General features: G+C 40.0%; 1 protein-coding gene and 1 long non-coding RNA gene across 2 annotated transcripts; one reads left to right on the forward strand and one right to left on the reverse strand.

Moving 5' to 3' along the window:
* Positions 1–15,581: 15,581 nt before the first annotated feature.
* LOC122780307 lies at positions 15,582–94,100 on the reverse strand. Its single transcript, XM_044043163.1, has 5 exons — positions 93,771–94,100; positions 83,484–83,605; positions 77,186–77,233; positions 24,376–24,581; positions 15,582–18,449 (listed from the first exon to the last, which is right to left on the reverse strand). The coding sequence occupies exons 1-5, from the start codon at positions 93,826–93,828 to the stop codon at positions 18,227–18,229; spliced, it is 657 nt and encodes a 218-aa protein (XP_043899098.1). The 5' UTR covers positions 93,829–94,100; the 3' UTR covers positions 15,582–18,226.
* A 621-nt stretch (positions 94,101–94,721) lies between these two features.
* On the forward strand, positions 94,722–103,518 carry LOC122780524. Its single transcript, XR_006361701.1, has 3 exons — positions 94,722–94,804; positions 101,784–101,877; positions 102,432–103,518. It is a non-coding gene; the product is annotated as an uncharacterized LOC122780524 (long non-coding RNA).
* Positions 103,519–144,179: the final 40,661 nt, after the last annotated feature.

Genomic DNA, 144,179 nt, shown 5'->3' on the forward strand with positions numbered 1-144,179 from the left:
CGCAAATGTGCTTTAAAAAATGCACTCAAATGTTGAATGGAACCCCGGGTTCATGGTAACATCTGCTTCCAAGTGAGCAAAACATCTATTGTGATGCCGAGGCTCTTAAACGTGAGTAAGCGCCGACATTATTTAATCTGATGGAGTACACGGGGCCGACATCAGCATACGAGCGGAAAGCTTAAAGACGCCGTAGTAAACCATTTCTCCTTTTAAAGACTCGAGCTGGTGACAAGAATTTTTTTCTTTTTTTTTAATTTTTATGAAGGAATGCAATTAGACTTCAGCCTTAATATCTCAGAGGCTGTCACATTCTCCAGCTACTCTGCTCTGCTTGCCAAGTGCAATCAGAAATAACTCTGTCCCTTCAACTTAATGAAAAACAAGCACTTGGCTATAAACTTGTAGTCATCCTCTATCCAATCACATTGTCTTGAGTAATTAAAATGATTAGCTTAATTAGCTTAATTAACTAAATTTGACTACAGGACATGGCCATATGGTGAAGAAAAACAAAGATGGGAGCTAATTAAAGTTAAAATAATGCAGGTTTTAATTAACTCAACCCTTAGGCATCAACATTTTCAAATTTATCCAAGCTGATAATTAAAAAGTCCTCTTGCCCAAGCAACATTTCTTCTCAGAGCTAATTAAATCTGGAAATAAATTAGCAACATGACGCTCCAAATATTAATTCCTGCTAGAAGATGACTTCACTTTCTAATGAAATTAATTAGCTGCACTGGACCCTCAATCAGATGCCAGGCGCTGTCCGTGAGCATAGACCTCATGTAATCTAGCGCTCGGCTCGGGGCCCGAGGGCAGAAATTTACAATTGTAATGAACACTCTTTAACTGTGTGTCTCTCTTAATATACCAAATGAACATGTAGATCTATTTATGCCAAGGGCTGCCTCATTTATAAAGGAGTGGTAAGACCAGCTAGTTAAAACTTTCTTTCGCTGTGTATTTTTTTTTTCTTTCCCAGGAAGAATGTGCAGAGCGAAAGAGCACAGAACCACATCGCTGCCAAAAGCAATGCCAGGACCAGCTTCAGCCGCCTGTAAGGTTCCACAGGCTGTGCCTGTGCGTATGCCAGCCTATTACAGAAGACCCTCATGAATTCACCCCCCTACTCTCTCCTGGCAGCGCTAAGACTACGCTGTCGACGCACTAACATGCATTTTCGAGTCTTCGCTGCAGTCCCCCATGCATCGTGGCTGCGTACAGTATAATTGACTGTATATTCTGGGGCAGCGTTGTAAAACAAACTCCATTATCGACCATCACAGCTCTGTGCAAACAGACGGCCGCTGCGTGAGACACCTCCAAAATCTGCAAAAAAAAAAAAGGATTTAGGATCAGGATTATGAAGATAAGATGAAGATGACATTTTAATGAGTCCCCAAAGGGAGGAATGCATAAATGTAAAATAATTATGGCTTAATCCAAAAAGTGCCCTATGATAATTGCTGGAAAATTACTGTTCAGGTCAGAGGTGTAATTTAAATTCATGATGGAGTCTTTATGTTTTGTATCACACGGGACACACAAAAAAAAACCTTTAATAAAATGATGTGTTGACACTGGCGGTGTGAACAGCTGGGTACCTCATATATGTAATTTGACTCAATTCAATTTAATTTATTTGTTTTGAATATCGCCAAATCCCAAGGCACTGTACGATAATGATAATGATATTATCACAATACACTTATTCTGTGAATAAAACACAATAGATAGAGGTCAAGTGTGGGATTTACAGCCAGGTAAAGGTCATGCCAGGTTTGAACTACTTAGCAGAGGCAGCCTTTTATGAATGGAAAGCCAAGTCTAAGTCCCTTTTTTAACCGCAAATACAGGGGATCACTAAATTCATCTATTGAATTAAACTAGATTCATCGGTTTGAAGCTTTTTTCATCATTAGAACGAGATTTCAGATTGTTTTAAGCTTCTTGAATGTGAATATTTTCTTAATTACTTTGCTCCATGTAACATAGAAATCGATTTGGATTTAATCGATTAGGAAAACAATCGTTGGTTGCAGCTCCATCCAAAATGACACAAACTTCATTTTAAAGACGAGACAGTCACCGCTGATGATGTTTCAACGTCCCACATTAAAACACTTGAACCGCATATATCTTCTGTTCAAGTAAATGGATCATATTGGCCAGAAAAATCAGTTTACAGCGCCATGTTTTTAAATTAAAGTAGCATTATTTGGCATAATGGTGTCTGAAACGAACATAATGGTATCTGAAACAAATCTGGAAGACGTTTTATTGCTATATTGATATTTCGTCCCACCCTTAATTGACATACAACAGCAAAAAGCATCTGCACTAACCTGAAAAGATTGTGCACCACAATGTGTCCACTTGCTTGTTTGCACACTGTTTTATTCTCAGTAATTAAGTCGGGACAAGTCTCGTGCGCACTGACAATGATCAATATGCTGCACTCTCTATTATTCAGGAGCTACTAAGCACATCAGCAGCCTGACACACAAACAGAGATGCAGACTGTACAGTAGGTGCTTGTCCAGAGGCTGCGCCGCGTCATGCACCACACAGACTAATGGAGAAGTGCAACATGAAGTGTGTGAACCTACAGAAGACGCTCCGGCCTTTGTGTCGAGTGTGGGTTTTTTTATCCTCTCACAACACAAACAGAGAGAAAGAAGCCTATGCGATGCCTTGAAAATTGAGATAATTGTGTTTACTGGGCACAGACATAACAAAACACAAAAAGTGAAAAAAAAAACAGAAAAAGAAAAAAGCTTCTCTTTTGATTCTGTCAGTTTTTCAATAATTAATGCTCTCCTCTGGCAATTTTGATCCAATAATATGTAAATACAGTCTCATATCATTATGCAGGGCATTGATGAATGTGACAACATTCCAAGAGATGACAGTCCAGCTCACACAGTCGAGGGCAAACATCACAATACGCACTTTTAATGTCACGCCATCTGAGACTTTAGAGAATTTGAAATTAAAGGTACAGTCGGCTCCGCACGACAAAGCGGCCCCTCATCTGGACGGAATGCTCAAATCAGTCGCGATGCAGCCGCGATGCAGCCGAGCCCGAGCTTAAAGCTAGTTATAGCTCACATCAAAGGAACGCCAGCATGCCCAACAGCTACTCCTGCCATTTGGATCACACTGAAACCCATCCTTTAGTTACATGTTTCAAACTCTCCTCTGGCTTCCATGCTTAAACACCATTAAAATGGAAAATATTGTGCATCAGCTGTGGACTTCGTTAGTTCACAGATGCGTCCTTGTTATCTTCAACGCGTAAACAAGCAGCGTGTACAGTATCTGCTCCTCTGAATTGACAGAGCTGCAGAGCTGCCTGACACGGTGGTCAAAAACATGGGCACAATTAGATAGAAGAAATGTCTTGATATCACCCGAATAGTGGCGCGACCTTAAAACCAAAATGATCTTTATGATGTGGGTCAAACTTGCTTATTTCAGATGGTTTCAATTTGTTTGCTTTGAAGAGTAATAGACCTCAGAGCGCGATTCTCTCATCAGTGTGAAGTGTTGGACTGAGAATAACAAAGCAGCCATTGTTTACTTGATGATGAGAGGGTAACTTTTCTAACTAGAATAAATGCAGAAAATGGAGTTGGGAATCCCGGGTCCTCTCACTTTGACGTCGTTTAGATAAGAGATGCAACAGAAATGGGTGGAAATGTGACAGCAAATAGAATAAGTTGCTCTGGTGGGTGTTGGGTTTTGGTCGCCGCTCCATTGTTGCTGTTGTTGGTATTGGATCCACCGGCTGCGACCAATCAGCTGCACATTCCAACACTTAATCATAGCAGATTAAAACCAGTTTGCTTATTTTATTGAACTTATTTTTGGACCGACATTCTAGCCTATTTGTTACTGTTTACACACTGTATATAATTGTTTATATACTGCGTATTGGTATGACAAACTGTGACACGCATGTAAATATTTCTATTTCTGTATATAATTGACATTCTCCTCTTTTCTAGAACTTTTGCTTTTTTTTATTGGTTGAAAGATCTTTGTTATTTTTCTATTCTTGGTTGGAGTGGCTGTAACAAAAGCAGTTTTCCTCCAGGGATGAATTAAGTATTTTCTTGGTGGTGAAGAGAGTCAAACCTCTTCCATGACATTTCTGGAGGTAACAACCTATTCCAAGAATCTCAGGAACAAACTCTTCTGTGGAAACCTCTCTGTGATTTTCGGATTTTTGTTGAGTATTATCTCGTTAGCGTTACTGCTGCCTTAGCAATGTTGTGTTAATCAACTCTGCAAACACTGCCACTTCGATTCTTGCAGACCACAGTTGTACCACGGAATCCACTGGACTACTGCAGCAGAACATCAGTGAGCAATTGTTTAGGAACTTTAAAATATGGTAAAGTATTGTCATTCCTCGCATTAAGTGGGTTGTGTTTGTAAAAGAGTCCAATTGGACGGCTAATTCAAAGAAGAACCTTGAAGAAACAAGAGAAAAACATCGATCAAGCCTGATTTCAAGAAAGAAATAAGAAATAAGCAAGAAATAAGAATGTAACGTGACAGATGTAGACGTGCCGCTTCCATCGCCTCCTCAAAAATAGGCACATGTTGTACTAGTTTCTATATATTCAACAATGATTCATGCTTTTGCCTTTCATCTGTGCATCATCTGTCCTGTATGTATGTAGAAGAAGACAGCAACCATGGATAAGATCAGTTAAACACAAGAACCCACTGGGGAACTTTGGTCTGTGTTGAGAGACTTTGGACTGTGGAGGACAGCATTACACCTCACAGCCTGCTGGAAATGACTATTACCAGTAAAAAAAACCACCATGGATAATGATATAATTAAAAAAAACTGGGAAAACAATAGTTGGAAATGCTCATTTCCTAACAAATTATCCTTCTGTGGAGATTTGGGACCAGGCCATTCTTACCTAGTTCCATGTTCATCTAGAACCACTTTACATTTACCGCTGTACCGGGTCCAGGTCAGTCTTGTCAGTCAGTTGTACTTGTGTGTATCCTGTCCTCACGTCATGTCAAACAAGTTTCTATGATTACCGTCTTCTCCATTGTCTCTTTTGACCAAAACAACAGTGTACCACCAAAGAGACTGGAAAGTCTGCATGTACGCTCCACATGGAACTGCAGGGGTTCACGTTGGTCGATGTAGCGTCAACGCGGACCGCTGCTGTATTGGGCAGAAGATGCAGACATGTTAAACTTGGTCTGAGCCTCAGATATACTGTACTTTCCCCTTATCTGTAAATGTAAATCTTCTTGAAACCTCTTCAACGGACCATGACCGTGATTAACTTTAAAGGTCATTTACAAAAGCTTTTAGGAACCGTATGAAGAAACCTGGTTGAACGTTTGAATGTGATCGTACTCGGAGTTGAAGACTCTACGGCAGCCTTGCTCAGTGACCCTAAAAAATATGCGTTATGCTTTGCTAACCCCTGACAGCATACAGGAGTCATCCGCACATGTACCTAGTAGATAAAACAAGCCGTCTGCGACCAATAACACATCAAGATTCCCTTAAATGAGTCTTAACATGTCTCTGGCTGCACCTTCCGTGACCTACCTCAGACGTGAAAGGTTAATCCATGACAGGGTTAAAAACCTGTCTGGCCTTTCTGGTCACATAACATCCCAATTACTTTAACAATCTCGCAGTGAGTGAGGGAGGGAAGGAGGGAGAGGTGAAGGAGATGAGAGAGAAGGAAAATACAATAGATAAAAGTCTGTCTCGGAGTAAAAGATAAGTTCTTATCTTAATCTAATGACTCCGAGGCCTTAATTTGTCAGACCCCGCTTTGACTGCAAGCGAGGGAAGAAAAAGCCAGTTACTTGTACACAGTGTTAATAAGCGACATCTCTCAAGTGTCACTGGAGAAAGGATCATCGGTGGCAACGGAGAGATGCGTCGTAGATGGAGGTTTTTTTTCTTTCTTCCTTTTTTATTTCTGCTAACAGTTGCTAATTAGCACCTCATCACCCTCCAAGTAGCTCCATACTGTGGAGACGCCAGGCACGAAGTATTTATAACCTGACTCCAGTGACGGAGGAGATAAACAGCTCCATGTGGCCACTGGCCAGATCAACCACTTGGTTATGAGGCTCTTCAGTTGCTTTATTCAACAAACCAGGGAGCCATGAAGAAAATGTTGTTGTTTAGACTCATTTCATGTGAACCTTTGGGTCGTAGATTAACGTTTCAGTAACAAATTAGAAAAATGACATAATTATAGTCATTCAAAACAACCAAACAATAACAATACATTTATACCGTGCTTTTACCAAATACTCGTAAAGTCGTAAAAAGATGAGAGGCACATTTATAATGAGATATGTCATTTATTAAAGCTGTAGTAGGTAGGATTTCTAGAAATATAGAGAATGATTTTAGTTGGAGGCTCTCTGTAATTCTCATCTGTGAAATTCATGTCTGTTTTCCCAAAGAATTTCAAATGTGAAAGTCTGAGACTGAAGATTGTAAAAAAAAATAAACAAAACAAAACGGACAATTTGCTCTTGCTGGTTTGGTCATTCAGGTTGACATAGAAACATGGCGGACAATCACAGGAACATACAGCAATAGCACACATGCAAGCGAACACAAGGCAAACATCGACAAAGATGGCGGCCTTAGCCCCCTAGTGGTTCATGAAGGTACTGCAGGTGGCCATTTAAATTTAAACTTAAAAAATTTTGCGTTGCAACATTCACATGGATGGATTATTATGGATAATTCATAAAGAAGCCATGATTTATATGCTACACTGGAAGTTCAAATGTTTTTTCCAGCAGTTTTGGAAATATGTGATCCTATAATCTTGTGTGTTGATCAGAGTCGGCTAGTTTTGATGAAAATATGCCTTATTTATGCCTTGCAGTCTTACTTTATTATAGGGCCAGCAAAACATGTTTTGGTTCACTTTAAAACTCTTATATCTATTAAAGGTATGTACTTCGAGCTGTTTCATAGAACAACCAATAGGAGGCGCCTGTTCTCTCGCTGAACAGTCCTGTGTTTGGAAACTGTTTACAGTCACGTGGCAGATTTTCCCAAAGCTGAGTCCAGTTCTCTCATATTTCTTTATGAAAAAAGGTTATTAAGAAATTGAAGATCAATATCTCCACAAATACGTTGCCAGGCCCAGCTTTAAGTCACAATTAAATATCAATATCATCATAATGTCTTTGGAATATTTGTTTTTAGCCAAACCACTGCTGCGTTAACCCTCCCGCTATTGCTATGTGTGTTTTCATTTACTGCATGGGTAGATCTGTTGAACCTGGCAGTGTCAGCGACATGCTTTGCTAACGGAGCTACACGGCACCAGACTGACGTAAATGACACACACACACACACAAAAAAACCCCACAACATGCCTCTCGAGCTGCAGTGTCTTTGATGAGACAAAGAAAATAGAATGTGAGCGCTGCGTGAGAGCAAATCTCAATAGATTAATTTGAAGTGTTCAGTGAATTGTGATTCCTTTTAATTAATGATAGAATTAACTGCTTTGTTAATGCGCTCCTGGAGGAAATGAGCTGCTGGCAAAGTCTGCAGCAAACAAAAGGAGGACACATCTCTCTTGACATTTACACAAGTGTAACTTTGCCAGTGTCAGAGTGCAGCCGCTCATGTTGAGGGAAATTTGTCTTGAAGGAATATTTTTCCGGAACTGTTCACATTAAAAAAAAGGAAAAAAAAAGGATATGAATATTTTTGAGACGTGAGAATGATGGCTTTGACCGGACGAGCAACATTTCTGCTAATCTCTGTGAACAGCTGTACTGCGATGCCTCTTTTGTTCTCCACATGGACTCAGGGCAAACAAAGTCTTCCATGGCAACATATTTTTGACGTTATTGATCAATAATGCTATAATAATAATCTCTGATTATATCATTGTAATGTAAATAAAGTAATCCGACTGCTGCACCTCCTTTAGACTGGTTGATTTTGGACGTGGAGAGAGACAGGGCGTCTTCTACTAAGCAGGTACACACACATGTGCCTTCTATCGCTGACATATGCAAAGAAACCTACAATGGGGAACAGAAGCTTGAAGGGGAATGAATCAACAATAACACAATGTGGGCCTTGGGTTATTTGTCATCATCTGGTGGAAGGAGCTCAAGACAATGAGCCTTGGTGACTAAATGTTATTATTCAAAAACCTGGAAACAGTACTCAACAATCAACAATCCCGTAAACCCCAAGTTTAAAGGGGCTATATGTACGATACGCAACTTGACTTTAAACATAGTACTGCAATCGAAATTAAAAATACTGGAAAGTGTTGTCCCAGTCACCTGCTCCTCCAGAGAGTTTGAGGATCAAATACAGCAAAAGGCTAATGGTACATAGTCTGTATTTATACAGTGCTCTCAAAGGTACAGTTTTGCCATTCACCCATTCACTTCAATCAAACCCACAACCTTCAAGTTGAAAGATGACTCTCTCTGCCACTGAGCCGGCGTCGCCCCGTGAGGACGAACACTTGTAGTGTGTAGTATAGATTTTAAATTGTGAATAATGGCTTTATCATTGTCATCAGTGACGCCAGTGTTTCATTTTCAGATATTTATGACTTAATAAAATAGATTTCTTACATATAGGGTCTTTAAGTTGCTCCGACACCTTTCCTCACTAAATATTGAATGTTTGCTTACAGCTGTTCAACCTCTCTGACATCTTGAGTCTCGACTCTGAGTGGATTCTGTGTTTAAGAGCTTTTTTCGTTTCTGACAGCGTTGTACTCTGCGGATGATTTTGTGCTCGGTAAAGAAACAGAGACAGAAAATCATTGAGATTTCACAAACGCTGATATTGGAAGTGGAATCGAGTGAGTGTTACATGCTACATCTCTGCAGCGGCTTTTAACACATACTAAATTACTCTCGGTGTCCACGCCCGTACTCGATATAAATCCATCAAAGGTGAGAGTATGTGGTGGTTCTAGGTCTGTGTGAGACGATAATACTTTATATTTTTTCATTTTCATTTAATGGAGAATTGAAAATGCATCTCTCTACTGAGTTCTGATGTGCATCCAACTGTAAGAGCAGACGATAGTGCTCTTTAAAAGGGCATGTGACCAATGTAGCCCCGATTACATTTAAAGCTGTGGTAGGGTATTCAGTTTTGTTGCTATGTTGTTCAGGTTTGTATTGTGGTTGTAGAGCTACGGACACAAACTGGGAAAACTGAAGCTCACTCCCTGAACCTAAGTACATCAGCGATTCTACGTCGCAGGGTCGGTGATCCACTGCTGCCTTCATCAGTAAGTTGTGCAAGTGTTATTGTGTGACCCACAATGACCAGATGTTGCCTTTACTTGGTAGTCTGGGTGTTGGCTGTGCCCGATCAGTTGTTTGTGGAGTGGAGCCAGTCTAGCTCCACCCAGACTGTATTGTACCATTTTGCTATGGTAACCCAAGGGAAGGGTGCCAAAGAATGGAGCGGTTGGGGCTTCATGTCCTGGTACTATTCCTAATGGAAACACAAATAAATACATACAGTATCATACCAAACCTAAACCGTTCCACTCAGTAAAAACACGGCTACAGTTTATGTAGACCCCACTGCCCACCCACAAACACTCCGTAGTGTTTTCTGGTTTGTTGTGTATCTGTCTTTTAAAATAGTATTGCAGAACAAAATGGAGCTGTGTGAGGAAGGAAACAGCAGCAGCAGCAAAAGTCAGGCAGCTGTTTAGTGAGAGCTTTAGGTGAGCTTTTGTTTTAGTAAGTAACTTTAGTAAGTGCTGTGTGTGACTTTTAGGTGGGGTTATTAGCAAACATTTAGCATACTCAACATTTAAGTGTATCATCACTTTAAAAATATATATATATATAACAAGCCATTAATAACAACTTCAGGATGGAGGCCTGCGCCACCATGTTAGAGTTTTGGTTCAGGCTTTAAAAAAAAGAAAGAAAGAATTTGTGACTTGTCCTTTCACATTTCAAGAGGGTTCACCTTTCAGGAGGAGCAGGAGGGAACCATGTTGGTGTAAATGTCACCTTGTAGGAGGAGTGCTACCTCCACTGACCCTCCATAAAATAATAATAATAATAATAATAATGATAAAAAAAACACACTTAACAGCTGCATATTGTGTTGAAGAGCAGGGCACTGGGGCAGCCATACGGGCATAATATCAGTTAGCAGGCGATTTTCTGCGCCGGCCTGTCAGGCATGATGTACGTAGTGGACCGGTATCTTCTCCACCAGAGCTCGGATAGTTTTGATTTTTTTATTAGCATGTCCTCAATCATAAATCATCCCGCTGAAGTGAGGCCGATCCCTTCTCTTTGCACTTCATCAGATTACAGGTGGAAGACAAAGTTATCGGACACCTCGCCACATGTCTGCCGTTGAGCCACAACACTTTGTCCCATGTTTTGCGCACACGGACTTAAATTCAAACATTAGAATACAATATACATATAATTATGTAAAATGACTTTCCCCATACTACAGTGGCTGGGAATCCAGGGCAGCACTCCGTCCTTCATCTGCGTTTATCAAAGATGAAGACAAAAAGCAGTCGGACAGGCGCTGAGTACTTCTTGCAGTGTCAGGATGTGATGTCGCTTTAAATAACCTCGGAGGACATCATTTTTTTTGTTATTGGGCATCTTGTGATGTTATCTCCTCAAAGGAGATGCATTAATGCATTGTTTAAGATCAAGGTTGTGTCCATTTGCATCACAATAGGATTTCTTTTTTTTTTTTTTACTCCTCAGCACGAGAAACCAAACAGTGGCCTCGACTGCTGTGGAGTCGCTCTGCAGCAACACACATTTATTTTCATGTCATACTCACTTGCCAGTGTGCGCACAACTGTCAGAGTCTCTTAAAGGCTCTGGATGCTATGTGTAATCCCTTTAACACAAGGCTGGGCAGATATCCTTATCATTGTTGTAATGGCGTGCTCATGCCACCCTACATCCTGTGAGCTTGCACGAGGCAGCTGGTAATTCGTTTAATTTATTCAACTCGACCCGCGGTGGATCGGGCCATGCCGCGCCTCTTGTTGTGTTGACGGCCCCCGAATACGCGGGCAGATGTCTCAAGGTCACATGTGACTGTATCACGAGCCAGACGACTGTCGGTTAGGACTACCTGCCTGTAAGGACACGTGTAGAACTGTTGTTTATAACTGATCAACGCCGGATAAATCTACTCTGCTTTGAACTAATGGCCGTCTCACACAGGGGAGGCATCGACTAAAGTGCTTCTCATTCACTTTGAATGGAGCAAGTGTTGCCAAACTGCATTATGGATCCATTGCTTGGCTTTGTTTGCGTTGTGTGTGTCAGAGGTTGACAAATGTTCAACTGTCCAAGCGGCAGCACGAACACTGGTTGATCAAATCACGTTATGCAAATATAGTGACAGGTGCGAGCCAATCAAATCCCATTTATGTGTTTATGCTAAAACGCAACACAGGGCTCTTGTACAAGATAGTAGTTCTCGCCGTTGCCAGTGTTTTCTGTCACTGCAACTGAGGCCCCATGAGGCCACTGCGGCTCAGTGGTAGAGTGAGTTGTCTTTCAACTGGCAGGTTGTGAGTTTGATTCCCTGCACTTCTAGTCTGCATGCTGCCCTTGGGCAAGACGTTTAATCCCACGTTGCTCCTGACAGCGTGTGAATGGGTATGAAAGATGTGCTGCACTGTACTGTATGAATGTTTGAGTGAATGGGTGAATGGTGTGAAGCATCTGTGAGTGGTCATCAAGACGAGCAGTACTCTGTTAAACGTCGATAACTACCACCAGCACCAGATATTAAGCAAGCATTAAAGCAACATGTACATGAATAAAGCATACCCTCAATTAAGTCCAGAGAGGAAATAACCATTTGTAGCATACAAGAACACGGAAGCTGGTCTACTACTGCCTTATTCTGTAAATGTGTGACTGAAGTACATCTGAACAAAGAATTTGAAAACAAAAGTTATAAAATAACACATTTGGACATGGAGGCAGCAGTGGATCAACAACGCCTGTGCACTCTGATTATAAAACCACTCATTTTCTTTGTGACCTTTGGTGCAAGAGAGTGAGCGGTTTGCAAACTCTGGTTTCCAGAAGATGTCAAAATTGAGATTAAGTGGTAAATATATTCTTATGATATTGTGGTTTTCAGTGAGGACGACCCTCTCCACAATAGTAGCTCACTAGTGGAGCCACTTATCATTATACCCCCACTATCTAATTCTCACTCTTTCCAATGAATTTCAACAACCTCTGTTACATTATGGTCACTGAACTAAATAACCTATCAAATCTAAATCTATCAAAGTCAATATCAGAGTAAAGTACCACAAAAGGTTCCTTTTGGTACCGTTGCTGATTCAAATGTGAATGGCACTCAACCCTATTTCTGTTGTCATAAGAACAAAGGCTGCCTTTGTTTGTTTAATATGTAAATAGCAGCTGCATTTTCTTTAATCCTCCTCCACAGGTAGGCAACTCTAAAGCAGATCTCCCATCACTCACAACCTGGGACATTTGGCACTCTGACACAGAGGTTCAAATCTGTGTGCTGATGCTTCAAAGCAAATATCTGGTCCACATACGTCTGAAGCCCTGCAGGTGCACTCAAACTGAATCTGAGCAGAGCGGGAGCTTTATCGCTCCCGATGGATATGGCTACTCATTATGAGGTGGACTTTGTCTAATGAGCTTTGATTTCATAAAGGCCTCAGCTGGAGTCAAATCTAATACGAGTGCAGGGCACTGAAATGTTTCTAAACATGTTTGGTGCAGGTTTGAAATCAAATAATTCTTTGGCAATAATGTTGTTGCTTCACTGGTCCTCCTCCACATGAACATCTACATGTTTAAAATGAATGTTTTATAATATGGAATGTAACTGTGTCAGTGGAACGTGTAAAGTTGTACTTTACAATTGAACTTTCCCTTTAGACATAGAGTATGCATATATATCTCTTTAACTTTTGAGCTAAAACTGGAAACGATCTGCACTGGAACTAAAGGAACTTAATATAACTAAAAAAAACTGTAATAGCTCAAAAATGCCTTTTTTGTTCTGTATGAATTACTGCAGTGTATTTTAAACCTTTACTCATTTACTTAATACAACATTTATTATTAAAACTATTATCTGTGTCATCTTGGTGTTGAAAAAGTTTGAGTCTACACTCCTGCTCCACTAAATGAGTATTTGATGAATGAATTAACCACTCACTCCAAACCTGACCTATAATAGGTCACAAACTATTAAAACTTTCAGTATTATTAATGCCCACATCATATAACTTGTCCTAATGTCTTACACACATCATATTCACAATACTATCATTGTAAACACAGATGATCACAGTTCAGAACGACAACATCATCTCCCTCTCCAGATAGTTTTTACGCCGGATGCTCTTCCTGACTTAAAACCCTCTTAAACCGGGTTTAAGGGAGAGGAACTTGCAACCCTCCAGTTACAAGCCAAATTCCCTTTCTGGTTGTCCATGGGCTGCCTGAAAAACACAGAATTCATTAATAATGTTAATTGAATTCAACAAATTTATGCTAATGGGCTAACATGGAAAATGCCAACATATAAACAAACAAAAAGCTAACCGGCTAACAGAAAAAGCTAGCATGCTAACAGAACACTCAAGCTCAAAATGGACACAAACTCAAATGTTACCCTTTTATGTTTTGATGCCTGCAGGTTGTTGATTAGTATGTTTCCCCTCATGCTACGAACTTTGTGTCATTTCCTTTGGAAAAGTCCGGAATGATGCAGATTTACGGAAAGTGGCCACAACGTGCTGAAAACTTAATTTTGTAGCAAGGTTACAATGTGGTTAAGAACATCATGTGATAATACGCTCATATTGTGGGCATCTGCCGCTCAGATGGTGAAGTAGGTAGGCTATTAATTACAGGAGTGGCGTCCAACCTTCAGATCCTCTTGTCCACATTACGAAGTGTCCTTGAGCAAAATGCTTTGCCCCAAATTGTTCTCTAAAAGAATTGTAATGTAAATAACACTGTATTTTCACATCGTCCTGTCTGACAGGACAGAGGAAGACACCAGGCCTGTCAGCACTCAGAAGCTGCTGTGTTGCAGGATGGTCATGTAACCTTTCAGTTTGCCATTTGCGGCGATGCCCTGTCGGCGGGTATAGATGTAAGAGAAGCCACTGGAGGGGTGCACTCTCTCTTTCTACTTGCCCACCTGCCTGTCTTACCACAGTCTGCTGCACCATGTGGAGCCCCAGATGTTGTCAGCAGAATAATCCACACTCATACACTCATGAAAGTGTCCATCTGGCCCCTCATGCACACATTAAGCCCTGGAACCACACGGGCACGGGGACACTGGGAAGTCTCTGCAGGCCTGGTACTCTGGCATTTACCACATACAGCAGTGATATATATGGCTGCTGCTGCTGCTGCTGCTGCTGCTTTACATCCACTGCTCTGTCAGAAGAAAGACTATGATGTTGTGTACTCACTATTTACAAGACTACATCTCAGTTGCTTCTATGAATATTGCTAGATTTATGTCCAAACTTTAAGGTCCATCATGCAACTTTAGGAGAGTTGAGCAGTCATTTAATCTACCACGCATAAATATCTTACCATAAGTGTATTATTGCTGTAAAATAAACAGAATAAGCCTTTATATGAACTTTAGTCGAGGGCCTTGTACAGCAGCCCAAATGTACAAACCAGCTGTTTTTAAAGCAGAAGCAGAATAATATCTTTTCTGGTATGTTTTATTTTTTTATTTACATTCTATAATTTTTTTTCTCTGGTGGGATTGGCCAATTTGAGGATAATTTGTGGGAATATTTTTCTGACTATAGATTCAAAACAAGACAAAATGAAGCATTATCACATGAGATGTCATCAAAATGTTAACTTTTACTCCGATGCAAGGATAATAAGTAAAAGTTATGAATTAATACATTTATTTATTCCATTTTTTGTAATTGACATCTGAAAAAGACAAATAAATTGCATTTGTTACCAATTGCAATTTTGATTTGAGAATTTACTTTTCACCACTGCCCTGTCTCAGGTCACATGGCCGGGTAGTGGCTAGCAGTCCAAGTTACCGTATGGAGTTTGCGTTCTCCCCGTGTGTGTGGGTTTTCACCAGGTACTCCAGAGGCTAACTGAACACTGGAAAATGAACAGGTTGCCAGTCCATCTGAGGACCAACGACATACAGAGACGAGATCTCCGTGAGCTGCGACAATGGTTGGGTGTATGGACGGCATGAGCTCTAAGTGAGAGGTGAAACAGAGATGGACTGGACAGGATCATCCTACAGATCGTTCTCTGAAAGATCAGACTCAGGAGTATCTTTTTACATGAGCTGAGCCTCGGGCACATGCAGATAAACAGGAGAAGCTCCAACATTGAGGCCCCGCATCACAGTGTCAAGTATTTAGTGCGACCGGTCCTTACACTTTAACAGTCTCCTGACCGTGGCTCTGGAGTGGAAGCCTAACTAAGTTATTGGTAATACCTGTTTCTTCTACTATTTCATGCTGTGAAAAAGGTCTTTGACGCCAGTTTTATTCAAGCCCTGCTTGAGCATTACATGCACATGTATGAGTTAAACTCATTGACAGCTTGCAACTGATTTGGGAGACAGAAAAATAACAAAACTGGTGGATACTTTCGTACAATACTGTTTCTGAATGAAATGAATTCAACATAGACATAAGACTGAGGCCTGCCCCAGTTTTTATTTATCTCCACAAACAGTATAAAACCTTTAATACTGGTTTATAGTATCATTATTCAGTCATTTTAACATATTTATTTATACAAAACAGTTTCCTATGGACCATAATATCACTCCAATTGTATTTGTATAGTGCCGATTCATAACATACATTATATCAAGGCACTTTACATGGTATGGTCACAAGATCTAACAACCTTCACACAGGTCAGTTATTTAAAAAAAACAAAAAAAAAAACTTCTCCTGTGGAAATAAAGTTGACCATGGATGCTGTTGATCGATATTGTACATTATTCACCTTGTTGAATGTCACTGCAAAACAAAACAACATTTACTAATGTAAAAAACAATGTTTATCTGGGCTTTGAATGCTGAAATAAATTATGAACAAGCCATTAAATGGGAGGCTTAAAAAGGCTCTAAATCAGATTATTGTTTGCAATCAAATGTTGTAAATAAAGGTTATTTAATCAATTTGTTTTAGTAATTTGTTATTATTCAAACATAATGGGATAATGTGAAGGCCTGAAAGTCTTGAAAACACATCAGTATTTTTTATAATGAAGACTAAAGCAAAGCGATATCAGTATCAGCCAAATTGTTTTTATTTTAAACATCAGCGTCTGCACAGCGTGTGCATTTGTCAGTGTGGCTGATCACCTGTGTAATATAATACTGCTCATGCCATATATGCTCACTAGTCTACCTGTATATTAAAGGTGCAGAGTGAAACCATTAGGTGATAATGTTTTCACTTAAAATGAAACAATTATTCTTCATTTTAAGTGATTGTATGAATTTTGGAGAACCATGTTTTTACAATTGTACTACAACTAAACATCATTTGAGTTTTGATGCTAGCTGGAGGCTACATAGGTTCTCCAACACCCTTGAAAGAGAAGAGTGAGGTAAGTGAGACGGATGTTCAACTGTAACTTCCCCTCAAAATCACACACTGTATCTTTAATCCACAGCTTTAAATAGTTTATTTGACATGCTGTAAGTTTGGGGTTTAGTGGGCGTTGCAATTGTCAACACTAAAAGAAAATACTGTCTTTAACTAAACGTTCCAGTTTCTGGAACTCAACTGTATAATTTCCTGTACTTGGATTAAACATGAAAAACATTAGCGAGCGTCTTGCGGCTCGGTCCGCTGTGAACGAAACTGAAGACGTGTTTAGTGCAGCACTGCGTCTCCCTGAAAAACACACTGTAAATGCAAACTGATAGCTGTTCCATATGAAAATAATCCACACATGATATGATTTTAACGCGACATGAAGGCTACTTGTTGGCACGTCCTCCGTACGATAATGTTTTTTATGTTTTCAGAACTCGCGTATCACACTGGGAAGCTTTTCTCTCATTTTCTGCAGCAGCGGCGGCGGCGGCGGCGGTGGGACAGACGTTGCTCTCGCCCCCGTCCTCGTCACCACTTCACAGGCTATTCAATTAGCAGGAGAAGCATGGGAGATGGAGCCATAATGGAGCTGATGAGATGCACAAGGACAGGTGACACTAATCAGAGCGGCGCCCCATTGTCTCTGTGTGGGCATCATTAAGGAAAGAGAGTGATTTCAGCTTCTCTCTTTTCTTTTTTTTTTTTTTTGCTCTCTGAGCCTGATCACACTCATGAATGCTGTGTGCATTCTCCTCCTTATCCTCATTTTGTAATATGAGAGAATACGTTTGCTTACTAAAGTGCAAAGTTTTGACACTGCAGAAAAACTCGAGCATTTAATATCTAGGAAATATGTTATTTGCTAAAAAACATAATTTACTCCTACATCTTTAGCTGGTGAAGTCACAGGAATGGTATTCAGCTCTATTTCGCTTGAGGTTGAACATTTTCAACTTCGGTGACGTGACGCTGACATGATCAATTAGTGTTGAGATTCTCCGGATGATGTCACGTACTTGGAGACAGTTTGGTGTGAAGGCAGCATAACACTGTCGTTACAAGCTGCTACTGTAGCCAGATATCATGGCATCAGTATTTGCTGATGCAAACATCTGGTGCTAAACGTTAAGCATGTGCTAAAAATGTCTGGCTTCAATAGCCAAACATCAAACGACGATGCAGCAGCGTTTGGCTACAATAGTAGCCGCTAACTGCTACATTAGCTGCTAACAGCAAACACAGATCCAATGGCATTTGGCTAAAATAGGCGCTAAGAGTTGAATTAGCTGCTTCATCCATTTATCGAGCATAAGTCAACAACTTCTACACACAAAGAGAGCCAAACCATTTTCATGTGTCACCAGTAAAAGAAGGAGTTCTACTAGCAAAAAAGGGAACCACAGGCGTATTATTCAGTGGTTCATTGTCCATTTTAAATGTAAAAGCTCATTAATGCTACACAGATGTACCAATGTGACTTCTTGAATGGCTGTGAGACACAGCTAACACACAGGGTTCCCTCCGGCCCTGTGTTCTGTAAACTCTGGGCAGTGGTTTAGAAAAGGCTGAGAAATCCACCCTTCAACACGTCCACTTTCCTTGTGTCCACTTGACTGGTTGAGGCCGCTGCTGGTGCATGACCTGCTGTTGCTGAAGCGGCGTTAGAACGATCCCAGCGGCCCGGATGATCTCTGTCTTCCTCTGAGCTCCTGGCCTGGACTGTGAAGGAGCTGTGCTCTGCCTGCCGGTACCGACTGCTGAGGTAACTCGACAGACATCTGAGATGAGAGAAAAAACAAAACAGTGAGAGTGAGCCTTCATACTTTAGGTTGGGTCTCGGCACAGGGATTGCACACATTACAGACTTTGTGTCAGTACCAATTCTTTACACAGAAGTCTACAAACCTTGCCTCTCCAAATATAAGTGTAAAACAGATCACACCTGTGTTAATACTAAGACTTATTATCTTCATATAAGACATTCAGTCGTCTGTCTTTGTGCCATCTCGTCTGTGAAGATTCATTGGGGTTCAGCAAAAATATGCCCAAACCTTTGTCCAACATTCGATGTGTAAAAATTCAAATCTCCTCCAACATTACTGCGATAGGAGTCATGAGTTTCACGCTAACCTTATAACTTTTGAAAATCAGTTGGTAGAGTATGAACATCCTCAATTAAATCTGTTAAAGCGGAACTTTGCAAGTCTGGTTGCTTTTTCGTCTTTTCCTCAACGGCGTTCCCCCTCCAGTTTTTACAGAGAACACACTTTTTACGACACTGCTGTAAACATCCATCCATCCATTGTCAAAAACTTACCGCTGACGCTCCCCTCTCCTGGCCACATGCATTTCTTTTCAACAGAGTCTATGCACAGAAGCCATGGAGCCATGTCCATGTCAGTTGGCATCTGTTTTACTTGCTTCTGTGTTTTTTGAATTCTCTGCATTTGAAATAAACTGGTCCAGTGTTTTACTCCTGTGTGGCCTTTCCCCCAGTTTTGTCTGAAGCCATGAACATCAGCTTTGAATAAAAACCTTGGCTGTTTATCTATTTACTTATCCTTTTTTAAAGATATATTATTATTGCTATTGTTATTATTATAACAAGAATAATAATAAAAATCCACTTGATTTCTTCATATTGTTGAATGAACACTCCCCCTGAATGTGACTGTATGTGAGGTCATTTACTTAAGTGCCAACTTTGCTACAGGCTACCAGAGGACCATAGAAAAGAAGATGCTCAGTATCTCCACGTGTATATAATGCATTATACCTCACTGATTTAACATGTTTACAACACAAAATCCCTCTCCCGACTGACTGACTGACTCAATGCATAACCTCAGTCCACAAAATAATCGTCTACTGAGGCAAATCAATGCCTCAGATCAAAATTGAAGCATTCTGCTTGTTTACAACATCTATCATTTGTTCTTATCCAGTGTGATCAGAGCAATTTTCCCTCCCTTAATATAGGTTTGATGGGACAAAGAAAAAGCTCAATTCTCGGAGAATTGGAAAACGCATTTCTTTTTCGGGCTTTGTGGTAACTAAACTGTCAACAGATAAGAGAGTCCATCGTATCAACTTGTGGGTAATTTATCTTACAATTGTGCCAGTGTTGTTTTCACTTGCAGGAGCTTGTAAATATAGTTTGAGGCCTTTGCTTAAATGTAAAACAGTAAAAGTCTTTTCTCAGAAGGAAAATGTAAAGTACAAGCGCGAGCATCTGAACGTGCACTGTTTGTTGTCGCCGCTTCAAAACAAAGCCCATTTGCTTGCTTGTGTGGACTCACATCTGCACATCAAGTCCGACAAGCGACTCGTCCTCGGGCATTTCCACAAACTGCTGCAGACAGCAGCGTGAGGTGAGAGGGCAGTGTAGGCCACTTTGTATCATGTCAGCGCTCGCGGTTAGACGCCATCTCCACAGTGTCCCTTGTCACCAATCACATCCTTTTAAACCACCCAGGGAGCTTGACACCCCCACACACACGCGTGCATACACACACACACACACTCCCTTATCTGTCAATGCTGCTTAAATAATGTAATTAATGACTTAATTAACATTTCCATAATCTATTTTAATAAATCTAACACGGCATAATGAGAGTTTCTAACCTCCAGGCAATGGCATATAAAAATTCACAGTGCAGAGCAGCGTGGTCAGGGCAGCGTCTCAGCATTGTGGCTCCTGCCATGACAGTACAGGAAGGAGAGGGTGCATATTGTGCAAAGGCCGCTCAAGCCAAGAAAAATGTCATGTGACTCTGTGAATATGTCCAGTAACAGGAAAAAGATGCTTCTCGATGTTGAAAATGTGGAAGAGAAGCCAGAAATGTACAGCGTCTGCAGACAAAGACAAAGTAAACAGCCGTAGAGAATATCTACCTGCTGTTTTCAACGGAATGCACATGCCCAGTCAAGTGAACTTGAAGGATCATGTGATTAGTATGGACTGTGGATTGCTCGACAGGCATGTCTGGAAAGGATGCTGTTCTGTCCAACTATAGAATCTTCCAAAAAAAGGGAACCAATCACAGGTGCTAGAGGTGGGCTTTTTTAAACACACCAACATGGCGACAACCAAGGATATCTTTCATTTTGGCTGCTCCTTCCATTTTGCGCTCCGAGAAAATTGCAGCTAGCACGTTTGCTGACACACTTTCTGTCACTCTGCATTCATCATCCAAATCGTTGGTCTGATTTGGTGACCACACCCTTTCCAGATGTCTGTAGTTAAAATGATGTAAGATTTCAATCGTCAAATAAAGTCTCCAAGATTCTTTTGATGCTACATCAACATATTACAGAGAGAATGCCCTCCCTGTCGAAGCCTGAGCAGGAACTACTAAGACGACAACGTTCAACTTTATGGGATACAAATGCACATTAACGCGACCTACAGTATTTACAACACTTGTAACAAATAACACCGTTTACCAACTGTGAGTCAACCTCGAGAGCAAATCCCCAGTTTGATTGATAGCTCATGCCATCCAGTAGGTTGCTGGTTGCAGGTAGCCTCTGTGAACTTTCAATATCTGACATGGCACCGTGTTTTACAACTTTACATTTATTTCTTATATACCGTCTATGGTATGGGCAAAGATTATTATAAGATATTACTTGCCTGGCTGCCTTCTTCTTCAAAAACATGGGAGGGATGGAAAACACCACCCCCATCCCCTTCTACCATTCAACAGACATTACAGGATGTTACATCAAGTGCCACTATAAATGATCACAAGTAAACAACACAGGTCCAAGCGATAAACTGTCTACTTGCTTATCTTTGTCTCAAAGCCCAATTCCACGGACGAGCAGGGTGCATGGTGGTTGAGAGATGAGGAGGGGGTTGTGCCTCAAAAGAACTTCCCCCCTGGGGCTGAAGAGTGACTGAGATTCACCCTGACAGAGGGCAGCAGGAGGATGGCACATCCCGGGCAGCAGAGGCACCATGGGGCACAATTCTGTGAGGCCCACCAATCTCTAATAAGGGCACCCACCAACCGTTCTCCTCTACCACTAATAATGTCTGCTTCGATTGACAGCAGAGACACCTCCAATTTAAGCCAATGAATGTGCAGTATTTATGGTATATAATGACAGTATGTGTCACATATTACATGATGTACCTTATGTGGTACACATGTATGTGTTATATATAACACAAAGTACTTGTAACGTGAAGCATAAATTACTCATACTGACACAGGATGGTGAGAACGGCTCTTGCACCGGGAAACTTCCTGTGAAGTCACAAAATAACCTAATCTAAATCAGGTTATCAGGTCCAAATGGAAACAACTGTCTAACCGTGAGATAAAGTGGTGAACATAAGACATCATAGCATTAAGCTGACATATATTTTACCAAGTAAGCCTTTGGTTATGTGGCTAACGTGTTTTGTTCTTTCCGTTCTCACCGCCATGTTTTACTGAGCGTGTGTGTCTCTAACTTTAAGCTTTAATGCTTTAAAACAGCGTAACAACAGTCATCACGTTACGATTCATGGACACTGACAAGTAATTTATCGCCGTGACAACGCGACTGAACTCCTTTCAACTCTAAACAGCGAGCGAGTACCTGCAGCCAACATCTGCCAGACAAGCAGCTCCTCCGCTGTAGCTCCTGAACGTGTTGTAAACAAACCAATTTCCTGTCATAAAGTTACAGCTCATTACTAGTGTGGATAAGGGCTTCAACAACATAATGATGCAGAAGCACATTACCAGTGAAACCATATTTATTAATTACCAGTCCACTCGCCACATTCCTCGCAAAGGCGGTTAATGAGGGGAAAAAAAGTTACGAGACTTGTTGAGTTAATTACAAACAGCTTCGCATTTCAGTTAAGATAAATACTGGAGGAAGGAGAGAAACAGAACACGACGTTTTTCATTGACCATTCGCTTGAAAAGATAGTAGAAGTCATGGGACAACATGAAGATGCATTTTCACGACTATTCAGACCAAAGTAATTGAAAATGATGAGGTTTCTTGGTAAGGCCTGGGTCATATGTGCCTTTGTGTCCATAGAGCTCTGCTATCGTTGGTGTGATGTACAGTAAATGCCATCATTACGCCAACCTTTTGCAGACGTACACAAGCACGGGAGCATGAAACACAACTAAGTCATTTACACCATCATATTTGATCCACAGCAACATTTAATATTCCTAATTGGAAAGGTAGAAAACATTTTTAAGCAACAAACTTGGCTTTAATAATTCTTCTTTGAAACACGATATAACCAATTGTAACCACAAATAAACTCCACGATGCTTTAGCCAGCACCAAACATGATCTATGTATGTCACGGTCTACATTTGTGCATTAGATAAAGGAAAAATAATGTCACTTGATTTTCCCAGAGAGTTCATGGTCTCAATCTCTAGTTTCAGCCCCTCTTCAACAGAACATGATGTCCATTTTGTCAATAATAATGTCAATTACGTTCCCATTTAGCCACTCGGTTGGTGTAGTGGTTAGAAGACTCAGTCGGAGCAAGGGCCTTTCTGCATGTTCTCCCCGTGTGTGAGTGGGTTTTCTCTGGGTTCTCCGGGTTCTTCGGGTTCTCCGGCCTTCATCCCACAGTCCAAAAACATGCAATATGGGGATTAGCTAAACTGGACACTCTGAATTGTGAGTGAATGGTTGTTTGTCTGTACATGTGACCCTGCCATTGACTGGTGAACTGTCCAGGGTGTGACCCCGCCTCTCGCCCTATGTCAACTGAGATTGGCACAGCACGCACTACGAGCCTCATGTGAAGGATAAAGCGGTAGAAGATGGATGGATGGATGTTCCCATCAAGAGGAAAGTAGTGGCCACCAGTGTGGTGGACAGTTGGTATCACCCATTAAGTTCATGGCTGTGACATGTGTAACATTCTAAAAACATCGTGTCACGGTGGCACTCAAATGGCAAATCTTAAATGTTTTGCAAAGAAAGCATGAATGTCCCTTTTTAATTACATTTGGAAAGAACTGACATCACTCTCTCGTCTGCGGCTGACGTCACAACAGACGCAGCCGCAGCTTTGATGATTTCGGGGGATCTCTCTTCCAGTCACCAACGCCCTCAAGCTGCCCCCAGATCTGTTTCCAGTCATGTGCAGCCTGAATGAGTCACTGCTACAGGCAATCGCAGATTACATAACCTGTTTTTGTAATCCGATTACAAATACATTACCTGTATTTGTAATCTGATTACAGTCTCTGCCATGTGCTGCTTTCTCATCACAAAGTAGATATTGTTTATGCCAGGAATCTAATGTTTTATTTACAAGGTGGTTAATAAAAGCAGGCTGTTCATTTACTAATGGTTGAAGGAACCACAGGCATTGTTCCAATTAGCAATATCAAAATGGGAAAGAGGACTAAATGAAAACAAGAAGGGTGGCGGGTGTTGGGGGTCGAACAACAACATGTTTTCAGAGATGATTATCTGGGTGACACAGACACTCGTGCTATGTCTTGTTTTGAAACGCACATAAAAATGAAATATTTCCTGAAAATATTATTTGCATTTGGAAAATGAAAACACATCCAGGAGCAGAACCATTATCATCATTTTCATTATTGTGCTCATTAGTATTCTGACTGTGTTGTGCAGAGATCAGACCAAGGGCACTCTGACTCTTAAAAAGTACATGAAGGTTAATAAGTACAGGGTAAAAAATGAAATACTTACTTGATTAGCATGATCTCTGTGAGCAGACCGAAACAGGCTGCTGCTATTTTGAAGGAGCTGGGAGGAGGAGGGCTGATGAAGGCGGTCATCATGCAGTGAACGACGTAAGGCACCAGACCCAGCAAAACAAACACGGTGATCAGCACCAGCCACGTCTGCCACCGGAAGCTGACCGACCACCATGGAGAACTCCACTGGAGCTGGTACTGGATAAAGAGAGAGAAACAGGACATGGATTTATCATTTATCATACCTTTGATTTTCAGAACCAGGAATCAATCTTCTTTGAAACACAATAAAGTCCATTGTAACCACAAATACAGCCACTAACCAAATGTATCACAATCTACATTTGTGTATTAGATAGAAAAGAAAAAACGACAATTATTCAAATGAAATGTTACTTCTCAGACAATGCCACATTAGCTTTTGATTGTGTTCATCAGGGGCTGACACCGCTGGTCTGTTTTTAAGTCTATGAGAAAATTAAGCTGCTTCTCACTTGACTTTTGGATCAGTAAAGATTTTTTTGTCTCAATCACCAGTTTCAAGTCATTTCTTTTGTCCATTATGTAAAAAAACTAGACCATAAACATGAACCATGACACATAATGGCCGTAGACACTGTGTGACTTGAATCTTCTGTTTAATGGTGCACCTACAACAACCACAAAGACCTGCATCACAACATCACGAAAGGTTGAAACGTGCTCTCAACTGCACCCCAAGGCCTGGTTCATACTTTCCACACGACATGACTGCAGAGAGCCTCTACACAAGGCCTCAACATGGCTGTGGATCAATGCAATACATAATAACGAGAGTCCATGTCTCAGTACACTCGAGGGCAGTAAACACAAAAACATGGACCGTTTCAGGAGCACTTTCAAAGCAGGTCCCAAAGTGGTCAAATCTGGAAACGCCACCCTTGTGTTTTTTTGTGGAGACGACCAATACGCTGCTTTGGGAAAACGATGTCATAATCCCAGCCCTCTCTTGTGCTTGCATTTACATCATCTTCCTCTTCTTGTTTTTGGAGATTGTTTGGTCTTTATGATAACTTTTATTTAATTTCCTTAGTTACCGTGGCTTTCTGTTTTCTGTCTGTTTCTGTGATTGTATACATTGCGATGTAGAATTACTTAAATAAAGCTTTATTGCAATGATGCAGTGTTCACAAAACTTGAAAATAACAACAAAGAAAAAGATCTTAAAGAAAAGTATATAGGGAAACTTCTGCTTCTGGATAAGACCTCAATTTCACATTCCTTTCCAGTTGTGGCAGGTTCTTGCCGGGAGTCTGTCCCCATTTCTTTGCCCTTGCAAATTTTGGGAGATGGATTGCACAGGTGTCGGGCACACATTGAGGGAGGGATGGATGACGACCTCTACATTACACGGACTGTATGACCTTGACTTAAGACGGTAACGAGGGCGTCGTTATTTGTGATTGTCTGGTTACTGGTGTGTTTAAGTGCTGCACACTTGATACACACTGTATTTTGGGGTTTTGTTGCTTCCCTCATGGAAGTCCTTGTAATTGTAGCTGGATCCAACATTGGAGAGTAAACAAACCCATTATGACGGAACAACCTCACACCTGTTAGCTCAGACTTGGCACTTCAAAAAACCCACAGTACTGAACAGTTAAATAGAACAAGAAAAAGAAAACACATGTAAACACACACGTATATATCAACATTAAAGACACACATCGACCCATACTTAAACGCAGCATCAATGAATGCACCCAGTCATTAAGTCAGCATGCAAACACTGCCTTAAATCCTTGCCAAATATGGCTTTGCTCTGGAGACAAACCAAACCACTTGAACAGCGTTTGATTAGTGTCTGGAATTCATCTGCAAATGCACACTTGCCTCGTCCTCTTTCATGGCTGCTATTCATTAATTAGATTCTTTGTGCAACTGAGCTATCCTCAGTGTTTAAGGTTACATCAGGCCCCAGTAAGTGGCTGCCTGATAACAGAACGCATCCATCTTCATTACTCAGCCCTTTCTGTCGAGGCTTGCTCCTCCACAACTGAGCTATGTCAGTAGGTTCTAAGCAACTGATCCATTTCATTGCATTCGGATCCTGAACTTTTGCCTCCTTTGATTTTAGTCACTCTGATTAAATTACTGGGTTGAGGTTTCCAATTCATATCGGGTACTTTGTGGTCGTTTGTCCCTCGAGGTGGATCAGTGGTGTAGCCGGATGAAAACCATGAACCTTTTTTTTCTTTCTGTCTTTAGATCACAAGCTCTTTTCGCGAATGCACACTGTCAGATAAACACAACATCTAATTAATACCTTTGCATAAAAGCAAAGAAAAATGGACAGCTTAAATAGACAGCATCTTCAAAGGTCTTTTTCCCCCACAAAACAAAGATATTCAGTTTACTGTCATTTAAAAGCAAGGAAAGCAGAACATGTTTTCATTTAAAGGGGTAGTTCAGGTCAACCAGTGGCAGTTGTTGGTCATTGAAAGAGGGGATCCTAGAATTCTATTCAATCGCCTGTGATCAGCACTGGGAACCTGTTTGTAACATGGACACTGTCTCTCACTGCCAGCTGGGACACAAGGAAAAACTGAATTTAACCACAGCATTTTCTGCCTGGAAAATGAACTTTGTTGCCCTTGTGTACACCGCACACTGCACACACCAAATTCCATAGAGAAAATCAGTAATTATAGATTGTGGCACAGAGGAGTTGGAGAATCCAGTAGCATTTGAATCCTTTGATTTGATTTACCTATATGGTACAAACTTAACAAACAGATAGATATTGAGATATTAAGATATTGTAGGCTTAAGCTGGCGGACATTATTAGGTGAGCTTTTTGCTAAATTGCCAAAATATGGGTGAATTTCAGGCTGAAGTCCCAGAATCAGCGGCCACAGAGGCTGATACAACAATGTCTCAATAACCCTGAAGTTAAATGACCCAATTGGATTGAAAAAAACCCAAAAACCGTACAATTATTAATAATAATAATAAAATTGTATTTGTAATTGTAAAATTGATAAAAAAAAAAGAAAGAATAAGAAAAGAAAAAACTTAAAACATCCTCGTGGAACATTTGATTTGAGCAAAAAAGAGCCATATTAGTTAGGGCTACTTTTGAATGAATACGGTTGATTAAACCAAAAAATTTTAACTATTCCGGGACGATTTTCAACATGTCGCTTGACAGTCTACAGCTGCAGATCACATTCAGGTCATTACATTATTAAAAACTAATCTATTTCAATTAATTTGGAACATGGCAACTAAGAATTCAGAAATGATTACATCTGAAATTAGATTCTTCTCAAATTAATTATTAAATGAATGGCATACATAATCGAAAAGCTACTGTTGCATTAATGAATCTTCTTTTGCGTCCGGTTGCGTAATACAAACCATGTTTCCTGTGTTTCTGCTGCGAGCAGAGAAAAATTTTGAAACTTATTCCATCCTTTCTGCCAAAGAAAGCCCAGACATTAAGATAAATGTCTTCACAAACCAAAACACCTGTTTTCAATCTTAGAGGAAATATGAATACACTCAACTCCCCTGGTAACAACAGAGGGAATGCGTTGCCACACACTGAAGGCCTTCTTTTGTTATTAAAGGACATGAACCTGATAACAGTGGTCAGTGCTTGTGGCTTTTTTGGGGGGGGCAACAGAAAGCAATTGGACACTCTTTGGTGACAATCCTGAAAAGGTGCTTTTAAACGAAGCTGTTAGCGTCACATCCATCAGCAAGATCTCCGCTCTTAGTCCTTTCAAGGTCAAGCCTGTTTGAATCAGGTTAAAAGCAGCTTGAGATGTGTATAGTATTCCCTGAGCCAAATGAATTATCTGTGAAGAAGCTGAGTGATGTAACCATGAGGAGACCATCGCATCTGTCTTATCTCCGTGTTACTTTGCGTAGAAGCAGATTTTTTAAGTATTTTGGAGGCAAATGATTCAGAGGAGGAAGGAGACGCCAGTGATCCGTCTGTTCCTAGAAAAAACATGATTAAAGATGCACTATATGAGGCTATGTATCACGGAGCCTGGCAGACTCACCTGCCCCTTTTCAGGAAGCAACACTGTCGCATCAGAAATTACATTTGCTCTCAGCCTAATCTTAAATTCAAATAACACGTGGTAATCCAAGCACCACAAACGAGAGGAGAGCTATAACTTATGAAGTCAACACTCCATACATTAACCACTGGTTAAAAATCACAGTGAGTTAATTACATCTTGATGTTTTATGACTGTGACCTTTAAACACTAAACCAATCAATCAATACAGGAAAGGATGACTACTGGGAATATTTAGATCCACAGATTGTGAAAGTAGGGCACGATTTATCCAAACACAATCATTATTAATCGCCGGACAGTCAACCCAAATACATTCTGCATATTTTCCACACATTACAACTAACACATACACATACACACTGTCCAGTGTGGAGATAATTCATTCGCTGTCACATTAGCACAGCAGAAGGGATGAAGGGAAAAGTGTAGGATTATGGCCACGGAGTCGTGGTCAGACATGTTTGACCTTCCATTTAAATGACTGATATGAAATCAAACACCAGCGATAATGAGTGAAAGCTCTGAGTATTTTGTCCACTGACTCATTATCAACATCACCATTAGCAAAATGCTAAATGGGCGCCATTTATATAGCGCTTTTCTAGTCTTGATGACCACTCAAAGCCGCTTTACACTACAGTTTTGCCGCATGGGGGTTAAGTGTCTTGGAGGCAGGAAGTGTAACGCTGGATTCCGATGTTTACGTCATACGGATGTGTGGCAGTGTGCAGGTCGGATGCTCGGTGCTGGACGTCGCGATCAGAGGTTAGCAGATGTCTCTCATGACTGTGGGGTTTTAGGGGCTTCATTGATATCATTGCAAAACATACAATTATGAATGGCTCTCAGGGGCCCACTTTATTATGTTTTTTGGGGGCCGCAGATGTGCTGCTGCACAATACTACTCATCAAGGGGTTCAATTATGGGGGTTTGGATGTAATAATAATTGGTGAGCTGCATATTAGGGTGCTTTATGGTTGTTTTGGAAAATTTAAAATGTACCTGGGGGGCCCCCCTTTTCTTCGGGCCCCAAACATTTGCCTGGTATGCCTGTCCTGTTGGTGCACCGCTACTAGCGCCTTGAAAACTTTAACGTGCGTCAACTAATGCCACATGCAAATGCACATGTAAGAATCAGGGGTAACTCGCGGAGAAGAAACAGAGATTAGAGACAATTCACTAAGATTTCTTTCACTTCAATCTCAAAGTGATTTCAGATTGTTGCTTTGGGTGGTTCTGCCCATAATGTTGACCTGGAAAAGGTGCACACCAAAGGTCCAGACTGCTAGTTTAAGAAGAAGTCAGCACATTCGCCCCATTGTCATGTTTACATTTCTGTAGATTGGAGCTGGAGCCAATAAAAACCCTGAGTCTGTTGCCGTCATTCGATCTGGAAGTGAATGCCGATTGCATCTATTCACACAAAAGCCAGATGTTAGTAGGGTTTTCAAGGGTGGAAAATGGGTTTAAGTAATGATACGGTTGACTAAGTAATGATCTAGGCCTAATATTTCCCATATGCAAATGTAATACATATAGCAATTACATGCAGTAAAACCATATGACATAAATACATGAACTATTTCTAATAAGGTATTTCTAATATACATTTACTATGAGTATGGGGTAATATCAACACATGGCTGAGAGTGCGTCACTGAAGAGTCATGAGCGTGACGTCCAATCTCAATATTAACAGAGGAGTCTGGTGTATTTAGCGACAGCGCTGCCGAAAGCCGGGCGACTGTGGTCCGAATCACAACCCGTATTTCAGTTCAGTGACTGCGTGTGCACTCCGATCGTGCACGCAGTACTGAAAGACTGGGTGAACAAATCTTTTTAATTCACTGATTCTAATGAGTAGAGTCGAGTCGAGTAGTGCATTTGCTGTACGTCACTATGGAGACACACACACACACACACACACAGCACATCATACTTCTTTTACCATACTGTATGTTCACTTTTCAGTATGTAGATATGGGACATTGGCCTAAACGCTGCTCTGTCACATTCACTGTTTGCATACCACTGGCTAAATACAAAAAAAGATATAGTTTGGTACGTTATCTGCATGTTTTTACAATCTTGCGTCTAGGTTTTTGGAAAAGCAAAGAAACAATCACACCACCCAGAGACAGGGAAGCCACAGCCAGTGTTGGTTTGTTAAGGTATGATGACATGCACAGTTCAGGAGGAGGTTTACCCAACAGTCAAATTCCCCTTCAGATGTCAACACAACGTTATAATTACATTCCTGAGGTTTCAGTGCTGTTTCCTGTGTGGTTTGGGTCGGAGTTTTCAAATATTACTGTTTATCTTCAGTGAAATTTGGAAACAAACTAATTTGCTATTAGTAAAAGTGGCTGCTAAAATATGTGCAAACCACATATTTCTTTAAGGAATGATAATGTAGCGTACATGTACCTGCTTCAGTACAGATCTGTTTTTATTTTCCCGAAAATGCCTCAGTCCTGAGTAACCTTTGACTGATTATTGGTGTATTGACTAACTTTAGTTAGATATCCTGAGTTCGGGTGCAACACAAATTAACTGCTCCTCAGACAGTCTCCTGTGTGCCTGCTGCTTGTTTGCCAACAACAAGAATGAAGTTCTATTTAGAGGGACCAGACCAGAAAGTCTATTAACTTATTGAGATTAAAAGCCTGATGCCTTCCCACTCACACACATCCGTCCTCCTCCTCCTCCTCCTCCTCCTCCTCCCCCTCCTGCCCGACATCACACCTCCAAAGGAGAAAGGTGATTGATGAGAGCCATCAGGCAGCCTGGAATCTCGTCTCTCATTAGACTCCTTATGCATCTAAGCTGTTCCAACACACGCCAGGAAAGCAAGGCAGGGGGCAGGGAGTGAGGTGGTGTCCATGCACTGACTTTTCAGAAGATAAGTACTCGCACTAAAATATTTACCTTGTACATTAATCTCTGGGAAATTAATTTGCCATTATACCTTCGGCCTGAGATTTCTTTTTCTTTTTTTTAATTGAGAAGTGTGCTTTCCACTCCCTACTCTTCATGCTCAGTGATCTCTCTCTCTCTCTCTCTCTCTCCCTCTCTCTCTTTTGACTCAATCGTGGGACTGCTTAGAAATTAATGTCCCAGAGGGAGCGCTGTTTGGACACTCAGGGTGGATCCTATCATCGACCACTGGGGCTCTCTCCGGGAGGGTTACCATAGAGAAAATAGTGCTGCATATTCTGCTAATGCAGACATGCTCAATCACATTAATGGAAGTGCAGGGCAATATTATGTACTAATTGCCAATGGATAGCAGCATTACTATAATGCGTTGCTGAATGTATGTCTGCACACCCCGAGTGGGGTCCCTTCTATTCAGATAAATACCCTCATTATACCTGAGACAATAACCAAGATTAACAGGCACAAACAATGTCCTACATCAAAACAGTTCCATTTCTGCTGCGGCTGAGTCCTGATTAGCTCCTGGGCTGCATGTTTCTGAGTATACTGAAAAAGTTTTAGAACCTTTCGATCCATTAAACTAACAAAACAATGCACTGTAAATAAGAAATAATATTTGTCCTTAAGTGGTTGGTAAAACAAAATTGGCCATTTGCGTGCCACATCCGCAGTGTAGATGGTAATGCAAGCAAAGGGAAAAAAAACATGCCTGTGTGGCATTTAAGCGCTATGACATAGATTATTTACCCTTGGTAACAGACGTTGCTCAGTTGGGAAGCAGTGTTGCATCTTTCCAGGAAATTAAGCCCATGTTGTGTGAAAGGATGTTTCAGCGTATGTTTCCAATCTCACTTGAAATTGCCATTTTACAGAAATATTCAGTGCGTCCCAAATGTTTACTTGTGGTGGCTGCAGTGTGACTCGTGCGGTTTAGATACTGATATTTTTAGTTCCTTTTTGTAGATTCAAATCTACCAATTTCACCCAAATGCCCCCCACGCGGTCCCATATGTAGTGGATTTTATTCAATGTGCAGCGGTCTTGTCTCTCATTTGTATCCGCATTAATGATGTTATATCGGCAGCTATATCCTGCATTTAACTTTCTTTGGCAAATAATAAGTATCGCACTCATTTCATGTCATCTTAAAATGCGTTTAATCCATATATTTTTTACCCATTCGATTTAATAGATAAACACAGCAACACTGCCTTTGTTTCCACGGGTCACTCAATACCTATTGTATTGGGTCCCATGCTTTCACATTTAAATCTGTACCAGCACCTTGAATTCGGGGACCAGTACCCAATAGTACATTTTTTTTTGGTACTTCATTCTCTGTGTAATAACAGAAATGTTAGTATCAAATTTTCAAGCTGTGAAACATCTCAATTTGATCATTTAGAACAATGTTTCCCAAATGTTTCAAGTCACAAAACACCAGAATTGAGGCCTTATTAGTAGTACTGACATCATTTGGTGGGTACCATATAAAAAGTACCAGCTTTGTTACCCTATCATTTAGATTCAGCTTTAGTGGCAGTCTTTTAGCACACTATCCTGTGTAGCTGTCAAATGCATTTTTAAACTGGCACTGATGTTAGCTTAATTAAGTGTGGTTGAAAACAGAAAGACAGACATGCATACCAAGTGTCATTAGGTGGATGGTCAATTTCAGTGTCATGGCCCCTTGTGGGAAAGTGGAACACGGTATGGGGATGATGTCCGTGTGTGTGTGAGGGGAAAGACAGACAACGCATTGTGTGAAAGAGTTTGTGTCTGAGAACGAGGCGAGTTTGTCTGTGACGGTTGGGGTTTTGGTCATCTGCCATCGGATAAGATATCCTGACAAGGCAATCAGAGAGAAACAAATTCTGCAGCCACACGGGTTCAACGCTGTCGTTCTTCACCCTGATGAGCTTTTGAAAAATGGAGTGCAGTTGAAATTGGTTTTGTATGGGAGGCTTCATATCTGTCTCTTGTCAGGATTATTGCCACCTGTCTTCATTGGCTGCAAAGGTCTGTTAATTAATCTGCCTTCTCCTTCTTTGTGGTCAGAGAGGAGGGGGAGGGCGCTGAACAGAAAGCCGCCTTCCTTCCAAAGCACCGGTCTGTCAGGTGTACTAATCCAAATAAATACTCATGTAATTTAAGATAAGAGGACTGTGATGTTAGGCAGCATCTCTAATCAGTATCATTAAAATACTACATCATGTCTCTCCTCTCTAATTTTATGAGTGAAGTACTTTAATTGGATATTTAATTTAATTCAGTTAATGAAAGTCCTGGGAAATGTTGTTTGAGGGACACTGATATCTCTCGTGATCAATGAAGCTGCAAATAGAGCTTTTCAGATATCCTCTTCTGAGATTACATGTCTGTCTCCATGAGTGGTACTGATTAGAGCAGAATATTAATGGAAACAACTGCAAAGTGACTACTTTGAAATGCATACATATGTAGACTGAAGTGCCTTGTATTAGGGTTAGGGTTTATTCGGGTACACCTTGCTAAGACTTTTGCCTTGAGAGTTGTTTTAGTTCTACATACATACAGTCACTGGAAACATTCCATGGAGACATTATAGCATCACACATTCCATGTGGATGTGTTGACTAAACATGATGCAAATCTCTATCTACTGGATTGAGATCTGGCGACTGGGGAGGCCGTTTGAATTCAAAGAACTCATTTCCATGTTCAAGCAACCCGTTTGGGATGAGTTAAACTTTGTGACATGGTGCAGAAGATGGGTGGGCATGGTCAGCAACAATATTCAGGTAGGCTTTGTCCCCAATGTGCGGCAAAGAAATGATGACCCACATCATTGCACCACTAGCAGCAGCCTAAACTGTTGACATGCATCAGGATGGATCCATGATTTCATGAGAAATCGATACTCCTGAGACTGGGTGACAATTTTCCAGTCTTATATTGCCCGGTTTTGCTGAACCTTTTCAAATGGCTCCAGTTTCTTGCTCTTAGCTGACAGCAATGGCACCTGGTGTTGTTCTTATTCTGCTTATATCTGCATCAAAGTTGGAGGTCAAGTTGTGTCGTCAGAGATGGTCTTCCTTTTTACCTTGGTTTATAACAAGTGGTTATTTGAGTCTCTCGGTTCATTCTCCTCTGACCTCTGGCAACTGTCATTCACTGGATAGTTTCTCTCTTCTGGACTAATCCTCGAGATTGTTGTGTGTTTCTAAAATACTCTAACCAGCCATGTCTACATGCTCTACATGAGCTGGTGCCATGTGACTTGAGCCTGATAAGAAGCGGTTGAACAGGTGTATCCAATAAAGCGGCCGGTGAGTGTATATGCAGTGAGATGGGTTCTATAGGGACGTGATCCCTGATAAAAACGTGTCAGCTGATATTAGTAAAGGTAAGTGGAAGCATGCAGGTAGCAGCCCCCGCATTGATTAATTTGACATGGATAGATTAATATGCCACTGGATACAGATGCTGAGCTTATCAGAGTGTGAGTGCTATTAAACAACCGTCAGCTGTGAAGCTGCAAATGAGCAGGAGGAAACTGATTTACTAAGCTGTGAATCTGCGAGACCAGAGGCAAGGAAAAAAACAGCTCGATGGACTTCTTCTTCCTGTCTTTTGTTGCACGAGGCCCAATCCCGATCCCGCAGGAACTCGCCATTGGCCTCAGCCCTGCAAAGTGTCAAATTGATCAAGTGCTAGCAGGGATTGTCTGCTGCAGAGTGTCTGCACCTGTGCATTCCTCTAAGTGTCGAGATCCCAGCGATTCCTGACGTGAAGTTTGAACTTGGCCTGCTGTTTGCAGCTCAGACGTACCCAGGCATGCCCGGCTGAGAGCGGCTTGTGTTGTACACACACACACTCCTGTCACTCTCCGCTGTTTCCCCGGAATGTAAACTACCAGTGTCACACTGACATTATACACCAGGGCGGCACATTTTTGTTGCAGTGCAGGTGCAGTTTGGGGTGCAGCTCTTAAGTGCTGTGCCAAGTTACAGCATGCAACTGATATATGAGAACAATAGCTTGTTGGACTCGACTCCACGCACAATAAAGTTTTTCTTTTCCTTCACAAGTTTGAACAAAGGAAGTCATCAGATAATGTTTATGACATATTTCCCCTGTGAACGCATGCCACGGTACCTTTAATCAACAGCACTTTACATATGTTTGATTAAAGTAAAAAATGAGCTGTTGTTTCTCCAAGGACATCTTTTTATGTGAAGAATACTTTTTCATTTAGCAGATGCTTGAGTGCAGAACAGTGTTGTTGCCGCCCACAGGTATAATCAACCAGAAAATTAATAATCATTCTGCAGGACTACAATAAATCATCATGCTTTGGACAATTAATAATGGAGGCTTGGAAGCTTGTCTGATTACAATAGTTATGATGCATATCATCAAGATTTAAATTTAACATTTCACAATGGAATTTCAGACACCAGTGCACATTACTGATGTTTAAATTTGGTGCTGGGGCGGGTCATGGGGGTTGAGCGATGCTGTGTATCTTCATTTACAACTCAATCAAAAATGACAGTGCAGCTCTTTTGTGGCTATGAGTTTACAGTCGACGCAACTTCTCATGAGCTGAACCACATTACATACTGCACGTGTTTAAGCTCAATTTGCCTGACTCCAGTGACCATGATTGGGCATGTTTACAGTTGAAGAACACATTTTAAATTGCCGGTCTTGAAAGGCTGCTTGGATCAAGCTCCACATTAGTCTTCAAACAAACTAGTTTCAGGCAGCAAAGAGGACTGGTGTCATGTCAGTCACGTCAATGCAAAGTCATTTAAGTCTATTTCTCATCAGTTGCTGTAGTTTAAATATTTAAAATCCTTGTCTGGTGCTTTATGTGAGCATTTGTGTTACATTCACAATGTGTAAATTGGACAGGTTATTTCCTTTTATTATCATTGTTACTATTATTATTATTAATAATAATAATAATAATAATAATAATAATAATAATCGTCCTGAACATCACACCATGAATTCATGATCAAACAACTAGTTCATCATTCATTGTCAAACACTTTATCCTCCACATGGAGGTCCCCAGTCCTCGGCCAATCCGGAATTCGAACAGTGCAGCATCAATGCTAGCCTCGACACCACCGTGTGGTGGACTATAGTGATCGACACTAAAAAAAAATCTTAATTTGTTTCCCATCTTTGCCAACGCAAAACACATAAATTATGAGATGTTCCTTCCGTTGACAATCTGCCAGCATGACCTGAGTGTGAACCTCAGCTTGACATCTCACAACCTCTCCAGAACGCCAAGGTTTCCAGTATCATCGCGGCCCAGGTGTGCAGACGCGATACACACTGTGAGGATCACTAACACCGGGTCCACTCAGTTTTGACATCCAGCTTTGAAGAGTCAGAGAGGAAAAGCATGAGGGTCCCATACCTGAGCGAGGTAGTCAGCCCATGGAGTGGACATAAACTTCCCCCACCTGACATGTGGTGTGAAGAGGATTAGTTCAAAGCACTCAGCCTTGGCTGACTCACACTTTGTGGAATCACAAAGTAATCTGGAGGCACATTCACTTAGGAGGCAGCTTGATGATCCCGGGCCAGTGATTTATTCATCTTCAGCACGTTGCGAGGCTATAAGAATTTGTCAAGTTAGAATCCTAATTAAAACTGTTAATCACAGATTCCTGTTTGTTCAGCACTCGAGTGAAATGAAAAATGTGATCAAATTATTCATTGCTCCCTTTCAGACAGGTAAGTCAGCATCGCCCCAAGTGTCAGTGTGCTGCGGAAGTTTACCAAGGCGTGTGGAGACGTTCACTCCTGACTTTTTAATTTACTTGATATATAGAAAATTATAAGTTGACATCAACAATTTAACCACCTGATCAGTTTGGATTTATCTATTTATGCAGATCAGCATAAGTTGAGACATTTACAAAATCAGCTCCAGGCAGTGGAAAGCAGTTTATGCAGTGAAGTGGATCAAAGTGAAGTCTGTAGCTTTAATACACAAAGGTAAAGCAACTGATTTTCTCAACACTAATATTCAATACTGCTCACACACAGACTCTCCTAAAAGTTTGAACATTTTTGTAAAATACATCCAACTTTTGACCTTATTCTGAATTAATTATCAGCAATGTCTCATTTCAGGGGGTGTATTCGGAGGCTGAACTAAAATAAGACGGTCTGGTCTACGAAGGATGCAGCTGGACATAGTACAGATCACTAATGGCATGTAAGAGAGTTCAGGTTTACGTGTCTTTAACCTATGAAAGCTGTTTTTAAAACTGCATACATGTTTTCTGGATGTCTTCCAATAAAGTGATTGAGAAATAATTACGCTGTACGGTCATTATAGCGTCGCTAAAACAACAAATCTCCGACTGCCATTACTGTACCATTATTCAACTGGCCGGATTTTAAAGAATGTTCTTGGATTCCTTTTATCATTGTTGGCTGACGTTATCTCCTTTCAAAACATCTTCTCTGGCATGCAATGAATGCACGTCAAGGGTGAAACAAATTAATGGCATGAAATGGTAAAGTACATTTCGGTGCATCCTCACCATTCCCATTAAGTGTGACGTGATGAAGACAAGCTGCTCTTTTACTTTTTGGCCGGTGTTCTTTTGCTGAATAAAACAAAAAGGAAACACCAAGGCACGACACTGATAGAGATTTGCATGGAAAGTATGCACTTATAGACATTCAACTTAAACATCCATTCCATTCTGTCATCATCAGTGCACCAGAACATGGTCTGGATTTTGAAAAGACATTTCATTTCTTTCAGTAAAAGCATTCTCAAGTCATTTCATACAGTTCATTCAACCTGTTTGATGGAAAGTCCTGTTGGTTCCTAAACGGTCCCAGCTGTGTGCATATCTGAATATTTTGAGTGGTACATCATCGACAACACACATTTCAATTGGTCAGATGTGAACCCATTTAGAAGCAGAGCTACGAAAAGATGCTCCACAAGATTCCTTTACTGACATTTTGACATTTTCATTGACTGGATGCCGGTTTATGAGCACACAAGTGAATTCCTCTTGATGCTCTGATAGACTGTCACTTGGTCATATTGTCCGACTCTGCCTTGCTTTGTTTTGTTTCTGTAAACCGTGTCAAAGCTTTTGTAAACCTTTTCATAAATCACTTTACGCTCAGCTCCTGTTGTTTATAAATGTGCTATATAAATACAACTTGAATAGGTGTGCAAAGAGCCTTTACAGAGCTCTATAGTCCAATAATGACTCACACCTACGATATATTACGTCCACCACATAATATATCCAATGTTCACACACCTCTTAATGTCAATATCCCTTTAAACAACACATTAATACTTCAGTAAATGACCTCATTCAGGTTTGGGGTAATCAGAAAATGCTGTTTACATGTCAGTATTGTTTTTTATAGGGTTTGTATAGGAATGTTCATGTGTTGCTGTCCATCTAAACATAATCAATGCATAACGGTACTGCCAAGGAAGTGGAAGCACGCGCAGCCTTCAGAAAACCCTACAATGTTGACACAACAAGTAAATCTTGCATGTGTTGCTTTGGCTGTGACCTCGACATGTGCCGTGGTCCAGTCCTGATCAAACTGACCCAACCCCTCCAGGAAAAGCCCTACATTGTTTTAGTTTTCATTATGGGGAGAGAAACCAGCAAGCAACAGGGAGCCCGGAGAAACGGCCGAGGAACACAAATGGTTGTATCGCTGCCTGCTGTGAAGACCCTATTAAAAACAACGTGGACACCAGCAGGCCGTCAATCTAAAGGCCACTAGTGGGCCCTCTTTGATGTACTGTAGCTGCCTGATAGCAACTTCAAAAATGGATGAAATATTACATCAGACAGATGTAATAGACAAAAGAGTCGGCTCTGCACAAGTGTTAGAGGAAAATCTCCACCTCGTGTTAGAGGAAAAAATCTCCACCTTGTCTTAGAGGAAAAATCTCCACCTTGTGTTAGAGGAAAGGCTCATTTTATTCTGTTTCTTTCATAAATATTTGAGTTATGGCTTGAACATGTATTTGATGTGCGGCTATGAAAAAACTACAGTTTGTTAATTAAACTGTCCATTAAACCACAGCGGTTCTAAATCTGCTCATCACATGAACACGAGGCATCTGTTGATGGATGAACCGCCCCTTTTGTTCCACTATCTGTGTGCCGTCATCACCATATTAGTCTATGCTGGAATACAACAGTATGACATGTGATCATATTTTTAAACTTAAATTGTATAATACACTATTTATGTGATCATGTGATCCTTAAACCATCAGAAACTTAAATGTTTTAAAAGTAAAAAGTGTCTAATATTTCATGTAAACAAGGCCTGTAAAAAGTATGATTTATATATAGAATGTTAGTTTAAAAGTATTTATAAAATAAATGTTCATTTCTGAATTATAAGCATTGATGTGGTTCAATAGTGTCCTTTGATTCTTTGCCATGAGGTAAAGTATTGTATTTTGTTTCGGAACCAAGACAGTGTGTGGACAGTTTGGTTCAGATATTAAAAACAGAAAAAGTGACACCATGGGAATGAAAACTGCAATTGTGTCATCATTTAACCATGAATGAGAGAGGTCTGCCATTTACATCGGAACAGAAACACAAAGGTATGTCGCTCCAGCCATCGTTAACAAAACAGCATAGCAACATATTCAAAATGAAACTGTTACACAAAACACCCCATGTCGGGGTTGGTGAGTTTGCTCCTTGTTGGAAATCCTGAGCTCCAACTACAAATACAACGCACCAGTTATGTTCAGTTAATCTTTATTTTTCTGCTGGGTTCATTGGTGGTTCGCAGCTGGCTGGCCTACAGGTGCATTACTGCCACCTACTGGACTGGAGTGTGGGTCGGTGATAAGAAAAAGTCTGGTTACACATAATGGATGTGCCATTATGTGAACTGAATGCAATTCTAAACTAATAAGAGTTTGTAACGCCTGATTGTTTTCATCTAATCGGGCGTTGGTGAATCGGAACCAAATCAATTCAGGAAATCAGTATCAAGTACCAGCCCAAGTAAACAGAGTGGTAAGATTTTGTAATTAAGTGTCTTTCTCGGTGACAGTTGACGGGAAGAACTCGGTGATTGATTCCCTGATCTTGCTGTTGGGAGTTGATCACTCTGCCACTGAGCACAGCAGCTGGGAATTTTTAAAAACAGACGAGAAACTGAAAATATAATAAATTTTTTCCTGTCAATCAAATTGCCATCCTTCACTTTTCAACTAAATTCAGGGATTACAAGTGCAATAATTCATATTATATGACCCTAACTCAAAGTAAAGACTATTACAGTGGCAATGTATCAATAGTAAAACATAAAATAAGGACGAGAATGGGGGAACAAACACATAAATAAATGATGATATGAAGAGGTGAGACAGCAGAATAATGGTATCAATTCAAAAGCAATCCAACAAACGAAGGGGGGAGGGGTCATTCTGCACATTGAAAGTTGAACTGAATTTCTGAATTTAATCGTCAGCATGATTTCATTTTCAAACTGTTCCTCCACATGATTTAATTTATGAATCAGTCAAAGCAGCTGTCACTCAAATCCTCTTCATCTGCTGTCGGCTGAAGGTTTTCCTGCCATTATTCTCTTGTGTGACAGCCACAGTAGGTGAGTGGGCCTTAACTCTAAAGGCCCATCCAGACATAAATGCAGAGCACCGGTGACCTTTAATTTCATTCAGACTGTGTACAAATGACTTCAGCGTAGCCCACTTAAGGAAAAAAAAAAAAAAGCCAGTGAAAGAAAGTCTTTGCAAGATTGTAGCTACTCCGGGTTTCGGCACACTGGCATTATCTACTCCCAAGCTTTAATGACTTCCTGCCGAGAGGAGCCACGGTGAGAGGCTTGGCAGTCAAGACTAAGAATAGCATTAGACACAAGGTTATCTGGGCATTACACTCACTGTAACATGCAATTAACTCTACTCCTCCATTTTCATTACACAAGTATTCATTAATGTCAATTTAATTTTATGCATTGTTCTACATGACCAAAGCCTGATTACGAGGCCCTTGCTCTCCAATATCCCACGTTAACTGGTGCCGGCTTCACTCGCAGCCCGACTAATTGCAATTTAGCCCCAGACAGCACCTCCCTCTTTAGGCTCTCCTTTAATGGAGCAACTGATTCACAGACAGGTAACGATTGGAAAGACAAAGTGCTTCTCTGCCTCTGAATAGAAAACAAATGCTCTGCTGCTAAGCTGTTTTCTTTGTGATAGCACTGAGGTCTGCCCTTTGTATTCAGAGAGGGACAAGAGGTAATACGTTTCCTTAAATCCTATTTGTCTTCAAATTCTATCTCCACACGGACGTACGAAGACCTTATTAAAATCACACAGGGACGTCTGAACAGCGGGAGCATCGCACTGACAGATAACAATTGTGCAACATCAAGATTACGGCACTGTTTGTAAGATTTTCATTAAAAACTATCTGAAAATATTCAAGGACAAAAATGAACTGCAACTGCTGGCTGTTGTTGTTTAATGTTACTTAACCCTAACCCACTTATTTCCCCTCTGGGTCACTGTTGGATTTTGCCTCCTTTATCATAGAAAATGACGGCCTCACCAGCTCAAGGTAACGTCATATGGTCACATGGAGCAGAACATGCTATAATAGAGATAAAGAAATGACATGAAGGCCAAATGAAAGCATGGCTCTTCTCTCTTACAGGTGTCACATAGAACAAACCAGAACAGACCAGTGGCCTGTTTAAGCTCAATCTTTGCAATGTTACGAACAGAAGGAACTTGGAAAGGTAGCATTGACTGTGTTTGTGATTAGGTTTCTGACCTAATGCTAAAGTGAACAAGGTCAGCCCAACGGGAAAAGTGGATTTTTATGTTGTCTGATTGATTGAACTCATATTGGTTGCAAGGGCACAGGAAGTGAGGCTCTCAGGCAGGGTTTAAATAGTTTGGTTGTTTTTTTTTAAATCAGAAATTCTTCTTTTTTGCTTTTTTTTTACCATGAATGATAATTTGCTTGTTCAAGAACATATTAAAACATGTTTATAGAATGTTGAATTATTACTATGCATTATATAACATGACATCAGCACAACACAGGTCAAAGTGTGAGGGTCGGCGTCGGTCAAAAACAACGTAGGCAGAACAACGGCACAGAAAATAATTCTGGATTTCTTTGTTTCTAAAACACCAAAAGCAACCAAACACACAGAGTGAAGGTGCAGTCGGTGCCAAGTCACAGTAAAAGGGTTTCAACTAATGTGTTGAGTTCCCGCTGAGAAGTTCAGGAGCATGAGCAACAGATCTCATTTATGGTCTCCATTCAAAGTAAAATGATGGTCCGCCTCAGTCTGGTGTTCAAGTATTGAGTTGTAAACGGTGGTTCTCCACTCAGAGGCTAATTTTAAATCATGTCTTTTCCAAGCCTCTGATTTGCAAGTAGAGCTCCAACAACTTAATCTTACTCAATTAATCACCAACTGTTTTGATAATCAATGAATTTTACATGAAAACAATTTCTCTGATTTTTCAGCTTTTTAAATGTGAATGTTTTCTGCTTTCTGTGCTCCATATAACAAAGAAATGATTAAAACTGAATCATTTTGGTTTGTTGGACAAAACAAGACATTTGAGAACGTCATCACAGGGAAACATTTCTGACATCTCTATTTGACCAGCTGGACTGGAAAGGGTTGAACAGCACATGAGCAGTTGATAAGCGCTGTTGACGCAGTCATTTTAGTATAACATTAATTGACCCTTAAGTATGTTTGCATACATGTATATATCAGGGGCCATATAGGCCTAAAATTTTTTTTTTACCTCACACATACACAATTTTACCTCTCACATACACTCTTTTAGCTCTTACATTCACTTTTTTTTAGCTCTCACATTCACTTTTTTTTAGCTCTCACATTCACTTTTTTTTAGCTCTCATATTCACTATTTTTGACTCTCATATTCACTTTTTTAGCTCTCACATTCACTTTTTAGCTCTCACATTCACTTTTTTAGCTCTCATATTCACTATTTTGACTCTCACATTCACTTTTTAGCTCTCACATTCACTTTTTAGCTCTCATATTCACTATTTTTAGCTCTCACATTCACTTTTTTAGCTTTCACATTCACTTTTTAGCTCTCACATTCACTCTTTAGCTCTCACAATTTCACTTTAGCTCACATTCACTCTATTCATTTTTAGCTCTCACATTACTTTTTAGCTCTCATTCACTTTTTTAGCTCACATTTTTTTAGCTCTCACATTCACTTTTTAGCTCTCACATTCACTTTTTAACATTCACTTTTTTTTAGCTCTCAGATATTCACTATTTTGACTCTCACATTCAATTTTTATATTCACTATTTTTAGCTCTCACATTCACTTTTTTTAGCTCTCATATTCACTATTTTTTAGCTCTCACATTCACTTTTTTTTAGCTCTCACGTTCACTTTTTTTTAGCTCTCATATTCACTATTTTTGACTCTCACATACACTTTTTGTGTGTGTGTGTGTGTGTAAAGCATTTTTTGTGTGAAAAAAGTGAATGTAAGAGGTAAAATTGTGTATGTGTGAGGTAAAAAAGGAATTATTATGGCCTATATGGATAAACAATTTGATACAACAATCATTGGGTGTTTGTTGCCTTAGAATAAGCCTTTTATATGTACTTTTGGCAAGGGCCTTGCTTTTTGGCGGCCACCACCTTGCGCTGCTATGTATCTACAGCAGCCTGAATGGACAAACCAAGCAGAGAAAAAGTGTCAGATGTTTTTTTTGTATGTGATGGCCACAGTATTTACTGACACATTTGAGTAAGAGAGGAGGACCCTGACATCAGCTGCAATCTGCAATCTCGAGCCCTTTAAAATTTAGATGAGGATGGTGGGAAATAGTTCATAAATTCTGCAGCATTGTATCGAGAACTTAAGGTGGAGATTTCAATCAAATAGATAGCGCGAGATGAAATGTCAGGCAAAATGAAGAACTAATTAGGATTCATCCTCTGAGGACTCGGTGTGAGTAAACCAAATATAATGGAAATCCATTCAGTCCGTGTCCATTGTTGAGATATTTCACATTTGGAAAATGTTGGACTGAGGTACGGGCAGAGTGACATCAATATCCCCAGAGCCATGTTGGTGGCGTGTTTAAAAAAAGGCTGCGTCTGACCTTTTGGGTCCATCCATCTGATGGTAATTAGGTGCTACAATCCAAGTGTCTATGAAAGTCTTAACACAACAACTGTTGGGGCTTTGGCTTCCATTCTGTCTCCGTCCTCCACAGCAGGCAGCGGCGAGGCGCCTGTGTGATCGCTCAGTGTTTCACTCAGGAAATGAGTCTCATGCAAAAAATACATTATAAACCACAAGGTATTTTATTTTAATATACCTGACATGAAACACATGATTACGGAGAGCAAATTTGAGGTTCACCCTGGGCCAATTGGACCTGTCTTTCATGCACTGATTCACATCAAAGACTCTCAGGCAAAATCTCCTTGAGGCTTACCGTATATGATCAAAGCACTTTCCTCTTTGTAAAGTCTATTTTTTCATACTTGTTATACGTAACCATACAAATCTGATGCATAATTGTGAGGCTAAAAGACATTCTAATTCTCCCAGAAGCATGTTTTGTGCACAACACAAGGCACGGTAATGTAAGATAATGATTAATGTACTTCATTGTTGATTGACCATTGAAAGAACTCCTCTTTTATTCCGCTGTTTGACAGACGCTGTAAGTGGTAGGGCAGCAATTATTGTTCATTTCTGGACCAAGAATAATCACGGCCTTGAAAAGAAAATTAGATAATAAGAATATAAAGTGTGAAAGGAGAGAAACACAGATGAGTGGAGTCTTCAGTCCCAATCAAAGAAGATGTGATTAGCACAGCCAAAAGGATTAGAACATTTTGTTTGAATATAACAGATATAATTACGTTCATGCAAAGTGAAATGGTGTCATAACAATATATCAGAATGAGGTGAGATATGTTTGGATGATGAGCGTGATATTTTTCTTTTTCCTGCCTCTTTTCTCAGAGTGAATCATGCATCATACGGTTGTTATTGTTGTTGCTTTTGTAACAGCAAAAAAAAAAGAAAATAAAAATAATGATAATGAGATTAATGTTTCATTAGCGCTTCCGTCAACATGCGACAATAAACTGAAGGAAAAACACTCTGATGATTCAACATCTATGACGTGTGGAACAGCTTCCACTGACCTGACCAGACCTTGTGAGCTAATCAACAGGAGAGCTCTCCATGAGCTCTGGAAAATGTGCTGCCGCCTCGTTCTTCACATTATGCCACATTCCTCTCATTGTACATGTGGCTCCTTTTAATTTAACGTTAACACTTCACATCCCCCCCCTTCCAGAACGGCTTTATGATGAATTAATGCAGAGCAACAGCTACAATCAGCGTCTGCAGATAAAAGAAGCTCCTCTAACCTCTGATGGATACAAACATGATGACTGTCAAGATTGAAGAAGCTTAATTAGGTGCTTTGAATGTAATGACTTTTGTGAGGGCTGCTACAGATGATCCTGATTGTCTTTGTGTGTGTATTTGAACTTTTTTTGTAAGTGTGTTAGATCCATGGTTCTCGAACGATGGTGTTTTAGCTCCTAGAAGTAATTGGAGCAATCAGAAATCCTTGCTGTATAGATAGTGGTGGGCAAGATTTGTCGTCTAAAGCCCTCGTATACTTCTGCACACAGCGCACGCAGGCCCAACACCCACCGTGTGCATGACAAGAGTTGCGTCACCAACGCCCAGATTTTGGAACCACGTGCAAAGAGCCGTTGTGCAAACTGAATTTCCAGTATTAAGCCCCGCTCAATCCCCTGCCTGACAGGCCTTTCAGCTGTGGACCACTCAATCCAGACATGACTGAGGGAGCTGTAGCATCATTCTCTTCTTCTTTGGTAAGAATGTGTCCTATTCAATGTGTCGAGCCTTGTACCGCCACCCGATGGTGAAGTCAGATACGACAAGGACCCTGACACGCCGGCGTCCATGATACACGACGCACACTTCGGCGCTACTTGAAGGACAATCAGAGATAATGTTCTACTGTATATACTGTACCTGAGTATGTGTGCATAGAAAATTAAATGAATAACAAAAAAAAATTAAATAATAATAATTAGAGCCACGTCATCGCTCGCTCCATCTTCATCTAGTTTCGTTATAATAGTGTCTGAAGTATTTGTGAGGAAGAGGAGGATGATGAAGGTGGTTCTCAGTACCACCTGAGAAAATATTGAGCTCTCGAAGTAACATCATTATCACCAACATTAAAATACAGTGGTGTAAATAGGCCGAGCACAGTCAGCCACGTCTCACAGGAGGCAGATTTGTTCCCAATAAGATAAATTACTCTCTCCTCCTCATCCTCCGCTTCACACACTGATCTAGATGAAGATGGAGTGAATGATAAAGTGACTCTAAATATTATTATTTAATTCAAAATCTGTCAGCTCCACTCCGATCACATACCCTGGTACATACAGTCGAGCAGCACCACCAGAGGAAGCTCGCATCCCTGCTGGTGCACATACCACAGTTTGAGAACCATGGACTTAAACAATTACAATAAATCATTTAAAGGATATTTAAAGTCCCCCCCTGGTGACAACTGACCGCAAGCTAAGAATATATTTTAGGTTTTTTATTCTTATAATTTAGCGGATGTTGTAAGTGACGCTCTGGGCATATAGTCAATGGGGATGCAAGAAAAAATGTATTTTAAGCACAAATAAAATGTACACCTGCTTAAGTCTATGATAGCATTTTTGCAGATGTATAATGCCACTCATGAGGTTACGATGTCTGTGCTCTTACAATATCACCCGTCTCATTATTAAACCTATGTCTCTCACACTGTGACAGATCAACACTATGTCCCATGCTTCCACATTTCTCCTTCATCCTCTCCGATGGTGCAGCGTGAGCTCGAAAACAAAGCTCATTTGGCCGACGTAAGCACTTTAATCACGGCTGCAAATGTTGATTTAGGAGGAAAAAAGTCAATCTCTCTGCTCGCTACTCATTCCATTCTGTCAACGGATGTCGTGCCATCGTCACCCTGACTGATCGGTGGGGATCGGGTAACAGCTTTGTGCAGCCCCCTCACTCCTCCAACTTCTAATTTCTTTTTGTCTTTTAATTAAAACCCAGGCCGTCTTCACCTCCGGCTGTAGTGTAAAGCAGTTTAAGGAAAATGAATGAAGTTCAGCCCGGCGGGGGTGTTAGAGCGCTCCTCGTTCTTACTCCTCATAAGATTCCAACTGACGAGACGAAGACGCTCCCTAAAAAGATTCAGCGCTGCATTCCTTTGTACAGTGAATACACACATCTGATGTTTTGTTATTGTTGTATTATTAATTCACACTATTAGACACAGATGCCACTTAAAGCGTCCTGGTCCTGGGCATTTTCTCCCCCCGTCCTTCTTTATCCATAATTTAAAAGCATCTGGATAAAACCAAACATTTTTTTTAATACATAGTATATATTTTCAGTGTTAAACTATAAATAATGTACAACTGGTTGCCTTGTACCAGTGCAAGAGAAAATATTCAAGCTGGTTTGAAATGTGATTATGTCGTGCCAAGCACCCAATAATACAGCTATGGCATCACATTTATGTAAAACTTTGTGAGAGCAGTAAAACATGTTCACTAGCAACTAATATTACAGCCACCACACACTCACAAGTGGAATCTGCTCGCGCGAGTCGACCAGATTTTTGACTGTTTGGGCGTGGAAACTAAGGAGTAAGCTGCATACCGGCGTGTGTGTACAATTAATGGACATATGGGCATATGATGCTATGATGGTAGACTGCACTCTCTGCGTATCACTTCTCCGGGGCTGAAGTGTTGAGATGGCTTGTCTGATTGTCCATTGAGAGTTGTTTACATTTCTTCCAAAGCTCCATTTAGTTTCCCCTGACAAGGTGGAATAAGTGACTTGGCCATGATGGATGGAGGCACCTGTCCTAATGGTGGCTCAAACTGTGCCCACTAGTGCACAATACATTGATAAATTGACAACAGTTGGGACATGCTCTGCTAGCGAGGAGAATGAGGCTACCAGGACATCCGGCTGCTCACCGTGTTCCCACGTCAGCATTACGGTGCGCCTCATGATATGGAGGTCCCCGAACAGCTGCATGAGAGGAATGTACGCTCAGAGGGGAATTGCACGATTAATGTTTGATCTTTGTTGCTGCCACAGAGGGAAGATGGCATAAGATTCAAAGGTCTACAAATCCACTGTGGAGCTTAAAATTCCTTATGTTGACAAAACCCAAATCTGTTTTGTGATGAAGAAAATCTGATTGGATCAATTGATTTCTTTTTTTCATTTTTGCAGTGATAAATCCTCAACCAAGTTACTTTACTGACAGTGTAAGAATACGTTCATCGTCCATCAGACAGCCTCTTCCAACAGGAAACTGAAGTGTGTGTAGTTTTGTAAACCAGTCACTTCTGCACAAAAAGTCCATTTAAAAAAGCAAAACAAAACAATTTTATGTTGCTAAAGCTCCAGATGCTGTTGTCATGCAACCAAGGTGATGCCCCTGTGGCAGGCAATGATGCTGTTCACCTTTATAGTATAGTATATATTAGACCCATGTTTTTCAAACTGTGGTACGTGTACCACCACAATGTGAGCTTCCCTAGGTGGTACTTGAAGGAAAATCAGAAATACTGTTCTACTGTATATAGCAGGGTATGTGATCAGAGTGCAGCTGAGGAATTTTGACCAGAGTAGTAGTAGTAGGCAATTGCTCGTGTCCAAGCAGTAGTTTCAGTGACAGTTCCGTTTGACCTCAGCTGCCGCAGCTCAGGGGGTGCCGATGTCTGGTGTGGCTGCTCAGGCCCAAGGCAGTGTGGAAGAGCCGGGGACATTTTGAGCAGGGCAGGGTGGGTGGTGGGCGAGGAAGGAGGAGCCGCTCCCTACGCTGTTGCCTTCTGGCCTCCACCTCGCAGCATCGTTCCTTCTCCATGCGGTCTGGTCCCTGGGAGATAGTACACCTCCACTCAGTGCGGTCTTCAGGCGAGGGTCTCCCAGTTGGCATGGTCAATGCCACATCGCAGGAGAGTGGCCTTCAGTTGGTCGCGAAATCGCCGTTTAGGAGCTCCTCGAGATCTTGTGCCGGATTCAAGTTGAGAGAACAAGATCTTGCGAGGGAGTCGGGTCGTTGGATACCAGAGGCTGTTTCAGGAAGCTCCTGGATCATGGCCCCAAGGTAAGAATGACCTTCAAGCAGGCGCTGCCAGTGTGTGGCTCTAGATTAGAGACTTCCAGCTGACTGAGCCTGTCCCAATCATCCAGAGTACCATCGCCACAGGACTTAGCAGTTGAGACTCATTGGTCCTGACATGATAGCCTTCGCGTGAATTTGTTTACGGTGGATCGAAGGTTGCGATTCTGAGACCCATACACTTTGGGCACCCGCCTTCTCCAGCAACACCATTGAGTGTGGAGACGTGCTGGTTCTGGTTGGGGTGCTTGCAGCGGGCTGCCGGAAGACTTGATTACAGTCAAGGTCCGCCTTTAACCACGCCAGCCCGCCTGGCGCTGCTCTCATCCGCCAGTTACGAGACAACTGCCGTTGTAGAGCTGAAGGTTCCAAAACCCTAGTAACCCGCTCAGTTTTGTGGTGCCGACCGCACGCACCAGTCACAGAGTGTCGGTAGTAACGGTCACATGTGCACTTTTTATAGGTTTCAGGTTGGGGCGCACTGATCCCACGCACAACCTCCCCACTCTGCCTGAATGCAGTTTAATATCAGTCATACCCAAGACTGGAGTGCATACAAACCATTAAAGTGGGATGTCAAAACAGTTGGAGACAGACTAACAGCATTTTACTGGATCCCCAAAGATCCAGAGAGACGGCTGAGGTGAATCACTGCTATAAAATATGCTCAAAGCATCTAGCAGAAGAAGACGGAGCGAGGGGAACCCACAAGCTTGGTAAATCATGGACTCAGACTAGATTTACTAAGACCTAATCTGAGATTTACCCTTCCAAGGACTACAATGCTATCTATCAAAGCCAGATTGCATCCATTTGTTTCCCACCAGGCTCTTGTAAACTTTCAGTGACTCTCTGGAGTAAGATTAAGGGAAGTTAATAAGAACATTGAAGATGTCAGGATACTGCAGGTCTGGAATAATGTCCTTTCTGGCTGTTTCCAAAAGCACACTGGGGCATTATACAGACCAGGTATATCCAGTCTGTCAAGTTTTGTGATATATTGGTTGATCTACATGGATTTACACTGCTGCCTCATTTCATCCAAAGTGTGCTGGCAGCCATGTTTTCATTGCATGCATGAAAATGCTGACTTTGTGTGTCGGTACTTCTTACAGTTCAAAAACAAGAACCATCCCTTCAGCACTGGAAGAGGCACTAAAAGGAGACTGACTTACATTTGTTGTGTTGACGGAAACATGACTTAAAGAAAGCTAATGTTCCTATTTTGCTTATTCCTGATTTGCTAGTATCTCAAGCCAGAACAACTCAATAAGTTGATAACATGTCATTTTTCTGGTCACAACTTGTAGCATTGGCCCCAAGTGGCAAAAATAAATGCATACAGTTAAATAAGAAAGTGTAAACATGTCAACGAACAAACAATACCTCTATTTTTACCGGTAAGATCTTCATTCTTTACACATTCAGGACTTAAATTCCCCTAATAATGACTTACAAACTGCAAACGTTATTTTAGAATCTCCAGGGAGTTATGTAATCTTTAATGCTGACTATCCCTCACATGACACATACTGGGGTTGATAATGAGCGTCAGTTACCTTTAATGAGAGTCATAAAGCTTCCTTTGGCATCCTCCCTGCTGTCTTTTTGCCTTTGTGTGATATGGAGTCCATAACAATCAGCACCGCCCTAATTATTTCTGGCACTCCAAACTTGCTCTGAAGGAGAAAAGACCAATTTGAGGCCTTTAAAATGCCTTAACCTTCTTGTTAAAGAGCCAATTAGCCAGCATATCTACCCATGAAGCCTGCCGTAACACTATTTCTGTCACTTCTTTGGAGAGAAACCCATTTTACACAATTAATGAGGATACTTTACAGCTTGCATTCTCAAAGCCTATAAGCTCTGCCATTGTCTGTGCGAGTTTGTCTCTCAAAACCTCCTGCATGTATGTCAGCGCACAACAACGTGGACCCAGTTTTAAAGTGTGTTCAGTCTAATTAGTACATAAACAACGGAACTTTGAACATAAATGCATACGCTGTAACAGCATTTCCACTAAACAGGCTGAGGCGAGTCATGAAATAAGAAAGGTCACCCCGAAAATTACCCCTGACTATCACCCCTTCATACTGACAGAGTAACTTCTGCAAATCTAAATGAAGTAATGAAGCTATTTGGGGAGCCTGACTCTGCAATTACCTCACATCTGTAAGAGTTTACTCGGGTTACACTGGTGATTAGTCAGACTCCCCAGGCCTTATGTGATCAAATCCAGATGTGTTTGTTTACAGCTGTGGGAGCAAACACATATCTGTGTAATGAACAACAACAAAAAAAAAATAATAATTTCACACAACAAATGGACCCGTAACTGATCTGATATATTTGAAATCCTATAGAGTTTGATACAGAAGCAGCACATATGGAGAGTAAAAGCATCCTTCACCACGCGTAACGCGCATGTGCTTGTCATTCGGCTCATGAAAATGAATGTCATAAACGCTCTCACAATAAAGCTGTTGTCTACTTGCGGGTGTGAAGCCACGTGTTCTGTCTTGTCACATGCGTCGCTGCAGCCTTCTGTGCTATGCAATACTTGAGTTAACACATGCCGCATCACATTTTATACATCCTTTTTTAAATATTCATATTTGACAGGCTGTGGTTTATTTTATTTTTTTTGTCAGTTTAAACTGGATTATCATAAATAGTTAAAAAAAAACAAAAAACATTGTTCTACTGTTGAATGGATACTTCAGTTGATTTTGAGCGTGGTTGCCCAGATCTATTCCTGAGACACAGATGCTCACTCTCACTGAGAAGATGGCTGCCAACAGGACTGGGGGAAAAAAAGGTTTTAGCTACTCAACAATAGACTCACCAAGTAAAATCTGATTTTTGAAGAATGAGTTTGCCACTTTTTCTTACCATGTCACACACTTGTGTTGCTTCGTTAACTGCTAACTCCCTGCACCAAAGTCCATGGAGAAAATCATTGATTTTACATTGAATCACACAGGAGTTGTTGATCCACCGCTGCCTCCATCAGTAAATTTAGATGTAATATTTGATGACTTTGGAGTTGAACATCCTCCGTCCAGATTTATTTAAGTGATACAATCTTACCAAATGAGGCAGCAGAAGACCAGCAGCTCTTGTGTCCCTGAGCTGAAGAACGTTGATTTCTCTGTGGACTTTGGTGCAGGAAAAGGCCGTCTAACGGTGAGATAAAGCTGCAAATATATTCTTAAGATACCATCAATTTGAGCAGACATAGATTAGTTTCACTGATGCAAAAGTGAACTACTGCTTTATCTCACCATTAGGCAGCCTTTTCTAGCTGGACACGTAAGTTTGTAAACTGCTAAATGTCCTGCACCGAAGTCCATAGAGAAAATCTGCATTTGATATGATGATGGAATACCATGATATCATGTTAAGTTATCATGTAACTTTCCAAAAAAGTTGGACGTTTTTCTACTTGACTGGCCCCCTCCCGACCAGATTACATGCTTGGTGCCCCCCAGGTCATTTGAGTTGCTATAAAAGCTATTTTGTCTCTGATTGGATAACTGTAACACTTATATTTACACCTGGGCAGAGCTCTAAGTTATTGCTCTAAATTATTGTTCTGCCTTGCTGTACGTTGCTCCCTACATTATAAATATAAATAAAATACAAAAACTTTAATACCCAGATGGAGTTGCACATTGTTGTTGAAATTATACTCGTTCTAATACATTTTTTTCCAGTAGGGATTAAAATAACTGCAGACAGCCGTCCAATGTAAATGTGTGGATGTGAATTTCGTATGTGTGAAATCAAGAGAAAGAGAAAACTTGTGCTTTTTGTGGAGGTGGTGTGTGTGTGTGTGTGTGTGTACATCCCCTCTGAGACTAAAATCATGTATAAGCCTATTAGTGGGCTTCCTTGACTTTTGACACTTTCTGTGTATCGTCATCAGCATCAGAATCAAAATCAGAATCAGAATACTTTATTAATCCCTGAGGGGATTTCATCATCTTAGGCATTTTGAAAATAAGCTTGAGGGAAGCATTCATTTATCCTCCATGCGTATCATTCCCTTCACTTCATCAAGCAACATAACCAACATTAAATGTATGCTTTAAGCTCCTGCAATTACAAAGAAAATTATAAAAAAAAAAAGTATTAGAATTTGAAATTGAAAAAGAAATGCAGGACAAACAAACACACACATCATATGCATGAGCGGGGTGTCCCATCCTGGAAAACCAGCACTGCATCAATCAAAGCTGGAGTGGAGGCGATTGCCTATCATACTACTAATAGCCGCAGGGCAGAAGTTGCACAGCACAGAGCTGGACGTAAAAAGAAAAACCAAAAAAACAACAACACTAAAGGTTGATCTATTTTCTTGTTTGGAAGTAATATGAGCTCCTACATACCTTCTTGTGATTTAAATCAAGGTCATTAACTGTGATGTGTTGGAGGATGCAGAAATTGGGACATTAATCCTGAGGAAATAGTTATCTGCCTTGAAGAGGTGTGATCAGAATGCAATGGGTCTGGATAGTAGTGGATGAAAAATGTGACAAGTCTATGTCACCAGACATTATCTTCCACAACTTTTGCACATAACTCCTGAACTATTCAAGATGTCGTCAAGGGAGGAAAATCTAGGACCATCCCTCTTGTTCCCATGAGCCTCATTTCCTCGGCTATTTATTGTTCATTGCTGAAATTGTCCTCGTGTTCTGGGCCTACTTTTCAAGAAGAGAGACACATAAACAGCGAGCTTTACTTGTGTTTTAAGATAAGATTAATGGTGCTATCACAGTATGCATGAAAGCCTTGGAACAGGCTTGTATAAGAGAGGCGATTATTTTAAATTTACCCTCTTTTATTTTATCATATTAATCTCCATGTTTCCTCCTCTGCTCCCATTTTTGATTTGTTGCTTATGGTGTTTGCTATAAATACAAAACATCCTCTGCATTCCCTGCTGTCTTGATAGATTTAACATCAATTTCATCAGTTCAGCAGATTGATGTCATACTCAACCTCAGATAGCCTGAGGCCTCAGTTTTTATTTTTCACCGTATCACTTATTTATGTATTTGTTGTCATTTGCTTCAGTTTATAAAACAAGTCCTGCACCAGCGAGGATAGCTTTACAGACGCACCTTCAAGTTTAGTTGGTTTGTAACATGTTCAAATGCCTCCTTGAGCTAACATGCCAGCAGCAGGCAGTTTGTTTGGACTGCTAGCCTAACCCCAACTAGCTTGCTCTAAGCTAATGCGGCTAAATGTGACGCAAGAAATATTTCAACACATAACAATTGTTCATTGGTTAGCGTTTGAGAAATAGAACAATTCTGACATTTTGAACATTCTTTAATGTAATTAAAGAGCAATTAGTAGTTTGAGTTAGTGAGTTAAATATGGCCGCTGTTTTCATTTCAGCATTGTGAGGGGACAACAGCAGAGCACTACTGCATCCCTCTGTGTTCGGCCTCCGTTACTAAACACTCTTGGTAACCTCTGCAGACACCGACTCTGGCTGACAGCTTAACGGAAATGGTCGTGCTGGCTTATTGAAACCAATAAAGAGACCATGCGTAATAGTCAATGATGACATTTTTAGCTACCAAGCTAAAGGTTTACACCATGACCAATAACAAAAGTCACTTTGAAGGAAATAATAATAATATATTAGCATAATGATTAGTTAATAAGTTGTCTCCTTGCCCTGTCACAGACTCTTCTTGTTAAGTAAAATAACAAAAAAATAAATAAACCAAGCTAATAACCCTAATGCTAGTTTTCTTCAGTTCCCACTAAAATATAAGCCATCTCCAGTTGTCATTAAGGGGAAAATTGCCCTTATTAATGTAATATTATCTGCCATTTTTAATCTACCATGCTAAAGGTTTACACCATGACCAGTAATGAGTTAATGAGTTATCTTGAAGGAAACAGTTAAAGAAAATCAGGGATGTGCTAAATGCACCACACATTTTATTGAATCTCCTTCTTGCAGCATAAACTAAACTATTGGTTAGTAAAAAAGATGTGTTGATGGAAAACATGTCTTGTGAATAAGCTGTGGCCTTCTTTCCCTGTCAAAGTCTTTTCTTAGTTAACTGAAGGTAACAAGCTAATACGCCTGGTGCTAGAACTTTATTGAATGAATGTATCAACAATCCTAAAAAAAAGGAAATCATAATTGCTAACCAAAAACCCCCTAAGAGGAATTAGCAAGTTTATTTTTACAAACAGTTTCCACTGTAATTTACCACATGAGCTGTTATAATTTGCTTTTTAATTACTTGAGGATGACTCAACCAGTTAATAGAAATACTATGTCCCTCAACCTCCTTGTAGTTGTGATCAAGGCATGTTGACATGGGAATCCCTTCTCCAGTTATTGGAGAGTGCTCAGATAACTTGAACTCACTAAAGACAGAGATATTTCGGAGGCATCTCAGTAACTAATTCTTGACTAACCCCAACCAAATTAAAATTAGCTATCTTTTTTTTTCTACCTTTAAAAAAAAATCACATGATTTCATGTGTTGATTAATATTCACCCTTTCCAGCTTCTTGCTCTATTATAAAGGAGAGATGTTCTGTACAAGTATTAATTAGACTGGTGCACCTGCAGCATGTGGCAAAGGTGAATCCCTTTGTAGGGAATTGGTTTGGTGAATAATATCTCACAGGTTTAAAACTCTGCAAAGCTGCTCTTGTTGGAACAGCTTCACTCTACACATTTTATAGCCTTTATACCAGAGGATTCTGACCTGTAATCGGGTTTAGTTTAACTAATCTCCTTTGGACAAAATCTGAGTTTTGACATAAAGAGAAATCCAATTCCATAAAAAAACATATCTGATCCGATCCCTTCAGTCATTTGCATAATCTGTATGAGATTGGATGATTCACCTTTTACATGTTCACAGATGGGATCACAAAAGGACGAACTGATGCATCGGTAGGTTTAAAATGTGCCTTTTTTTTTCAACATTCTTAAGTGTCTTTTGATAAAGTCTTAATTTCCTTACTACATCATTATTAGCTTTTGATACCAACGTGCCATCTGGTAAATGTTAAAGCACAAGCAGATAAGAATTCATAATGAATATGGCTGACTCCGTGACAGATTGTAATAAAGGAGAGGGGCTGTGACAATTATCGCAGAGACAGAGCGTGAGGGCATTTGACAATGTGGCAGGCCTGCACTTGCTAATTGCAAAGCTGCTTGTTACGTCTCCACATTCTCACCGACCGTCAGAGTTCCTTTATATGCAATCACATTTTTTTTAATGTTTCCACACCTAAAATCTGACTCTCCCTCGCAGTCTGTGTATTTAAACTGAATATATTAACCACTTTAAATGGGGTTTAGCGATATATAATAGAGGACCTATAACACTTTTCCCACCTACACATGGTGAGAATGAATCCAAATCATTCTATTTCACAGCCATGTCAACTCCTCCCCAGCACCACCTGTCATCAGGATATTTTGCAGCAACATCAGAGGAAACACTTTGGGAGATTGTGAGAGCTGTGAGCTTTCATCAGTGTCCCTTAATTAAATCTCCCTCTCCCTAGGCTGTTCCATGATCTCTGTTCATAAAAAAACCCACACCTAATTAAAGAAGAACAACCAAATCAGGTTCTGCCTCAGTAAGCTTGTTTATTAAAATGATATTAAAATAAATTTGAAATAGTACAAATCACATTAATAAAAAAAATATATATATATATATGTATATGTACATAAATTAATTAGACTGAAATTGCACTAAATCGAAATTCTCAAAATTAGATAAACACACCCGTCTGATTGGGAGTTGAAATGCAATTGCATTATTCTACATTGTTTTATCTTTATTTTTTTAAGATTCTATTTTAGCACCGTAGGGGCCAATTGAAACACTTGTTCAATTCTTTAGCATGTCATGTATATGCAATAGAAATTGATCATAAAGTTGACTTGACTTCTGGGCTAAGGGTTCTACGTGTGGTTCTCAGTTAGTGTCCCCCAGGCTTTGACCCGGAAATAACAAAAGTTGTATCAAAGAAGAGAAAAACAATAACGAGAAAAACGGCCAAATCCAGAGCGGTGCATTTTTTGACTGTTAAGGAGATTGAATTTCTCAATTTGAATGAATCAACAGACGGTAAAAAGACATGGTACAAACTACCTGCTAGCCAACACTGATATGGTTGTTTGACTTAATAGTTAAACCTCTAAAGACCACTAACAAGTTAAAAGGGTGCATTGAGAGGCTTACAGATAGCAGTCAAGGTCTTGCAACCAAATATACCCTATGAAAATCTTCTGCTGCTACATTTTAACTTTAATATTTCAATCGGTGTCAACATTGTACAGTCAACATCATACTCAAGTTAATTAGATCCAAAGATGTGATTTGCAATGATTCTGTGAAATCCAGGAACTTTCCAGGACCAATTCCTTCAAATTCAAGGACTGAATGTGCTGAGACATCATAAGATGGGAGGGCAACCACTTGACCAATGGCATCCACCTTCATTGATTTGCAGCACGCTCTGCATCTGGCCAAATTATTGGCCTTGGGATCTTGGGCAAGTCAGTCTTTGTAATTTTCTTTGTCGTCACACAACAACAAAATGGACAACAATGGAGGACAGCCACCAGCTTGCTTTTTTCCTGTTTGTTTCAACAAGACGTCAAGGCACTGAAGAAACTGTCGTGGGTGGAGACGTCTAGCTCCACCCTGACCATACCATACCATTTTACTCGGGTGGTAAAAAACGGTTGAGGTTGGGTATTTTGATACTATCCCTAATGGAAACGCAAAAAAGTCTAACACTGATGGAGCCAGGAATGAAACCCACAGCATTCTAGTTGAAAGACGACAGTACCACTACCACCGTTGCCCTGGAATAAACTAGAGTGACAATATACACTACGACACTGATAATTGTGTTAGCTTAAAGTGGGCAACTTTGCTAGCACAAATAACTACCAAGTGGAAACCACTTGTCACGTCATCAACCAAAAGAACGTAAACTCCGGTTTTGGAACACTGAGATTTGCGATTTGGCTGAACTGAAGTTCACAGACGCCATCTGCTTTATTTTCTATTTTTTTTTCTCTAAATGGGAACATAATTTAATATGTAATTTAATAAAAACCGCATCATGAGATATTGGAGACCAACAACTTTATATGACATTGAGACCAATAACTCCTCTGCACAATGTTTACTTGTGTTAAAAGGGAGATAAGCTCAATTTCCTATTGACCTCCACTTAAATTACGTTCTTTCTGTAACCAGCAAAGTCGCCCCCTGGTGACTATATAATATATTTTTACTCCTTGATTGCTCCACCAGCAAACCAATAGACCAGTGGTTAAATATTGAGCTCTCGAAGTAACACCAACTGGTTCTGGTACCACCAGAGGAAACTTGCGTACCACTGGTGGTACAAGTACCACAGTTTGAGACTATGCATCCATTTTGTATGGACCGCCTATGATAACTGCGCAGCTGACTAACATAATAGCAGTTAGCTACAATGGTAGCAGAGTCAGACATGCTTCATTCACTAAACAACCCCCCCTTGAGTACTTGTATACTGGGACAAAGACAGCGACGTAATGGCGTAGTCGAGCTACAACACTAGCAAGACTTAACTGTTGATGGAAACATGCGTCAGTGGCTGGTTTGTGCAAAGGCCGTGCACTGCCGTGCACTGTAATTCCTCTTTCTCAGGCTAAAACTCATATGTCATTAGTAAATTACACAGGTGCCAGAATGAGTTTATCATCTTGAGAGTGAAAAGCTTCATAATAACCTAAGGAGGTGCTTCTAAAACGCTGCTATCTTTTAAGCTAAATGAACGTGCCACACTGATACGAGATTATCCAGCTTTAGAGCAGACACTGTTGCCCCGAGGCCTGCAGCCAGTTTATGATGCACCATTTTATTCCCCCTCTCTAATCTTTTCAAACTCAACAAGCACAAAGTAAGAGAAGAGGGAGAGGGAGAGAAAAAAAATGTGTTGCATGGCTGCAAAATGTTAGCACTGTTATTTGAAATTGAAAAGAGTAGTTGACAAAAATGGAAGTTCAGGGTTTAGTACCAGAAACTGCATTTTCACAGCTAAATTAGTTTTCCTTTCATCCGAATTGAACTCTTCCATGGAAAAAAAATAAATGAACTATGCAACACAGATCCTTCATCAGTGTTTGGTGTTTGCGGTTCTCTTGAAACTAAATTCAGAGTTGGGAACTCCATTTTAAGGAATCTTCAGGATAATCAGCTCACAATTACCTTTTTAACTGATCAATCTGTTCATTATCTTCTCAGCTAATTGATGATTTGTTCAATCCTGAGAGCAGGATAGAACACTGGGAGTATGCAGGATTGTTACCCTAATGTAACAGCTTCAGAGTCATCATGATGGTTCAATTGGAGGCTGTCTCCACTCCCTCTAGTGTCTGTTAGCAGAAAACCAGCCTCGCAGGATCAAGGCCGCTGACCCCTCACAAAGTCTCAGGTCTTTTTACAACAGTGTATAAAGTGAGAAACAGTGGATGGATGGATGTTTACGGTCTTGTCGGAAAAATATGTACTCCTGTACTGTAGGGGGAGCTATGGAGAGAGAAATGTAGAGGATGCAGGAAACTGTGTTAAATATTCACTCTTGTTACCCAAACCTCAACATTTCAATGTCCTCAAATTTTTGTCCAGACATGTTAAAGTTAATCATTTTAGGGTCATACAGTAACATAACAGTGACATATTTGCAATTAAACAATTATATTCACACATATTGCAGCCCTAATACATACCTTATTATTTAAGACTTGATTTAAGCTGATTCTAATTAAGTGACCCTTTATCTCTGCAAATGATTCACTCTAGGCCCAATAGTGTGTCAGGGGCTGTGTGATTAAACCCTGGGGGCTTCCTTTAAAAAGTAAATAAACAAACAAATAAATAAATGTTTGATGAGGGCAAGCACAGCTAATGTAAATCCTGCTGGTGCTGCAGTTCCTCGCACGGCTCCAATAAATACGTTTAACAACGCTGCCTCCTCTGAGGGATAATTGAGAAGTCATGTAGGAAATGGGGAAAATAAAAATATACATTAACTATAAATAAATAAATAAATAAAAATCACAAGAAAAAACAAGTGAAAAAAAAAAGAAAGATTGTTGCCATAGCTCCTACATAGAACTGCTCAAACTGTAACCTCAATTATGAGAAATCAGAAATTCAAAGACACAATATTTTGACATTGCGTTCGCTAATGTTAGCTTCTTAAAAGTATTGTGCTAAGTTTGGTATGGTTATTTTTCCCAACGTGACAAAACAGAATATATGCAAAACAGAATGATGAAATTGAGTAGAGTCAAATTTATCTTTGAAACTAAAGTAAATATCACCAAAGGTTTGGGGACGCTGGCATTTTCATCCGAATGTGAATTTACTAAACTGGAATTGGAAAAATACGTTGAAGTTGCTTTAAACAACCACTTTGATGGCTTTTGTTTTTAAAACTTACAACAGATGTGCAAATGTGCACGAAATGTGCAAATCTACAAAATAAAACCAAACAAGTGGAGATAAACACTATTTATTTGTCTAAATATATCTAAAGGTGTCTCTTGAACAAAGGTGTCTCTCCCCTATTGGGGGCCCCCTGGTGAGCAGACACTCAGGTCACTTATGCCTCGGGGGCCGACACAGAAATATTGTTACTATTATTAGATCATTCATAGCATGGACTGCATTGATTAGGCCTGTACAGGTGTTGTGTGTCGTTGTGTTCATTTCCTGCTTCTTTATCTGCGAGTCAGCTGGAAGGTTCATAAGAAGAGATGAGAAGTCCTCTATCTGAGAACGTGTCTCACGAACAAACGTTGGTTTAACAGACGATAATTCACTCTTCAGCCTGCGGAGGCACACGTGCATATTTCAAACACTGTCGCATGGAGAGAGATCATTACATATTTAATCAGGATTATGGGTGAACGAGTGGAACAGGTGACTGTGACGGAGCACAGGACATTTTCCGGTCAAACCAATGCTAAATGAATGATTTAGATCTGTGCATGCAACTTTCCCATGAAGACAATATTGTTAGGAGGAAAACAATATAATATGTGATCTCTTAAAATAAGGTCCATCATAAAGATAAATAGGAATAGGGAAAAATTGGCAATATTTAGCCAGATCCAGATTGCTGACATGTAGTCCCAGTGATTTATTTTGAAGTGCCACAAGGAGGAGTCTGCTTCGTTTCTGTCATTCTCACAATTTTTAATTCTCATTTTCACATTTACACTATAGGCCAGTAAGTAATAGACTAGACTTTAATGTCCGGCTGCTGGTCCACAAATCACTAAACAGTTTAGGGCCAGAATACATTAACGGCAAATTAAAAGAATATAAACCCCGTAGGCCTCAAAGGTCTTGTTTAGACTGCAGCTCAAATGAGATTTGTCAGCATATCAAGTCAGAATGTGATCTTCCTGACCAACTGTGGTCAGATCTGATCTGCACGTTTCCATATTACATCTAGTCTAGTCTATGTATTTCTAGTCACAGGCCACGCCCCGTGAAAACAAGTAGTCTGAAGAAAGTAAACAAACTGGACGACAGAAATCAGTTCCTGTCTCAAATGTAAAGACTTTCTTTTGATTGCAAGGAAGCGACAGAAAAGGAGGAGATGCTGCCATCACCGCTGGAACGGCAGTGCGGCGATCTCCTCGTCCACCTTGGTAGTCTTTAACACACTTACAATTAACTTCTGTCTCTCTGGATCTATGTAATAGTATATAGATAATAGAAGGATATTAATAGATATAATGTAACAGAACAAAAAAACAAAAACTTAAAGGATTACTAAAAGTTATCAAGTGTCTTGTTCAAGCATTCTTTCTGCCTTTTTAAACACACAGTACATACAGAGGGTATAAGATTGTGTAATATAGAGCATCTTATATCCTTTTTTTCAGCACAACCCAGACAATCTGATGAAATACGTCACAGTTCAAAGTTCACCTGGCTGTGTGAACTGTGTGACTTCTGCACAATAATAATGTAGACATATTACAAATAAAGCCCAAACTGTATGTAAATACTCTGCATTATCATTATATAACTAATAATGAACAAATAAAAAGTCCGATCTACAAATACTTAAACATACAGTAATCGACGTGTGTCAAACTTTGCCAACACTCAAACAAACAAACAGGAGCTCCAATTTCCAGTGTGCACCTGAGCCTGTAACTCAGCTTGTCAGTGTCTTGCACTTGCACCTGTAAGTCCTCCAGTATGTGACTGTCTGCCGCTCCTCTCTGCTGCAGTTATAGGAGTTAATGAGAGCAGCTTGACAATGTGAGACTACCTGGAGCCTGAGGGCCTGTCGGGGAGCGAGTAAACCATTAGCCTTTGCCCTGGGGTGAAAAAAAAAACACACAGCTAAAAAAGTTGAGAGTTCTGCAACACCATTTTATAACCAAAGTCCCCAGTTTACGCAAAAGCCTGACACACGCTGTTGATACACTTTAGCCTCTGTCATCGCTGATGGAGACCTGGAGATCAGATGTGCCGCGTCCCATTCTGTACGGATAAATGTCAGCCGGGGTGGCATGATACAAACTCAAGTATCTGCTGAGACCAATATCACTCCATTTTAGACCTTTTAAAGAAGAAATAAACAGCTCACAACATAACTCAAAAGGTTGTGGGTTCAATTCCTGGCTCCGCTACCCTACATGCCGATGTGTCCTTGGAGAAGACACTTAACTCCCGAGTTTTAATGGGTATGACAGAAAATGCACTGTATGGATGTGTGAGTGGATGTCAAAGCTGTATTAAAGCAGCTTTGAGTGGTCATCAAGACCAGAAAAGTGCTCTATAAATACAAACATTTACCTTATATAGGATTTCTCTGGATTGTATCAGATTTTACATTTTTATTTGTCTGATTTTGAGAATCATATGATCTCATCCCTAGTGATGAGGATTGATTTACTCGTGGGTTTTTGTTTAAGGACGACTGGTTTGAGGAGATCAAAACCACAAATGTCAATACTAGCGAATTTCAATGCTTGAACAATTACAATTCATCTGAATCACAATATAAATTGTATCAATCATACTTGCTTTCATACACGTTTTCCTAGGATCAAATTCAAGCACTTTTCAAGCACTTTTAAGGTCCGTTATCAAGCTTTGTCCAGCACCTTACTTACATGTGTGGTAAAACAAGCATTTATAGCTATACATACTCAAAAACATTTATTTAAATGTGTTGGTATAGAAATAGTCATATTCTATAATATATTATATATATGTGTGTGTGTATGTATATATATATATATATTTATAATATATTTCATGGTAGCAGAATTATAATAAATTAAATGAAAACACCTGTTCACCTGCTTCTTAACACACAAATATCTTACGATTATTTTCATAATCGATGAATCAATCTAATATTGATATGTGTTAGTCTTAATGTAATGATGTTCTCAAATCAGTTTTGTCCACAAACCAGAAATATTCAGTTTTAATTATTTTTATATATACATATATATATTGATTAAAAATACCCAGATATTATTTATAATCCATGATTCATAATTGATTCATCTTTACAGCGTGTATATCTAATTAGCCAATCAAAATGGCAACAAATCAAGTGAGACTTTTTTTAATTATCCAATTAGTAAACTATTAAGTGAAGAAAAAAGAAACAGTGCAATTTCAACCGTTTTTCATGAACTTTACATAATACTCCAGCACATGTCAAACTTTGAAACCACAAAATGAAACGTTCAAACCCTGTAAGAGACAATGAAATATCGGCAAAAGCAAATCACCCCAGCTCTACCGCACACTAATTCCACACATGCACAGGCTTTTGGAGAAAAGCAGTGAGAGTTGATGCGGACAAGAGTAATGAGTCTGTGCACCTGTAACATGATTCTGTCTTTAGAAGGAGAGCAGAGGATGGGGGGCGGGGGGGACAGTGTCCCTCCCTTCCGTCCTCCCAGTTGGACGCCGCTGTTGTGCTGCTCATTGTCTTTGTGTCACGGGTCAAGAAGATAAATCCTCCTCGTGCTCGGGTTTTACAAACAGCCTCAGAAAAATGATAGTCCTGGGAGCATATTTTTGGCATCATATAAATAAGAAATGGAGAAAGAAAAAGAGAAGAAGAGAGAAATTTTACTCCTGAATTAATTATCCGGTTTGTGTAAGGCCTCGAAGGAAACCAAACCACAGACCTGGGAAACCAAACCAAGTTATTTGTTATTTATTTCTCGCATAAGCATTTCATTGTACAAATAATTATGTTTAACATGCCTCAAAAATAAAGGCTTTATAAAGTATGACTGTTTATTCATAAAACATTTATGTACCGTAATATACATAAAAACAAGTCTGCAATGATTTATCAATTATTATTTAATAAATCACTGACTATTTCCATAATCTATTAATCTGTTTACGGGCGACTTTTATCAAATTAAAACCAGGAAAAAAATGGGAATATGATCTGGTTTCTTTGCTGCACTAAAACTGGATTTATATTGGATTTTAGATGAAAGAAGATATTTGAGGACGTCGTCATTTTAAAGTTTGCGATGGACAAAACAACTCAATAATTAGCAGAATTCTTGATTGTGACAATAAGTGTTAGTGGCAGCCTTTGTGATAAACATAGATGCATTAAAGATACAAAATAAATACATATACATGCAGTTAAATGCAAATAAAATATAATCAACTAAAAATATGACATAAAGACAATACAATAACTTTGAGTAAAAAAAACAAAACAAATATTAGTGGTTCTCAAAGACTGGGACAGGACCCACAGATTGGTCGCGGAGCAAGGTTTTTTGGGACCTCAAACAAATTTCCTTAATATTTCAAACCTCTTAGTTCAGATATTTGTATATATGTCCAAACTAACATCCATAAAATGAAGTTTTAGTTCATGTTCACACACTGAGATTGTGATTTGGGTCGCGATGGTTTGCCATGTTGGTTGGAGTCTGAGATAAACTTTCCAAATCTTGAATCCACAAATGCGAGAAAAAAAATCGGTGGATTATCACCACACTGTGGGTTCTGTTGAGTTTAGTACAATTACTTTAAAACACGTGAAACATCTGCAGATATGGAGGTGATTTATGACACGAGCAGCGAGCAGTTGAGAGAAGCACAAAGGGAGATTGTTTGAAGATTATAGTGATGAAATAGTCAAATTTATTATCTTGACAGCTGGATATTCCAATTTCTTTGCCGCTGAGCCATGTAGATTTTCCAGAGTGCAAACACGTTTAAGTACTTCTTCAGAGTCAATTAAATCAGATACTAGTTAAATTACCATTTTTATTAACCTGCAGGTTCAGATTTTTTCTGTAATTTTAATCACTATTGAAAGTCTATTAAAACAGCTTCCCTATGAAGACAGTAAGTAAGAGGTCATTTTGAGAGTGGCAGAATTAATCACCCCATGTCACTTCACATCTACCTTTCAATCCACTTTAAAGCTTGCTCTGAGATTTACACGTGCATGGAGAAATAATCTGTGGTTAGTTGAAGGAGAGCAGAGGAGCAGTGATGAGCTGTGACCATCCAAAGCTTCCACAGAGTTTGGTTGTTGAAATGAGGCTTGTTCGGTATTTGTGAAGGATTGACAGTAAAGACAATTAAATATCCAACGTACGCCGACTTCAGCAATTCTTAATTTGGAGTTGAAATGAATGTCAAATGTAAATTCTATTTTTCTTCTTGTTCAAACATATTAAAGTGTTTAGTTGTCTTGAAAAAAAACATCATATTTTTCAGCCACATGGTGTAGTGGTTAGTGCTCTTTTCCTCCCACAGTCCAAAACCATGCAATATGGGGTTTAGGTAAATTGGTCGCTCTAAATCAGGGGCCACATGCAGGTCGCTGTCCTGTGGTCCTACACTTATTAAATTCAAGATTTAATTAAACATAAGATTGTCTAGTGTTTCAATTACACTTGTCTACATGTATATTTTGATTTAATGTTTGAATGTTTCTGTTTTATTTCTGTCCGTTTGTTATTTACAGTTTCATTTTACGTCATAAATGCGTTTTTTTGTTCTGAGCTATACATCAAAAACACTTTTACTCTGAAATGGTGTGCAATGTCATCCTAAATCTTTGTAATTGCAACAACATGATGGATTATCACGATATCATCTTCATTTCTGATCATTAAACCGTTCATTTTTCCCAAATTGTTTTGACTTTTTTCACATGACCTGGCTCCATCCTGACCAGACTAGAAGTTCACTGGCCCCCAGGTCATTTTGAGTTGGAGGCCCCTGCTATAAAATGACCATAGGTGTGAGAGTGGATGGTTGTTTGTCTCTGTGTGGCCCTGGTGATCTGTCCAGTGTGTACCCCGCGTATATCGCCTTATATCAGCTGAGATTGGCACAGTTCCCCCCTGCGACCCTTTGTAATGGTAGAAGATGGATGGATGTTAAAGCAGATGTAGATATATATATACATATATATATTCTGCAAAATAAATAAACATAAAAAAAAATAATAGCTCTATAGGACGCTCACATAAATGGTCATTTGCCCATTGATACAGTCCATCTACTGTATGTGCTGTGCATTTCCTGACATCTTTCTTACCCATTCACATGTAGCCAAGGCCACATCATTATGCAGACTAGCATAGCTGGGAATCAAACCCACAACCTTCCAGTTGAAAGAAGACTTTCTCTACAGCTGAGCTACTGTCACGTAGCATAGAAGAATATCATAGAATCAAATCAGCCGATAATATCGTGCATCCCTTACAGTTTATACTTTATTATACAGTATGATTAGCACAGCGCCATCTGTAGTTAGTTTGGTTTTCTGGGGAAAAATTAAAGGCGTTAAATGAGCAGTTTCTCACATTGGAAGCTGCCATAGTTAACCCCTCCCCTCCCCTCCCAAAACCTGTGGCATCTCCCCCTTTTCCCCCCACTGTGGGTGTGGAGTGGGCCAGCCTCTGGAGACGGTAAATAATCCACCAAGAGAACATTAACCTTTAGTTGTGGTGTTAAGATGGAACCTCAATTAACAAGAGTAAATAATCCTTGTGATTACTTTTAGCCGCCCTTTATCTCATACATAACCTCATTAAATGGACCATTCAAACATAAAACCACAACTAATCAAGAGCTTTGCTCAGGCATCGCAGTGTGGCTGTGTGGGATTTTCAAACACACACCCACACACACACACACACACATTTAGATTAAAGACACTTAATGGATAATAAAGAGTTTTTGTTTTGCGATAACTTTCTCACGATTCAGTGAATTAATTGCAGAATGATTTTATTTTAAACATAAAGTGGTTATTAATGGCACAACATTAAATGATAAAAATGAAAAACTGATAGCGATTTCTAATGAAAGTAGTTAAGTAGGCTTAGAACAATATTAAACAAAAAAAAAAAATCACGTTACAATTACCCTGACCAAAATAATTGTGGTTTAAATGTAGGATACATATATAATTTCCTTTTATTTTAACAGGGAATATTTTTTAGAATATGGTAATGTTGGTTATTTGGCATATTTATTTTAGGATGGATCTGATCTGAATACATTTCCATGGTAGATATTATTTCAAAATGTCATAAAAAATATTAAATTTCAGCTTCCAGTTTGACCGACGCTGATGCAAAACATCAGAAAGTGCACATCCTGAACCTCTAAAACCCTCCCTCAACTGTTCATATTGGATTCAAGTGGCGCTCACTTGAGGTCTCACTGAGCAGTAATATCAGATTTGGTTTCATTGTGTTTGCAGGTTGAAATGGATTTAAATAGACCATATAGGAAATTGACTCCATTTAATCTGGACATTGAAATGTAGACCGTGTAATCAGTTCTCGTTCACATGTGGGCCAAGATAAGACTGGTTTTATTTGTGTGTAAATCTATCCAGAGAGGCCTCATTCTTGGCTGTGGCTGAGTATAAGCCATGCCTCCCAGCTATGAGTGTGTGTGTGTGTGCACACTGCATTTGTGTGGACACAACTGGTCCTTCTCCTGCGTCCCCACCCTCTGCCTCGGGATCCTTGTGTAATTGAGAGACGATCTGGGCATCGCACACAAAGAATGGTCACACTGCCTCAGGAAGTGAGCACAATAATCTTAGTAACGAGGCGAGGAAGCCTCTTTCTCTCTCTCTCATGGTGGAAGTACGGAAATGTGAGGGAAGGGAGATAATATAATTCCTTAAGTGTTGTCTTCACTTACAAACAAAAGGAAAAAAAAAACCCAGAAAACTAAAATCTAAACAGCTAAGAGCGACACTCGGGTCTGCGTGTGAACAGTGCACTCTTTGTTTCAGCAAAAGTTGCAGTGTAATACAATACGTGTGTGTGTGTGTGTGTGTGTGTGTGTGCATCCACTGCTGCTGCTTCATCCTGGTACATTAGGAGGAAAACTTCAATTGTCACCTGAGCCGTGTTGCCTTTAATTACTGCCTCTGCGTGGACAGAAGTGCATACAAATGGCGCACTGGAAGAGTGGATGAAAGGGAGTTCATTTGGAAGACTACAACAAAACCATTTGTTCCCGCCGCAACGGCACGCGCCGCGTGACAAACAACGCGTCGCTCCTATGAATAATTCTGAAATTCTGAGCAATCAAGTTTTAAGGATATCGTAAATCCACTTTAAATGGCCTCATTCATTACGCGGCAGAGATGGGAGGGACGCTAATAAAGTGTCGCGTCTGAAATTGTCAGCGACTCCATGCGTCGCTGGGAGATGCTCAGCGCCGAGCCGCTGATGTATGGTGCGACTGACTGTGTGGTGATGGAAATGTCGACGCGGCCTCGTTAGCATTCTGCTGTAAGCCTCGGGCAGCGGTGTCAGATTCTCTCAGAATTTACAGCTCAGTTTGGAAGCAGAAGAGTATACGTGTGTGTGTGTGTGTGGGTGTGTGCGTGACGACTGTGGGGGGGCTTTATGATGACAATACTGATCGTCAGCGGCAAATGTTGATTAATGAACAGCACCGTATGTAAGGTTAGAGTCAGTAAGTCAGTATGTAATGTACATTATAATAGTCAAGTGGAAGCGGAAAAAGACTGAAGGGTTGCCTGTTCGGATCCTCACCAAGCCCAGGGCTGGGGTACCACCGGGCAAGGTACTCAATCCCCATTGCTCATTGTTAATTGGACACTCTACACTGACCCCAGCCACAGAGGCCACACCCAGTGTACTCCTAGCCTGGATAAATGGGAGGGATGGTGTAAAAATCAAATATGTGGATCGTCCACTGTGGCGACCCCTAAAGAGAGAGCAGCCAAAAGAGAACATGAAATGCCCAAAACTGTTTATACTAGCCATAGGTATGTTTTTGTTCAATTAGATTTTAAATGATTTAAAATATAAATTGTTTAAAAAGTTGAATAAAACCTTTTATAGGTATACTTTAAGCAACTGCATTGCTTTACGGAGGCTACCATATCATCAGGTTTCTACATGAGCCTGAATGGACAAACAACTGAATATGAAAATCATCCTTTACATGTGAAGGCCACTGGGCACACAATTGGCAGGGCTCAATCCAAGGGGCGGGATAAACACTTGTCTTTCAATGAATTCCTGCACGCGATAGGAGAGTTTGGATTTTGTAGCTCGCGAGCTAACTTGGAGTTTCTAGGCGGAACCCTGGCTGTAAATGACATTTGCTACCGTAAAAGTGCGTCTAGATTTATAGGATTTTGTTACAATCTGCAGTCTCACCATTAGATGTCACTCATTCCCTCACACTGGACCTTTAATGTCTTGTTATCTTCTCTACTTAACTGTAGGCGAGTTAAGTTTCAGTTGAACTCAAGCGAGTCCAGTCGCCCACAGCTAACTCGAGAAGGTGACTATGACCTGGATGACTGTTCAATGTAGTCACATCTGACATCATAGAGGTTACACAAGCAAATATCATTATAAAGAGGACACTACGAATGTTGTGCCACACTGTTTCAAAGTAAAGTGTGTTTTTGGGGTAAACTGATTGACAACTTTGTCTTACTGTTAGCTTGTAGCCTGCTATTGCTAGCTCTCCCACACGTACTGACCCCAACTTTGATTGTATCTCTGCTTTACCTTTACATAAGTCCACATGGCAGTTTCATGGTCGTATGATGGGATGGAAATATTAAAAACTGGATGGATTCATGGAGCTAATTCTTTCCATGTTGGACCTACTGCATATATCAAAAGAAGAAAGATTCGAAACCAATAGAAACGACGTAAACAAGATAAATAACAGACAGATTTGTATTTTTGTTTTGCTGCCACCATGAATGCTGCCCAGGCCTTGTGAATTTGAAACAGTGAGTTCAGTTAAATGAAGACAGGCTTTCAAATGTTCCTGCAAGACCACATTCACTCTCGCATCCTTCTTTAGACCGTCTCTTTCCTGGAGCACTCTCCTAAGAAGGGGAGAAAATGTGAATTACAACTAAGCTACTTAACCACAATGAATTAAGGCCTAACATTTGAAAATTTGATACTGAAATGACTGTCATTATGGTGCATTACGTCTGAGTATAATGATTGCTTTGGCGCTGTTTGAAGACAAAGAAAGACTCTGGAGGGAAGAACAGTCACAGGAAAAGTTGATTTCGTGGCCGTTAATGATATGTGAACTTCAAACCTTAATTTTAGCAGCAATCATTTCCTGCCATTTCACAACTCATCCTTTGTTAGCTACCTAAGTAGTAACGCCATCTGCAAATGATTTCTTTTTTTTTTTTCCCCTGGACAAAGAGCCATACCCACACACAGAGAAACAGGCTTGTTTTTGATTTGTAAAACATGTGCTTCAGTGCAGGAATAAATAAGTGGGAAGAATGCACACTCTATTTTTAATCTTTTGCCACAGATTTATGGATTTGATGGGTTTGGAGAGACGTAAACATATCGAATCTGCAGGCATCTTGTTGCAAAAGCAGGAAATTAGTAAGACATACTGTCCTCGTTCTGATGTGTGTTTTGCCTCTGCTGTGTTTTTGTGGGGAGAAGATTTGCACCAAATGTCTCAGAGTGTTGACAAAGAGATGAACTGCATACCAAGAGTGAGGACCACACAGTCAGTGTGACCACATGTTCCTCACAGTCATAGTATCAAAAGTACCAAAAAGAAATTTGGAAAATGGGACAGACTTTGACTTCATTTTTTTTGTTTTTGTATGTGTGTGTGTGTGTGTGTGTGTGGGGATGTTTGTAGGCTTTAAACAATGTGGTGAACGACTGAAGCTGTTATTAATTCTCCATCAATTTCTGTTTGGATGCCTGAAAGCTAATTAAAGGGGAAGTTAATTGAATCACACACAAGAAGCTTCTAAACAAATGAATTGTGTTTAGGGACGGATGGCAGTTAAAGCAAGGAGAACTTGGAGATTAAATGAAAAGGTTGAAATTACCAAAGCCTAAGTCTGTTTCATGTACTGCCATATATGGATGATTTACTCTTTCCTTTGTGAATTAAAGGGTATTTTTAGTTTTGTATTTCATTTAATTTGACTTGCCACCTTGTTTAAAAGTCCGCGTCTCACGCAATCCGTCAACACCCACCAGGTCCGGACAGCACGAGACAGTGTTTTCTCCCTGTAATTCAAAAACTACATATGTACTGTAAATAAAAAGAAAGAGATGTTTCACCAACCGGCCAGAGAACGAGAAGAGAATGCTGGATTTGCAAGAGTGTTGTTGATGTAGTTAAGTCAAATATGTTATGGTGTTGTAGCGGTGTTTGTCTTCCTATCCTGCTCGGGTGGATTTGCCATTTGTCCACAAAAGAAAGAAAAGATTTACACCAAGACTAGGATCAGTATAATCTCAGGTTATGTTTTTCACCTTCAAGGCATTCAATCAGTTTTAATATAATGACAATATATAGCCAAACATTGTACCCAACCACATCTTTTCTATTCATTCATTCATAGATTCATTCATCTTCTACCACTTTATCCTTCACAGGAGGGTCGTGGGGAGCGCTGGTGCCAATCCCAGCTGACATGGTGCGAAAGGCGGAGTACACCCTAGACAGTCACCAGTCCATTGTAATGTTTCCACACACACACACATTGTCATAATTATATCCATTTTAAGATGTGCATTGGACAGCCTACCAAGGCCTTATCCCTAACCTTAACCATTAATGCTTAAACTTAAACTTGAACTTAAACTTTAGCTTAACCTAACCTAACCACAATTCTAATTCTAAAATAGTTCTTCAGAAATTAGGTTCTGCCTCATTCGGACCAGGTTTTGGTCCGCTTAGGACTACAGGTCCTAAAGTTCTAACCCTAACCCTAAAACCAAGTCTTAATCCTGGAAAAGCTTTTTGAAGTGATGACAGGACGTGAGGACCAGACAAATGTCCTCCCTCTATGGTTTCTAAGTGTTTTGGTCCTCACAGAGATGCCCATACAGGAACACACACACACACACTACCTCAAGGCTGTGTTTCATTGTCCTGGAAAAGCCATGAGGAGGAATTCCTTTCATGTGTCATCTCCTGTCACAGCTCCGTCCTGACAGAAGCTTAGTGACATACAAGAGGCCTCAGCAGAACGTCCTGCTTTTAGTCAAATGAAGAGCCTGGCAGCTGCTGTGTTCATCAAAATCAACGGATAATCTCCTGTCCATATAAAATCAAGTCATGATTAACATTTTTCTCCTCCTAAAGGGGGGATGGGAGTGTGAAACAGGCACCTTTAAGGAGACACTTGAGCAACGTGGGGTGGAGAAGGTTTGGCAAGTATGTCAGGAGATTTAAAGTTGCATGAGTCATGTAGAAACCATGCTTGCATGTCATTTTTAAGATGATATTCACTGTGATGTGGAAGAAAACAAGCAAACCACAGGAAGCTGCTATTTCCTGTTCTTGACAATGACAAAGCAGAATTCTTTTAAACGCCAGCACACTCATGATTAGTTTCTAGCTCACTGTACAATGGGAGTTGAGGTCTGAACAAATAATGCAGAAAGTGGACTTTCCAAAAGAGTTGCATGCAGTGATACAAGCCCCCGAAACTCAACTTTTCCCTTTGGCTTCATAATTCCTGCCAATATGATAAACTAACTAACTAACAAATATCTTACATTAGCTGGAGAAGTTACTTTTCCGCATGTTTAACACTAGGCTGCAGCATAATACCAGTTTGAGGCTGGATTCTTCTTAAGGTGCTTTCACACCAAATGTCACACTGATTTTCTACTTCCTGTTAGTCGGTGGATTATTTGTGTTTACTCATGACTAAACACAACCAGCAACTATACTCTCATGGTGCTAATGAGGTAACTACTTTCATAGTAAAGGGCAAACAGCTTTAATCGTATAACACTCAGCTATTTTCTTCTTCCCTCACTTTCTGCACTGCCACCTCGCTCTTACTCACTCGTGGAGTCTAATAAAACATCAGGACATTGGAAGAATCTCACCAAAACAACAGCAGAGTTTTATAATTAGACTTCTAATGTTTAAACCATTTAAAACCAATGTCCACTATTTTTCTTTTATGATGCGGCCATCATTGAGCACGCAGTCTTGTCCTCCTGACCTCGGCTCTGTGTTGGATGAGGTCTAATCAGTGACGAGGAAGGGAGCTGGGAATCTCTTCCTCCTTCACAACTCCTGAACCAACCAACCCAACATCCCCTCCGTGCTCCAATCAAGGCAGAGCGGTGGCCATTAGGCAGCTCTGGACCTCCTTTTCTTTATAATTGCACCCTCCTGGATTGACTGCGCACCAGCTAGCCCTTTACTATTTGCAGTAATTAGTCCAGAATGTGAGCTGTCAACATGCAAAAATCATGCCAGTAGGTCCACAATGCCACAGCCACCCCCACTGAGTTCAACAACAGGCACCTAACCTCGGCCACTGGAATGCATTAACTTATACCCTCTCTCTCTCTCTCTCTGTGTCTCCCTCTCTCTCTCCCTCCCTCTCTCTCTCTCTCTCTCATTCTCTTCCCCCCTTTGGCGACTCATGTCAAATCCAGGTCCCTCAGAACAAAATCTTAATAATTAACTGGCAAATTTTAACATGATTGCTTGTGACACACCTACTCTGGTAATTATTGCTTTGAGGCCATGTGCTAATGAAATTAATGCATTCATTGCCCCAACAAATTAGCATAACTCATACAAACGGCCCACATTTGAGACCCTGTATGCAAAGAAGGGGAAACAGCAGGCAGGAATAACTCATCATCATAATCAACAACAACAACAACAACAACAACAGCAAAAATAAGGTAGGAAATGAAACGACTGGAACATCAAACTGGAGACTGTGTGATGAGCAATACTTGCTCAAAGTCTTAATAGCTAAAGCCTCTTAATGTTAACCAAGGGTGATTGCAGTAATGCATTACAGAGTGATAGCAGTGCAGGACCAAATGATTATCACTATCATCATTATAGTCATTGCTGATCTACATATACATCTCTCTGTGGACAAATATTAAATGGCTGTGCCGCCGCAGACATTAAAATGTTATTATACTGATGCATTAACTCACTGCAGCAGAGTTCATATCAATATACAGTAGAAGCTTCCCAACAATCATTTTCTAAATGGCACAGCTGCCACTTGCAGCAATCACCAGTCCTGCCACTAACTCCTGTCCACGGCTGTTTGGTCTCTCAGTGGGATGTCTCTCGGACATTTACTGCTCGCCATTAATAATTGATGGCGATGTCATTGGTATAATGGATGAAGACGAGTGCAACAGTCAGTTGGAGAAGCTGCAAAAAGTGCGAGAAATGTCCCCTCGTAGGTAAGAGAAGAGCAGATGTGGTTGTAACTAACAAATGTGTTTGCCTGCAGCCAAACAGTGGCAGGGAAACTGAAAATGACTTAAATTCTAACAACACTGACTTACATTATTATGGTCTGGGGAGAGTCTGCAGGTTGGCATGACAGCTCCGAGTAGTGTTTCCACAAGTTCCCTTGAAATATCGTTAAATATAGTTAAATCAGTAAACTAGCACGCACGGTTATTAAAGTTCAAGTATCTGACACAACACGATAGCTCGGGACGTCACAGTATCAACAGTTGCTTTAAACTTCAAGTTTGCAAACCCTTTAGTTTGAGAGCCCCAAAAAGGAAAACGTGAAAACATACTGATGAAAAAACTAGTTAGGGAGTGGAAGATAATACACTGATGGTATTAGCAGTGTGTTACAGTTGTAATTCCAATTTGTCTACTTGTCCCCCAAGTTCACAAGATGGCCGTTGTTAGCATCAACTTTAAGAGAAAGCTGTGGTTTTTTTTATCAGATGAGATTAGCTTGCTTGTTGGCAACATAGTTCGCAGTTCTGGCTTGCTTTTCTTTTACAGTCGCTTACAAATATTGGTAGCTGTGGGTTTTGTCGGTGTTTTCGGCTAAAGTGTAGGTGCATATTTGGGCTAGTTCCCAGCTCCGTGAGTTGTCAGGCAGATATAACAGCTACAACGCAGCTTGCAGCAAGTCTCATAGCAACAATGGTACATCTTATCATCATCACTCTGTACCAGCGAAACTCTGTCCTCTGTCCTATAAAAGACAACATCACACTGAGTCAATGTTTTTGACCCCAAATGAATGACCAGGAATTCCGTGATGAATAAAACAATCAAAGGCTTCATTGAACTTTCATCAGTGCATGTTTTGTCCGTGTGTGTTTTCATGATTTCATGTTTAAAACATCTTTAAAATCCCGAAAGGTCGTTGTCAGAGTTACTGTGACATTTCCCCCCGCTTACAGCGTGTATCACTTCCATACATGCACACACCAGAGCAGGCGGTGGAGCAAAGCTGGCGACAAAACAATGAATAAAACACGCTGTCGACAGCTTGTGCTGCTTTGACCCACGGTGCAAGCATGAATACATACAACACATCAACAGCATACTTCCTAATCTGAGATGGTTAGTGATGTGGCGGCCTTATCCTGCGCGTAACCCCAGCTGTGATGACACATCAGCTCCACCGTTTCATACAAATAAACCCGCAAATACGAGACAAAATGTGTTGATGAAAAATTTGCATTGGGAATGTAGCTGAGGAAAGCACGATTAATTTCTGCTCATGAAACGAATACAGATTTTGCCATTACACGGCTCCTATCCTTTGCCAAATATTGTAATATTTTCCCCTCCTCAGACACAGTGAGTGTTCTGCTGCAATAATAAGGAATAAAAGACAGCTTACATCTCATAAGCAACACAACTGCTGCTAAATCAGCTAAATCACAGAGCAAAACAAAGACCTGATTGCTCATTAGTATTATGGATCTGCTCCGTTTAAATCTGATTTGTGAGATGCAGCTATTGTTTAATGACTTAAATGCTGTTGCTTGCGACGCTCGCTACCTACATTTCACACAGGAAGATTAAAAGACAGAGACATCAGCAAATATGTCACTTTGCAAACACACACACACTCGTACCTTGGCTTTGCAGATGATACATCTCAGTCTGTCTTCAGTCCCTTGTCCCTGAAAGAAAGACATATTTAATTGATATATAGTTTAATAGTTTAACCACAGAAAACAACATATCTCAAGATGCACCTCTTGTTACTTTGTCACTTGTTTTGAACAATAAAATAATTATGTTTCATTGGAAAAATCATTTCATTTTGAACACAAAGCTGCACTGCACATAACAATACAAATTTAATTACAGCATCACACGCGTTTGTATATATACGTTAGCCTTAAGGTGCAAATCAAAACAGCACAGGACTGAAGACAAATTAAAACAGTTAACCTTAGTGATTTCTAAAACATCAACCAATCAAAAATTCACAAAACAGGAACTCAACAACACGACCAGAGACGTTTCAAAAATGCATCAAAAACAAAAACAGTAATTAAATATATGGACTCAAAACAAAACAGAGCATATTTTGGATTATAACTGAACAAAGTGAGAAAACCAACCAAAAACAAAACATGACAATTAATATAAAGGAACAAATCAGGAAGCTGAGAGAAGAATCAACAACAAAAATGAATTTTACAAAACACAAAACAAACACACACAAAAGAACAGTGTTTTCTTCCGAGGCCACTGCATGTACCGCTCAGTAATCACCAGTTAAACATACATAACTGCATGTTGTTTTAATGCAAGCACTAAATGCACAACTTGACATGACAGAGCAGCACACGAAACAAAACACGCAGGCCAATAATCGTCAAGCTGCCGCTAACGGACTGAAGACGCTAATAACAAGAAAGACATTTGTACAAACACTAAGTGCCAAGTCCACTGCTAATATGCGAGACATTCAGGAGCACATTTTGATAGATGTTAATGGCATATAATTATAGAACACTGCTATTAGGCAATGTGATTTTATAGAGGGCCGTTTCCCCTGGCGCTGCAGCCTGATCGCTGTGAGTGTTGAACTAATGAATGTAAACCAACGACAGGGTACAAGTGTGTCTGTAATGTCTGTGCATGTGTGTAATTAAAGGGAAACGCAGACACACACACACACACACACGGGGACGCTAACATACACACATCATCATCATCACATTGCATCAGCCTACATGTACATCTCATCGACTTAGCGTGTTTTTCATGTGCTTAAAGGCCCAGTTATACTCTATGCTAGTGGTTCTCAAACTTTTTATACCAAGTACCACCTGAGAAAATCATGAGCTCTCAAAGTAGCACCAACGTTAACAGTGGTGTGAATAGGCTGAGCAAAGTCAGCCATGGACTTCTCACAGGAGGCCACTCATCCATCTTCTACCAGGTTATTCTCCACATCATTTGCCAAATCTACATGTTTTTGGACAGTGGGCAGAAAAGGGTGCTAACTCATCTCCAGTCTCATCACATACCCTGGTTTATACAGCAGAACAGTAGTTCTGGTTTTCCTCCAGAGGAAGCTCACATACCACGTGCCACCATTTGAGTATGGGTGGAGCCTTTTGTCCACACTTTGTGTTCATGCTATTGCTCCATTTCGTCCGTCATCGTAAGATCTCCTGTGATGGCACAATGACAGACGAAATGGAGCAATACCACCAGGAATTGTGCGGGGGCAGCATAGAGTCAATAGTCCAACCAGCAGGAATTGTGCGGGGGCAGCATAGAGTCAATAGTCCAACCAGCGACTTGGCAATTGGCACTGTCCTCCACAGATATAATGTTTGGGACAGACGAATATAAAGCACACAGAAATGGAGTATAATTATATGATCTGAGAACAACACCTTGCAAAGTGCACGGTCTTATCTTACTGCAGAAATGTAACAAATAAATAAAGCCCAAGTAAATGCATAGTTGAATGTATATGCAATATTTCTGCCCTTTCCTGGCAGCATCCTGGAGCCAAGGAACTTCTGTTACACGTACAAGCTTCTAAAAACAACAACTTTATTTTTTTTTTTATATCTTTCTATCTATCTTGATGTCCACACTCAGGTATGGCCACTGTACTGCTGCAGCAACAAGGTGAAATATCATCATTCATCTATTTGTTTAATATCACATTTAAAATGTCATAATGTCTAATAATGGACATTTTGCTCTGATATATAATAAATAAATATAAAATACCGCATAATGTGGATCAAGCTGACTACATTGGCAGGCTAGTTAGCGAATGTAGCTGTAATGCTACCAGGGAACAGTGTTAGGTTCGTGTGGAAACTGGAATGCACTCTGGTGTGATGTCACTCCAGTTCCAACCTCTGACTTTCCATGCAACTGGAACCCACTAGGATTATATTTCAGATGGATGAGATTAATTATTCTCAAGAGCATGTTTGTTTTCAGTGTTTTTGCTGAATACCATTTCCATTAGCCCGAAAACCCTAAAGAGTGAAAACAGATGTATAAGAATACAAAAAAAGAGAACGTGTCCGCTGATAACAAATGAATACCAATCTTCTCCACAACCCTGCGTCGCTCTGTATCCTCTCAGGCGTGTTTTTGGCCCGGGCGGCGACTGAGACACACCAGGCTGTCCCCGGCTGGTGTGCGGTGTGAGCCGTGCATCCTCCCATGCCCTTGTACTTTGTGCTGCGAGGGGCTTCACCCCTCCAGGAATGCGCTGCCTATAATGAGGGTCAGGGGTCATAGTGCTGCCGCGCCTGGAGGCCGGGATCTCCTAGGCACACTCAGTCACTGACTCTGTCCCTATATTTAAATCCTGCCTCAGGACATGTTTTTTCAAAAGGGCATCTCCTAACTAGTTCCTGGTTACTAATTAGTTTTGTGCCATGCTATTTGTCTTTGGGAACCTGAATGAGGCGGGAGAGAGGGGAGGGCGGGCATATGGTTTGCCTCAGTGCAGATGATAATCCCTCAGATATAGAGCTCTGCTGCAGACACACTGAAGTTTGCGTCTGACTTTGGAGAAGGTTAAATTTGCTCTTTTGAGGCCTCGATTGCAGAATAGATAATATGATTGGCTTGTTCTTAAGGTGATGTCACATTTCTACTTTCTGCTCATCTGCGTGGAACAGATAACGCGGATCATTATTTTGTCATGTTGACTCAATAGTCTTCATGACTACGGTTGTTTGATTTAAATTGAATTTGTTTGAACAATGTTTTTCTTACTTTCTACTTTGTTTTTTTTTAATTTTTATTTCCCATTAGTTGTACAATTATGGTTTTATTTCAATTCATTTAACTTCCCATGTTAATTATGTTCTGTCACTGTCACTATGTTTTCATGCACAATTAAGTCGAGCTACGATTGTAGATTAACTGCACCGTTTAATTGGACTTCTGTCCTTGTCTCCGTGTACATGAACTAGCGTGGAATCGATTTATGGAACAAAGTGTGTCCACTAGGTGGCGATCTGCCCCTTTTAGGCATTTTTCCGGCTGACGGAACAAAATAAGCTGTCAGCTCGTTGGTAAAAGTATCATCCTGTGTCTTTCTACCATCCATTAACTGAACAATATGTAATTATTTAAGCTAACAGAGCATAAATCCAGTCTCCTCATTAGTCCAAAAATGCACCGATGTGGATTATACCATGTTATGCTCACTGTTGTCTTCTTCCGCTGTGTACCAGCTTCTTCAATTATCTCCCAGTGAAAGCCCAGGGGGGTGGGAACAGTGGAACATGTACCAGTTTGGAGTCCAGGTGAATGTTTACATGCAAGAGCAATTTTACTCCCACCCACATTATCTGTGTGTGTGTGTGTGTGTGTTAATCCAGCTTTAACAACAATTCTATTTAGTATCATCAGTCATACTAACAAGTCTGGTTCCAGTCTGACTGATATGATAATTGTACAGTGTGATACAAGTGAGTTGCGGTGTAATCTCGACCATATACTGCATTCAAAGAGCAGTGGAAGTGAAGTGTGGCGGCTGTTTTGTGCTCACTGTTTAGTGACGACATCTGTGTTGCACTGTTGTTGTCTCTGAAATTAAATAACGACTTGGAATTTGCCCGTTCCTCTTTGTTCAAGCTGCTTTTAAGAGTGGTATCCTCCCCCTCCCTCCCTCCCTCCCTCTCGCTCTCTCTCTCTCCCTCCCTGTCTCTCTCGCTCTCTCACTGGCAAGTCAAAATCATTATTGGATTACATTTTCTGGCTTCATAAAATGCGGTTAAGAGGCACTTTAGACATATGTGCATGACCTGCTTTCCAGAGATGGCTATCAGAGGAAAAGTGACAGGTCAATTGCTGATTTCTGTTCCGTAAAAGGGAGCGGGGCTCCCCTCCCGAGCACTCTGAAAGGTCACACTCCCTCTCTCTCCCTCTCTCTGTCTGCGTCTCGCAGTTGTGTTTGAGTTGAAAGCGAGACTCAACGTGTGTGTGTGTGTGTGTGCAGGCTCCCCGAGCCTCCGCGTGTGTGTGTGTGTCTGTATATAATTGTATAGTGGGAAGACACACACTTAATGGAAGTGGCTCTTCACTCTGACAGCTGGGTGGTGCAGATGAAAGGTCTGATGTAGCATGTTGTGCAGCACTTGTGGAACGTCTCACCGACACGTGTTTCAACAGCAGACGCACTTTTATCTTTGATTATAATGTACGATGATTGCATGCCACCACATACGGAGCAGGCGCCTGTGTGTTCTGATACAGAATTAGATCTACATGTGATTATTTGGGGGAAGAAAAGCATAAGTGCAGGTGCTGTACTGATGCATTAGTGACACAGATTAAAAGGGATTTCAGTTCATATGCTCTTTGGCGCCAGAGTCCAAACGAGTCTTGCACAATTTAGTGTTATCACTGTCATGAAGCTGCCTGAGATTTGAAAGATAATAGTCCAAAATGGCTGCAGCAGATTCTCAGATACCCTCACTGTCAGAGAATGGATCATCAAACTGGACTTGCAAAGTTGAAGAGGCTTCTCCAGTTCTGATCAAGATTCAAATATTTGAACCTAACATCTCAATAATGCAACCTGTTTGGTAAATGTCAATGTTTTGAAGAAGACTTGCCGCTCAGGCTTTTCTATTATTACATTTTATGGAGTTTCTGAAGCCAAAAACTATTTATTTGAAGCCACAAATGACATTTTACGACGGATTTCTCTGGGCTAAGGAGAATTTCCCGTGACGGGTAAACTGATTAGGAGAAGGATAATATACAATTTTATTCTTCGTCGTATATAAAAATTGACATGATGTGAAAAACTGCATAGAGGAAATTACTCAGAGGTTGTTGATTTCCTCCATCAGTAAGTTAAAATGTTATTTTCTGACTTTTTATATAAATTGGACTTACTGTAATGAAGCATAGCATTCAGAAATGGAGGAAAAAACGACATAGAGTTGCAGTATTTCGGCTCTCTGACCACTCTACACCATTTCTTCTTATACTGTTTGTTACATGCAACAGATGCAGGATAAAATCATCACCTTTGCAGTTGTTGCATAATTTATGTACAACAAAAGTAGGACTGCAGCTTCTGAAATGTAATGCTGAAAAGAAAGAGGTACATTCAAGCAAAGCCTTTTAAATAAAATGGGATTAAAACAACAGCGTATAGTGCAACATTTTGAACGTGCAAACCTGCAGATATTAATACAATATGTTGTCTGCCCTTGAGGTCTTGCACAGAGTGCTATTTAGGTGTTCAAATGTGCACTCTAATATTTATTTCCACATCAACTCTTCAGCCTCTTCAGCTACTTTTGCATTTTTTTTCTGTGAATTTTTTTTGGCATACTTAGATAATTATATATTCTTTTCTGTTCTGGCAGCAACAGTAGCTGCCGCTGCTCGGGAATAATGGTGGGAGAGTAAATAGTGCGAAGAGCAATAAGCACCATGACAGAGACACACACCACCTACAGAAATGTACATTTCATTACCTGAGAGCTCTGACTACTCTACAGCAGAGAGCGCTGCATCAGTGCAACTGCTGGTTCAAGCACTGCTCCAGATGTTAATGGGTTATTTTGCAGTGGGTGACAGGTGTCAGGTGCATGATGGCTTCCTGGATTTCTGCCAGTCCATTATCAGGCACTTCTCACCATTTCAGCCTCTGTGTTTCAGCCGTATAACAATGACGCATTATCATTGTTAGCAACCCTCATTAAAACTAATTGGTATTGCTACTTGAAAGGTAGCTCATTACCTTGAGGCTAACAGCAACGTTTTGTCTCAATAAGGAATGCTCACATGGCAAACACATTTATTCACCGCTGTTCGAAATCCGGCAATTTACGCCTTTCACATTCTGACAAAATGGAAAAAAAAAAAAGGAAAAATATGGAGGATTCCTGCGTGGAAAGTTGCTCTTACCGTCTGGATCCATGTGGACAGACACGCGTGATGGGCGAGTAAGTTTTTGCAGTCACAGAAATTCCTCAGTGGGTCAGAGGCATGAAGTTCAACATCTCGGCATATGAAGCACTCTGGGGTCTCTGGGGAAGACAAAGGTTAATGATTTATATTTAATATTTGTTGCTTGTGAGGACACTTTACAGGACTTTGTCTGTCTTTATAATGTGAGTGTATACACTGTATCTATGATGCACCTGCTGGACTGGACTGAAGTTTGTAAATTTTTTACTCTCCAGACCGAACCCCATGGAGAAAATGAACGTTTTTAAATCGCCCAGGAATTGCTGATCCACTGTTTCCTCCATCAGTGAGTTAAATTGTTATTTTCTGGCCGTAGTTGAGTAGTTCCTGCGTCTCCATGAGATAAATACGTTGGTATTTGGTATTGGAGACATGGCAGTCAAAAGTGTTCTTAAGGTACTGGAGACTTTCTAAGGTTTTTCTAAGGTGGGCCTTTTGTTAAGTGACAAAAACAAAACAAAAAACAAAAAAATGTTCTTGCCCAGTGGCAGCTATGGAATATATGAACTTGCACATGAATCATGTGACACATCAATATTACGTCAATATTTGTTGCTCAGTGATTTCACTTTTATCTAACTTACACTTGGAACAAATGCTGCGTTCCATTTACATCGGAACACGGAAGTTCACCACGTTCTGTTTGAGAAGTGGGAAACGCCAACATATCTTGGGCTAGCCACCGTTAGCTAGTTGATAACAACGCTCCACGTGGTATTTTGCGCACATAAACAACATAGCAACATCTCTACTGATACTAATTAAACAGCACTGATTTACTGTGAAACAAATATGACACAAGTGCTATAAATGGAAACAGAATTGGTGTTTTTGTGGTGGTAGAATCCTAATTTGGGGTATGGGAGGTTGCACTAATACAGAGATATCTTGTTCTGGACCTTTAAGCACAGCCAGATGGCATCCCTGACATTTCTGCAAGAATGCCAGTCAAACAGGTCGTGATGAGGAAAAAGTCGCAACAGTGATGAAAATTTCCCGACAATTTAATGACAATTATCTATAAGAAATTTGATGAGAACAAATAACTGTGATCAAATATTGTAATAATCGTGACACGCCTAGATTTGACACTGACGATTAGAATTAAAATGAAATTTATGTTTGATTTATTAAGTAACCAGCACAACCATCTCACTCAAGGGGTTTAAAACATATCCCAGAATGCAGTGGGGGGTCCTCTTATGCTAATATGACAATTAGAATTTCCCCTGATCCCTCTATATTCCCTGATGAAAGAATAAAAGATGTTGTTCAGCAACCAAAAAACAAAAATGTAGTTTTTAAATTGCTGATGACATCGAAACTTAAAATGGCCGCTTTAAACTCCAGTGAGTGGAGCAGTAAAATCGTCCGCCAAAAACATCCGCTGCTCATGTCGTCCTCGCCGTAGGGTTCAGCTGCGCCTCCATTCTTCCAAGCTCCTTTGTGCTGCAAACACGGACTGTGATTCATCAGCAAACTTCATCAACATCTCCGTCAGTGATGAGGAGCTTTGACGCCGAACGTCGGACAGTGTAGCCGGGAGCCAGATTTGTTGAGTTTCATCCCGTGAAAACATGGAGGGTTGAGCAGCGCGGGCAGCTGTCATGTGCACGCAGGATAAAGTGCTGCCTCAGAAGCGTCTGTCTCTTAAGGGGCTTCTGCTGAGCTGATTGCTTCAGGTGAGAAATCGCTCTTCAGTTGAAACGCCTTTTAATCAGTGGTTTAAATGTAACCCATCACAATCTGTGTAAGCAGATTTTATCACTGACCAGGCACTTACCTCGGCGCACGTTCACATCTCACAGTGAAAACACTGCAACTTTTCTCTTTTAAATAAAACCAGGCCTTTTTAGAGAAATCACAGTTAGGACTTTACTTTCACTCTTAAGGGAGAGTCCATAAAGTACTAGTGACAGTCCAAAGGAGAGGCATCCAACGCACTGTGATGTGGAAAAATCTGTTGCTTCTCCTTCTGTGTTTGGTCTAATTTGACCATTTTTTTCAAATTTCCTAAAGTACAAATCTGGTCTTTGCCTCAGGACCTCATGATAGAATCTGAACAAATACAATTGCCGATCACCACCTTCATCGACTTGAGAGAATTATGTTCCCTAACAAACATAACCACTACTGGAAATGTATGGCTCTGAACAGAGGTGTCAAACATGCGGCCTGCGGGCCACGTGTGGCCCACCAGGTTATATCACAGCAGCCAGTGAGGTGAATAAATACTAAACGTGTTTGTGAGCGCAATGTTCACAATAGTAACAATAAAACATGTGGTTATAATTGTCAAATATTCAACACTAAATTAAATATAAGCTTGTTTATTATTTAAATCTGTTTTTTTGTTACTTCTTATGATTTATTTTGCATCATAAATAGGCTTTTCTATTTATTCCATATCAATGCTTTTACTTTGAAAGTCTGTGAAATCTTAAAATGATAGGTATTGCGATGTCATGATGGAGTATTGTGTTATAATCTTGAAATCATATTGTCCATCCTCTTCTGAACAGGTTTTTTTTTTTCACTTTTTTCTCTAGACCCACCTCCTCTTGACTCCTCCCCCTCATATCTCACTCAGCTCCCAGCCCACTTCTTGGCATTTTTTTTTGAAATTGGGCCATGTTAGCCTCAGAAGAGTGGCTAACATGGCCCCTGAAGACAGGATCCATTTACAGAGTGCCTTGAATGCCTTTCTGTTTCTGGAATGAGTCTCCTTTAGGATTGAATGATAATGATGATGGTGAATTTTGAATGGACTATCGCTTTTATCCATGATGAACCCCAGGTTTCTGCTGATATTTTTGACACTCTCCTTTGTTTGTCTCATTCCCAGATAAACGGCTGGTGTCGCTTGTTTTGACCGCCACATTTCTGACACCGGTGGAAGTGGAAATCACTCTGCTGAGACTCTCTCCAAAATACTCGTGTCAAACTTCATCAGTTTGCTTGCTTTTTGTCTGTTTTGACTAACAGGAAATCAGATTGAGTTGGTTTTCACTCATTGTCAAAATAACTCTGTGTGTGTGTGTGTGTGGAGGAGTTTGAGGAGAAAATAATGAAGCCACACAGACACATACCTATAGACTGTGACAGCCGAAGCTAACAGGCTCTCTGCACGTTTCAGCAGCCCAGACCAAGAATATTTCCAAAGTTGCTGCAACGACAGGTTCACCAATTATACCCACGAGTCATTTCTAACATTTCACTCCTCCAAATCGGTGCTGCTTTTTACGGTCATTATGGCAAGGCCCCGAGGCACTTGTGGGGATAAATAACGGATTCACTGCTGCTGCTGCTTCTGCTTCTGTGAAAATAACTCGAGAACAACATTACAACAGAGATGTAAACATGAGCGGCGTCAATCGTCGGCACGCTGACAAGTCTGCGTGATCTGTGACTTACATAATTAACTGTCAGCAGCGTCAGTGTGTTTCACATGAAGGCGAATGTTCGACTAACGGGCTGAAGTCGCCCTCTGTGCGCGCTTTAACAGTAAACAAAACTTCCTGTGAGCAGCAGCAGCAGCAGCGGCAGCTCCAGGCTGTGTTGTTTCCACAAATCTCTGATGATGTACTGAAACAAAGTTTGTCAGTTGGAGGCGACACTGATCTGTCGCTATCACAGAGGAGAACACCTATACAGCAGCTCTGTTTATACTGCTCCACTGTCTGAAAATGATGGAGCATCCTAAGTCCCCCAAAGTGTTATATTTTTATCTTGTGCACACGCACGCATGTGTGTCTGTTAAAAACTGTCTAAAAACTGAAATCTGATGAATGACTTGTACCAAAGACTTTTTTGTTTGTTTTCACTGACAAACCGACTTGAACGACTAAAACAGCAGACTGAATAGGCTGCTACCTCTTCGACTTATTATTATTTTCAATGTTTATTTATTTTGCACTATAAAGAAAATGTATTCCTACATGTGATGCAACATGAGTCTGTAAAATGTTGTCTTCATGAGTGACCTCTGCAGTTGGGCGCAGGGAAAATCCGTTATTGGTTATCGGTTATCCCGTCAACTCCTGATATATCGGTATATCCGGTATCGGCAAAAAGTCAAATGTTGTGAATCCTCAAATAGTATTTGTAACACACTCAAAAAAGTTGGAACTCTTTGTGTGACTGAAAAGGTGATACAATAAAGGTTATTATAGTAAACACAACTAAAGTTGAAAAAACATTTTTGTTAACGGAAATAAAAATTAAAAAATAAATAAGTGAAACTGAATTTAGTTTCCGTCTCTGTAAATTTATTTCATGCATAATCATTGTTGGTTGATATGATGTGCATTTATTTTTTAAAAGGTTTTATTTTCATTCATAATAAAATGTTTTTTTATTATATTATATTATTATTATGTTTTACCTTACAGACTAACTATATTATGCACATGTAGTTCTTGTAGGCTGTTATATTTGATTCAGGGATGGTTGTTCATTTGTCCTAACATCTTTTGTTGGGTTTCTATGAAACAATACTTATTAAGACCTTTTTGAATCTTGCACCTGACAAATACTCCACAGAAAACTAACACTAAAACTAATAACAACTAAAATAAAATTAAGCATTTGAATAATAAAAACTAGCAATCCCGCTCTTAAAAGTAATTCAAAGTTACTCATTTTAAAAACAAGAAGTCAAATCGAAATAAAAACTAAAACTAATGCAATATTCAAAAACGTATATATACAATAACGTATTATACAAGTAACACTGTTCTGGAAGGTTCCACAGTTACCGAGTGAGGGTGAAGACAAACGAGCATCTACGAGCAATGAACATCGTGAGAGAACTGATCGTTCAAAGACAACATTAGTCAATTGTATTTAGCTCTTTCACCAATTACAGTTGGTAATATTGTGAATATTTAATCATATTTAATAATCTCAGTGCATAAAGGCCTGTGTGAATCTGTGTGAACGTTGAGCCCTCAGACGCCACGATCAAAAGGGGGGTCATAGACACATGAGCCACATGGAAATCATTGTTACTTAACACAGGCCGCCATCATGTGTCATGGTATATACATGGCTATATATTTGGTTTCTATTGGGATTTTGGAGAGACGTATGCTCAGAAACATCACGTCCTCTTCAGCAGGACAATAGCTACCACTTCTCATGCACGAGTGACAACAGTGTGGCTACAGTCCAGATCTGTCCCCTATGATGAAAAGAAGAATGGACAAACATTCTACCTGTAAAGCTGTAAAGCTAAAAACAATTAGCGTCTACCGTCCCCAAAGCATTAAAAAGTGTAATAAAAGATAAGTTGACGTGACCCTGTGGTAAACTTTTTCTGAGTGTGTTGCAGGCATATGTTTCTAAATATGTTCAACAAAGAGAAATGAAGTTTGTCAGTGAAAACACTGAATACAAAATATGTCCTTTGACCCTCCGTCTGTTAAATTAAAGCAAATTAACAAATTACAGATTTTAGTTTTTTATTATCTTTTCAGAAAGAGAAACGTGGTGTTTTTTTTGTTTTTTTTTTTGTATCACAAAATGGAGACAATTCAGCTAATTAAATTGTATTTTCACATCAAGATGTCACATTAGGACATTATTGCTGTTCTATCTCTGAGACACAGGGTTGTCGAAATGAAATAGATTTAAAGAATAATAACTTTGAGGGACTTTAGAAAATGACTTGCACTTTCATTTCCATAGCTGAATAACAGGGACGAAACGGATGAAATAAAGATCTTCTGTTGTGACAACAGAAGAGGTCGAGCTGAGAGATGCTTATTTGATCAGTCTAAAAAACGCTCTGCAGTCCTTTACAACGAGGGAAATGCCAGATTGGGATAATTTAATTGTCTGCTGCATTGCTAACGACCTCATTAACAAAAGAATGATGGGAAATCAGCATGGTCTGGGCGAGGAACCGCCTGTGTGACAACCATCTGGCTACGACGGCAGGGTGGGCTGGGTGGGGGTTGGGAGAGCGGCGAGCCAACACCACGCGTGGCCGACTGTCAGGCGCAAGGCGAGAGCACCTCGAGATGGAAGAGGGGATTACAGTGTTGTGATGAGTTCACCTTGGGATTTTCCACTCGTAACATGGTCCAAGTCACTAAATGAGATTATAGACATGACGAGGAGTGAAAGTTAGAGCACGTCATCGTGAACCTGAGCAGCAGAACACATGTTTCCTTCTCTTACTTAAAGTCAACCTGTCAAAAGTGTCAAATGTTCCATGAGTCTCTATATTTACATGAGTATGTTCATGTGAATGTATTTTTGCTTCATAAAAGTAGTAATGTAATGTAATTTATTTAAGACAGTGCACAATAAAACATTAATCTTATACAACAAGAGAATATGCATTGTGCCAGGTTTTAGCACATTGCTATTTTCCACCTGTAGTCCCTGGGCAGGTTGATGGAATAGTACATTATAAAACATTATAATAACAACAACAAATAAAATTACAGAACATGGACTTGGAAGCAGATTGGACATAACCACTAAGATTTAAGGCTAAACTGCCCCCCACTGGGCAATAGTCTTTATTTAACTCATCCTTTTTTAAACAGCAGGAGTGAACACACACACGCCAGGCACAGGAGCAATGGGCAACACTTACCGGGGGAGCAATGGGGATTGGGTGCCTTGCTCAAGGGAAACCCAGCCCTTGACCCTTCCGTTAACAAGCCCAATTCCTTTCCTCTTGACCACGGGCTGCCCATATGTACTTTATATGCCCATGTACTGTATGTACTTCAGGCAAAAGTCTTGTTTGTGGCCCAACAGGCAAACCATCCACCATTTGTACATGTTGAAGCGGAAGGTTACTAACGAGAGAGATCAACATCCCTCAGGCCACTGTACTTGGCAAAGGGAGGGCAGAATCCATTATTTGTTACAATCTGCAGTCTCACCATTAGACGTCACTAATTCTAACATAATAGACCCTAAAAGTGACAGAAATAACATATTTTAGTCTGATGTTGCGCAGCACACTTTGTGTAGCAGACGCCATCACACTCTGTCGCGCAATGTGATTGGTAGTCACCGCGAACATTTTTATCTTCCGCTGTCACAACACATCCAGCTCACATCCATATTTTTTGCACTGCCATTATCCTCTCAGGAAAAAGTAAAGGTAAATTAAAAATGTCTCCCTCCACTGTTCAGTCTTCATCAAATCCATCGATAATCAAGGCCAAGGAAAAGTGTCAGATATATGAAATAAGCCCACATTTCTCAAGCAACAATTATCAAATACATCACACGGATGGAGAATAAATCAGGCGTAAGAGATATTGACTAGTGGTCGCCAAGCAACAGACGTCAAGACTTATTACTGGCGTAGTCTGAATATGTTTTTATTACACTGACATGTTATAAGTGTGCTATATATATCTATATATCTATATATCTATATACACATATATATATAGATATATACATGTATTATATATATATACATATATATAACTTACTGTATAACAGTTGGGTCTAGCTTGGCTCTACCTGACTTGACTCTACTTGGTTTGGTATCATTGTTTTCCATGACTTCATAGCTCCTCCCCAACGTGGATGTGATTGACACAAACACATCAAACTAGTGATATTGCATGTTTTTGGACTGTGGGAGGAAGCCGGAGAAAACCCACGCACACGGGGAGAACATGCAAACTCCGTGAAGAAAGGCCCTTGTTCCAACCGGGTCACGGACCTGGGTCTTCTTGCTGCAAAGGCAGGAGCGCTAACCACTACAGCAACCGCGTGGGCCTTCATTAGAACCAGTGATCTAAAACATCAGCACTTCCTGCGTGACCGGAGAGCAGACTCCGCCTGACACAGTCACTGAAGTGAAATACAGTTGAACGGGTTGTCGCTAGCTTTCAGCAGTCGCTAAACACACCTCTGTTAAAAACTGAGATTTTAGAAATATCCTTCTAGTTACTGTTGCACTTTCATACAGGCAGGTGGAAACACGAGCGCGGCGGTCAACAGCAGCACACGCAGAGATGCTCTGACGTAAAGAATGACATCATCATCGTGACATCACCATGCCATCGCACTGGAAATCTCCCTCCTGAGCCGTGGCAGATATTAAACAGGCTGGAGGGGATTTCCTGAGTAAACTGATGCTGATCAGAGGTCAGAGGTCAGTGTCGCTGAGAGTGGAGTTACCAGCTGCGTTCAGTTGTACGTTTACTTAAAATATGCTGTTAAATGCATCTTAACTTAAAGTCAAAAACTCTAATGTGAACATTTTGGGATGTGGTGGGACAATTTCTAACGTCCACGGCAAAAAAAAAGAAGTACAAATGAAAGCAGACAAGTTCGCTTGACAACCTGAACCCTTGTAGTACTCCCAGTGTCCACTATGCTGCGCTGTGTTGCCATAACAATGTCACAGTGTTGCCGTGTAAGTGTCCTCACGCAGGGACAGATTGGATTCAAACTAATTAGCCAATTCATTTATCACATTTGCCAAACAAAAGTTCCTCTTCCGTGGCGCAACTCGCCATGTTGCCACGGCAACACCGTCTGATCAGAAACTCTCCATTTTCACAACACGCCATCATCAATGTGTGAAAGCGTTGTATTACTTCACTTGCTCACATGACTGCGAGCTACAGAGCGGTCAGTATGACTTTTGTCTTCACTTTTGTTTGTGTGAAGTTCTCTTTTGTATGTATTTTGTGTGTATAACACTCAGCAGTGAGGTTATGGCGTACATTATTATAGTGATTATAGTGAGGTGCCCAAACGTCCCCATATTTACTGCTCATTTTTACATTTTCTGCAAAGTTCACAAAGTGAAAAATGAAAATGAAAACAGAAGCCGAGTATTAACATTTGCAGAGAGGCTCATTTTTCCACTTGTGGCGGGGGTGTTTGCTGTTGCTTCCTTTTAATTTCACATTCACAGACAACGTCATTTGCACAAGCTTTAAATAAAGTGGTGGGAGTGGCTTGTTTTGTGACAAGAAAACTTTAAACATCAACACTTTAAAAAATCAGTGTGAGTCATTGCATGTGTCTCAAATGAGTTGATTCGTGGTATAAAAATACACAGTATAATCTTACTGTCTCATAAAGAGAGTCACCAGGGTTTAGATGTTGTACTGTTCAACTAACATTGACCGGCCACTTTATTAAGTACACCTGTTGACCTGCCTGTAACACGGTTAAATAAAGAGCCAATCACAAGGCAGCATCTCAACACATTTAAACATGAGCTGTTTAAGTTCAAACCGAACACCAACATGAGGAAGAAAGGGATTCAAAGAAGAAGAAGTCATTGAAGTGACTCTGAGGCGTGTTTTTTTCAGAAACTGCTGATCTACCCGTTTTTCTTGACACAGAATCACTTCTGGGTTTACAGTGAATGGTGCAAAAAAAGGGGGAAAAAAAAAACCATCCAGTGAGCAGCAATTATCTGGCAGAAAATGCCTTGTTGATGCCAGAGGTCAGAGCAGAAACATCCAAAACTGTTCAAAATAACAGTAACTCAAATAAACACCTTACGTTACAACCAAACTATGTGGAAAAGATCGTCTCTAAACACACAACACGTCAAACACCGAAGTTGGAGAACGACAGCAGACAGTCTGTGGACCTGCTGCACGAGGACATGAGGACATGTCCTTCATTTTGTTTGTGGATGATTATGAAAAGCGTGAGCTGGGATTTAGGAAGAAAACCTTTGCTAAAGCAGATTTCATTAGAAAGAAAGCAGAATGTTTACTTAAAATGTCCAGAGTGTAATTTTTTTTGAGGGTTTATTGGAAGAAATTAAATCTAAAAAAAGGAGGTTTTTATAATCACTTTAGAATTAAAATAATATGTTTTTTTGTAACATAAGAAAAAGCCTCTTGGTCTCAAACGGTAGATTCAGGTCTTTTTCTTCAATAGAATATGATGTCAGGTTGGTACATTATTTGAGTGGACACCAATAAAAACATTTTTACCCATTTAAACCTGTGTTTATCCATTGAAAATATGTGTTTGACCAGTGAGAATGGGCTCACAGTCAACCCTCAGGTCCTCCTCCTCCTCCTCCTCCTCCTCTGTGGTGTCTGTGTGTTTTTAGCTTCAGCAACTTTTCCCAGGAGAGAGTTTAACATGTTTGACAGTGAGGCCTCACAGCAGTAACAAGAACTGTGGCATGTCCACACAACAATAAGATCATTAGCACGAACAGTGAAGAGCCTGCTGCTCGTACATCAACAGAAAATAACTCACCGTTGACAACACTTCTGCACGACTCTGCTGCAGAGAGTGGATGGTAGTCACTGCTCATGTTTTCCTCTTTGTTGTGGCTGAGAGGCAACTTCTTCCCCCCCACTCACTCTCTCTCTCTCTCTCTCTCTCTCCTCCTGAGTAATTCCAGATTCCAGCAGTTTCCTCCACTTCCTGTTCACATTCCACTGTTTTCTCCTGTCGGGGCTTTACGCACACATGTGGGCGACAAACCAACGTGTCAGAGAGTTAAACGTTTGTACTTTGCATTTCCAGAAGCTGCTTCATCGGCCTGCGTCAGCTGATGCCTCTGCACTGTTTCTGTTTTGGAGGAAGTCGCGAGCGCGAGCAGCCAATCGCAGCGTCAGGCTGGAGGAGTGTCACAACAGGAAGTCAAATCATGCGTGGGGCAGAGAGGAAAAAAACAGAAACAAACAAAAGGACAAGCTCGGTGCTGGACACATGCACACAAAGTGACGCTTCATCTTCAGCCACATGTGTTTCTATTTACAGTAGAATGAAGGAGAAGCAGCTGATGGGAAAGAAAAAAAAACAGTGTCGCAACAATACGTCGCGTTTGCTCAAAGCTCAGCGTTGACTAACACTTTTTGGAAATTCCTGCACGTCACAGTTGAGTTGTGGCAATTATTGGTGTCTTTATCAGTTGATGTTGTCATCGCTGTCTCAGGCAAATGTGTCAAACATGTCCAAATGAAACTTGAGATGCAGGAAATCACATAATGAACAAATCATAATATAAAATGTACAGACTTATCGCACTTATATTGAGAGTATTCATTCATTATGTTTTTCTCCACAGTTAGAGCCATATTTAAAACATGTTTGAATGTTTTAACCAAGGAATGAATCCAAAGAAATTACAATGATTAATTTTTTTTCCTGCAGTAATAATCCAAAATTTTGTGATTTTAACTTTTTAGAACTGACCTGGGTACGACACGACACGACCCCCGGGCCACATCCGGCCCTTTGGCCATCGCTGACCGGCACCATGAATGGTAATTGGAAATAAGAAGGTAATATCATGCAGGCTTTTATTTTGAAGCCAGATATCTGTCTCCATTGACACACATATTAGCACGCTTGTGCTACACTGTGTTAGCGTACGAGAGACACGCCGTGTGTAAGTTTTTCCTAAGCTTACTTACGTTTTTCTTTAATTATCATTTATTATTCTTACCAGTTTGTCAAAACGATACAGTTCCACTTTTTAAAAAAATGATATTAATATTAATATTGAGCAAAATTGAGTCTATTTTCTGTTTCTCATTTGGCTCCTTGGGTTAACTGATTGCTCACCCCAGTTCTACAACGTCTGCACATCCAAAACCAAAAGTAACATCATAAGGTTATAGAAGAACTTCTACTAGAATGTGAAGTTGTGTAACTGTTAGAGCTGAATGATCAAAGGTCAAGGTCAACACACATAGTGTTAATGTCTGAACACGGTTTCAGACATTTTATGGACCATTACATAATTCAGTCTGTCAACATTTTACTTTCTCTCCTTTCTTTTCCAGCTCGGTTGCCATTGACATTTTTCAACAATTTGAACTGAATTGTCAAAGAAATGCACATTTAAGTTGAGTTAAGAGATTAGTGGTAGGCAGGTAAAAGTCCAGCTCACCACAGATTAAAAATAAGACGATGACACTTAAATAAAGTAAATAAATAGCACCAGTAGCCGCTGATACATGGTTGTGTTTTGTTACGGTTGTAATGTGTGCATCTAGTTACAGCTGAAGAGAATCTGTTTCCATCACATTGATACAATGTAAACATTCAGGTTCACCTTGTATCAATACGTCAACTTTTCCACCTGCCTCAAGCGTAAAAAAAACTCACTCGGCAATATGTCATGATTTTTTTTTTTTCCATGCACATAAAACCAGGCGGGTGGAAACACACGTCGTCATTGTCTCACATGTTTCTGTGCGCACACACAGACCCATATGTCTTTTTTAACAAAATAAATCAAAGCACTCAACTCCAAATATATATATATTAAAAAAAAAACGTGTGTGGCGATGGAATAGGTCTACTCCGCCTAATTAAATGGCACATCTCCTACTATTCATGAAGAGCACTTATTAAAACAAGCATTCACATTCAATCCACTAGATGAATGACTGCACACCAAGTGCCATGAAACCCATTAAATTGCTTATTCAGGGGATGGATCAGGTCCAAACACACAATCAAAGGATTTGACTGGGATTATCTCAGATTAGAAACACTCGGGGACAAATGAGGAGATGACAGGAAATCATACATTGAAAGGATAAATTAGCAGGCACATACCAGACCAAATTTGTGTTATGGAATAAAGAGCAAAGGTTGGAAAGACTGAGTGGTAAAAAAGCGAGGAACGGCTCTTTAGTGTTCAGGCCAGTGATACATGGCCAATGTAAACCACAGTAAAAAGCTTTTTTGATCTCACTCTCAAACTGTCTGCCATGTAAATAACGTCCACAGTCGACACAGAAACAAGAGCGAAAACTAATAAATGGACAAAAAGTAACTGCTGAGAGATTTATCTGCTGCTTTATGACCTTGTGATGTGACGAAACACTATTTTTCTTCACTTAACACGTTTTTTTTTTATAGTGTGGCTGTATGAGGTACTGACACATGCAGTACTAAGCTCTGGCTGGACTGTGTGTGTGTGTGTGTGTGTGTGTGTGTGCCCCATCGCCAAGAAGACAGACACGCTCATTTTAGCCACTTAAAATTATCACCTTATAAAATATATATCCCTGCTAGACATACAATATCTTAGTACTGTTGCACTGACTTTTCTGACTGGAAAGTCCATAGAAAAAAAAAGGTATTTTTAGCTCTTTGGGACACAAGCACTGCTGGTCTACTGCTGCTTTGTTTCGTTAAGTTTTGGTTATGAACGTAAATCGACAAAATGCTTGTTTGAACTTATCGTTAGCGGCAGCTGTGGTAAATTTACAAACATGAGTTTCCAGGCAAAAAAGGTGGTCTACCACACCTGCACCATCATACAACCTCACTACTATTACAACACTTCTCAAACCACAGTTCACTCTCGCGATATAAAGATATTGCTCAAAGAGGAAGAAGAGTTACGGAACACTTTGTGAGCTTTGAATTTACATCATTATGCACTTTCACCATGTCCTGCCGATATATAGGAAATGTTGATTTTTTTTTATCATAATTAGCCAATATGTTTGCTAAATTTCTTTCTTTTTCTGCTCAAAATGATTTGCCTCCGAGTACCACCAGAAGAACCTTGTGTACTACTGGTGGTACAAGTACCCCAGTTTGAGAACCAGGGTATTGTGAACACACATGATTCAACCCGTACATTTCCAAACAAAGAAGTCAAAGTAGACCTTATAACCACAGTTAGGCCAGTTACAGTTGAGTGTAAGTAATGTACGGGATGAGCAGTGGGTAAAGGAGTGAAGGAATAATACATCAATGACAGTTTCAATGGAAACAAGAAGAGTGTGTCTCAAGGAAAAAGGACAGAGTACATACAAACACCAGCAGAGATGCAATAGATCAGATTTCAGCTGGTGAATGATTCCAGTCTCTTGGAGCTTCAAACAAACAGATGTTTGCATGCGTGGGACATGGAGGTAATATTGAGCAGAGTTTCCGAGTTAGATGTGAATTGTACCCGATGCTGTTTTAAATAAAGTGGATCACTGACATGAACGCATTTAAATATCTGAATAATAATAATAATAATAATAGTAATAATAATAATATATAATAATAATAACTGAAAGCATCTTCTGACAGTTAGACACGGACTTTTAATGCAGAACTTTACACGTCTCTTTCTCTACCGAGCTCAGCCTTCGGTTTCAGAGTCCGTTTGTAACGACACCATCCATCCATTGTTTACTGCTTTATCCTCACTGCTAACGCTCGCCCTCTCTTACCCACTCCTGGCCATGTGCGTTTGGTTTACAGTAAGTGGCGCGTTGGTCGACATCCATTTTGCATGCTTCTGTTTTTTAATTCTCGCCATTCGCCAAGGTTTCCTCGCCCTCGCTTCCTCCAACAACAGTTTTGTCTGCTTCCTAAACACCTAAATTAAAGCTATTATGCCTTCATCTTATAGCCGGGCGTGTACGTGTAATGCCGTGAAGCAATTTGTTTTTCTCGTGAGACCCGAGCCTTGGCAAGATCTCCTGATTTTGAGGACTGTGGGTTGGTGACCCTGATCTTGCAAGATTGGTTTCCCGCTAACAGACAGTAGGGGGAGCGTGAGGATGACCCCTAGAGAGGGAGAAGCCAAAAGAAGACACATCTATTTTAAATGTTTCCCACATTTAAAGCATCTTTTAGTTTTGAGCCGAAAAAAAACATTTTCAAACTACATAACTTTTACAGGTTTTTTTTTTTCATGAAATAATAAACCTAAACATTATCTCATCAAACTCTCATATACATGAGCTTCTTGGGGAAAAATATTGATTGCTATGTAGCTCTGCCTTCGGCAATTCTTTTTACAAGAAAAAAGTGCAGCCCTGCAGATTTTCAATCAACGAACCGTCTTTAACCAAACATGAGAATGGAGAGCTTGAGTTTAAAATGTTTAAGAGCCTCTTTTCTGTACGGCAGACATTTTCATCCTAATTTGAATATTTTAAAGCAAAGTAAAGCAGCGCTAGTGCTGATAAAACACTTTTCAAGAGGATAAATAATGTAGGCAGTGGCTCATGTTAGCATGTTCTTCTTTGCATATTTTAAACCCGATGAGGACAAATGTTCTTTGGCGTTAAACCCGGGATTTCACGTCTTGTCACACAGCAATGAAATATGTTATTTCTGAAGGCTTCGCGTGACCCTTGAACTCGACATAATCTTCTGTCATAATGCTCACTACCTGCAGTGTGCGTACACAGTTGAAAAGCTCCGTTCATGTCTGGTCTTTCATCTGTTTCATCGTCTTTAATGATGAATGATGTGACTTGTGTGTGTGTGTGTGTGTGTGTGTGTGTGTAAGTTTGATTCTCTCCACTGTCAAGTTCATAAGTTCATGGACAATCTCTTAAACTCTGGCTATGTATGTGAATATTGAATATACAAGTAATATAATATAAGTATGACGAGAATCTAAAGACTGAATGATGATGCAGGTACATATATATTATATATGAATACATATATATACTCACATATAACTGGTCAATTGATTCCTTAATTGTTATTGTCCTCTACTTAGGGTCAACTGTCATTAAAGCAGGATTTTTACCATTTAATTTGACAGAGTCATTGTGATGGATAAATTGCTTGCTGTTAGCGGAAAATCAGCCACGTAAGATCAAGGCCGCCGAACAATCCGAATCTGGAAGACTCGTGGAGTCTCGTGTCTCGCAGGACAGGGGAAGGGAGGGGGAATAATTAGCGGATTAAAGCAGTAAACAATCGATTTATGTTCACGGTGGCGTTGAAAAAACATGTACTCCAAAACTCTAGGGGGAGCTCCGAGAAAAAGGAGCTAAAGGTAACATTAGTGATTCAAATTTCCGACATAGATCTTCAACGTTTACATTGTCTTCCAGTTGTTGTTTTAGCCCTGAGGAATTCAAAATGGTCTGAAATGAAAAAGTCATTTAAATGTAATTTAAGCATCTGAGCACAGCCTCTGCTAATTTCTAGGATTCTCTTGGTAGCTTCTGCAAACATACGACATCACTGCAGCTTACAGGAAATAGTCGCACTGGCTTATTGAAAACCAGGAAGAGACTGTGCTTCTAGTCAATTAGTGTCTTGATTTTTAAAGCACCGCAAAGGCAATTTTCCACATTGTGAGCAATAAAGTTTAACCTCAACCTCAACCTTCCATGTAGCATTTTCACTGCAGCGCTTCATTCTGTACAAACACTGCCACAAGATCATTATCCCTCTGGTAACAAAGAAAAAAAAAATCATTTTAATTTCAGCCTAACCCTTGTGACTTTACATCCGCCACCACAGACACACGGTGCAGCTCCTGCTGAAAGCCTCTGATCACTGCACTTGATCACAGCTCCAAGATGTCAGCTGCGTTTCACAAGAATTTGTCATTGACTGCTGACAACTTTCCCTCTGTCGTCCAACTTTACTGCTCTAATTCACAGCAGAAGTTCACGATTTGAATGCGAACGAGGGCGTTTCGCAGACACATAACTCGCTACCAGCGCCTCGTAAACAATAAACCTCTCAAGTTAACAAATGTGCACAGAAAAAAAAAAATGTAACATCTGAAGCAGAGTCACGTGTTCACGGTGGCAACCCTGTTTAAATATTCAAACTGGACAACGGTAGAGCTCGTAGAGGTAGAGAATGTTCGCACCATTAGAGAAAGGGACACATGTAATTATGAAAATGAGATAAGGGAGAATCAAAATGACCTGAATGAAAAACGAGGGGAAAAAAGTCCTCCAGTGCAGAACTTGGTTTGATTGATTCAGAGCAGATGAGCCCAAGGCTCCACTGTTGGCAGCCTAGGGTTCATGCTGTAATGATAGCTTTATAATTAAGATTAAAGACCACAGAGCACAGACAAGACACCTCGAGTGGTGTTGGGGGCTTCTCCAATGACACTGGGAATAATTGGAGAGAAGTATCTACAGTCTCTGCCTCCCCGAGGATGAGGAGACTGGGTTTCACAATATGCAAACACTGTGAATGACAAAGGAAAGGTGGTTTTAATATGACACAATGTTCATTTATTTCACTCTGCACATTGAAGGCGATATATGAAAAATTTAACAACAGCGGACTTGCACTGTTGCCTTACAGCAAAAAGGGTTGGGTTGGCAACATTTCCCGGGTCGACATTGGCACCATTTGCCCAATGTCGACCCGGGATTAGCTCCAGCTTCCTGTGACCCTCATGTGGAGGATAAAGCGCTTGATAATGAATGAATGAATGAATAAATGTGCAACAGTAAGCTTTATCCCAATTCCAAACGCTGTTACTCCAAGCAGCAGCAGCAAATAATCAGTATGTGATGAGAGCAGATGACAAGGCAACAATAACGGACTTTGAAAACATTAAACAAGGTTCTCACACATTTTTACCAATCAATTTTCAAAACTTTTTCCCATTATATTTTAGCCAACTTCCATGACTCAGTGGTTTAACAAAGGTAGGAGACTTTAGGGGCCAGAAATGAGGCTCTTACTTTGATGAGCTACGTCAGTTGAAACATGGAATATCTCTCTCTTGAGCCACGTCTTATATTATTCATTGGCAAACCAAACATTAGATTAGCATACAAGTCCGTGAGTCACTGCATTTTCTTTGCAACATCAGTTCAGTTTCTTGAATTCTCTTCTGTTTGAGACATTTTTGGGAGGTGTACTGAGGCTTTTTAGGTCTGATAATGTTTATCATTTCCCACCCATAGCTGCAGCTCGATGTGTTTAAGTAACTATACTAGCAACCCAGGTGTGCTACAAGCTGTGTTTACGATCCAGAAATGAATCTTTTTTGTATATATATAGATATATCTATCTATCTATCTATATATATATCTATATATATATATATATATATATATATATATATATACATACATATGTATATATGTATATAACTATATGTATGTATATATATATATATATATATATATATATATATATATATACATATATGTATAATAATACATTTAATTTAAAAGCGCCTTTCAAGTCACTCAAGGACACTTTATAAACAAGATGAATTAAAATCATATAATATATATATATATTCTGGCTGCATCATTTTTTGACAGTGAATAATTTAATCATCACATCATTCTATCAAGTAATGCTATGACAATATAATACACTTCTTACATATATCACCTATAAATCACAATCATAGAGTCACTGCAGGAGCTGGGAAAAAAACAGAAAGAAAATGGATGATTTATGTATTACTGTAGTGTATATTTTTTTTTTAAATTGAAGCAAAACGCCATGTGTTAAACAACAGATTATGTGTGATTATGATGATTCACTCCTTACATGGGGCAGATTGGAGAGCCATCTGGGCGGCAGTGATGACAGAGACGGTCCGACTTCTGTTGTTAATGAGTTGGACAGCATGAAAAGAACAACCGCTGACAGCGTGAGCAACTTTGTTCTTTTACTTTTAAAGTGATAGTTTGTTGTTGTTGTTGTTGTTGTTTTTTAAAGTGTGACTTTATTGACAACAATTGAAAACACTACCCATAAGTAGGTTTTTATAATTGTGTATCACTGTAGCATGAACATACTTAGAATTCCATACAATTAGAATAAGCTTTTTTATATGTACTTAAAGCAAGGGCCTTGCTTTACAGAGAGCGCCATCTTGTGCTGCCATGTTTACACAAACCAGCCAGAGTGTGTTTTACATGTTGAAGTGGAAGCTTACTCTGTAAATGAAATCTTTCGTATGTAAAGCGACTGTAGTTCTCTTTTTGTGCTGGGGTGAACAGAGGAGTCCTCTGTTTTGTTTTGTTTTTACAATCTGCATTCTCACCATTAGATGTCACTAATTCCTACACATTGAGCCTTTAACAAAATCAAATCAAATCAACAACTGCTTCACATGCTCACAGTCTTCTGATTGGAAACTAACAACATTAAAATGCTCACTCTTTCACTCTTTCACTCTTTCTTCTTCTTTTTTTCTTCTAGCTGCAGGAACACGGGAGCTGCTGGTCTAGTTTAGCTTTGTCTGGTTAGTTTGTGTAACTGAGATAAATCCAAAAGAAGGATTTCAAACACTCAAAACACAAAATAACATGTGTGGATTTAATGATGAATGCAGTGGATCAACAACTCGGATTCACAAACTTCATTTTCCAGATGGAAAAGACAAACTAACCCTTTTAGGAGACAGAGACACGTCTGGTGCAACATCTTTAAACATTTCACATGGAAATGAGGAAGAAAAACCTCCTCCCACACGTGAGGACATCCGTTGTGGAATAACATTTTCAGTCAGACGCCTGATTCTCTGTGTCGTGACGGCCCGTGTTCAAAGTGGCCATCACTCCTCACCTTCGCTGACATCTCCAATCTGATGAGGGTGAAGTCAAGTCGCTTAGATGACTAATAATCATATCAAAGGTGCCATGTCATCCAGCAGATTTAAATAAGAGGGTTTTATTCGGTGAGCATTTGCATGCATCTGTATGCCTGGGCTAAGAGGCTAATGTCATAAAGATGATTTAATGTAATCTGTCATGTCATATGCTAATGTTGAGACCTCTCAGCAACATACAGCATGTTAGTGAGGGGAGCGTGACAGTAAGGAAGTGGTGGTGAACACTCGTGTTCTTGTATTTGTTCTTTCTTCACGACACTCAGTATGTGTGTCTGAGGAAAACAGTAAGTAAGACTAGTTCAATTTTACTTTGACTAACGTGTTTACGTGACATTAAGAAAACCCAACGATGGTCTTTGTCTGAGTAAAATCTGACTTTGAACATGCATGCAAACACACTGACTGACCTTGTGAGGACCAAAACCTGGTCTTAATGAGGCATAACCTAATTTCGGAGGAAATGTTTACAATTAGGGCTAAGATTTTAAGTTAATGAATGAATGAAAGTCAATGAGAGCCCTTAAAGGGACAGCTGCGTGTATTCTTCCTCATGGCCACCGTGTAGTTTCTCATATATACTAGTTTTTTCACAGTAAATCAGTCGTAAACATTAACACTACTGTTATATCGCCTGCTATTGCTAACAAGGGTCAGCCCGATCCACGTTTTGTCCTACTTCACTCGCAGGTCTGACTTCTGATGATAATGAAGAGAAACTGAAAGTGTAAATTTGGCTTTTTGCACACAGCTAGAATTCAGAGCCAATCAGGAAGCATTTATGCAGAACTGTGCCACTGGTTTCAAATAAAAATGAAACTATTTTCAGGTTAGTGTGGACAGATGTGGATGTAGCCTTCAGATGACTTCTTCCACTGAGACTGATTAGTGTGTACAGTAGCCCAGAAGGAAAAATTCTGCCAATTCTGTCAACTTCAGCCCTCAGGTGTCACTAAATCTTACACAGTGGTCCTTTCATTTGGCACTTATTAGACACTACCTGTATGTAACTAGCCTGTATACATGTTATATACATGTTTTATTGTTGTTTGTTTTTTACTGTTAGATTTTGTTTTGTATGCCTGTGCTTTGTTTAACTTTTATTGTGTATTTTATTTCTGTAAAGCAAATTGAACGACTTCTGATAAAGTCCAAGCAAATAAGTGTTTACTTACTAACTAACTGTGACAGATTACTCTTTTAAAAATGCAGGCTTTATTTTGCAACATTTTTCAAATACTTTATAATGTACTTCTTGATAACTGGTGTAAAATATTTTTAGTATCAGAAAAAAAACACCGGAGCAATTAAAGGAGAATTGAGTTTTTATGCTCATGTAAGATACGATTAAAATGATTTCTGAAAAGTGGTGGTCATCATTTCCTTTGAGGCTGAGATTATTTCATATTCATTACATCAGATGTTATTTTTAATGTAGAGCCTTTGAGTCTAACTGGTCGTTTGCAGAATGTTGCATTATGGGTTGTCTGTGTCCTTTCAGGTCAGTCTATGTTAAAGCGTCAGCAGTCAGGCGACTTGTATTGTAAAGACGTCACATGGGCGTCCATCTTGGTTTTGGATCATCACATAAAATGACTTCAGGGGGAAAATTAAATTTTGCTAATGGATCACTGATACTCAGAAATCATAATGAATCATAAACTCCTGCATTTGGACATTCATCTATTGCTTGTTGTGACCTTCTTCCTGATGGGGTTAACATTCTCTTTTCATGAAAAAAAATGCAATGCAATTTCATTAGTTTCACTGGCTCGCAGTGTACACACACACACACACACACACACACACACACATGCAGTCACACGTGGCACCACTGCCAAAATACCAAACAATGGAAAATAAATTCATCGGAGGGAAATGTCAGGTAGGAAGCTGTGAGCAGGACTGTGGAGGTCTGACAAGACACAATTACACAGCGGCCTCCCACTGAGGACTGCGACGTGGTATTTTCATGTCGCTATGGTCTCTCAAATAAACCCACAGCAGCACGGCACACCCCACTTTGATCCGTGAGGAGGAGGCGTCCGATGCATCTCCTCTCTCACTGTTCATATAGTGTGTCAATGAATTGGACACAAAGATAACCATGAATAGGTTTATTTGGAAAACTAAAGGTGCCTTTTACGATATTAAGTCATGTAACCACCATCAGAGATGAAGGAAACACAGATAACAAGGATGCAGCTTTTTATTCACAAAATACTTTTTTTTCCCTTGCTCCACCCACCTCCACCTCCCCGATTATGCAGCTTGTAGCAATTTGACACCCACGTTGCCACAAGAAGGTGAAGCTATGGGTCAGAAATGCTTAATGTTACCAAATGTAAAATAACAAAATGTAGCTCATATTAGCTAATGCCCTTTCAATCATACACATGCTGGACATACATGTAATGTCATATATGTACTGTATAACACTTTCAATCTCTATAGACAGCTATGTATGGTACATGTATGGTGAGAGTAACCGATTCTCTACAACGTTTTTAACTTAAAGGTCGATGTTGTACAGTGCCTTCAAATAAATAAAAAAAACAGTCAAAAAACAGCTCATCGAAACTTGACGCTACAGCAGCAGAACACACTGCTGCCACTTGATTGGGTCTAATGTGTACCTCATAAACAGAAAAGTCCCAGACTGGGATTCAAACTCAACACCTTATTGCTGTGAGGCAACAGTGCTAACCACTAACCCACAAGTAATTGAAATGAGAATAATAACAATGCGTAAAAAAAGAACTGTGAGCCCTTGCTGACTTCAAAAAGGAGAGGGAAGAAGAGGAGAAACTCTACCTCCATCACTTCATGTCCATAAATCATCGACAAGCGTCCTTATCATCATATGCACACTCATGCACCATCATACAGTATATACAATATATGAAATTAAATACAAAAATGAAGTTCCATATAAGTCTGTTCCATCGTCTCACTCCAATATATATTCACTGATATGCAAAACAGTGAGATTCCTCTCTGTTGCTGATGTGAATATAAGGTTATTGACTGTATCATATATACTTTTTAATGTATATCCCATATTACCGTCAGAATTCTGCATATACTGAGATTCTCGTCTAATAATCTTTCTAATTATTCATACCCTGAAGACAGGCTGATAAATTGCCTGTGGTAATTAGAATGATTAAGTGAGAAGTGCAAAATGGTAATTTATCCTTGCGTGACAGAGTTAAGTAAACCTGGTTATAAAACCTGCCTAATTAGCTGTCGTAAAGAAAATGGAGCAGAGTGGTAAACCGGTGAACAGGTAGTTAGACTCTCCAGATGGCTCCCTCGGTCATTCCTCACCTTCACTAATTACACCTTTTTTACATCTAAAATGTATTTCATTTATTTTGAAATATTGTGACAACTGTTTTTTATATAAACTGACAGAAATATAGAGTAAACGCTTTCAAAAAAACGAACAGTGTAGCAACGGAACAAAATCTCAATATAATTGTAATATAATAATACTTTAATTTGTAAATAATGTTCAAAAAGATCAGTCATTTTTAACAGCACACGTTCCCTATTATATAACATTCACAGATTAATGAATTCAAATTAAAGCTGCAGCAGGGGTTTTATCCACGGATCAGAACTTTCCTGATGACCTTGTGTTTAAGAACAGATTCAGTACAGTTGCCAATTATTTCATTTAAAATCTGATTGGGATGTTGTAATTTAAGTTTACACTTCTTTGTCACAAACACATTTGGGTTTTTGTCATAGAAAAAGTACCAAGTACCAAGTTCAAGGTTCTGGAACTGGCCTCAATTCAAATGTGAATATTTTATTTGCAATAGCCATGGTTTTCTGCATCCATATGTCATTTGTTGATGAGATGATTGTTTAAAATCTTCCAGTTATTCAGTGTTCATCCAATACATCAAACAAAAATACCTCCTCAACTCCGCTGTCCGTTGTTATTCGTGTCCTCTTAAATATCCGGTCTGTCATTCTCGCTTGCCGTTGATAGGACGTTACACAGTAACGCTGACAAACAACGCGAGGCGGCCAGTGTTCGGCTCACGGAGACACGAGCACAATAACCTTTCCCAACATCGGCCATCTCAGCAGCATTGCATGTGACACTACACTCCGGGGCAGATTTCTCCCAAACATGATTTCAGATGATTGAAAGCTTTTTGATTTGGAAGTGTATTCTCTTAAGCTAAGTGCTCTCAGAGACCATCAAGGAAATTTAATTGCCTCACTTAGAGAAAAAAAAGCAGCTTTTCTGACCCAAATGATATCAGATCTTAACGTCTCAATAGAAACACATGGAATTGGATGGTCAACTGGGCGCCTAATGTCATTGGGAAATGCAATTTTCTGATGGCATTTCCTAAGTCTGTCTCACCGACAGCACAAGATTGATCAAAATCCTAATCAGCCATTTTCTGAAGTGGACCTTGGCTTTGGCTTTATGGTGGATGATGGAGCCAAACAACCATGAATGTTGACCTTATAAAAGAAAAGCCGTCAGACAGCACAGGAGTACAAAGGCTCAGGATGACTGGATTATACTAACCTGCCACTTTATTAGGTACCCCTGTTTCACTGCTCGTTATCACACATACTCAATAAGCCAATCGCAGTGCATTTAGTCTCACGACGAGCAAAATGAGGACTTCATTGGGTTCAATGAGGAAGAAAGGTGACTATCGCTAGTGTCTGCAGAGAATGAGCTGAGAAAAGTGAGCAGCAATTCTCTGGCCTTTTAGACGCCAGAGGTCAGAGGAGAAGTCGTTAACAGTGACTCACATAAACAACTCATTACGACCAACGTATGCAGAAGACCGTCACTGAATGAACAGCTCATCGAACCTCGACGCTACAGCAGCAGAACACACTGCTGCCACTTGATTGGGTTTAGTGTGTACCTAATAAATTGGCTGCTGAGTTACAAAACAAACAAAAGTTTGTTTGCCTCTTTGTTTGCATCACATTACTCAAGCAACTGTGGTTCCTGGATGATGTGTTTACTGTAAAAGTCACCACGAGTAAACAAGCTACTTATCGTGGGCTAATGCTAGCAATAACCAACCAACCAACAACAGTGCGACCAACATCTCTAGTTCTTCTGTACTCCATGAACTGTTTATATGATTGGCATGGTTGTTCTGCTGCAAAGAATAGAGTTCTGTTTCAAAATAAATGGTTAGCAACAGCTGAACGACCATGCATGGCTAGCGCTACGCTACAGTAACTGGGTTCAGCACTATCCAGGTGCTGAGACCTTTCCCGTACGCTTTTTTTCCCCCAAAATGTCAGTTGTAGCATTTGGTACATCATAGGAACATAATAAGACTGTGGCTTTAGTACATTTCTTTTGTTGAAATGTAATGTTTGTGTCCTGAATGTCAATTTGTCTCGAGCTTTGTAAAAGGGTTCTAAAGTGCACTTAACAGCTGCCATCATTTTGATTCTCGTGACGAAAGCATATCATGTGTTATTTGCATGTGCCACTTTGGATGTAATCATATGAAACATTCATGTTCCTTTTCGGAGTGAATGCTATTTCAGGGGCGTCATGGGAGGAAATACTCAACAACCATGACAGTCACTCATAGATTTCACAATAATATTCACTGATCTGAGCTAATTCATCTGATTTTTCCATCTTTGTCCAGCTATCACACAACTGATGCTTAGTATTCTTATTTTCCTGTTACAAATTAGTTCACAAGTATTTGACAAATATTCTTACCTGGGGTTTGAAGGGTTGATGAAAGGTTGCTTTGATAACGTCATAAATTCCTCACCCACTGATGAGATGGACCGTCAAGCTGCTGCTGCTGGATTCTCACTCATGGTCACAGGTGGTGCCAAGCTGAGGCGGAACATCCCGTCCTCTTCAAACAAGATGGAAAAAGAGTCAAGAGTCTGGCACATGGCTGAAAAAGTTACACAAAAAAAAAAGAATATTTGCATCGACGACAAAAATAAATGTTGAACCAGCTCATAATAATTATGCCATGGATGGTTCGAGGACATAAATAATTCACTCCATTTGGCCATATACATTCAGGGTTGTTGACATGCAACTAATTGAAAGTTGCTCATTCCAACAAACCACTCAAACACTCAGTGCCATTACTCTCCAGCTTCATTTGGCTCCAGAAAACAGGAGAATAATAGCAATGCTGCTGCTGCCCATTGAAAACATCACAATTGATCACATTCACCTCGTATCGAGGATAGTGTGACAACCAAGGTCTCCTTAAATTCAACTGCACTTTTGTTAGTAACTCTTAAAACTAAATGATATCTATACGTGGGTTTTTATTTTTAATCTATGCTGTTTACAGTCTTCCCTGCAGATGAAGATAAGCAGGGAAGTGCAATCCAAGCAAGTTTATCACAGATTGTCCTTGAGGCTTTGAAACAAGATCCATTTAGATTGTATGGCAGGGTAAAGGAATATGGCCTATAATATCTGCACAGGCTTTGTAGATAAAGATCAAATGAAGAGGTCTTAGCAAAATAGCTCCAAACCTGGTGCTGATTATGATCCAATAATAGGGCACAAGGAACGTAAACTGAACTTAATTTAATTTTTCGACGCATTTCAGAGACCGTGGTACCATGAAAATGTATTTAATTTCTAAAAGAATCTTTTGTTTTTGTATATTTCTTTATTTAACTTTTTGCGAAGCCTCGCTCGTATGAATCACAGACAGAACTCCTGACCAAGGTGCATTTCTTTTCTCCAAGGTTTTCCAAAGCCTTTTTCTTCCTGTGATTTGATTTAGTTTTTATTTATTTATTTATTTGTTTATTTGTTGTCTGGTGCTTAAAGGGAACAGTGAGAGTGAGTTACTTGAGCTTTTGTAGCAGTTGTGGAGCATTAGTTTTGCATATTGAAACTTTAATACTGAGCACATTTGGCCAAATTATGTTGAGTTAAAAGTACAGATAACTACGGAGGCATGAAATGCAAAGAAATAAGAGGGAAGCATTAAAGACAAAACTGAAACTGACATCTCTCAGTGGCAGATTGTGGATGTTTCCCAAACATGGAAACACAAAGGTAAAGCTGTAAACAATAAACTTTCATAATGGATTAATCTGTTGATTTGTTTGGTCCATAAAATGTCAGAAAATAAGGAAAAATGTTAGCCAAACCTCATAATGATGATTGTTTTAATGATTGTAATTAAACAATAATGAGTGTAGCTCTACAAAAACTGAGATGAGAGGACTCTTCACACACCAAGAGCAAAGTCTCAAAAAGATATGATATGGATGAAAATCAAAATGAGGTGTAACTAATGGGACAGCGTGATTCTTTTAGAGCGATCAGAACTGTACAGACTACCACAGTGTTTGTTTGCCATGTAGTAATGAAGTGTCTTGATTCACAAAAACGAGCCGGAGCCGCCTCCACACTGTGACAGCGGCGCTCACAGCTGCCTGGGAAATAACTACTAACTATTAACAGACAAGACACAGCCATCGCTTCCATCCTTGTTTGAATCAGGAACTTGTTTGCCTGCGCACAACCTTCAGGAAGCGCACGGCCGCGGAAAAAACGCCGCCAAGACGCCGAGCGGTGCAATTAAGCCCCGGCGTGGCTTGGGCAGCCATTATGTATGAAATCAAATTACCTTCATTAACCTGCCAAGTTGGCTGAGGGGCGTCACTACCCACTGCTTCCTTCCCCACCCTCGTGCAGGAAGATGAATGACAAACCAGAAGAGGTGTAGCATGCTGATCTCCCTGTGGAGTTCTAATACAATGTCCCCACCCAAAATTTTCTAATGCATTCATGCTCATGGAAACCAATTCTGCTGCTTCCTCCGACCACGTATGTTTTAATGTTGCAAAAATGAAACGCGTGGCTTGAAAACAATATCGCGCCACACGAGATAATTAGCTCCCCCGACTTGACAAATGGACCAATAGCTATGTGCATACATGCTTTTAAGCGCCGCAAATGTTGCCTTCATGAATAGGCATTGTGCTGCGTCCCCAGCTGTAATACATATATTAATGGCTCTAACTATTAATGCCTCAACAATGGCTGCAAAGCATTAAGAATACATCTAAACTGCACCACACTGATGAATAAAGATATGGGATCACAATGCAAGATTATAGCCACACTGCAGCCCGACTGAGACGTTTTCCTTTTTAATAGACAAAGCAAGACAATTGTATTTGTAACGCACACGCTGGCAGACCCGGGCTCAAGCCCTGATTAAAAGAAGTAGAACTTAGTTTAACTTAATTAAACAGTTTTAATTGCTGACACACACAGGCAGTATCGAAAAATGGAACTTTGTGAAGCCTAAGTTTGACGCAGTTAGCAGTTAGCCACCAATGTAGCAAAAAGAAGTCTCGATTGAATGGAATTTAACAAGAAACTTTGCTCATACTTGATTTATAACCTCAGTAAACATTGTTTCTGAAGAGTTAATGGCCTCCATCCAGAGTTTCTTCTCTTCATCAATACAGCATAATGTCGTACATCAGATTCCCGTTTAGAGGAAACCGGACAAAGTATGGCACGTATGAGTGGACACCAGTGTGATTGACAGCTGGAACAGTTGCTCATTTCAGGCCTACTTATTTATACACACATTTTACCCCCGCAAACTCCTATAATTCTTCATCAGTCATCTGCTCCATTGACTCCCAGAGATGGTGAGCTTCCCAGGAAGTTAAAAAAAAAAATCCTCTGTACATCCAATCACCGTGCAACTCAACGCAGTGAAAAAAGTTATTCTGTCATAGACATCAATTGAACCTGAGCTTCTACTGGTTTTTATGCGGGAATGTATGAGAGGTAAATCACATCAGGTGACCTGTGCGAAACAGCAGATTCTGAACAAACTAGTCATACAGGTGAATGCGTTTTAAAACAGTAATGAACTGTAAATACAGCTGTACATGTTTGACCAAGCTTCCCTTGCTGTCAAAGAGCAATCGCCTCTGATCCATCAGGAGCCCGTTTGACGACTGTGAACTGCAGGTTTTTAAAAAACTGACATCTCGAGGCTTCGGAACAGGAGTGTGTTTGTGCAACCAGAAGACTACATCCATTTAAATAAACAGTCCAAGCCTTGAACAAGAGCTTTTTAATGTCTGCAATATTTATAAGGTGGTACTATACGCAGATGTGTTCACAGCCTTGATGTGGCAGTTAAAATCCAGCTCTAAAATCAATCACTACGCCAAAGGGTTTTAGTCTCCACTGATTAGGATTCAAGATGAGAAGAGAAAAACTACAACTTGCTATCCATGACCTCATTTTCCACCACGGTGCATGTTGAACAGTGTTAGATTTACACTCTTTAAAAGGGAATCCCTCCTCAAATGGTTATTTCTCATAGGAAAACAAGAATCAAGTTAACAGCAAAATGCAATTCTGTCTGGTTGCGCGCATAATCATTCGGCCTTATGTAAAATTGCCTGCAGAGGCACCGGGGGGAACTGATACTTGTGGTGACTGGCTATCAGAGGCAGCATCAGAGGTAAGTGATTCTATTTAGATAGATAATAAATATGCGGTCATGGGGAACCTATATCCAAAACCCACATAATGACTTTCTGCTGTGGCTGCAGGAGGAGGAGGAAGAGGAAGAGGGGGAGGTTGCCAATCAGTCTTTACAATATTTACAGCAAATTGCTCTCCTTCATCCTTCTCTCCGTGCTAATTCTATTTCCTCCTCATTACGAACACCATATTTTCGACGAGAGAGAGACAGAGAGACAGAGCGAGAGAGAGACAGAGAGAGAGAGAGAGAAAGGCCCCTATTCCTGGCCTGCATGTCGCCTCAATTCGCGTATTTATCAATCACACGGAGGCTTTTAGGCTGGAGACACGCGGGTATCACATGGTGAAATCAGTCTTGAATTCCACTTAGCCGCTGTACTGACTGATTGGGGATTTAGCTTGAATGCTATTTCTGAGTGATGGTTATTTAACAGGTCAGAGGCACCACAAATATGAATATGAGACTGTGTCCTCATATTCTCACGCACTCACTCCCCCTGCACAAAAGCCCATAAAGGAAATCAGTGATTTTAAAGCTCCTGTATGTAACTTCTGTCGCCAAGACACAGCTCGTGTCACTGCCCGTCCAGACTTGCCCCACTCCTCACGACTCTGACGACTCTGTTCTCTTTTAACATCGTTTTGACATCACGACCTCACTCATGTTTCCGAGAATCAGGGATGGAGATAATACCAACAAACTGTGGTCAGCAACTGGCAACAGGTGGGCCGAACCTGGCCTGCGAGCATCAGTGTTTGGCCCAACACATAATTAAAAAAAAATAATAATAAAATAAATGATTTGCTTGTCTTCACAGAAAAAAAAGACAAGTTTCATCCAGAATTATTATGAAAAAAAATATGACCTGAAAGATAATTCAGTTCTGTTGCTGGAGCAATTAACTGACATAATTATATTTGGTTTGAAAATAAAAATAAACACTGCAGTTTCATGTCAGGCTCGAAGAAGAAGCAGTGATTCTCAAAGTTCAAAATGATGCACAATAATTATGAACACATTAAAAGGGAAGAGAATGATTTGACAGTGATTATTCTCAGCATCTCTTAAGAGAGTGTCACTTTATGAGGATGTATGTGTTTTAAATGTGTTCCCTCTGATAAAAACATAATGTGCAATGTGCAAACCTTTGTTTTTTTAATGTCATGTATTAATATTTAAAAGTTACAGCTTATAATCACTCTTCTTATTTTATTGTTCCTTTGCATGACTTTGTGATTTTTAACATTATGTGTTCTTTTAAACGTGAACGCCCGAACTTAACAAATGAAGCAGCAGTAGAGCAGCACAAGTCAAAATACAGATTTTCTCTACGCACTTTGGTGAAGGAGATTGAGCAGAACATCAAAATAAAGCAGCTAACATATTCTTATGATACCGTAGACCTAAGCAGGCGTGGATTTAATAAGGTGAGCCTTTTGATAAGTGGCTAAAATCTGTTTTCTCCCTGGTGTCCCTGTTGGCAGCCTTGTGAGAGCAATCATCTGTGTTACCAGCCACTGCCAAAAAACCCTGAACTCTTGTTTTAAGAGATAGACGAAGATATCACTGGATTTGCTGTTTTTTTATGCAAATTCGATTTGGAATCCTTGAAAATGGATACATTATGTATGAAAGACAACGATACTTTATCCCATTTGAGTTACTGCTAAAAACACATTTTGCGCTTGTGCCACCTGGAGCTGGGCGCTGAATCAGTATATTATATCATCTTCATCAAATCAAAGTGGATATTGTCTGGGATTTTGGCAATGTCATAACACAGCCCACGTTTGCCTTTCAGTTCATGGTACAGCTTTCATTATTAGACTGAGTGAAGTGAAACTCTCCGTCATCATCATCTCTGAAAACCTTTAATATCAGATGAGAGCACCAATAGCAATCACAAAAATCACTGTCGCACTAATGACATCAAGGCTTTTCTATCTTTTAGTCAATATCACAGAGTCTAAATGCCACCGCGTCTCTGAGCAGAGACGGATGAAAACAATCCTACAGGCATAAAATGTGTAAGATGTTTCTGCAGAGGATCGTGTAAAAACTGCATTACTCCATCAAAAGCTTGTCTGCAATAACATTTGTAATATTCCAGTGACAGTAAATGTGGAAAACATTCTCAGGACCTATAAATTAAATGTTTTTAAGTTGAAAAGTAAAAATAAAACAACAATTGTCAACTTTGCGTTAAGTGATGGTGACTTCTTCAAAATCTTTCTGCATTAAAACAAATACATGCTTTGTTGCCCTGCTGCTACTGTTGCTAATCAGTATATGCAATGTTAACTGCTGCCTAATCCATGGGATTATAACACATAATGTCAAACAGACCTGGGACCTGTGGTATTAGAACATAATCTGATTAACCTCCTTTCTGAAGTAGACTTCCAGTTCTTCTTGAAACATGGTACGATGGAGCGTAACACACATAGAGCCTGTGCTATTGTTGTTGTTTGTCATATGTTATTGTTAGTGTGACACACTTGCTGAGACTTTATATAAGTCATCCTGCCTGATCTGGCTGTGACATCAATGCACAAGGACCGTCTACAAAATGGATTTTGTAGACACCGCATTGAATTATGATGATGATTTGAGTTAATATTCTGAATAAAAGTCCCCAGAAGATATGAAAATATGTTTTTTTTTCCATATCGATACAGATCAGGGGTGTCATTTCCAGAGGGGCCGAAATTAAAAACTGCATCCAAGTCGAATTGGAAACTTTTATTATAAAATAAAAATAAAACCCATGGAAAAGCCTCAGAAGGGCTAAATATCAACATTGGACGAGTGCTCAAAAAGAACGGAAATGTAGAACAGTGGTAATTTTAGAGACACAACACTGTCTTATGGTGGAGAAAGTTTGCTTTTTTTCAGTGTTGCAGTTTGTAGACGGTCCCTGCTCGCTGGTGTCACAGCCAGCTTTTCAAAGAGTTGAGATGAAAATGAGGTTGTAGCTGATTGGAAGGAAAGAATCCAACACTTGTGTCACAACAACAACATATGACATTTATTCTTTCTTGTCTGACAGTTGAATTGTCAATAAAGTTAATAGAAAAAACAATAATATGTGTTATTAATGCCTGGCCTCATGTTTTTCTTTTGTTTTTTACCCCCACAGATATCACCTCTCGGGCTCCAGAGTTAAGGGGTTTAGTTACACTTTAAGAACACTTTAGAAATGAAAAAACATGAGGAACACCACACAATGCATAATAAATGAATAAATAGACAAATTAAGTCATGAATTGTTAAATATACTGCACGATTAAGTGTTTTCCCCACCACTATTAGTGACGGCCAAACAGCTATTCGTGCATTACTAATGCATTTTAATGTCTGTTGTTTTTGTTCCTCCATAAGTTGACGTGAGTTCATAACTTTAAATGGTGAAAATCCCCTCGTTGCTTTATTTTGGTCTCCACCGACTGCCATGAGGACAAATAATAAAAAAAATCAGTCTGTTTAGCTGCTAAATGCTCCATTATGTTCATCACCTAGTTGCTGCTCTGAGCAGTTGCCAGGCAACCAGCTAAAGCTAGACAAGGCTACAGCTGTCAGCCAAAACAAATAGTCCACCATGTTGTTTATCATGTTTTATTTTTCCTGATTTAATCCATTTGAACATGTTTCTGACTTAGTGATCGACATTATGTTCCGGCTCCGTGTGTAATCCTGGAAAAACGGTCGCGTTGTGTCTTGTAAATATTTCTCATTCCACTGTGTATATACGCAGTATTTAAGCTTTAAATGATGTTTTATTGTCTCTTTTGCTCATTCTTTGAAGTTATTTAATCCCCATACTTTCTTAATCTTGATTTGACTGTGATGTTGGTTGTTCTGCACCAAAACATTAAAGTAAATTCCCTGTATGTTTAAAAGCTACTTTGCAATAAAAAAAAAAAAAAATTCTGATTTTAAATATAAGCAGAATTTGATAGTTCTGAGCTGTGAACTAAATCATCTCACATCTCAAATGATCCGGGTCATGTGACCTCATGATAACTCATGGACTCCTGGGTCGTGTGTGTCATCGATGACTCTAATAGGTTACGACAAATCAATGTTTTTTCTTCCCCCTCCGCTCATTCATTACACTCATTTACTTAGGGGTCCATAACTCTATTTGCGGACAAAAATCTTGTTCAAAAGACAAGAAAAATTAGCCAGCGGTCGGTGGATTGTTGGAAAAGGAAGAAAATGAGGTGTCTAACCCAAAGTGACATTTACAAATTACCTGTTAATTTCAACTGGGTTGAGGGATGATAGGACTGAATTACAGTGACAGGAGGGTAACTGGGTAATGAGAGCCGAGTCTGTAGTGGCCAAATAAGTAACCTGCACTTAGAGGGAAAGTGGGTTTATTCCACGTGAGTATTTTCTGCTCTTGTCTGAACTGTATTCTGTCCACACCCACCTGAGCGGCCCGTGCCCCCACACACAATCTACTTTTGGTCCAATTAAGTGGAGGCTGGATGATGAATAGTTACAATCAGCCTTGTTTTAGAGGTTCATGCTCAGGAGGATACATGGCACGCACAAGGGGGAGAGAGAGAGGGAGAGAGAGAGAGAGAGAGAGGAAGTCCATGTGTCAGAGTGCAAGGTGAAGTGGTGAGACTTGTACCGGTGTCACCTTGCATCCATCCTGTCTCAGAAAAGTGCTTCCCTGCTCAGACAACAACATGGCACAAAAAACGGTCCTGTTCTCCCTCCCGCTCTCCCTCTCTCCCTCCCTCCTACGCCTGAAGCAAACATTACAGTGGGGAGGAGGAAACAGAACCGAGTGGAAAACAGGTGACATTTGAATTGAATACCTCAATAATGGATGCCATCTTGCAGTAACCTCCGTTTAGCTGGCAGAGCCGTACGGCGGCACAAAATCAAGACGGGATCCCTCAGGTCAGTGGAGACAGAGGACGTTGGTTAATGAGGCCTGGACGCCTCTGAAAGCTTCATGCTGGATGCAAAGGAGGGGGAAATATGCCTGCACCGATTAGCAGTGAGGAGGATGTGTGGTTCTTCATGTACGAGGACGTGCATACAGGGGTGATTCCAATAAGAAGAGAACATATTGTTTTAAGCCTGCCCCACACTAGAGGATTTTCAAATCTGATTTGATATTTAAAAAAAAAAAGTGAATATTGTATTGTTTTTCAATGTTTTAAACCAATGTTTTCAATGTTTTAAAGCACAGACTAGACGATCCAGTCAGGACGCAGCACCACACATCCTTCATCCAATGATTTCAGGGAGGCGATTCCAGGCGATTTTTAATACTTACGATTTTAAATTGGGCCTTTGTCTAACACTATATGAGGCTTGTGGGAGCCACTGGGGCCAATCTCAGCTGATATAGGGCCATAGAGGCGACAAGCAACCATTCACTCTTACAGTCACATCTACGGTCGGTTGTCGGGCGGACCCAGTCCCAAAACTCTGGTCTTTTTGCTGCAAGGCAACAGTGCTGGCCACTGCTCTACCATGTGGCCGACTGAACTTGTACTAAAAAATCCACCCATGCATCTTCTACCGCTTTATCCGCCACAGGAGGGTCACTGGCGGTGCTGTGCCAATCTCAGCAGACGTAGGGCGATAGGCGGGGTACACCATGGACAGTTCGCCAGTGCATCACAGGGACAAACAACCACTCACTCTCACACCTACAGTCAATTTAGAATGTCCAATTTACCTAATCCCCATATCGCATGTTTTTGGACTGTGGGAGGAAGCCGGAGAAAACCCACGCACACACGGGGAGAACACGCAAACTCCATGCAGAAAGGTCAACCGGGGCTTGAACCCAGGTATTCTTGCTGCAAAGGCAAGAGCGCTATCTACTACACCAATCGTGTGGCCTGTACTGAAAATGTTACCGGGAGTCGAGCTGCTGCTGAATGTATAAGTTCGGTCAAACCAGACTTAAACTCAACCTGACCTGGGTGCTCCGCGAATGAACCACAGTTACCACCAACGGCTAATGCTCAGAAATAATAGGTTCACGTTTTGGACGGATGCAGGGACTGATTTTGTGCTCTGACACTTAAACATCTAAAACAAAATGCATATTTTAAATGTCATGGATGAAGACTCAACATGCTAGCAATTAGCTGCAAGCTACAACAAAACTGCCTAAAAGTAACAAGCTGAAATGGGGTGTATCGCCACCTAGCATAGCAGAGGCGGAGACACTTCATTAAATAAAGTGAAGGTCCAAAGAAAAAGGGACGCCAAGAACCATAGAAGTGCCCATGTTAACTGATGACAGCAGCCACACTGCCCACCGTCAACATTTATACATCCTGTTCCTGTTTCAAAATAAAAGCGCTTTATCGCATTCATTCATTTTTTTCCCCCCAGCAAAGGTTTATTGTGAAATATGTGGACGTGCAGCTTCCAACTGAAAAGGTTTGGCATTTACTTGAGTGCAGAGTAGTATTTGGAGTATTTAGAGTACATAAAAGTATATTTGTATGAGTTTCTGAGTCAACAGCTCGGCAAAGACGCACTCCCTCAGCGCTGCTCCTGCCACACACACGCACCACCACGTGTGAACCAGTTCACATTTAAAAAGATATAGTTCAATGAAGTGGTGAATATTCAAAGTTAATTTTGTAATTAAATAAAAAAAATGAAAAAATGATATCATTTATTTTATATTAATAGGCAGATATTCTTTTCTTAATGAAACGCTCAATCTCCTGACTGAAGTCAATTTAAGTCAATTATTTAAATGAAAAAACATAAATGAATCCATAAATAAACTGCCTCACACAGTGTCGACACACTCCCTTAACACTCAACGATAACAACTTTTTAAAGACCCTCAGATCTCAACTGTGTCCAAACATCCTAACGTAAATCCTGAGAAACTGCATATTTAAATATCCAGGGCCCCTCTCAGCTTTGGGCCCCAAACCATGGTGCGAAGCCCCTGTCTGCATGTAGACTTAATAATGACGATTGTTAATTTTAAGCTGTCAGCTTTCTCTCTTTGGTCAGTACACGTGTGTGTGTGTGTGTGTGTGTGTGTAAAAGGCAGAGAAGGAGAAAGGGAGATAAGGTCAATTAGGACTGTGCGCTGCTTTGACTGAAAAAGGTCACTGGAGTCTTCACAGTTCGCCTCCTGTTGTAAGATACTGACTGTAAAAAGTCCTTAACAATCTCTGCTGCAGCTGCACCGAGCACTCGACTCCACCCTGACCTCTTTAGAGAAAGGCCGGCCCCGGCTCCTGCCTCACTTTCGTCTGACCGGAGAAAACTAATGAGTGAGAGGCTGTGGGTAAAAACCTAATGGGGCTCAGTAGTTTCTGCTCCGGGCTGACTGCTGAAAATGAACATTTAACCACAGCTCAAGTAATTGAAAAAATGACAAGTGGTACATGCAGGCCACCACCCCCCAACACACACACACACACACACTCTTACAGCACCCAAATTATTCTGATTATTTGCCACCTCCAGATTAGAAGCACCTCTCCACGCTGTCACTTACAGCAACAACCAGCAGCAGCGGCGTCAGAACACACAGAGAAGACGCCGAGATGTGGAAGTAACATCAATTAAAATGAGACTGTCAGCCTCTAGTTACGCCTGACACGGAGTAAGTAAGTAAGTAAGTGAGAGCACAGGAGAGACACAGAGTCTTCATGTTACATAAACACACTTTAGTCTTGTTAATAATCTCCATGTGTCTGTGAGGGCGAAAAAAGCAAAAAAAGAACACCACTAACTAACTAACCAACTAAATAAATAAATAAATAAATCAAATCAAATGCTTAACTTTGCTCACAGCTCCACCTGCTTGTCATTTATTGACATTGACACTTCTAAAAGTCAAGCTGTGTGTGTGTGTGTGTGTGTGTGTGTGTTCTTGTTACCTCTCGAGGACCTTCACCGTTATAAACACTCACCTTGTCGGGACCAGCAGTTCTCATGGAGACCAAAACCTGGTCCTTATGAGTTAAGGGTTGTGCATCAGTTGAGGTTATGGTTGTGTAAACTCTGAACTCTGTTTAAAAGCAAACCGCCGATGCTAAATGAGAGAAAGAGTGTGGTTGAAGATTGTTTCAGCATCCGAAAATGAAAAATAACCAATATTAGTCTAATTTGAATTGTGGGGTGTTAATCTCATGTAGATTAAACTTTAAAGTAAAGACTTGAATGGGATTATTCAGGAAGACTGGCCTTTTAATTCATCTTCTGTTAGAAGTTAGAGTGGAAGAATGCAGATACATCAGATTGTCTTTGTTTAGTTTAGATACTACTGTATTTACTAATCAAGTAATAAATGTTAGTCGTAATACTGTACTACAAAAATGAATTCTTAATGTTCGTAGAATGAGTACTAATGTAATTCTGTCATTAAAACCATTAAAAGAACCAGGTTCAACACTATTGGGCCACGGAAGGTGGAAAGTATAAAGCCTCTAATTTCATCACCAATTCACAACACTAAGCTTAGAATACTACAAAAATAAAGCAAATTATAAAGTATTTAAGTAGCATAAGTATGAAAATAAATCAATATATTTTGAAAATAATATTAATCAGCTATGATATTCCTTAATACAAGCCAGAAAAAACAGCACTTTGATATTTGATAAAATTACATTTGAGAAAAAATCCCAATATGACATAAACCTAAAAATAAGATTTGTATAATACTTTAAATAGAATACTAATAGTGTAACTGAGTGAGTGTGATGTGTTTTAGTGGTTGCACATTTAGTCAAAGTTAGTGAGGAGGTTCGTTAAATCCCTGAAATGGCGTTTCCTAATATATAATATGAGACAAATTAAAACTAAATTATTATCAGAGACATAAAGCAGATTGAACACAAGCACTAACACCGTGATCCATCATATCGGACCAGCATTATCTTAAATGTCCAATGGCTATTCCACTTATGAATTTTATGTTTGATGGATGACGGCAATTAACGAAATTCAATCTCCAAAGAGTTCTCAGAAGTCCCACACACACACACACACACACATTTGTAAGAGGTGATGCCTTGTTTGGTGCCGTGCTCCAGTAGATTCACCATATCATTTGAATCATGCCCTCGCAGTTACACAGGAATTATTGCGCTTTCGGAGCCGTTTTTAAACATTATCTGCGACATATCGGATTCCCTCGAACCCGTGAGTTATTTTAAAGACATGTGGACGGACCTACATTTGTCATTAGCAGCAGCTAATGGAGGCAGTTTCATGTTTCACACCTCCACCCGATGAAAACGTCAACATTTCTTTCGACATGAAACAAAAGGCCTTTGATCGTCTTCCTGCTGGAATGAAACCTCAGCATGCAGATGTCCTCTGTGTGTGTGTGTGTGTGTGTGTGTCACTGTCCGCAGACACCGGAGGTCCACTGTCTGAATCTGAAAAATAATGCCTGATACTAATGCTTCTGTCACATCGTCCCCATTTCTAAAGCAGACGCAGAGCGCCACCTGAGTATTTTTGTATCTTTGCCTGACGCCGTTGTCATGTTGATACAGTAGATCCACTGGTTGGGGGCAAGTCACAGGACGCTGCGACGTCCGTACCGGGGGAAAACATCATGTACTGCAGCTCTGTCACGTCTCTCGGCGCCACATTACAGACAAACAGGGTATCCTTCCATGTCTGAAAGAGACGCACCGGGCGGTGGATTTTAGAGCAGCTGCCCTGTGAGTGTCCATCCACACTTTAACCCTTACAACACAGAGCATTTTGGCTGCTTGTTCCCATTACTATGTTTAAATATACAGTTTATACAGAATGTGCAATATAGAGTGTCTTATATCCTTTAGACAATATGATGAAAAAAAAATAAAAAAAATCACCAACTATATAAACACACTTGAGCAAAATGTGCTCAAAATGTTTAAAATCGTATTTCATTCGGGAGATTTGGAAATATGTCACAGTTCAAAGTTCACGGCTTGTTTTTATGAACCAAAAGAAAAGAAAAAACGCTCTATTTGTCACTTCTGCTCAATTATTGCTACTTTATATCACGACTAAAAATGTGAAATAAAATTATATCATAAATTTGTCTCAACAACACATAGGCGACCTATAAACACACACACACACACACACCCAGGATGTCCAAATAAGGAGTTGTGTGTTAGTGACGTGGAGAAAAATATATCCAAATCCAATCCACTTTATTTATAAAGCACATTTAAAAACAACAGCAGTTGACCGAAGTGACAATAACAATAAACAGACGTAAAGACAAATAAAAACACGCGTGGAGACAACAAAAGTACAGAACACTGTCTGGAATGCTAAAGAAAACAGGTTACAGTTAAAATGTGTCATGAGCTGCGATGTCGGAACAACAGCAAGTCAGAGAGGTCGGGCGGAGCAAAGCCATTTAGACACTTATACACAAATAAAATCATTTCAAAATCGATTGTGGGTCACACTGGGAGCCGATGGAGGGAGATGTGCAGGAGGTGAGCAGCAGGAGGCGAGGACGGGGGGCGAGGACGGGGGGCCTGGCTCACCCCAACAGCAAGGGGCAATATTATAGTCTGGATGGGTTGTAATAAAAGGAATGATTTTCTGTTTGTTTCTGATGTTTCTTTGTTGATGAGTAATAAAAACTATGAAGTATTTTTTTCAGAATAAGACTATGTTTATGTGTTATTGTATATTCCATTCACTTTCCAGAGAGTATTCTGGATATTATAGGATGTTATAATCTGTAGCCATATTCTTGCTAAAGTTAGAAAGTGCTTTTCTACATGGCATTATTGTCTTAGTCAACTCTGATTACACAATAAAATACAATTATTATAACAAATAAAATCTATTATTATTATTATTGCTGTCCACTATTGCATGATTGAAGGCTTTAGTGTTGCTCAAGAGAAATCGGATGAGTTGGAATAATTTCTGACACTAATAATTGTGAGGTAAATGGATAAGAGTGTGGTTGTGTTTGTTATATTCTGTTGAAATCAGCTTAAAAACAGTGTCGAATCAGAACAACCTGAAGCTACGGCCACCTGTCATCACTCTGCACCTGATGCTGGAACGGAAACTTTCACAACTGCATACACGAATCATTCCACCTTTTTTTTTTTTTCCCTGAAATGCAGAGGTCGTACAGTTCTGCAGATGTACAGTATTTTTAATTAATAACCTCGACATTGGCTCTTTTCATTATTCCACTCTCATATTGACCTTCTTCCCGGCGCACTCCAGCTGTTTCTGCTCTCCACCACTGCAGCCTTTCCCCCTGGCCTCTGTGGGGTCTTCATTACCACAGCATATAGATGCTGCCGCCCCGACTGCACACTGTAATGAGGGAGAACTTCCACACACGGACGCCATTTCAGTGCAGATTTACAGCCACTGATGGAGCTTTTCTTCAGAAAGAAACGCTTCCATGTACAGTAATGACATCGGGGTCAGGTCAAGTGATCGGGTGTTGGGCCCGCAGCAATGTTCATCATGATTTATTCAAATACAAAAAAAAACTTGCAGGTTTTTACAGCGGTCAGTTAGTTGTGTAAAAATGATGATAAAATATACTTTTTAGTATAAAATCACCTGGTTGTGTGAGTCTTTATCTCATTTTCGGCCACATGAGCAGCATGTCAATACATCACTATGGTTGAAGACTATGTATCAATTCAATTATTCATTTTGAATTAGGAATTCACAGTCTGGCTATTGACTGTGGCAATCCTCAGACTACCAATGTGGTAAATATCACATTTAGAGTGGCAACAATTTCGTTTTTTGGTTTTAATTTTTTGGAAGTTTTCCAAACCAACCCGAACTGCACTGTAAAATACTGAGCGCTGTACACAGCTGTAAAAAGTAAGTGCGCGTCACATAGCGTGGCCCCGTGGTATACATGCGCGTCAGGGTCCTGTAGTATCTGGTATCCGGGCAGCCCGTGGCCAAGTGGAAAGGGAACTTGACTTGTAACCAGAGGGTTGCCGGTTCAAATCCCCACCCAGCCAAAAAGGGCTGGGGTACCCCTGAGCAAGGTACCCAATACTCCTCAGTGTTGCAGCCCACTGCTCCTAATTCTAGGAAGGGTCAAAATGGGGATTAATAAAAACTAACTAACTATCTGACGTGGCGGTACAAGTCTGGATGACGAGCACCGATGCTACAATTCCCTCAGACACGGCATATCCTGCTACAATTCCCTTTACGGCATATCCTGGCCGTAAATAAAGCAGATGAAGAAGACTTAGCATGCACTGCCGAGTCATTTGAACGCTGATTAAATTGTTTTTGTTGACCGGTGGGAAATGAGGGAAAGCCTGTTTCACACAAAATGAGCAGATTCTTGATGCTGCATGTGCCCCAAAAACAAATCACCACGGCAATTATAATGGTGCTTAAAAAGTAGCACCATTATAATTACAGTATAATTTGTTTTTTGTTGTAACATCACAAAAGTGCAGTTACTGTTTTGTATGTTTTACTTTAAGTTAAGATACGTTTTTTTGAGCGATATACTGAAAAAACAACCCAAAAACATTCATAGATAACTTCTGTGCTAATGCTATGCTAAGCCCTGAAAGAAGACATGGAGTTAAACTCACAAGCAGACGTGTGTCCATAAATGAGCTCCTACTACTTACCTACAAATTCCTACTCATAGCCAAAGCCATTAAATGCCTGCGTCATTTGACCCAAGTATAAATAAAGATCAAAAAACTGTGTTAAACCTGGAATTAAACAGGTTTTCTTTTCCATTTTTATTTTCGACCAGTGAGTGTGAAAAAATGTGGACCAAAAATCAAGAATCTCCTCGTTTGTAGAACAGCTTATTTGGATAGAGAAAAATCACACATTAAATGCATTTTTCCTTCACAGAGAGGAAAGAAGAGAGAACTTATCTTATTATTTCTGACACCTCCACGTATAATGATTTTGTTTTTTCGGAGGGGGAAGACAGCGGAGGGTAATCCTTGCATGGATATGAGACTCCATCGTGAGTCTGCTGAGAGGATCAGATGCACGTTGTCTTTCAGACGTAGCCTGCAGCTCCTGCAGCCGGGGCGTTGAGGGGTAAAGAAGAGGTAGAAGAAGACACTAACAAGATCATGCAATATTAATGAGGTGCTGAGATGTAGGACATGCAATGCAAATTGGCCACTGTGTATGTATGCAGGGAAAATAATATCATACATCAGCAGCAGGACTTGCATTCGGAACGGTGAGTAATTAGCGATTACAAGCGGAAGAGGGACACGGCAGAGTGTGAGCACATATTAACTGGATATAAGTTTGTTTTATTTGGAAACATTATGTTTGAGACAATAATTATAACAACAGCTGCAGAGAAACAAGCAAATATTCCTGGGAAAAGAAAAGTAGTGCGTGTTGTTTCAGTAACTGGACTGTCCGACGATGTCAAGTTGTCAAAAAAGCAACTAAAGAAATGTCATTTAAAACTGACTTGATACAAATATCTGTGGTCACATACTGTCAGAATGCATTTAGCATGAAGAAAAAATCCTTATTTTATTATTTATTGTAGTCATGAGACAATACACAGACATCATTTCATGATTATCCCGACATTACTATATTATTAACTATTATCGATCGTGATAATGAAACCACATTAACATACATGCTTGGATCACAAAGCATGTGATACAAATATCAGTCCAACGCTAATTGACCATGAAAAAGAAACTGAAATTATTCAACAATACATATATAAATAATGAATTGACGCTTTATGCCAAAAAAGGTTTTTGCATAATTTTCAGGCCCAAAAAATAAAAGCCTTTTCACTTCGGTGAGTGCACTGACCTGGATTTTGTGATGCAAAAACCTTTTTTGGCATTAAGTATCCATTTTATTGTGAGTAGTCTTCCCATGTTTTGAGGGACACCAGCAGCAGCAACTCCTGCCAAAACTGTAGTTTTTGCAGATTTAAATATTTAATATAAGTATTTCATTTGCCTCACTTTGACTGTGAACAGTCTACAAGTCATTTGTTGCTCTTTAAACATATTATAGTCTCCTCCAAAAGTATTAGAAGACAGCAAAAGATGTACATCGAGATATGTATAACAACTTAGAGCAGGGGCGTCAAACTCATTTTTGTTCAAGGGCCACATACAGCACAATTTGATCTCAAGGGGGCCGGACCAGTAAAAATAGCAAAATAATAGAATCATAACCTATGAACAACAAGAACTCCTTTGTTTTTTCTCCTTTGTTTTACATTTAATGAAGGATCATTTTACAAAACATGAAATTTCTTGAAAAATATAAGTGCAATTTCAACAATATCATGCCTAAATTTACTATTTACACAGCACACTGGATCTATAAAGGCACAAACATTTAGTCACGGGTATCTGGAGCATTTGACATTACATTTAGATTAGTGTGAAATTTTAACAAATTCATCCTGTGGGCCGGATTGGACCCTCTGGCGGGCCGGTTCTGGCCCCCGGGCCATATGTTTGACACCCCTGACTTAGAGGATAGATAGCCTTGTTTGTAATGGAACACTTAATGTTAAGGTGAACAAAAGTATAGGAACAGTTAGACCTATTAATTATAAATATTTAGTGACAAATTCTTTGATGTGTGTCGTAGTTCTCGTGGACTCACAGAGCACAGGTTATAATCTGCTCTCCTGACATTGCAACACATCAGCACTGTAAAGATGGTTCAAACTGAGCATCCGAATGAGGAAGGAAGGAGATTTAAGTGACTTTGAATGTGGCTGAACCTGGTTGTAGGTCAGAGTATTTCAGAAACCACGGATCTGCTTGGATTTCCATGCACAACCCTATCTTGCGTCGAGAGTGAAAAGTCCACTTGGCCTTGACTGGTTTCAAACAATAACAAAGTAGCAGTGACTCAAATAAGCACACATTACAACCAAAGAGAAGAAGACAACGTCTGAACACACAACATGCCAACGAGCACCGGGAGACCACACCAGGTGTCACTTTATTAGGTGTCCTCTGGACATAATTTAGAACAATCCCTTCTTCTGCAGTTTTCGGTTGGAGACATATCTCTGACTCCACTGTGAGTTCAGTCCCCTGAGTGCTGGATGAATTTGGGGTAGGGAGCTGCTTTAACTTGTGCCACTGGTGGAATGAATGGAAAACATCTGCTGTAGCCGACTTGACCAACAACCTACTTTCTACTAGGAAGACAAAGTAGGTCAACAATCCCGCTAATGGTCCATTTCTTCTTCATTTGAAATATACAGGTAATCAAGGTGATACATCCCCACAGGCACACACACACACACACACACACACACACATGAAAATGCCATTAAAACAGTTGTAATAACTGTTAAAATATATTAATTCTTTAACAACATTAGTGTAAAGCTGGTGGAAAGTGAAGCACTGCAAGTCTTCTGCACCTGAATGCGACAGTCCCAGTGGGGGAAATGAGACCATCTGCCCCTCTGCAGGTGACTATCCCCGGATAGAGGATGGAGTTAAGCTGAGACAGCGAAAGAGAGCAGCAGGGTAAACTGTCCTGCTATGAAGCTGCTGTAGCAGGCAAATAACCGTAATGGGCCGGACGATAAAGCCTCCGTACAGCTGGCACCGCCTCTCTGAAAACTACCACTGTTGTTTCCGGACCATCAGTGATAAATTTCACTTATAACTGACCGCGTGGTTGGCTGCAGGTGTCCCGCCGAATGACTTCCTCGCGAGCGTCTCACCAGGAGAGACATTGGTGGACACGGATTCGTCACAGGCCGAAGAAAACGGGCAAATGACCACACACACAGACGACTATCATTTCCACTGACGATGAGGAGAAAATCAAACCTGCAGCAACCAGAATCAGGAACTGCATTATCGTTTTTTTTCATAATTGAGTATCTGATTACAGTGATGGACTGGCTAGAGCCAGGGTTCTCAAACTGTGGACCGTGGACCGCCAGCGGTACGAGAGCTTCCTGTGGTGTCAGAAATCAGGAAAAACTGTTCTACTGTATATACCAGGGTCAAGAAGAAGAACATTTAACACAAAGTTCAATTTCCTGTCAGAAATGGCTGTCTGACAGCAAAGTAGCAAACATATTCTTAAGATATTGACTGAATTTTTGTCGATTTAATTATGTTAACTTTTTCTTAGGTGACTAAGGTTGAGGTTTCCCCTTGTTTCCACCGTATCCAACAAGGGACAAACTTAGCCTTAAATCCTTGGAAAAATGAAACTGATATCTATTCTGTTCATATTTGAAAACTTAATTTCTCAAACTCTGCTAATCATAAACTGAATTATTCTCATAAAAGCCATGAAAACTGAGGAGAAAGGCAGTTTCTAAATCGATTTGAAGAAGCCATCACAGCCTCACCTCTCTGCATTTAGCTCAGTCACACATGGCTCCAACACCAAATGCTCATTATGCAAATAAGTAGCCTGAGGTAATGCAAAGCCAAACAGCTAAAACAAATGAGACATTACAACTTGATAGAGTTGAGACACTACAATTAACATCTAACGTAACAATCTCTGCATGTTTGGATCAAAGTGGTGCGTATCACGAGCTAACGCCTTTTTGCTTTCATGTTCGGATAACGCCGCGCGGACACCAAACATATTATTTGTCCACGGGGGGAAATAGCTCACCTAGCATCGATGTATCAGCAGATCGCGCTGATTTGACACGCCTCTTTTGTCTCCGAGGAAGAGTCGAGCAGCGACGTAAAGTAGGACGAATGTGGGATCCTCAAGCTGCAGGATTAAAGGTGCCAAGATTAGAGAAAGAATGAATCAGGTTGGGATTAATTTATGGAGGCTGTTCATATCAAACAAACATGATTCACTCACCACATGATTAATGTGGGATTTGATGGCGCGGAACTCATGCTAATATGGGATTCCAAGATGGCTGCCACCTACAAACACTGCTTCTTTTTACCACTATAATTATTATATATATATATATATATATATATATATATATATATATATATATATATATATACAACTCATTACTGCTAACGTCCTTCATCTTCAGCTTGTCCTTTTCTGAGGGTCCCAGCTCCAGAGAGGCATGATGTCACAGCCTGGATGAGATAATGAAGATGATAGTGATGATGACAACGTGTGTTATTAATGTTATTGAGTCTTGAAATGCACGAGCTACACAACCATTCCCTGTCTCTATCTCTCTCCTCTATCGTCTTCTCTCCTTTTTCCATTCCATTCTCCTGCCAATGAACTTTCTTTAATGTTACGCACTGTGCCTTTAAGGATGTTTTCGTTTGGCTGACACACTAATACACCATGTTCTGCTTTTTGTGGATGAATGAAATGATTGATTAATCAGGAAATTCCTCTCTGGCCAAAAACACAAGAATGTCTAAAAAAATGTTTGTTAAAATGTGAATAAAATTGGATTTCAGAATCATTTTAATGTCTCACTTTCTGTGGCTCATATACCAACTCCATTAGCTAAAATAGTGTTTAACTATACTAACTATAATATCTTGTCATATATATAAAAACATTTAATCTCATAATATCAACTTCCAAAATCCACACTAAATAGCCTAATGAAGACTCATCCCTCCAATTCCTTAAACCCTGAATTCTGATATGATAAAAAAAAATGACATCTCTGATATCAAGCCACACATTTTCACAAAAACAGAAATCATCAAATAACGCCTTGATTGTGTTTCATGACAATGCCATGAGGAGATGAGCCTGTATTTGGTATAAATGGAACATGAATCTTCAAAACAACAGAGCAGTTTTGTGTCATCTGCTGATGGAAACATCTGTCGGTCATTACGAAAACTTGGACTAATTCTTTAGAATTTGATTCATTTAAGAGTATTGTTAGTTTCAGTGGTTGAGCCCTTATTATCATGCATTTAGGAAATGAGGCAAATAGAAAAGGCATAAGAACTCAATCAATAGCTCTTTTCATTTTGCCTTAATGGCCCCATCTTTTTTTTTTTTCTCTGTGGACTGAAAGGAGCACAGGGGAGGTTGGTGTTACAAGCATAAAATGTCATTTCTCTGCAGGAAAAGAAAAAAAGAAAACATCATAATGCCTCATATCCCCTTTCTGCATATTCCTATAACATTTGGCAAAATTGAGTATAGATTTAACATCAAAATGTTACATATATATATTTTTTTATTTTTTTTAAATGAGATATTAAAGTCAATATTTCAATCAGAGGATGTTTCAGTTCAGAGGCTCAGTGTGCTCAGATGAGCCGCCTCGCAGGCACTGCTCCTGTTTTACTCCATGAAATTAACTTGTGAGGAAAAAGTCAAACTCGGGGATTGAGATGTCAAACATGGCAGGAAATACGAAGACGAGGGGGGAAAAAGAAGAAGCTATGGTACAGGGTTTCATTGTTCAGGAAGCTTAAATTCCTGCAATATTCTTGTTCATAAAAGTGGGCACACTAAGGTTTAATGTTTACAGACACATCCGAGGAACAGTAAAAATCAGGGGAAACAAATCGGAGGTTGTCAGTTAAATCTAATGAAACAGAAATAGCTAGCTTTCTTATCTGATTTTGTATATATTTTATCTTGTTTCAGCATTTTAAGTTAAGCAAACAGCCAACGCAGACGCCTTAAAGGCGACATGATGTCAGTATTTATTGTATAAAGGGCTTGTGTAGGATCCATTGTGTTTCACAACACCATAAGTGACATTGGTCCATTCGGAAAATTGACCGTGATCCGAAAATGCTGCGTTGATTGGTCACGTAAAGGCCGTCTGCACAAATGTAATACAACATGAAAATAATACAATAAATTGTGACTGCAGGTTTAGTATGTTTTGAACTAGATACTCAAGGTTGTGATATTGATACCGGTATCAGTAAATACTTGAGGTTAAGATATTGGTACCGACATTGGTAGATACTTGCAGTTGTGCTATTGATACCAGTTTCGGTAGATATTCGAGGTTGTGATATTGATATCGGTATTGGTAGATACTCGAGGTTGTGATGCTGATTCTGGACACAAAAAAGTGATATCATACCATCCCTAATCAAAGGTACTTTTAGGGTTAGACTGTATGTAATCGATTAATCGGTTTGAAGCTTTTTCACGATTAAAACAAGATCTGTGATTGTTTAAGCTCCTTAAATGTGAATATGTTTTGGTTTAATCATTTAAGAGTGAGTCATTTTGGTTTGTGGACAAAAGAACATCATTTCCAGGTTTGACAGATGAATCGATTATGAAAATAATCATTAGCTGCAACTCTAAATGGAAGCCTTTAGGAAAATGAGTTTCTACATCTCACTTGGTTTATGAATGTCCATAAACAGGTTTCTGACGAGTTAATGGTCTCAATCACTAATTTCACATCTTCATCAATTGAACATACTATGGATTATGTAAATCATGTTGCCATTTAGAGTAAAATAGATGATAAAGTATGGCACATATGAGTGGGCTACTGGCTTAACCCAATAGCGTCCTTGTTACATCTGTGAACTTCCAGTTCTGTGTGTTGTATTGCTGTTACACATGTACAGTAAAAATTAAAACAAATTATATATAGAAATGATTTACAAAACACACGTAGACAGTCAAGAAGCCATGAGTGGACAGAGTGGCTGTAAACTGGGTCACCTGATTATAGTAACACATAATACAAAATAGATCAGAGTATATAAAGGACTGTTCATAATAAGCTCTTGATAACAGTCGCTTTTCAACCAATGCTCCACTAATGGACTCGTCACAGATGAGATCGTTATTGTGTGAACAGGCAGGAGTTAATCCTGTCGAGCAAATCGCACTCATTGCTCCCACATTAACAGCTGCATTTCCAATTGGGCTTCAAACGGCTAATTAAGAAACAGGAGCTGATTCTGGCAAAAAAAAAAAAAAAAAAAGTGATTCAGTAGAAAGTTTTACCTCCTCCCATTCGGTGTGGGGGTAAATCTTGAGAGAGTAGGTCGCGGCTGCCCCTCTTCCCCAAAATCCTCCACGCCTCATCCTTCATGTGCGGCTGCTCGTCATGTCCCGTCACCAGCACAGTTACACCTGAACACTCCACTGCTGCCAAACACCTGGCTCCATCTCCCACTGTCCAAATGAAAAATAAGCATAATCTGCCTTTCTGAGTATCCAGCAAATGAGGGATTTCATGACAAATTGGGTGGAGGTTTATTATGCAAAAAGGAAGGAAAAACAGAGACAGAGAGAGATAGGAGCCAAAATAAAGGGATACGTTGTTGGAAAGAGTAGAGATTACTGTTTAAGGTCATACCTTTTAATGGAGAAAGAAACAAGGAAAGATTGCACTCTTATAGTCAGGTGTTTTGTGTGTGTTTGGCTGTATGAGGTATTGACATATGGTCGAACACAATTTTATTCATTAAGCACTTTTAGAAAAAACACAGTTGGTTGAATTGCTGTACAGTGACGTTAAAATCCGTAAAAGACATACAGGAACAACGGAAAAAGAATCAATGGCTGCCCGTGCAGAACACCAAGAAAAACAGATTTTAGCCACAAAAGAATCACAGAACAAAATAAACGCCAGTCAATAATGTGTCTGATCTCTTTACTTCACAATAAACTGAAATGTGTGTGAGCTGCTCACTCCCTGTACCAAAGTCATATTGGAGGAAATCACAATGTTTAGGTCACAGACCACAGAAGTTGTTGATCCACTGCTGCATGAGGAGGTATTCTAGACGTAGGCTTGTGTAGGTTTTATTAAAGGACTCTTTATTATGTGACAGAAAAGCCCAGTTAAGCCCTGACTATGTCGGTTCCTCGTACTTCACGCAACATAAATGATCATTTTACTTTTGTTATGTGTTGTAATTTCCAATATACTTTTGAACCTACACTATTTATACAACCTCGGAAACATCTTGCAATCCACTTTCTGTGGGGATCCGAGAACAATGATGTTTGATATAAAGTGTGTGGAACATCCTGTGCAGAAATTCAAATTCACGGCGCAATAGAGAATTAACTGCCTCAATAGTTTGATGGATGTGTTTCTTAAAACTTAATTAGTGTGAAGTTCTCTCGGGATAAGTGGGTGTTCAATAAATGTCACACAGTTCAACACAAGTGGCGTTCAAAAACATTTCAAATCACATAAAATTAAGAAAGAGAGCGGCGGGACAGCGTTTTTTTCTCATTTTTGATTCATTACTTTACATTTTTATTATACATTTTTCTTTGTCTCATTACAACTACTTACTCTAACCACCTGATGTCTGGTGGATGGCGGGGGTGGGCTGGGTCTCCTCACCTCCTGTTAGCAGAAGGGTGAAGTATTTTAAAAATAAAATGGTGCAATAAATAAATAAATACATCCAGAGGCTGAAAAAACAGCAAACACAAAACAGATTGATTAACTGCATTAATACATGCACCTGGCAGTCATTTCTATATTGCAAGAAAACAATGCAGTCACAAAAGACACGTTAGTCACTAACACAGAGGAAATAAGAAAGCATTGAATAAAACAACAATAACTATTAGAGATGATTATCCCAACACAATTATCCAGACAATAATTGAAAATCCCGAAAATAATTGGGATTCATGATATTATTGTCATGAATGAAAAAGAAATGTTTTTAGCTTCTTAAACCTAACCAGGCGTAGCCTTCTGTCTGCACTTATGTGACAAGAAGCAGAACAGAAACAAACCGTGATAAAAACATGTCGGGGGGGCATATTTTAATGAAAAGAGAAAAAAAAAAGCACAATAAAAATCAAAACAAAAAAAAACAGCTGATGCGGATTAAAGTGGTGGGCGATCGATTAAAGATCAGACATGATGATCTGCTCTGAGCTGTGAGAGGGAGACACAACGCACACACAGGGTGAGAGTGAGAAAGAGAGAGACAACACACAGGGTGAAAGAGAGAGAGAGAGAGAGAGAGAGAGAGGGAGACACAACACAATACACAGGGGTGTGAGAGAGAGAGAAGGAGACACACACACAGGGAAGAGAGAGAGAGAGAGAGACACACACACAGACACAGGGTTAGAGAGAGAAGGACACACAGGGAGTGAGTAGGAGAGAGGAGACACAACGCACACACAGGGTGAGAGGAGAAAGAGAGAGGACAACACACAGGGTGAAAAGTATGGAAAGAGAGAGAGACAACACACAGGGTGAAAGAGAGAGAGAGAGGAGAGAGAGGGAGACACAACACACACAGGGTGTGAGAGAGAGAGAGAAGGAGACACACACACAGGGTGTAAGAGAGAGAGAGAGAGAGAGAGGGAGACACAACACACACAGGGTGAGAGAGAGAGAGATAGGGGGAGATTTACACACACAAAAGAGAGAGAGAAGGAGACACACACACACAGGAGGGGAGGGAGAGAGAGAGAAGGAGACACAAAATACACACAGGGTGAGAGAGAGCGAGACACACAGACAAGGCTAGAGAGAGAGAAGGAGACACACGCACAGGAAAGGAAGAGAGAAGACACAACACACACAGGGTGAGAGAGGGAGAGAGAGAGAGAGGGGAGACACACGACACAGAGTAGAGAGAGAGGAGACACACAGACACAAGGTTGAGAGAGAGAGAGAGAGAGTGAGAGGGACACAACACACACAGGGTGAGAGAGAGAGGAGACACACACACAATACAGTGGGAGGTGGGAGAGAGAGAGAGAGAGGAAGACACAACACACACAGGGTGAGGGAGAGGGAGACACAACACACACAGGGTGAGAGGGGACACAACACACACAGGTGTGTGGGAGAGAGAGAGACACAGGGAGAGAGGGGAATACAACACACACAGGAGAGAGAGAGAGGGAGACACACACAGGGTGAGAGAGAGAGAGAGAAGAGACACACACATTGGGCCAGGAGGGGAGAGAGGGAGACACAACACACACAGGGAGAGAGAAGGAGAGAGACACACACACAGGGAGAGAGAGGGAGACACACACACACAGGGAGACATGACATGACAAGACATGATTGACTCAGTCATCACATGTCTCGCCTGCTGTGGAGAAGACATGTGTCCACAGTGATGCTGACAGATGTGCAGCTGCACACAAGAGCATGTCTCGTTAGTTAGTGGAGTAACAGGTTTATATCCTCTCACCTGTGGACCACTGCAGACTTTTGGTGAAAAAATGATTCATTTAATGAAATCACCAGGATCCCATCACTAAAAGTTTGTAGTGTTTATATTATTATTATATATTATTCTTAAATCAGTCATAATCAGCAAACAAACCTGGTTTATAGACTAAAAAAAAAAAAACAGTACACAACACATCTGACACCTGAACTCTGAGTTAACTTCAGAAAATACACAAAGCATTGTTTCTTCCACAGACCAAAGCAGACGAGCGTAATGTAGTTAAAAACAAAGCAGTGCTGCAGCCAGAGCCTGTAACTGTGTTGAAAACACAAACACGACCAGAGATGAATAAATATCAACATAAGGACGACCAGGGACCGGGGGGGCGGGGTGGGTCGGGAGGGGTCGGGAGGGGGGGCGGCGGCTTCATTCGCAAAATGGAACATTTAAAAAAGAAAAGAAAAAAAAAACGGCAGCATAAAAACGCTGACATCTAAGAGGCAATTGAATTTGCATACCACAAACTTTCATCTGGAGGATGTGAAGACAGACTCCACCACAGGAATCATTTAATATTTAATAAATTAGAAACAGTAGCCGCGGCTAATTAGAATTTGCACGTTTACAAATCAGCCCTGATAGCAAAACAAATTATGAAATATAACGGGTGCTGGGCGGATTACCGAGGGAAAATCAGATGACAGACAAAGCAAATGGAGTATCACTAACAACATACTGTCAGAACACATCACACAGCTAATCCAGTTAGAGCGCGGGACGCCATACACGCTTTGCTTTTAAATATTGATACGCCATTTCGTAAAAAGCTTTTCTTCTTCTTCCTCCCCCCCCCTGCTTTTTTTTGTTGTTGTGGTTCTTGAGTACATTCAATCTAACACTTGCTTATTGCTCATGGGTCATTAGCCTCTCATCCTGTGCTGCTCGGCCGGCTTTGCTTTGAAAGAAAAAGGGCTGGTGATTAAATGAACATCTTTGCTCTGGTACTCCATTAGAGGAGGTCTGGACGCTCGCGCCGCCATTGTTTATATTATAGCTACAAAAGGCAGGCGGTGTGTAAACTGCTCTTGTTTCATTATTAGATTACTTCCTGGTGCCGTGGCTTTTGGTAAAAGCCACGGAATTCTTGTAAGGGGACTTGACATGCACTCAGAGGGGAAAACATTCATCAAATGATGATAAAGGCCGAGGCATATTCCAACTTGAGTAGCTATAGAGTGGATGTTGTGCGAAATGTGCATCAATAAAAGTCAAATAAAGAAATGTGGAGCAGCGCGGAGAGGATTATGGCTGTTCTGCATGTCAGGCTCCAGGCTTTTAACATAACAAAGTGAGGCACTATTTATCATAATGCAGCCAACACTTAATGTAACACTTTAACTCCATCTTACTCCCATTTAAAGATATTTTCTCAGGTTTTCATTGCAGTGATATTTGCATGCGTTCTCTTCACATAAACATTTTCTGCTTTGACAAAATTAAACCATAGTAAATAAAAACAATTGACTTCAACTGAATTTATTGAAATCATGAAAATAATAATAATATACTTTCTTATATGAATTGATCCACTATTCGGATTATCCTAAAAACCTGTTAGAGTTCAAATTTTACAGCCTGGAAGTGCACCAGACATTTTGAAGTAATTACAAATGTCTCCCGCCCTATTGCTGATCATAAGAAGACATCAGTGATGTTAGGACCCAAAATAAGCTAAACCATCTTGAGCAGATACGACACCAGAGCATCAAAAAAGTCTAAAAAGAAACAAACACATCTCAGCTGTTAGCTTAGCACTTAGCTAACTGGAGCTCGGGCTCCAAGGGGCAGCGTTATGGTGCTTTTCCATGATACAGTTCTAGCTCTTCTGGACTTCTTTATGGTACCTCCTCAATGTGAACGAGGTCGTCATATGCGTAAAATAGTGACGGGATAATGGGATAAAATATAGATCACAACCCAAAAATATTCCGTTTACTGATCCATCCAAACCAGAACCAGATTGTTTGCGTTACTTACTTTCTTACAACATTAGGCAGGCTCATATAACGCCTTCCTCGTCACTTTGCTTTGGGGCGACGGTGACTCAGTTGCAGTTGAGTGAGGCGTCTTTCAAATGGAAGGTTGTTGGTTCGAGTTCTGCTCGTCTACATGCCCTTGGATGTGTCGTTGGACAAGACTCTTAACCCCACTTTGATAGATGATAGAACAATGTGAGAAAACTGTAGTGTAAAGCAGCTTTGAGTGGCTATCAAGACTAGAAAAGTGCTATATGACGACATTGTTTTGACCTATATATAGGTCAAAACAATGCCCTTTAACAGAGATATGTGTTGTGACATTGTCAGCAATCTGGGGCTCTGCTCTGAGTCTGCTATAGAGGCCCACTGTAGAGGAGGGAAACATTTATGAGGCAGAGCCACCGTAAGTGTGCCTAATCACAAACAAAGGTTAACACGTTTTATAATTTCACATTTCCCCACAAAGAGGCTGTCGAGAATGATAATATTAAGAGCAACAACATAGAGATTGTTGCCATTTGTTAAAATAAGAACTCAGTCTATTGGTCTATTGCACGAATCCACACTTGTGAATTCAAATAAATGTCTGATATGAAATGAAATCAGGTAAATACAAGTCTTCATTGTCCAGCTCATTCTATTGTAAACTATAGCAAATAAACATTTTATTTATATTCAAATATTACACCAACCACAACGTGGTAAGTATGATTAATATGAAAACTGACTTGAAATCAGTTCAGTCATGTCAGCTCTCTGCACTGAATCTAGGCTGAATTTTACATAAAACAAACTTTGAAAAGAACAGTTAGAATCTGAAATAAATATTAAAAAAACATATCTAACATCATTACTAATATATTTAATACATTACAGGCTATTGCTTGTGATATTAGGGCTCGATGGGACAGTGAAGTGATGCCTCTGTGACATTTAACTGTTCTCTTCTGCACAATCCAACGCAAATGTATTAGCGAGGTCTAGTTGCAGTGAAAGGTTGTGTCTGGCCTGGCTAATGCCAGACATGGCTCTGTACACAATTGGATAGACCTACAACCAATGTTTTGGATGACATATGCAGAGTGACAGAAAACGTGTCAACAAACATGCTCGTTGTACTTCTCTACGAGCAATGATTGCCTATAAAGTAATGGTTGCCTAAAATGACAACTGCTCTTCAGTGGCCACCATATTGGATGTACGCCATTTGTGATTGGTTCCCTTTTTTTTTTTTTACAAGATTCTTAAGTTGGCCAAAACAGTGTCCTTGCCAGACGTGTGTGCAGAGGGAAACAATATGGCCAGGGTTCACCCAGACTAAAGCAAGTTTCAAATTCAAGTGCTTGCTGAAGTTATAATTGTCTATACAGACACATAAACCCAGATACTCATCCTAACCCTAACCTCAGTCTTTTTCTTTGCCCTAACCTCATCTCTGACTTTTATTTGATCCCTTCTCTGCTCTGACCGTCTAAATGTGCCACCGGTGGTTTTAATTTAGATTCAATTGAAAGCCCAGGGTCTCTTTCCGATACCTTATGTGTCTGTAAGGTGACGCTTTGACAAAGCACAGCTGTATATGACGCTCTTGTACGAGAACATGTTGGTTTTTCAAATACTGCTACATTAGCATGCTAGTTAACAAACCTACTTATAACTTGTGAAGCTCCGTTGAAACTGGAACACAGAACACACTTGACTTGGTTGTATCATTATGCCCATTTTGCCCAAATTTGAGTATCCTGTCCAGGATGTCATCTTGTAGCTAACTTTAGTTACTTCCTGTCTGTTGCTGCTAATAGCATGAACCTCCCTCCTCACTACATCACCACATCAAACAGCATGACCTCACAGGTAGGTCTGCCTCTTTGTGGAGTTCTGGCTCTTGACTGGATAAAATATTGTTCGATACCGGAAAAGTTTCACCGAGATTAACTGTCAGAGACTAATGGTTTAACTAGATCAGTGACAGAGCTGTCAGAATATGGGGCTATTTAACACAAATTATATCTGGCTACACATTTGAGCTCTTGAAAGAGCTATGTTGAAGGAAGGGAATATTCTTAATTCACAGTCATTTGCTCAAAAACTGAGCACAATCTTTTTGGAGGACTTTTAGAGGGTGTTTTTAAAAGACTTTAACAAGAAAAGTAGCATGAGAACATGCTAAATAATACAAGTCTCCATCCACTAATGATGGAAAATGCTGAAATGTTAATATTAACAGTTGGGAGGATAAGTCATTGATGCCAGTTCTTCAACTTAGTGTCAATAAACCACAGCAGAAGAAGGCAGAGATGGAAAAGTTCAAGTAAGGACATTTGAAATGTTAAGGAAAATGTTTATTGCATCACCACCGACTTTTAAACCTCAACTCTTTTTTGTGACCATTTTTCTTTAAACTCAGCATATTTTTGTGTACAATGTTCAAATAACTGATGGTGGTTATTGTGTCAATTATTAACCAATGGTTTGTTGGCTCCATAAAACCTAAACCTCAAAATGACATCATGTTCAAACTTCAAATATTCCGTTTACTGTCATTAAAGAGCAAAACAATATTCACAATAATTAGATAATATTAACTGACTTTTTAATTAATCAACTCAGCATATATTTAAATAATGTAGTAATCAATAAATTGTTACAGCCCTTCATTTAAACAAGATGGATAGAAACACGTTTTTGTCCTTGATCGTCACCATTATGATCCACTTCATTAAAAACTCTGTACATGCCCACCAAACAAAACCTTTATATCTGCACTAAAGTACATTTATGTTGCGATATAAACCATTTAACATGTTTATTTACTGCTCATAAATCTGAAGTAGAGGGTTAATGATTCCCGTGTGGTTGTTTTACACATTTAGTGCAGATTGTTGCGCTGATTTACTATTTCAGCCACTTGTTTGGATTCATAAAGAGCAGAACGGCCCAGCAACAGAAGAACGCACTCCTTTGCTCCTTCATGGGTCATTAAGTGACCCTTCATCTGGTGCTTTTCACAGTTGTGCTGTTAGCACTCAAAAGAACCATTTGGACCTGAATACAGAATTTTATGGCCACTAGAGCTCAGAGGGAGTTGGATTATCGTTCTGTTGGAGGTCTTTCATTTCTTTGAAGGTCAGTTCCAAAACAGTTTCATCCTCTAGTCTTTTGTTTAAATATTTGTTGAATGTCAAGGTGACAAGAGATTAGTTTTTCGCAGGGCAGCTGAATAAAATCCTGAAAATAAAAATAACAATACACACATAAATTACATTCCCTCACAAGTAAATTGTGTTTTCAAATGACATTTTATGAATTTAATGAATATGTTCCATATTTTGTCCCAGGGTAGATTTGTTTTTGACACTAAGGCTGCACCTAACAGTTATTTTGATAGTCGATAAGTCAATGATTAGTTGACTGATCGGATGATGGCAAATCCAACAGAGGCGATTATTTTACATCACTTTTCTAATGTTTCTAATGAAAAGCTGCTTTACATTACAGTTTTGCTTTCACACATTCATATAGCACAAACACGTCTTTCATACTCATTCACACACCCACGGCACAGCTGTCAAGTATCTTGCCCAAGGACACGTTTGCACGTAGACCAACAGAATTGGGACTTGAACCAACAACATTCCAGTTGAAAATATGGTCAAATATGTACAGTTGTATTTGCATTTCATTGGTGAAAGTGTGCTACAACACGGCACATAAAGCTAGTCCAAGCTCAGCTTCAGTTGATCACTATGAGGCAGCTTGAGATACACATGAAAAGTCTCATGTTAAGACAAGACGTTATAATTACTATTTCATTTCATAAATAATTCATTCATTATTTCTTGTTATATCATAATGAGAGTGTAAGTCATTACAACGCAAAAAACATCTTCATATAACGGGAAACCTTTCAAATTATTATGTGAGGGCTATTTATTTTTGTTTTTATGGCGTGGCAGCAATAGATTTTTTAATAGACTGTACCTGATTTTAAGTGTATACATTTTTATACTACCCAATTTCTGAAGATTGTATGTCTTGTGAAGCATTTGGTGATTAAAATGTATGAAAAATACCACATAGATAGTTAGTATTATTATCTTTATAAAACATATACAGTAATTATGTTTTATAATTTGGTTAAGAAAACAACGCAGAGCAGAATGGAAAACAAGGAAACCAGGTTAGTGATATAAATGATATTTTGGCATTTTTTATTTTAATGTTTGTACTTTTGTTCCCACTACAGAAGCATATCCACCAGCTACACAGTTAATATCCTTACTCTATTATTTACATAGAGAAGAGACGTCTCCTCCGCCCAACAACCAGCCACCCGCTCTGAAATCTTGCATCTGATCTAACAACATGCTCATCATGCAAAGTTCATGACTGCAGCATGAATCCATTTGAAATCAGATGATCAGACGCCTCACTCTATAAAGAATCAAATATTCTCTCGGCACTTATGAACTGCTGATGGCTCACTGATGTTGTGAAATTGGGTTTAATATTTCCTTTGAATTTTGCAGTTTAAACAACCACAGATCAAACTGTATAATTTAACAGACTGGGGTCACAACTCACAATGATTCTCTTTCAAATGCAGGGAGGGAGGGCTGACTTTTGGAATCGCATACGACGTTGGTTTTGAAAGGCCACACTTGGTTGATGAGCAGCCATGACATGAAGCCCCAGAGATGGAAAAGCATGCTTGATCCAAAGACGAAATTACAGCGAGTCAATGCTTCTGGGCAGTGCCGCTGTGTCCATGTTGGTAAGAAAACACAGTGTGTTCATGACTTTGAGCCACAGGAAGAAATGGCACAAAATGGTGAAATATTCAAAGGTGAATTTCTGTGAACTTGAACATCAGAAGTGTCCGGCAATGATGAACTGGTGTTTAGTCATTTTACTTGAGTTTTATTTGTTTATATATTGTTTAGAGCGCCATTAGCTGACGCCAAGCAATCCTGATTCAATTGTGACTCTGAAGGCAACAATTATTAAAAATTATTCTAAAATGATTATATAATTGCATCTTAATACATGTATAGAGAGTGCTATATGCATTCTCTATATAACTCCCGAAGTAAACGGGTGAACCTCGCCAAGGTGTGTCCGGCCACGTATGGTGTTATGAAACCACACATAACGGCGGTTTCTTCTCCGCAGACGTTTTCTCAAAAGAGAGTGCAACAATGCTTTGGTTGATGTGAAGAGAAATGTTTAAAATGAGGGGACCGTCACGCATGTATTAAATGATGCGGTTGGGATGGGCATGAAGTGACAAGAAAAGCCACGACATAAGTGGAGAGCTTTCTTGTTTCGGGAGGTTGAAGTTACTGTGCCTTACTCCTCCTTCTCTTGACACCTCCTAAACCCACCCATGCAGCACATAGTGTCACAATAAAGGCAAAGCAATTACAAATAAAGCAGAAATTTAATGGAACTAAAATTTGTTTTTATTTGCACCAATGATTGATAATGAATTAGACCTCTGCGTTTAACCCATTCTTTACACACCAGTAGTGAAGTCACTTAAACCGGGTGCAGGAGCAGTGGGCAGAACTTTATCAAGCAATGGCGGTTAAGTATCTTGCTCAGGGGCACCCCAGTCCTTGTCCAGCCCCAGAATTTGAACCAGCCCAATGAGCCCAATTGCCTTCCATAGGCCATGGGCTGCCCAGCATGAATTATGAAAATAATTGATATTTACCTTCAACAACACACACTGTGACTGGTTAGTGTAACTATCTGAAGTAATCTCTAAGAGATTTACCTTGGTCAACAAATACAATGCAATATAACGCAATGAATCTCTGCCATTGATGTGAAAACTCACATTGACTGGATACTGGTTTGAAAAGTAAAACACAAAATAATCCATCTGATATTTAAAGGCCTTAATTAGAGGCCAAGCCCCACAGTTTACCACCAACTTGTGGTTTATGTAATTTAAGCTTGAACCGAAGCATCAGTGTGTCAGAACTCATCGCTGTCTATGTCTGAAATGTACGACTTACATCACAACTACAGAGCACTCATTTGATGCTCGCAACATGGATGGTGTTATTTACCCTACACGTTGTGTAGAAAGATTATTTTGTCCTTCGTGTGGTGCCCCTTCCACAGGCTCAGGCTGTGAGCTCCACCCTCCGTCTATCCTCATGTGACAACACGTCAATCAGTTGTAATTGCCATCCTGGAGGAACAATATCAGGCTGTGGAGCACTAACCACACAGATTCATTGCAACACCTAATCTGCTAATGAGCTCAGCAGTGGCTATTTTCAGCGTTGCCGCAGACATGGTAGCCACTGCTGAGGAAGGCTGGCGTGGCTTCCAGTGACAGCAGAGGACAGTTGGCCTGTTGGAGGAGGTACAAAGCCGAGCGCAGCCTGTTCGCTTCAGGACAGAACAGTCGCTCCGCATCGTGTTCAGAGGGACATGTCTGATCCCAGCAAATCACACATGCCGCTTTAATATTCTGATTTGCGCAGCCACTTTTTCATTTTTTCACATGCTGTGCAGTGATATCATTAAATGCCATCATGAAATCTAGAACTAGTTGAGTACCCCATGCTCCATGTCGCCCACAACATCATGAGCGATGAATAGGGATGAGTTTTATTTTAGCAATGTAGAATAAAGCTTCTCTAATCTCATATCAATATTGTTACCAGTTACCTTTGATGGTTGCTGGT

This window comes from Solea senegalensis, linkage group LG14, assembly GCF_019176455.1.
Source record: "Solea senegalensis isolate Sse05_10M linkage group LG14, IFAPA_SoseM_1, whole genome shotgun sequence".
Lineage (NCBI taxonomy): Eukaryota > Metazoa > Chordata > Actinopteri > Pleuronectiformes > Soleidae > Solea > Solea senegalensis.

Bases quoted from the DNA above. Each gene is read 5' to 3' on its own strand.
- LOC122780307 (XM_044043163.1), bottom strand. From the start codon at position 93,828: ATGAGCAGTGACTACCATCCACTCTCTGCAGCAGAGTCGTGCAGAAGT. The intron at 83,606-93,770 runs GTGAGTTATTTT...TGTCTTCCCCAG, and splicing joins GTGCAGAAGTGTTGTCAACG to AGACCCCAGAGTGCTTCATA. The intron at 18,450-24,375 runs GTAAGTATTTCA...CTCTCATCTCAG, and splicing joins ACAGAGATCATGCTAATCAA to ATGTCTGTCGAGTTACCTCA.